Here is a 144,179-nt window from a genome sequence, read left to right on the forward strand (position 1 = left end):
ATTATTGAAAGAGTTATATAGAAGAGTCACTACATGAGATAGGTGGTTATATAAATGTGATAAATAAATATCATCAATCAATCAATCTGTGAAACATTTTATACCAATTCCCCTTAAATTATAACTTGCAATAATTTTATTTTATTCCCTAGCTCTTCCCATTGTTATACTGTGATTATTTATTTGAAATTTTGTGTCTACTTTATCATATTTTATTTGTTCCATCTGCACGTCATATTTCTACACACACACACACACATTAGTAAGTAATCTTGGTTTTATATAAGAGTTTTGAATTTGCCATCATTCTCAAAGTCCCTTCTTTCTTGAGATCATTTTTTATTCTTCTAGCAATTTATAAATACAACAGCCATGGTAAATTCCTACCTATTGTTTGTAATAACAACATGCAACTAAAGTTAAGACAAAAGATAAAATGAAAATGATAACAATTAAAATCCTGTTCAAAAACGTGTTTTTAAGATATTTTAAAATGACACCAGATTCAACAGGGGGGATCAGTTCAGGTTCCAAAGACCTTCAGACTAAACAGATGGTTTGACCCTGAGTTACTACAAGATAGACTTCTGACTAATGTAGGTAGATCTCTTTAAGTGGCCACAATGAGCTGAAGTGGGGAGGGGGAGATCACATAGAAAATGGTGTTTTTTTCAAGGTTTACATATTTTTCCATTCTACGTTATGGGAATCTTAGTTCTGATCTGAGACCATCCCTGAACAGATTACATCTGAGTAGTTTGGAGAAGACTGGTCATTTCTGAAGCAATAAAGCCAGCCCTCAAAATAGATTGGGAAGTTTCAATACATTGCTAGTGTTTATTAAGTGCTCTTCCTCTATAAGAATTCAAGAATTCAAAACATATCCCATGATTTAGCTGAGGTTCCAAGAGTCTTGTAAAACAAGAGCCTTACCTTATACTGCGTCTAGAATGCAGTTGGCCAAAACAGACTATGAAATCTGAGCTTTCTAGTTGATAAGTCATTCTCTTAATCCAGAGAATGGGAATATTTTTGGAAGTGAAGGGTTGAGAGTAGCATACTTACAAATATACAGTATACACACCCTTGTTGGGGAAATCGGGCTTGAGTACAGGCAAGTTCTTCTCTGCAGCACTGAGAAGTGGGGTGGAGTGAGGTTTGAAAAACTGGCCATTCAGGGTACTGCCAGGTTGCTCACTACTATCCCCAAGGAATAGCTGGAATCCTCCCTCCTCACAACTCAATATACAACAGTTTTGATTGCCCCACTGAAGATGGAGTTGAGAAGTTGATGCTTTCTCCTGATAAGTAAGTCAGAATCCCAAAGAGAAAACTGGAATCCTTCCTCCTTCATGTCCGAGCCCAAAATACCTACACAAAATCCAGACATTATAGAATTCTGGGAATTGCAGTCCCAATGCATCTAAAAAGCACCAATTGGGGCAGGTTACTATGGAATCATAGCCTTTTATATTTAAAAATACTTTTCTGAGAAACATTTGATGAGGTTACATGCCGCACACAATTTCTGTTCGGCCAAATATCTGTATTACATGCATTTTTATGACAACCTAGTTTTTTTTCACTGGAATGTCTAAAGCAGCCCTAAGACTCTTAACTGTGCCAGAAGGTTTTGCTTTGCTTACTCTAACATGCTGTTCCTTGTTTTCCATGCACAGCATGCTCTGCAAATTTTAAGTATGTAGCTTTGCTTACAGTATATATAACCTCACTTCTGTCTTGATTACTAGGTCATTCTTTTAGAATGGAACTGGGTTTATCCATCTCCAAAATAAAAGTTGTAGCAATTCTGTTGTTCTAGGGGAAAATAAGCTGTGCTACAAAAACAATTATATCTGAGTAGGCTTTGAAGTTAAGAAGATACTGAAGAAATGGGCCGGGTTAAAACAATGGTACAATGGGCAATATAAAACTCTAAATTTTTGCCCTCTTCTGGTTTGCTTGGTGACATTTTCTACTAAACAAAAATGCAGCTCTGTCTATGTCTTTAATTTAAATCTTACGTTAAGGTGTTCATTACCTGTGTAGCTAAAAGCTGGCAAGTGTCTGCAGGCTTATCATTGCATTTGTTAAAACTAAAACTACGTTATAAAAGTTGGAATAGGACCTAGAAATAATATTCTAGATTTTTCATTCTATAGCTTCTTGAATCAGCTATAGAAATAAGTGGCTGGAAATCCTATCAGGAATAGCAAGGAATCACATAGAAGAGGAGAGATTATAGTTAGATAAATTAAAATTTGTTTCAAACAAGTCCTATATATTTTTGTGTTCTAAACAATGTGTTGTCATGTGACATATTAAGCCATAATGTGGTTTATTTGGTTTTGTGTCAATGTGAATAAGTCACTGTGAATAGTCACTGTGATTTATAAACTGTGGTTTATGACTAAAGAGTTTATGTAAATCCACTCAGTTGTGGGTTATTCTATAAACCATGGCTTACCGCAGTGTGCAAATCCAGTTCAGGATATTATAACCAAATAGGAGGGTTGGGCTGGGGGGCTGGTGCTTTCAAGTCAGTTTTTGACTCCTGGCGACTGCTTGGACAAGTCCCTGCCGTTTTCCTGGCAAGATTTTCAGAAGTGGTTTGCCACTGCCTCTTTCCTAGATAGGCACAAACCAGCTAGGTGACCCCTGGGCCAAAGGTGGGACTAGAACTCATGGTCTCCTGGTTTCTAGCCCAGTGCCTTAACCACTACACCAAACTGGCTCTATAGGGATATAGATTTATAAAAGCACTGTGCTGCTTTCACCCTAATAGAACTCTCAAGGAGGTTTATTTATCACAATAAAAAAAGCTTAAATAACACCCCTCCAAAAAAAACCCCTAATCCTCAAAATTAAGGTAAATATATTAAACACCATTTAAGGCTGGATGGAAATGTTTTTGCTGCTTGCCTGCTAGACATCAGAGAGGGATTTAATCCAACTTCCCTTATGAGGGATTTTCATAACAAGATTACTGGTACAAAAAAGTTCCTGTCTTGTGTTCTCACCAAGTTAATATATTTTGTTAGTGGGCATTCAAATATTACCTCAATCAGGAGGCAGCTATCTTTCAGATAAACAGATCTGACATGAATTTAACAAGAACATCATTTTCTTCCTTCCTAAAGACAGCTAGCCCATTTAACTTCTTCAATGCTAGGTTTCATAGAAACATAGAATCATAGGGTTCTTGGAGGTCTTCAAGTCCAACCCTCTGCCCAAGGCAGGAGTCCTCATACCATCTCAGACAAATGGTTGTCCAATCTTTTCTTGAAAACCTCCAGTGATGGAGCACCCACAACTCCAGGAGGCAAACTGTTCCACTGCTTACTAGTTCTCACTGTCAGGAAATTCCTTCTTATTTCCAGGTTGGGCTTCCACCATAATTTCCACTATAGTGGTCTGGGCTTCAGTGTGCTTCAGAATGTGGCTCCACCAAACTCCACAACACATGTATTTTACGTCTTTTCAATTACTGTAAATAAATAAATGGGAAGCTAAGTTCCTATGAAGCAAAGCCATAGCTTTAAGCATAATCTGTATTTTGAAGAATGCCTCTTGATCATTCTTTGAACATAAAATGGTGGGTGACTGCAGCTCAGAAAAAATTAATGCAAAACAGAGAAGTGGGGAGCAAATGTACCATTTTGCCTTCTGGTAAGATGAGCGTTTTCTGACTGGTCATGCCCACTGAGGTAGCCATTTTCTGGAAGTTATACAAAAGCCTATACTGTGGAGTCCTCGTGAAGCCCAGACCACTATAGTGGAAATTATGGTGGAAGCCCAACCTGGAAATAAGGAGGAATTTCCTGACAGTGAGAACTAGTAAGCAGTGGAACAGTTTGCCTCCTGGAGTTGTGGGTGTTCCATCACTGGAGGTTTTCAAGAAAAGATTGCAAGTGCGCGGATTATGCAAGCAAACAGCCAAGCTCAGAGAGCACCAAGGACTCCACAGTTCAACCCCGAGCTACAGACATTATCTTCTACTGAAAACCTATAATATGATCTCAAAATTCCAGATGCACCCACTGGTCTCCAAAGGTTGGAGACTTTTGTCTTAAATTTATTGTTAGTCCTTAAATGCTTTGGAATGTGATTTGTGTTTGAAAGAACTTAGACACATATGCCTTTCCAGTACAAACCTATTTCTGATATTTATTATGTACTGACTGCATATTGCTTGTTATACTTGGAGCCCACTGCAGCTGCAGTATCAAAGAAGGGATAAAATGCAGATGGAGCAAGTTTGGCTGTCAGAAAAGTCAAGAAAAGACAAAACTGAAAACCAGATAGCTTTATTCCTCCAAGATATCTGGCTAATGTCCATGAGCTAAAATAAGATATTTGTTTATTCATTTATATGGTTGATTATTGACTATTAAAAGCAGCAATGATGGTAGGGGTTCTAATCATATGTGGCACTCAATGGTTTTCTACCATGCTACCTCCATACTTCTTCACTTTAGGACTTTTCCTCGTAACATGGCTCAGCTCCAAAAACTAGCCGGCCTACAAAAAGACATATTCAGACCGCAAGGTTGTTTATGACAACCCCTTGTTATTTATTTCAACTCCATGCACTGGTAATGCATGATCTGGAATAACTCAGAAAATCATCCAGTAGCTGTGTTAACAGTTTTTACAGCCTCTGTAAAAGGAAGTGAAGAATCTAGTCTTTTCCTTCTCATTGACCATTGTTCTTTTTCACTGGAGCAAAAAACCAAAAACCTGTGATGGCACAATTGAGATCCTTTTTGCCTCCCCATCTGACTATGAAGGGATGAAACATAGAGAGCCACTGAATGCCTAGAGAGAGTCTATTTTTGCTGGTCCCCTCTAGGATGTTGTTCCTGCTAACCAAGATGGTGACATTAATTGCAAACACACCTAGGGCTATTTAAGTTAAATCTAGCTCCTTTAAGGTTGATTGGCTGGGTCCATTGACCTACTTTTCATGTTCACGAAATACTACCCCTTCCCCATTATCCAGTTTGTGTGTCATGCAGAAAGGGCTAAAGGATACAAAAAGTGCCAGATCTACAAAAACAGAGCAAAAGTATCTTATTTATCATTAAAACAAGGTACACAGTGGAGGAGGGAAAAAAAGGAAATAAACAACTCTTTTTCTTGTGTACATTTATTTCAATATTAAAATTAGGCTTTATCACATTCTTCTTTGTTTTACAGGGTAAACACTATGTGAGCAACAAATCAGATTACACATACACAGTGACCATGTTGGATATAGATTATAGGACAAGGCAAGAAGACTCTGATTAAGTTCCCATCTTGTGCTAAATTTTGATGGGGTTTGATTGACAAATTTGTTATGTGAATTCAGCCAACTATGGCTTATTCAACCAACTATGTTTAAAACAATTTATGGTTTAGCACAAGCTATAGGATTAAATAGGTCTTTGACTACCACCATCTCTACCCCAAAATGTTACCATCTCTTGATTCTTCCAGGAAAGACTATCTGTTCAGTTGCTGCCTGAGTGAATTATGGCCCACACAAAGATGCTGAAGCTGAATCCAATCCTATCACCAGAACTTTCAAATACTTCTGAGGAAGGTACTCTGATGTAGAATATTTTATGTTGCAATTAAGGCCAAACGTTTAGACCAGTTGGAACAGAAAAGGCCTGTACTTGTTTCTTTTTCTGCACAAGCATTGTTAACATGTTTCTGGTGTGCCTCCTGGTTCAACTGGCTAAGTGGACTGTGGGGGCCCACAAGCTTCTGCTCTGGGTTCCCCTTATGCTGGGTTCCCTTGCACTTAAAATCCTATTTTAAACAGGATTTATTTTCCTTTTGCATTTTTGCTCCTAGATATCATTGCCTCAGAGGTTCTTCTCAGACCCATTTATCATTTTCCATTACCCTGTTGCAGCAATCTATAAACTGTCTTGGTGTCGATTCACACTGAGAGCTTGACTATCCTACAAATTGTCCAGGGCTCAAAGGCCACTGTAGTTTTTCTGGTTGCTAGCATCACAATGAATGGGGGAGGAGTCAGGGCTCTTTGTTGTTTCTATGGGTTATAATCAATAAGGCCCATTAGTGAGACAACTACATACATCACTAAACTTTGACCTATGCTCCCCAGAGCAGTCTCAAGGTGCTCATTCAAACACTGGCGACATCCAGGCTGCAATATTGCAAACTCAATAGGAAAGAGATCACAGATTTGCATTAGAGTGCCTTTACCATCTGCACACTCATTCAATCTAAATAGTGGACCTAGCTCTGGCTTGTATGTTCCATAATTTAATGCTACGGAGCCATACCATGGGAATACTGGTTAGGCCACATCTAATTATTATCTAATTATTTATGGTATTGAAAAACAGGAATTAGCTTCCTGATTAGACCAACACCCATCTAGTCCCATAATCTGTATTGAACAATGGATAGCCTCTGTGCATGCAAAAGCTGATTTGGCAGGATAGTTTCACCTTGTCTTAAGGCCACAAGTTCTAGGCTGCAAAAATCAGGATAGCTGTAGACAGAAGCAAAAAAATATAGAATAACCCTTGCTGCTATCTAGTAGTTGTACAGAGTTTGGCAGCCCGGATAGCCCTGTTGTCCTCCATGCTTGGCAATGAGGCATCCTACGTCTGGACATAGAGTTCTGCTGGCTAATAACCCCTGAAAGATCTGTTCTCCATGAGCTTGTAATATAAACTTACCTTCTATGTAGAGGCAGGTTATTGTTCCCATGGTATTTAGCAGCTGCATAAAACTGCTAAGAGAAATCAGCTGGATATTTGGGCTGGATCAATGTGTTGAACTAGTTTAACAGTGGGGAAGATACTTAGGTGAGCTTCCCCCGACCTGGTGCTCTCTCAGAAGCCACAATCAGCATGTTGCCTGGGATGCTGACAGCTGTAATACTAATACATCTGGCTGGGGAAGTCTGACAAATATTAATATTATCACACACTTTTAGTAGCAACATTTCATTTCACTTAAATATAGACTATAATTTGTATCCATAATTGTTTTCTGGTTAAATACTACTGTAAATTACTTCGGTGAAGCATTGGTAATATTTTGTATTTTAAATATATAATCTTACTTTGTTGGCAAACTAGATTAATGAATATGGATGAATATACATACACACAAACACACTTCTAATGATTTAGATCTGCCAAACAAGAGCAATAGCACATTAAAAAGACAATATAGTTTATGGAAACACTGATTTAAAGTTATGTTAAAAATTTATATGAGCTTCATATAAATACCGAGATATTGACATGTTTTAAAATCTTTCATAACTCAACTGTTATTATTTGTAGTAGTTTCCATTTTTGAAGATAGGAACAAAGCCCGGGATTAGAAATAAGACCACCAGGCAAAAATTTATGCGAGGCAGTTAGAAAATGTTTTACATTCAATAAAAAGGCCCCCTAAATAGAGAGCTGAGTGATATGTAAATAGATGTCTGGGTACACAGTACTGGGATACCAGACTGTATAAAAGACTGTATTACACAAGCAATAAGGAAGTCATGGACTGTTCTGCAATTCCATAAATAATATCCCAGGTTATATTTCTTACTATTCCTGCAATAAGGGTTGGTCAATTTTTCATTATGAAACCTTACACATTTTCTAAAACTGTCTTCTTGGCAGTTTCATATGCACGTTTACATAAAAGTGGTTGAGAAGATGGTAGCAAATCAGTTACAGAGGATCATAGATAAAACAGTTATCTGGATCTTTCCACTCAGGATTCAGGGCTGATTAGGTCATCCAGGTCAATGACCTCCGTCAGGGATGGGGGGAGCCTCTTACTATGGCCAAAAGACTGATATTGCAGCATTGGAAAGATAAATGTATGGCCCCATTCACTCAATGGATTGAAGACCTGATTGCACTTGCCACTTAAAAGCGGATTGCCTATAGATGTAGACTTTGTATGGACAAGTATAATGAAATATGGGACTCATTTATACAAAATACAGTAGGTTAAAAAAAAATGATAGTCACATAAAGTATTGGAAATATATATGCATCTGAATAATATTTGCATTAGATAAATATAACAGGGGACGCGGTGGCACAGCGGCTTAATGACGCTGAACGTTGCTGGCCAGAAATGGTCGACACTTCAGCGGTTTGAGCCCGGCTCTGCGCAGCAGAACGAGCTCCTGCTTCCTCCCAGCTCCTGCCAACCCAGCAGCTTGAAAACTTACGTGAGTAGAGAAATGGGTACTTCCACCCCGGTGGGAGGAAAAATGCTGGCGGCGCTTGCATGGGAGACAGGATCAAGTTGCTGGCAACACGGAAGCTGCACACACCCGAAAAAGGCACGAAGTAACGGAAACCCCGCCTCCTGAGCTCACCAGCTAGGCTCTCCTCTAGGAAGGAGGCAATGGCAAGCCACTTCCAAAACACCTTGCCTTGAAAACTGCAGGGACTCGTCCAGGCAGTCACCGCAGAATCAGTAACGATTGAGTGCGAATAAAAAAAAAAAGATAAATATATGTAGATTTGTAACTATTTACTGTTATAATGGTATATTATGCTGTTTTTATTTCTTTTGTTGTATTTTTCTCCCTTTTTTAATAGCACTTTTTAATGTTTTTTCTTCTTCTTGATGGTGTATTATTATTTTTGTGTTTTGTTTTTCTTTTTTCTTATTAATTAAAAAGCAATAAAAATTATTTTAAAAAAGGGATGGGGGAGTATATCCTTCCTGGTCCTATTAAATCTCTCAGCAGTGTTCAGTACCATCAGACATGGTATTCTTCTTGAATGCCTGCAGTTGGGGGCATCAGTTTATGGTGGTTCTGCTCCTGCGTCTACGAGCACTTCTAGTCAGTGGTCATGATGAACAGTGTTCAAACCCTTCAGAACTCACTCCAGTGTGGTTCCTCAGGGTTTGGTGCTTTCCCCTTTATTATTTAACATCTGCATAAAACTGTTGAGGAAGATCATTTGTTGGTTCAGGGTGAGATTCATCAATGTATTGATGACATCTAATTATACCTTGCCACCCCAGGATGAACCACTGATGCCATTAAAGTCTGAACTGGTATTTGGAGACTATAAGGATCTGGATGAGGCAAAACAAACTCAGACTAAATCCTGCTGAGACAGAATTGCTTGTTGTCAATTGACATCATGGCAATCTTGTAACATCTGCTCTGGTAGTTATTCGGGATGGGTGCACAGTCCCTCTTAAGAAGTTCACTTGTAATTTGGGGGTTGTCCTGGATTGGTAGCTCCTGCTTAAATGGCAGATAGAAGTGTGGCAAGGGGAGCCTTCACCCAGGTTAAGCTAGTGAACCACTCATGATTCTACCTGGACCAAGAGGCCCTGGCAAAAGTAACTCAGACCATGATCATCACCCTAATGAAATACAGCAATGTGCTGTAAGAGGGGCTTCATCCAGAGAAAACTCAGAAGCTACAGTTGGTACAAAACGTGGCAGCTTGTGGAAGAGCAAGATAACCTTGATGAAGGTTATGAACAACAAAAACTGTTAAGAGAAAGTAAAGGAAAACTCAGCCCTGGGAAAGAGGAAGATGTGAGAAATAAGCTCAAAATAATTCTGCCTTGATTCCATTTAGCATAAGAGGCGGCAGAGGAATCCTTTGGCAGGCTTTCAGGATTCTGTTATTATACCCTAGATCAGTAAAGTAACATTCCTGAAATCTTTGCTCTGTCAGTTTTCTCTCCTGGCCTAACTCTCAGGGCTGACATTGACTCTTGATGGGTCAACCCTGTCTGGAGAGAATAAGTTACTGTATTTGTTGCCAATAGGCTTATGGACACAATTCAACACTTAGCTGATTATCACTTTTAAAGCCCTTTATGGTGCAGCACCAGGCTATATCAGGCAATGTCTTGCCAAACTCAGATCTGCCCATCCAGTCTAGTCATTTAGAGAGGGCCTGTTGTGGGTTCCCCTCTTCTCGTGATGTTCTTGGATTGTGGGCTAAGCAACAGGCCTCCACAGTGCTAGCCCTGTTTAATGGAACACTCTCCTCCCAGAGAAAAAGATGGCCTCAACTTTACAACTATTTGACAATAGGCCAAAATGTACTTTTGGCCCTTAGGTTAAGTGTACAGTGCCTTCAATATATCAAATTTTTAAATATTTGATTACTATTATTTGTATCAGTTTTTAGTGCATGAGGCAAGGGATTTTGCTATACTCAGCCCAGAATCCATTAGGATTGGGATGGGCTATAAACATTGAATGAATGAATGAATGAATGAATGAATGAATGAATGAATGAATGAATGTTCTTTTCTTTAGAAAAGTTTAGTTTAATTTCTGAAAAACTCTCTTCTTCCAGCCTGAAGAGCCATAGAATTCATAGATATCTCTGAATATAAGAGATATCACCAAGACACGGTGTTTTCACGACATGCTTACTCATAATTTATTGAATTATGCAAGTTTGCAAACATACTGAACAGTACAGTAATCACACTATCTGTCCTAGATCTGAGAGAGGTCACTTTGATTCATCTTGATGAAATGCTTTGCCTCTTCCAGCTGTTTGAAGTGCCAGAGGATGTTACAGAAGAGGCTGCAGAGAAGATCAAAGCAGGACAAAGCAAAGCAACATAGGAGCTTTATTTTATTCTTGGGAGAAAGGGGGCCACATCACTTCATAAAGTGGTGTATAATATGTAGTACAACAGGTGATACTTACACAAAGGTAAACCATACTGTATTCAATGGCATTTATTCTCAGATAATTATGCATAGGATTCAACCTTAAATTCCATTTCTATTAATAATGTGATCTTAATGTTTTCTCATGGAATGCATTGATAAACATCCATGGGCTTGTAGATTTCATTATTAATTTCAATGAATTTCTGTTGGGTGGGCCAACAATATCATACTTAGCCATGCTTTGTTTTAACCATGATTGTTAAACAATCCATCAGGTCTTAACCATCATATACAAACCAGTAGCTACATTCACAAATAATTTTAAGTCAATACCAAACAGACCACAGTGATTAGCATTTAATTAATCAGATTTGTATCCTTTTCTATTCAGTCAAGGCATCAAGGCAGTCCACAACAAAACAATAACGTCTGGATGAAGTGGTGCATTTTGGTTAGGGTTAGAGAGGTGTAAAGGTAAAGATGCTCTTGATTCTTAGGGACTACATGGACAAAGCCATGCCGTTTTCTTGGCAACAGAACTGATGAGGTTGCCACTGCCTTCTTTCAGGATGTTTCTCCACTTTTCCCAATCTAGCCTATGGGGGGCTACCACATTTAGCCTGCACTAATCCAGGTGGTCACTAGATGGCAGCAAGAAGATTCAGGAACTCACTATTTACTGCCCTCTAGTGGCTGCCTGGATTTTGCAGCCCAGATATGGTAGCCATAGCCTAAAGGTGTGAGCTTTCCTGATTGAGTGCAATTCAAGTACTAGCCAGTCCATAGTTAGACCCTGCTTAGCTGCTGAGCCCAGAGAAGCTCAGCTAGATGCTACCCACCATAAATTAAAGAAAAGGGGAGGGAGGTTAATCCTATTCCAAAAGTAATGTATTGCGTAGCCTGAAAGCTGTATAGTCCTCCCTCATTTCAGATAAAGAAGTATCTGACCCTAGAGGCATCTTCAGAATGTTTTCTGTGGTAGTTTTTAAAAGCTAGTCAGGTTCATTACCTTTCCTGCACGGAACTCAGGTTAACACAAAAGGTTCTATCCCTCACGTTATCCTTACAAAAGCTGTATATGATAGGCAACATTGAGAGACAAGTGTGTTACCACATATCTTTGGTTAACAATCATGGTTTGCTCAGTACAATTTTCTGCATTTGAGCAACACACTGAACCATAAGCTAATCATTTCAGACAATGATTGATTGATTATGTGCCATCAATTTGGTACTGACTTGTAGTAACCATATAGATTTTTTTCCATGACAATCTATCCTTAATCTGGCCTTTCAAGTCTTCCAATAGTGCATTCACTGTAACTGCTTGTTCATGGTCATCTTATTCTCCTCTTTCCTTCCATCTTTTCCAGCATTAGAACCTTCTCCAGAGAGCTACTGTAGGACTTTGCATAATGTGTCCAAAGTAGGATAATTTCAACCTGGTCATTCATGCCACGGGTGAGAACTCTGGATTGATTTGTTTGATGATCCATTTGTTTTCTTGGCTGTCCTTGGTATTCTCAGGAGTCTTCTTCAACACCAAAAGTGTCAATACTCTTACTATTCTGCTTCTTTCCAACTTTCGCTTCCATAGAGTATCACAGGGAATATCATTGCTTGTATAATTCTGATCTTTATAAATACATTTAGGATCGGTTTGCAGAATACACTAGGCTGAAATTTGGTTAGCTAGTTTATGGTGCAGTGTCCTTCTCAGTGACCAGTCCATGTCACCAAGAGTTCCATAGTTTGTGTGTGGATCTGAACTCAGGTCTCCTTGAATCATGTCCCCTGTGCTGACCATTGGACTATGATGGCTCTTCAGTAATAATGAAAAGTTAGTTCCTTGTTATGTCCTCAAATTTCATTTAAACAAATATTTATTGAAAATATTCACCCACCAACTCCCTCATCAACAATTAGATAGACAGTATTTCTAAGAACATAAACCAGTTAAAGACAAACTTTGAGGCTGGACTAAGTACATTAAATACTTTGGTTAGTAAAGTAAAGAAGCTCACATTAACATTTACAGTTGGCATTAATTTTATGTACAAATACTGGCATTGATTCATAACATTTCATAGCAGTTTAAAATACTCTGTGCTGACAGTCCAGGTGCTGGTAAATAAACCTGGGATCTGTGCTGGTGAGAATCCAGACACAACAGAAGCGATTAGTTTAGTGCTTGCTTTAAGGGAGGCATACTTCGTAGGCAAGGAAAAGTCCTCTGCCAGCTGAATTTTCCAAGCTGCAGACATGACATATCTACTAAGTAGAAGCAAAAGAAAATACAACAATTACACCTGTTAGATGGGGGAACATGAAGCCCACGTCCATTCAGAGTTCGAAATTTACAAGTGTGGGGAGACATTCTTACCAATTCCTGTTCCCTTTGTCATCAAAAGATTTGGAGGATCATCTTGTAAATCAGGGACTGGTAATGTATGCCCATGGACCCTGTTTCATATGTGACCAGGGCATTAGATTTTTATATACATACATACATACATACATACATACATACATACATACATACATAAAAACTTGTGAGATCACCAGTTATTATGAATACACATTTACACATACCTTATTTTCAACCGTTCTCCTTGAGTTTGTTTGCTTGTTTGTTTATCAAATTTATATAGCTGCCCAATTCATGAATCTGACTCTGGATGGCATACAATAAAACGAACAATTAAAACAGTCTTAAAGTTCCCAGGGTCTGGGTGTAGCTGCTCTCTGGAGGTGAAATTTCCCCTTCCAGGCTGATAGTTAAGCTGCCACCATCTCTTCTTCAATACAGAGGTGCCCTTCGCATGGAATCTGGATAAGGCAGAATGGGAAATCCCCAGGACTAAGTGTAATAATTACTTTTTAATCAGGGCTACCAGGCCCAAGCAGGGACTGCTAATACAAACCCAATGCTTTATTTTTAATAAAGGCAACAAATAAGGACTTGAAAAATAGATTATCATCCACTAGGCTTAGATCTGCATACCAAAGTAAGCAATCATTAACTGACAATCCAGGAAGCAAAACAAAGAGGAAGAAGGATAGAGAAGGAAAAGAAAAATCTGCTTCTAAAGTCCTTTCCTGCTTTAAGAATCTTCAGTCAATGACTGACTGAAGACAATGAAATAGCCCGTCTCCCACTGGAAGAGGACAATGGCTTTACAGGTATAGAATACTTACAGTCACTAGCTAGTGCATAGACCCTTCATTCAGGGCTCCCATAGATGGGTTGCAAACATCCAGACAACCACTAGATGGCAGCAAAGAAAAACAGAAAACTCTAATGGACATCTGGACTTTTGCAGTTCAGATATGATAGCCCCACTATCACTCCACTATAGTGCTTTGTGAAAAGTGAGCTACTATAGCCTGGTTCACACATTACTTTAGCCCACATAATGTACTGTATAAAACATTGTTTATTGAATAAAACATAATGGGTGGATATACAGATGCACTAAATGAAAACCAAACAAACCATGGTGAGCCTAGCCATCTTTCTCTCCTTTTGCAGACAAGAAGATTACCCCTCAGCAGGTAAGGAAAAGCACTTGCATGAACTTTGGTAAAATTGAGAGATGGATTTAAAATGTCAGCATAAATCAACAGGAATGGCAGCACTTTATACTATCCTGTGAAAGTCATTGATGCAGAAGTGTGACCTTTGATAATAGCCACATGAGATCCCACAGCCATTCCCACTTTATACTAATCTAAGAATTGTTCTCTGATCTCTGGAATCAAAGCCGAAATCTCTTGATGGACTTAAAGTTGCACAATCAAGTTCTTAGATAAAAACAAAACACCCAAAACTGAGTCTAAAAATTATGTATTAAGAGTGTATTTCATAAACAGAATAATTACCTTGTGTCACATATGTTACAAATCACGTGAAATTACACTCTGGTGAGATGGGTTGGCAGGCTTTCAGTGCCTGATATTATAATATTTGCTAAGAAACAAAGAAGACTAAGGAACTACATAATTAATCTTTCGCTAAGGAAGCTCAATGTTGTAATGAAAACAACACAACTTTTTGAGGCGATAAATTATTGTTCTTGTAGTCTGCCCAGGCATCCTAGTGTATCTCAGAGTTAGGTTGCACTTGTATGGGAAGTAGTTTAATATAAAGGAGAGTATGAATTGGCATTTTTATTGTTTGAATGATTCTGTCCAAATCTATTCTTGGATGCAATTTCTTACTATTGTAGTATTTCTTCCACAGAGGGTTTGTATCATGGGGAAAACAGATTACCTTATCAGGATCAGTATTATCCAGAGTTCTAGCACCTTTGTGAAATCTTTTTTATTTATAGCTTTACCAGATACCATCTGCAAAGAAGATCAATATATGCTCTCAGTTTAAGGTCCAAGGTCTGTTTGACCACCCAAACGCCTCTGAAAGACTCACTAGCTAGAAGACTGGGGAACCCTTGTCTTGCCGTTTAACAAAAGCACATGGTAGTGAAAGCATTCCTCTTCTGAATGTGGATTGATTCATTCATACACCTCTGGTATGCTTGAATTTACCTGATTTTAGAACATGTAGATCTCCACTTGTTATTTCCTGCAGTTGTCAAAATTGTCCCTCATTCTCTCTTCCTGTTAACTAGTTACTGATTCTTATACATCCTTCCATTTTATCCTTCATGGGAGATACAAGTTTGATATCTTTATCAAAGTTCAACTTGTCTATCCTACTTCTCCTATTCTTTTTCTCTGTTTCCTTTTTTTGAAAAGTTTTAGTTTTTCTGCTCTTGTATTCCATTCACCTGCCCCTCAATCTCTTCTTCTCCTTTTCAAAATACCTTTCTCTGTTATATTCAATATGGTTTATATATATGGAGTCTAGCAGGTTATGCAGCTTGCAAGACTTTTATCTGCCTACACATCTCTGCCATACATAGTAAGTAACTAGGCCCAATATGATTGTAGAGCTTTCTTTTTTCCTTTGGACAGGTGCTTCTGTAAATAAGGAAGCAGGTACTGGTGCTCTTTATTTTCACTTTTTGGCTATCCATCTGCCTCTTCTTTGCTACCTATCTGCCTACAGGTAGCCCCCAGTTTAAGAATGCCTGTTTTAAGGACGACACATAGTTGAGAACAGAGCCCATTGTAGCAAAATTTGAGTTAAATACACAATGATTCGAGTTAAATACACAATGGTTTGAGTTCATTACACAAAACTATGCATACAGTAGTATTCAGTAGTAATACAGTATAACAGACCTTGGGAACAGAACTCATTCTTAAACTGGGGTCTACCTGTATTAAGGAGAAGATAATATCATACAACAACTGTATCAGGACAAGCAGCATCCAGAACTTTGTTAGAAACCACAGAACATTTTCCTGTTCTTAAGGTCTGATGCTCTTATACAGTAAAGTATAATTTCTCATACATCAGATTTGTTAATGCCTGGTTTGGCTCATTTATTCAAGTTATTTCGACCACAGCATTATTCAATTTGAATCAAGAAAGTACTTCTAATAAAGGTTATAACTGTTTACTTTGTTTTTCTTTATTCTAGGAAACTGCATACTTTTTGAGAACTTAATGGCCCAAATTGAGCTGTTTCAGATCCAGAAACTTGCTCTCAAAATAAAATTAGAACTTTTTTGTCAGCTATTGTCCATATTTATTTAATAAATGCCTGAGTCACATTTTCACAGAAACCAACAGGTAACAGCAGCTTTGGTTATCATAGTCTGGAAAGGCGGGATATAAATAAACACAATGAAGCCAGCTATTATTTTTCCTTTGTGTATTCCTCGTAATAATTAGCATTATAAAACCTGGCTGTTAGGCTACCTCTTCTTTTTGATTGATTGTATTAATTATTGCAAGAAATTCTGGTGGGAGAGGAAAAGATTCCTTTTTAAAAAAATTCTTGAGACATCACTTCATGTTAATTAAGAGTCTTCACAAAATCCTTAGGTTCCAAACCTATGCACACCTATTTGAGATTAAGCCCTATTTTAGTTATTATGTATAGAACTGAGATACATGTAGGTCTTTGTGTGTGTATGGCTCCATTCCATTTTGGCTTTTATTTTGCTTTGCATACTTCATTAGGGGCATAGGTTTATAATAATAATGAAATATTGTTTCTTCCTTGATCAGTCAAGTAGCACATTTTCTTTTGTTTCCACAAACATGTGATGAAGGAGGGAGACATATCAGTTGCACATGTCTGCAACTAAATTCCACTTCGACTATGTAGCTGTGCTCTTAACCATAGAAAAAGCAGACTGAAGCCTGGGTTAAACACTCAAATTAAAAGGCTCTTCTGCATGTCTAGTTTTTATAATATAGACCACAAGCAGATGCATAGAAGCCACCTCTATTGGCACCATCAGCTAGCATAATTACATTATACTGGCACAGGAGTGTTTAGCAGTGGTTACGGTATTGGCAAATCTCCTAAACCTCTGAAACACACTAGAATCTGTCAATTTTTGGTCAGCTTGCTAGTGTAACTAGATTTTGTGGATGTCCACTTGGCAAGTTTTAATTAATTTTTTCCTTCTCCCCTTATTTTTTGGAAAGAATCATGGATTTTGTGTCATGGTTGAACTTTGGGTTTGTGACAGTAAGTATTATTCAAAGAGAATATAGTATTACGTATTTTATGTCCAGAATACTTTCCTTCTTCTAGAGAGGATTAGTAAACCCCATCTTAATAGTGGGGAAAGAAAACATTCCATAGACACCATTGAACTCAGAGAACCATCACATGTTACATGCTTGTGGAGACTACTTTTTCCCTCTGCTTGTAATGATGCTATGTTTTTTTGAAGAGGGAAATCTAGGGTAAACAATGACATACATGACTGTGGCTTCTGCTTCTGAAATCAGAATCGTGCCACACATAAAGAAACCTCTACTAGCAAAATAATACTGCCTTACATCCCTCTTTTTATTTCATAAAGGAAAAGCAAGAATAAAGAGAAATAAATTTAAATTAAATTAGCACAGAATTATGCATTTTAAGATGACAAAACAAGAAAAGTATTACATATAAATGGAACAAGCATATTAACTTTAATAATTTTCCTGTTATGTAATATTTAAATCTTTAATTCTGAGGAAAATTTTAGGGATTTTCTGAAGGCCACATTTCAAAGTTTGGATTAGTTATAAAACCTTACATTGAGAGGACAAAATGCTTGCTGATGAACCTCCCTTCCTTTGGATATCAGATTGATATGGAATATATAGGCAGTCAATAAATTAATGTATGAATGGCTCAGTCAGCAATAAAAAAAGAAATGTATGCAAGCGATTCGATTTCTGAGGGAAACTGAGAAGAAGCAAGCTCTTTTTCTGAGATGCTAATTTGATGGCATATTCTTTCCTCTCTGTGATTTGTGGATTCAAAGTGTCTTCCTGATCTTGATGACAAGGTTTTCTGACTTAATGTCTCTAGAAGCATTTCTAATTTTGAACTGCAGTTTCTGCAACAGATGAAGATATTCACAAGTAAGCATGTATTGCAGTAGATGGGACAAATGTAACTGCCATAAATCAGAAGGGGGCTGATTATGCATTTTAATAAAACATGTTAGTTGGAAAAGGAGCTACCAGGTTCCTTCTGATTTTTTGCCACCATAGGCTGACATGGCTTTCCTCTTACAATCTCATAAGAGATCACTGATAATGAAATCTTGAGATGGTAGAAATCTAAAAATTTGCTGCTCATTAACCACCTGAATTCTTTAAAAGCATTACAAGATTGCTAATTTGAAATTAGTCTACATCCATGATGCAATTCTGTGATGGTGATGGGGCGTACACCCAGTGTATCTAGCACTGCTTCCAGAGTAACCTTGAATAATGCAGCTTCGTAGGTGGTGACACAGGAAGAGCAAATGTTGACACATTTCTCAACTAACAGAAAACCTGATTGAAAAGAGTACTCTAGAGGCTGTGGTGGCTAATGGAGTATATATGTGAGTGTTGGCACGCACCCACCCCTACTTTTTTGTAGGTAGTTTCCAGAGGGGCAAGGCAGAGTAATCACATAGTCCCGAGATCAAGGCGTGGGCACGTCTTCTCTCCATTAATGCTCCAGCGGGGCTGAAGAGGAGGTGGGAAAGGTGGGCTCGTTCCTCCTTCGGTAACGCTGACGTTACCCATCGGCCGGGCCCCCTCTCTTGCTTGGTACACGTGGGCGACTGAGGGGGCACTAGGCAAGACGCGAGCCAGGTGACACGCTCTTCGGGATAAATCCGGCGCAGGCGTGACAGGCGGGCGACAGTTTGAGGCACCTTCGCGCGAGGGGGTGAGCAACTTCAGAGACACGGCAGGCTCCCCCGCGCCCTCTTCCGAGTGACTCCCACACTTCTTCCCCTTTTGGGGCGCAGACACACGAACACAGCCGGCGCGGGGGAGGGCGAAGCGCGTGCCCCCGCTGCCCCCCACTTTCGCCGGGGGAGGGACCCGACCCGCGCCGGCCACCCGCTCGACTCGCAGCGGCAGGCGGCTGAACTGAGGCGGGGTCACATGCTGGCCTTGTGGGTGGCCAGGCGCCGCCCAAACGACGACGACGACGACGACACGCTCCTCTCGGTTCTTCCACGGAATCGGGGCGACCTACGCGCTTCGCCGAGGGAGCCATTCCCCGCCGCCGCCGCGACTGACGGGCTTGAGGGGGTGCGCGTGGGGGGTGCACGTTCCCCTTCCCTCGCGCCAGCGGAGCCCAAGGCCGAGCTGCCCGGATTGGCCGGGGAGGGCCGCGAGCTCCGCCCGCTGTAGCCGTGCTTGCTTGGCTTGGAGGGAGGGGAGAAGAGCGGGGCTGCGCTCCCTGCGCTGCCTAGTCTGGAGCGGGAGCCTGGCAGCGGCAGGAGCGGCGGCGGCGGCGGCTGCTGAGGAGCAGCCGGAGCCTGCTGGTCTGAGGAGTCAGCCCCGTTGCCTTCCGCTCCGGGTGCGCGAGGCGAGGAAGGGGCCCGTCTCCACCGATCCATGACCATGGGCGACAAGAAGAGCCCGACCAGGTGAGGAGGGAAAGGAAGTAGGGGCGCTTCGCGGAGCGGGCTAGAAAGAGAGGGCTTCTCCTAAGATGGAGGGAGTGTGGAAAGGGAATAGAAAGGAGTATGCGCGGGTGCCAGCTAGAGCACCCACCTCCGCCTTATGCTCTGGGGAGGCGCTGTGTGTGGGGACTAGGCCACAGAGTGGTAGTAGTGGTGGTGGTAGAGGAGGGGGCTTTTAAGATGGAGGAAGTGGGTAAGGAGGAGAGCTTATTTGTTTGCCTGCCTGCCTCCCTCCCAGCCAGGTACAGAAAACTCCTTTTTCAATGGTGTTGGGTGGAGAGGAGGAAAAGCTGGGGCTCCTTGTGTGGTAAGATGTAGGGGGGGAGGCTGCATTCTGTGCCCAGGGTTGCTCTTAAGATGGAGGGAGTGTGTAAAAGCAAAGCGGAGAGCAAATGTTTGTGTTCCTCTCTGTGTATGTATGTGTGTCGGTGCCAGGGCTAATCTGGTGTTAGAGCAGCTATGGCGGCTCCTCACTCTCTTTCACACACATACATCTCCTCACACTGACTTCTTCCAGACAAAGGGAGATTTAACAAGGTAAAAGAGACAGACAGACAGACAGACAGACAGAGGGGGCGCATGGAGGGACACGCCTACAATCCTTTAAAGTACAATTAAGCTCCCCCTCCCCATAAAAAAGAGGGAGGGTTTCAAGCCCTCTCAGATGCCTTCCACCATCCTTCTTTTCCCTTCCCTTCCAGATTCAGTGGTACTCCGTGTTGAGTGAAAATCGATTGTCTTGGAATTGAAGATTGAGAGGAAATGTTATCCTTTCCTCTCTCACTCAGGGATATAGTAATGGGGGAAGGCAGAATATGTATCTAGTGAGAGTAAAGCACAGTGTGGTTTCAGGTTTATAGATGTTTTGCACCTCTTTCTGCTTCCCCTCCCTTTTACCTCTTTCCAAAAATGTGATTACTTTTTTGGCCAGAGAAAAGAAAAAGCAGCAGGCAAGCAGAATGTAACGTGAAATAGCCTTGTTTTATTATCTTGTTTCTAACATGTTTTATTTCTTCTCTTCTTTTTTACCCTTCTTCAAATATGCACTTCTCAAGACCCAAAAGACAAGCTAAACCTGCAGCTGATGAAGGTTTTTGGGATTGTAGTGTCTGCACCTTTAGGAACAGTGCTGAAGCCTTTAAATGCAGCATATGTGATGTCAGGAAAGGCACCTCTACAAGGTACATGGCCATGTTGAAATATGAATATTTATCTCCATTCTTAATTGTAACAAAGTTGACTTGTTGATTTACCGTAGTGAAATAACTTGGGGGGGGGGTTAAACTTGGTATTTTGTGTTGTGACCTTTCAATAAAATTGAATATTTTGTAAGGGTATAATAAATATTTGATATTGTTTGTAACATGGCATGTTTATAAGTAAAAAGTTGCTGGGCATTTCTTGGGTCATTCAGATGTGATTGGAAGCTTGTGTTTTTCTGTGCCATTTTGGTTTCAAGAATGCTGCTGAATAGAATAAGCTGTGGTAAGAGAAAGGGGTATTAGCATCTTCTGTGAATGTATTCAATTTTCAGTATATTTGGGTGTGGATTTGTATGGCATAGTAAGAAAAGAGCATAAACATTCAGGTTTGTGTGTTGAGTTCTTTTTTTTTTTTTTAAAGTATAGTGGCTGTTCTATGTAAAATGCCAGAGCTTAGTAGAAAGCCAATGTCTTCCAAAATAACATAAAGTATAAACATTAGATACAAAAGTATATGACATTTGCAGAAGTGCTGTAGAAATAACATAGATTTATGAGAACTGGGGTGTCCTCTCTTTTCTGATTAAGTTATCCAGATTGTTGGAAATTATTTCAAAGGACTGAAACTGTTGTTGGTATTTCTTTCAGGTAGTTAAGTTGAGAAGTTAGCTATCCTGTATCCTCACCGTATTTTTTTTTTTTTATGTTGCAAGTATTGTCATATGTCGTTGCAGGCTTTTTATGTTAATTTCTGTAGGAATAACTACTTATATGAGTTTAAAAATGGTAGACAGCAGGTTATTTTGGGAGTTAAGTGTCTTTGAACAGTTGTATTCACAATATTTGGACATTTACTTTAATCCAAGAAAATCCTTCTACATGAGTGATACTTTCTGTGACATGAGGGCATTTCTTTGGTGTCATCTGAATTCATTCCTGTACATAGTACCTTTATCTTTGCAAGTCCTACATTGTTCTAAACAGTACTGATTTTACCTTGTGAGAGTTAATAAATATTGTAGGGAGGCTTTAGTATTGTCATTGAATCCACCTGTGGCTCTTGCTTTCAAACCTGTTGATATTCATTTGCTCCTTTATGAAAAACATTTGTAAGACTAGCATTTTTTAGACTGTATTTAACAGGGATAGACAACCAGCAGCTTTTAGGATGGATACATTCTATGTTTGTGTTCACACTGCATGATTGAGACATCTCTTCCTCCAATCAAGAAAATCACCTTTGTATGCTGATACCATATGTCACAGGTTGTCTGGATCTATCATGCGGTTTTTCTTTTAGCTTTAACTGCTACAAAGGAGGCTGGGAGGCTATCACTTCCAACTACACTTTCTTTTTTATTCCCCACACCCACCCTGCTTTGGTGTTTTGTTTCAATTACAGTATGACTTGGTTCCACCATGATAGATTCTGGAGAAGTGCTTATCCACCCTCACCTCTTTCTGCCTCTTTCACACATTCCTTGCATGGCTGTGGAGGAGCCTACTGAGGAGGTGGACAAGAGTTTTCACAGGGTCTCTCTGACTGGCTTTGCCTCAGGAATGAGAAAAGTCAACTAATTCCCCAGTAAGTAGGGGGGTTTTGACACACACAGAACAGTTGACTAGGGAATGAATATGGTCCTTACAAGTTTGTGTCTGTTAGGGGCAATATCTAACCCCCTTTGGGATAGTCCAATGAGTCATTTGTACAGGGTAGAGAATTCACGTGAAATACTTACCCCTTCATCCCATGATGCATTTCAATGTACTGCATGTACAGGACTGCTGTGTCAACTTTCTCCATAGTACTTTTTAGAGTGTTATAAGCATTGTCTTGTGTGTTTAATTTGTTTTAAGTTGTGATTTCTCTGTGCATTAGATATACTTGCAGTGTTTGAGATCGATAACTGTAAGCCTTTACTATAAGGCTGGACAAACTTTATTATGGGGATTTCATTCTCATGAGCAATTGCATTTATGAAGTAAAACAAACTTCAAGCCCTCCCATATTACAGCTGATGAAATGTTTCCTTGGGAGATGTAGAAGTTGAGTACCTCATCTGTATAAATAACTTAAGATATTTACTAGTTAAGTATCAACTTTTTCCTCAGTAGAAAACAGTCTAACCAATAACATAGTGGAGGATGATTTTAAATTACATAATTCCATCTATTTAACTCTGTCATAAATTATACATAAATAATTGAAGACTTTCAACAAAAGCATAGTTGCAATTTTTACAACTGATTTTAAAGCTAGAAGACTGTTTATTTACTTTTGTAAATGTCCTACAAAAAGACTTAATGTGAACCTACCATGACGGGTTCCAAGTCCTCTGTGTCTTTATTAGTATAATGCATTCAGTATATTTTTTTGATATAAAACAAGTTAAAGTAACATAATTATTTACAGTGGTATCCATGATATTTCATATACTTTTAACTATCATAGAGTGAAACTGAATATTGCAAACAGTTTAAATAACAGTATCTACATGAACTTTAGATTGAATTCTTGGTTGTGTCTTGGAATTATGAGTTACTGTATATGACGTACGTTGGTGTCTAGGGGAATTTTTAATTTTTTTTAATAGACACTTGAAGTACAAAAATGCCACACTGGTTGACTATTACTCAGAATATTTACATCTAATGCAACAGTTGGTTTATGTGCTTTCATATAGAAAATGTGCCTGCTAGGATAATTTAAGACCTCATTCAGCCCCTCAATAATAATAGCAATCTTTAACAAATTAAGTGATATTAATGAGTTAGAGACAGAAAATTTAGGATTGTGAAATTGAATTGGTAGAAACACTTTTTTACCCCTTTCCTCCAAAATTGTACAGAGAAGTTAATGTGCCTTTACGTATTTGATTTGTGACCCACCTTTCTTACAGGACTCCCAGGTGGTATGCATAGAATTCCCTTCTTGCACCTGTGCCTCCCCCGCCCCGCTGGTTGATTATGCTGGAATTTTAGAAATCCCTGAAGATTGGGTAGTGATATTGTCCATAAATTGAGCATTGTATAATTCCTGTGTAGCATTTGGAGGAAGAGGGGTAGAGGGATATGTTGTGAATGAAGGATGGACAAATGGCTTGTACCTAAATCTGAATTGAAGTTCGAGTTGCTATTTATGTCAGGTAGTAGTGCTAGGCTATATGAATTAGAGCAGTCAGCTGTACTAAGGAGTGCATGAAAATACTTCTTATCCCTTGTAATATTTTGTTGTGCTTTTCATATTCCTGTATCAATAATGAGGGATTGATGCAGGACACACATTGTGGACCTGATCACTTCTGTATTGGTTTGCTATAGTTTTATATAGTTTTCTATGATTGCTTATAGATTTTGAATGGAGTTATGAGAGTTGTTCTGTATTGATAATCTAACTTCAGCAATATCTAATACATCTTTGATATGTTGGTGTGTTGGTGTTCATGACTAAAAGTGAAAACCTCACTTGGTTTTTTTACTCAAATTCTGCAGTATTCTAATAAGTCTAAGATAAAATAATGATTAAAATAATGTTTTGTTATATCAATATGGCAAAGGAATATTATTTATGAAGTTACATCCCTTTACAAGTTTCTGATTATCTGATGCATTTTAAATACCAGAAACATATTTAAATACTTCCATTCAGACATGTAAGTATGTTATTAATCTAAAATCAAAGATAATTTTTGCATTTTCATTGTATTTTTAAAATATACAGTACAACAGCAGTGATATGCTAAAATGATAAACACCAAAAAAAAAAATAGAAAAAGGAAAGCACCCTTATTCCCTATCTATTTTAGATAAGACTGCAGTAGTAAGTTACTCCATTACACTGCAGAATATTAGGCTTCACAATCAAGAATATGAAGAGAACAAGAATAAGTCAGAACTTTAAGGAGGTAATAGAAGGACAGAGAGTTGAAAAGCTTTGGAGACACTGGTGCTTATCACTCTAGACTTTCACCTTGTTTTCTGGAGCTTGAAAATACAGTATTGTAAAAATATTTGAAATTTCTGAAAGCTGCATAAATATTTCAGGAGTTAGCCATGTATATGAGCTAGAAATTACTTTGGATCTTAAAATTTCCAACAATTTTTAAGGCTCTTTGTATTTTTAAAAATTACTATTTAATACTCAGTGGTCCAGGGTTCATATGTTTGAATATGATAGGAGCAAAGAATGTGGTATGTGCAAAGAACAGCTTTTAGTTTCAACTTTATTTTGGATATACTTCTATTGTTAATATTGTTTGGCAGGTGAATGGATAATAGTAAAAATTTTAATCACAAAAACATGTCTCTTATTTATCTTTCCAGAGTTTGTATCTTTCAGTGTTCTTAACTAATATCAAGTATGTCTAAAGAGATAAGAGTGCTTGGGGATTGGGAGAAGTGGCTAAAGATAAGTTACCAGTGAGCATAGGAAAAATATGAAAACCTAGGGGGGAAAAAAGAAACTTTTTCTACATTTCCTCTATGACTTCATATCTGTAGTTCTTGTTTGTTCTAAAATTTGGATTCCCCTTCCACTTGGTGAACCATATTGTACTGCTAGACATTTCTTCCTGCAAATTAACATTGAATTAATGCTTATATTTATGTTGGCTGGATTTGGTTATTGTTAGTAAATAATATTTTACTATCACGGTGGTATAACTAGTGAGAAGATTTTTTCTTTGCATGTTGATATATATTAATAGCAGTTTCTTTTGTTTTGAATACATTGATTTAATGCAGTATTTTTATGCTTGTATCGTATTATGCTTTGAATATGGTAGCTTTAAGCATATGCAATATATAGTGCAGTATTTCTCAACCTTGGCAACTTTAAGCTGTGTGGACTTCAGCATCCAACTGGGAGTTGAAGTCCTCACAGCTTAAAGTTGCTAACATTGAGAAACAGATATAGTGAGTGAATTAAGACCATTATTAGGACTGATTATAGTACACCTAGAGATACATGTGTAAACATATATTTTTAATTGACTGTAGCCTAGTACTTTGGTAAGTCCCATATGCTGGTTCCAAAGTACAAGATAAAATCAATAATTCTGTTCATTTAGATAGTTCCATCATTATATAATGTAAGAAAAAATGAGGGCACTTCCCCAGAACCTTAGAGGACAAATTCAGTAATTGAGATCAGGCTGGAAACAAAGGGAAACACTGAATGGCTGTTTCTTAGTCACATACCCTCCTTCCTGTTCTCTGAATCTTGAAGGCAGAGTGCTTCCCAACAGATGCTTTAGCTTCAGGAGTTAAGAAACTATCCACATGAAGCCATTCAGCTAATCTCCACTGATAAAGTGGAGAAAGCAGCAGCTGATGGCATTGTTCAAAATTGAAACATCAACCCAGTATGTGTCATAGAATTGCTGTATAATTATCTAAAATTTATTATGGGGGAGAACAATTCTTTTTAAGGAATGTTTATTTTATAGGTGGAGATAAATTAAGTAGAGTTGTTTATAGGTAAGAAATAAAACTTTGGGAAAGGTGGAAGAAATAATTTAATAGTATATACATGGTATTTTTTTCATATTGGCACCATTCATTTTTTGGATTGGGGCCCTCAATACATCACTCAAAGACCAATATGTCTTTGATCCCAAACAAACTTACACACCCTTTCTTTATGTAGAATTAGCACTTTTGGATTTAGTTATAGATAGATATATAGCAATCATGAGAACAAAAGTTCAGTGGAGTAAAGATTAGTATAATGGAGAAGCATGTGAATTAAAATATAAAGTCCATGTGCATTTTTTAAAAAGTGAACTTTAACCAAGAATTAAATCTTCCATTTTGTTCCTTGCAGATTTAATTTTTGTTTTTTAAAAAATCAAGCTAAAGTTTAAACATATTTTCTTCTTCATGTTTCTTTCACATGACAACTTGTTCCATAACCTAAGGGGAAAAAAATCTCCCCTCTCCTGGATGCTACCTCCATCTCTTAATCCTAAAGTGCTCCTTTATATAAGAAAGATTTTTTTCCAACTATTTTCTTCATTGAAGTTTGTTACGGGAAAATTTTTGTAGAGGCAGGAAAAATACCTTTTTCGCAGATTTTTATAACAACAAAAGTAACTGCACTACTGTGCCCTGAAGGTTGATAGGCTATATATATTAAAACCTACACAACCCTCTTAGTAGTATAAAGTGTTGCTTTGAAAATGCTCCCTTCAGATAACATTAGAAGCATCCCAACACGTTCCTAGGAGGTTGTTCTCTTCTATACCTATACCTAGTCTGGATATATGCATAGGTACATATCTATGGTGCCATTCCTTTTTGGGATAAGCAGTATTATACAAAGTGCAGGAAAAAAAGTGAGAGGTAATGGGAAAAAGGAAATTAAAGGCAGGAAATAACAGAAAAGGAAATATAGCTAAATCTAGTTTATACCTCTCCATGCCTTTTCATCCCTGCTTCCACCATATCTGCTTATACCCATTCAGTCAATGCTTTTTGTTCTTTAGACTTCTCATTTTTTTCTTTTTCAGTCTTCCCTTTTTTCTCAACCCACTCACTTTTTTCACGTATTCAAGATTCATTCATTCTATCTGACTCCCCTCACTGTACTACTTTTGCACTGATCATTCAATTTTCTATTCAATTTCTCTTCATTCATTCATCCATTCTTGACTCTTATTTGCTCCTGTTTTACCAGGCACACTTCTTAAGTAACTCATTTCCATTGCAATTTACTTTTGTTTTTCCTGACATACCCAGTCTCACCTCCATGAAGTAAAATGGGCAGAAGCACACACTCATATATGGCCATTTTAATTTCTTTAGAATATTCCTTCTTTCCAACACATACAGCCCTGTACCATTCTACCGCCATTTGTGCATCTTACAATTTCTCCATCCATTTCCCCATCTTTAGTAAACATTGTGCTAAGGCTCACAAATGTATCTATTTGCTATATAATTTATCGCCATTTATGTGTAACTTGCAACCATTCACTTCAGTTTCCTTGTTGGTCGCAGCTATCTTGGCCTTTGATTCTTTAATTTTCAGATCTGTACTTCTCATTGTGTCATGCCGTTTATTTAACATTTGCTGTAAATCTTTTGGGTTCTTAGACACTAATGCAGCATAACCTCATACAAAAGTACACATATGTTATTGTCTTTGACCAGCACATCTCTGATGTCACCATAAGCATTCTTTAATCTACAAATACATTAAACAGCCAAAGGGACATCACATATCCTATTCTTGCTCCCTTGTTAGTGTTGCAACGTTTGCTAAACATTCTAGTTATTGTCATGCATGTTTTACTTATGCTACTCTTATCACATTCAATAGACAACCTTCAGTTCTATGTTTATCTAAAATGTTCCATAATTCAAGTATGTTCATTTTGTCATACACTTTCTCTAAATCAGTAAATGTATAATAAACTTTCTTACATTCATATATTTCTTAATAACTTGCTAAATAGCAAAATCTGGTGTTTCCTTTCCATCTAAATTCTGCTAAGCACTTTCCCACATATACTTAAAAAGCTAATCCCCCAGTAGTTTTTGTACTCAGTCTTTCTACCTTTCCCTTTGGAAGAATGCCATTATTATTGCCTTACATCAGGCATGTATGCAATCTTCACACATGTTAAATAAATCACCTGTTTGCTGCAATAATTTAACAGTTCGCCAACCAACAGTTCATCAGTATCTGCAGCAATATCATTTTCCAGCATTCTCACAGCTTTTATTACTTATTTTTCATCAGTCTTTTCTTGGACACATATAGCAATCTGTTCTTCATAATATTATCATTCCCATACATATGTCTAAAATGCTCCTTCTAGCACTTAATCATTTTTATTTTCAATTACATTCACTCTGCTGGAGGTTCCTTGTTTAGCCCCTTTCTCTCATTTCCTAAACATACTGCATTTTGTTGGCCACTTTTAATTATAACCATTCCTTGCTCTCTGACTACACTTTTGTAACTATTTTTCTCTATATTCAATAACTTTCATCAATTTTGCAGAAATCATATTCTTATATATTAACTGTTTTCTCATCCACAACCTCTTTCACTTCATCATTCTCCCAAGTATCCTTTATTTTCCTTCCCATTAGCACAACTCTGGCATAATTCATTTCACTTTCCATTCTTATTTTTGGGAGATTAGTCAGTCTTCTAATACTTTTTCATACAGGGGTCATACTTTATCTTTAGTTGTTCTACTTTCACTCTAGTTTCTTTCACTTCTTTCTTGTTCTTCTATGTCCATTTTTTCCAGAGATCCACTTACGATATACCAAATAATAGTACATGCCATATTCAAAACTTAACATTTTTATCATTCGCTATTTTTATAGTCTTTTCACAATAAGGTCTGAAATCAGTGAGGCTTTTCAGTTGATTCATGTTCAATGTCCATGCAAGTAAAGACATACTTAAAGTATATTTGAAAGAAGTGGACCTTTTTCTAAATGATACACACAAATCATCATTCTAATCTCTTCTAGGATCTCTGAATAGCCATGTGCTTTTTGTGTGTTTCCACCCATTCATGCCATATATGAGAATAATTCTCCCCATCCCCCCACCAAGTACATCATCATGGCTGTGGCCCATTGAGACTTTCACATAATGCTTTTAGTAAAGGAAGAAAATAGTCCAGATTACTACTGTACCATATGCAGCATTCCTTGATAAAGTAAGAACAATACAGATCAGTTATGGCACATTTTGGCCATTATGCCACAAGGGTAAAAAAAAGCCCAGTTTGACTCCAAACATTCTCTTGCTGTTCTATACAAGTTTATATTTCTAATCTAGAAACTACCTTGCAATCCAATGTACTGTTTCTGGTGTCTCATTTAACTAAGAGGTATATGCAGTGTCTTCAGTGGCATAGGAGTACTACTTCAAAATGCAGATAGTTCATCCTACTCTAAGAAGTTGGCCCCTAAATCAAAAACACATTATTTTCCTTTAAGACCTTGTTGCTTCAACAGGTTGTTTGTTGACTCTGTTACCTTGTGGTAAAGCAATAAATAGACAGGAAGTCATTTTTTAAAAATGCCTTTCTTTCACTTATATGAACATTTCATGGTTCTGTGAGACTAATCAGAAAAGTATAGAATATGTCTTCTGGGAATCTAAATAGAATTTCATGTGATTCCTTTATAGGAAGAAGAAACCAGCCAAGTGACCTGAAAGCAGTAGTCTTATGCTGGGTCATTTGATTGGAAAACTATGTGTCAAGTATTTTTATTTAGACTTAGTCATTGTATGTCTCTTTTTTCAGAGTATAATGCTTACAAATGATGAAACTCAGAAATCTACTTCATGAGCTTATAAGTGGTTCTATATGTCATTGGGTCTCTTGAAAAATGTAGGTCATTTGGAAAAGTGTATGTTTCTTTTATAACAAGTAGATTTGACCTATGGTAGAATATCACAGGTTAGGTATGCAAGTTCCATTCACCTATACTAGATACAGTTTTGCAATTTACAACAAACATAATCCATTTCATTTTAAAAAGAAGGCATATTTTAGAAAACAAATGGACTGTATTTTGCTAAATAGTAAACAGAAACATCAATCTAGCTTTTACCAAAATAGCTAAGAAAAAAAATCTGATGTGGCTATGAGGTTGTAATATAAAGCTTAATTCTATGATTGTGTGTTTGCTACATTATCTCAAACTTGTTTAGCAAATGAATTTATATATAAAGTGTGATATTTTCAAAGCAGGTTTCTGAGAGAATATAAAATAACACAACTAAAACAGAATCAAAATAACAGAAAAAAGTTCTGATGAGTCAGCACAGTCACAAAGTCTCCCTCCTAGAAAGTTGTTCTTTTGAGTGTTACAAAACAGATCATTTTTGCAAACATTTTTATTACGTAAAGCACCCAGAGTTGTCTGGATTTGAGCTTTCTTTAAGTCTATGTAAATAAATCAATCAATAAAGATGGAGTGGGCAAAGGCTCTCCTGGCCATGGCCCTCACCTGCCTATCCAGCAATAGCCATGAATCCAGGAGGACCTCTGCTCTCCCAGGAAAAATGCCACCCCTTCAGAGATAACAACAGAGCTGACAAGACCTCAGTGTACAAATAGCAACTTGGTCTTGCTTGGGTTTAGTTTCAGACTGTTACTTCCCAACCAGACCCTAAAAGTCCCCAGATCTTGGGACAATGTTTTGACTATTAATGCTGCACCCTGAACTGACAGATGGCCTCTCCCAGAGGCTTAATGGAGATGTTGTAAAGTAGAGGAGAGAGGATTGAACTCTGGAGCATTCCACATATTAGAGGCCATTGAACTACCTTTTCTGCCCTGTAAACATTGACTGGAACCACCCACTGAGGAAGGAGTGGAACCACAGTGCCCCAATCCACAACCTCTGCAAGTGGCCTAGAAGGATACCATGGTTGATATCCAAAGGCCACCAAGAAGTCTAATAGGACCAGAAGGGGCATATTTCTCCCATCTAGGTCCTGACAAAGGTCATCTACTATTATGATGCTGCATCTGTTTCATGCACAGATCTAAACCCTGACTAAAAAGGATCCAGATAATCAGTTTTCTCTAGGGTACTTTGTAGTTGTCTTCCATCATCAATATTCCCTAAAAAGAGAAGGTTGTTGACAGGGCAAGATTTGTCTAACACAGCAGGATCCAGGAATGTCCTCTTAAAGAGCAGGCACAATACAGCCTCTTTCAGGGCAGTACCCCCTCCCACAATAAGACATTGATTACTTCCTCAGTCCAGCTGACTACACCACACTCAGTTTTCCACAAGTGAGAAGGGCATAGATCCTGTTCACAAAAACATTTTTGGGTGTAGATGTTAATTGTGTTCTGAGGCTATCATGCTTTATGATTTTATTAGAAGAACCTGTTGCTTATTTTGAAGGGCATATATATGATATATCACAGTGCTTAATTTAACATGTAGCATTATATAAACTTATTAATGTCTCTTGAAGTTTGTATAAATAAGGAACCCAACACTAACTTCAGCATTCTCCTCAGGCTTTATTTAGAAATATGCTTGGATGTAGTGAGATTTCAGTTTTCATGGCTGTGTCTCCAGAACAGGGATTTGACTCTTGTTGGATAGAAATGTCCAGAGTAGCTTGCATTCTGTTATATGAATAATAAAGATCTAGATTGCTGCTTCAGCATTACCAACATCATGTTTCAATCATTTATTTTGTGATTTCTTACTATTGTTGCGGCTCCTTGTATGACTACACCCAATTCAAATCTATCTTTTGGTTGCCCCCTTTCTGAGCTATGCTTTTTCCTTGCTTGATTTCATTCCAATATCTGGAATGAGCATCTGGATTGATACTTTGACAATGGACATCTCATACTTTTCCAGGTTTAATTTGACACGAGGACAAATATTGTATAATTACAGTGGACTTGTCTTTTAAAAAAGAAGAAAAATACTACCCCCCCTCCTTGAATTCATTAGGTTATAACTGAAGTAAGTATACATAGGATTTGCAGATTAATTAGCAATTGGAACATGTACAAAAGTGTTGCTTTTTAGAAATGCCAAGAGAGCAACTACCTTTCTTTCAATTATTCCCAAACTGGCACTGACTAATTATATAAGCTTTACTGTTAAACATATTGCTGTATAAATTAAGTTCTGTTGTTGCATTTCTAAAAAATGTAACTGCCCAAGGGGAAAGACCTTGTTCTTAACTGAATGGGTGTGACTTCTGCACATAGCTACAAAAGGCGCATGTTCTCTCTGTGATTATTTTGGTTGCTTATATTACTTGAGTAAACTGTAATGTAGCACTCTTACTTCAGAAACTGATTGCCATGTGAGTACTTTCTCTCCCAGAGGTTTCAGTAGAATAGGCAATACTTTGGCAGACAGTAACCCTGTGTTAGGAGTCAGTTAACACATTCATTTGTCTTGATGGGATACTCAGAGTACATCACTAGCAGAAAACGGAAAAGCTTTCCTCTGAAATGCTAATCCTGTATATTAGCTGTCTTGCTCCTGTGTTATTACTGAGCCATTTTAAGTCCCATTGGGAGCAGCAAAGAAAAATAAGTAAATAACTTTGAAGTGTATATTATTTTGATGATACTATTTTGTTGCATATTAAAAACCCTTAAATAAATTGATACTTCATCCTTGTAAGCAGAATGAAATGAAAAAGACTTAATTCTAATAAGCCATACTGAACCACCAGATCCACAATTCTCAATCAGATGCCAATGAGACATGATTGTATTAACATTTTCCCACAAACTAATATAAAAAGATTACCACCACAGTTATTGGAGGTAATATATAACCATTGTGATTACAGTAGTAGGCATTACTAGTCTTATCTTTAATAAATTTATCTCACTCTTTTTTAAAGGTGCCCATGTGGTAACCTTCACTGCATCTTATGAACATCACTGCATCTTGTGAAAGTTAATTCCACAGTTCAGATTTGTGTGATACAAAGAATTGCTTCCTTTTATCTCTCTTGAATGTTCTACCATTTAGTTTCATTGGATAACTGGGATCTAGTATTATGAAACATAAAGAAAAACTAACAACATTTTCACCCCATTCTTATGCTTCTGTAATCACCTTTTCCGCTTTAGGAGTCCTAAACATAATTTTCCTCATAGGAGAGTGTTCTAGTTCTCTTACATTGTTTTGAATGCTCTTCTCCCAGGACTACAGTATGATGGTGTTTTTCATTTTTATTTATTCCTATTGATCAACAACATATAATTTTCCTTTTCAAAATAACAGCACACAGAGTCAGTGTTTTCATGGACATATCTGCTACTCAGTCAAGGTTCTGTTTCTAGTTAATCACTGGTACTTCAGACTACAACAGAGAATATGTATAGGTCATTTTTAATCTGAAAACATTTCACTATATGTTTCCAACATTTGAAGCTGTTAATTATCCCTTATTTATAAAATATGTACCCTAATTTTTTTTATTAAAAATGGTGCTAAAGCAAATTGTTTAGCCACCCAAAATAATTAAGAAACATTGACCTCTTCACTGTTCATCACTAGTTTTAGTTAATTTATTAACAAATTAAAAAGCATCAATACCAATAATACCAATACCCTGGGTATTCTATAGTTTTATCTGTCTGTCTGTATGTATGTCTCCTTTGCAGTAATTTTGAATAAAATATCATTATGCTAAGATGGCTTTGGTAGATATAATCCCTTGGTTTATGCACTGATATTCTAGACAAAATATTTATGATTTACAGGTTAACAAAATAAACAAAATCATAAAAATCAAAGTTGGCATGCCTTTGACAGTTATTTTTGAAATATCAGACTGGTAAACTGTCTATAAATTCTTTTAATGCATTCATATTGTTGCTGCATATTCAAAATGTTGCTGCAGAAAATAGTTTTATCTGTAATTTAAGTAGTTGCCATCTTTGAATATTTGATCCTTGAACTGTGTGTTGAGGTACTGACATTTATTTAAATTATGAATAGCATAGTAGATATCCTGATTTCCTTAAAATATATTTTCAGCCCTAAAAGTAAATCGGAATCAAGATTATATAGTCTTTTAGTACATAAAATATAACACTTGTTTCCCTTACTAATTTATGTATTGATTATTCAAATTTATATTCTATTTGAGTTGGGTTAACAAAGTAGGAAAGTTGCTTTGTATTTAATGAATTTCTTAGAGAAAATGAACTATAAAGTATAATTACACATATATATCATTTTTATCCTATTCTTTAATTTAAAAGCCTCCAGAGCAACTTAAGAGATAATTAAGCAGTCAGGGCAGCCCCTTTTCTCAGGTTTGCATGAAACAATTCTTAAAGCAGCCTTCCCAAACTTGTCCTTCAGATGTGATACATGAATAAAGCTATTGAAATTGGTTGGGCAAGTTTGGAGCAACAGCACAGCCCATATAAATGACACTGTCTTGAAAAAGGCTATATTAATGTTACTGTTAATATAGCAATCAGCTGGAGTGAGAACAGTACAGGTAGCCTGATAGAATGGCTACCACTAGTTGACATTTGAGGGAAAGCACTCTCAGCAGAGCCAATGAAGTAGCTCTCTTTGGATGAGACTAATTTCTATCTGTGAAAAATAAAAATACATTTCTCTTGAAAATTGATAGATTATGTGCCATCAAGTCGTTTTTGACTCCTAGCGACCACATAGATAGATTTTCTCCATGATGATCTATTCCTAACCTGTTCATTCAAGTCTCCCAATAGTGCACTCATTGCTACTATAACTGAGCCCATCCACCTTGCTGCTAGTCGTCATCTTCTTCCCTTCCACTTTTTCCAGCATTAGAGCTTTTTCCAGAGAGCTGGGTCTTCGCATAATGTGTTCAAAGTAGGATAATTTCAGCCTGGTCATTTGTGCCTTGAGTGAGAACTCTGGGTTGATTTGTTCAATGATCCATCAGTTTGTTTCCTTGGCTGTCCATGGTATTTCTCAGGAGTCTTCTCCAACAGCAAAGTTCAAAGACGTCAATACTCTTCCTATCATGCTTCTTTAAAGTCGTACTTTCACTCTAGTGTGTCACCAGGAACACCATGGCTTGCACAATTAGAGATAGATACATCACAGCATTGTAAACTAAAGTTCATTATCAGTAACTACATTGTAATGCCATAATATATCCACTTTATCATAAATATCCATGTATTCATTTTACAATAAATTTACAAAAAAGTACAAGAATGATAAAACTCCAGAAGCCATTTTTCCATGAAGTTGTATTATGTCACTAAGGAACATTTTGCTGTTGTGCTACAATCAGTAATTAATTATTGGATCAAACTCTAACAAAACACAGTTGAAAAGCAGATGTAATTGTTAAACAGTGTGACACTCTGAAACGTTGCATGCTAACTATCTTTTTGAATATACTATAGTTTAAATGTAAATACTGCTATTGTGGTCACCATAAATTGAAATGTTTATAGTTTTTTTCTCATAAATAAGAACTATTTTCTTGCACTGTGGCTAAGACAAAAAGAACATAAAACTGTACTAAAGAGGCATAAAAGCAAATGCTTGAAGTTTTATTAGTCTGGGCCAGGTAAAAGATTTTGATTATCTTACTGCATATTACCATGTAGCTTATATGTGTATATATCCATAGATGGGGGAAATCATGCAGAGTTCTCAAAAGTACTCCGTCTACTTTTCATTTTTGGTTTGAGAGATATTTCTGATAATTGTAGCTCAGCTTGTTTGTGTGTGTGTTGTAATTATGATACATTTTGTAGCCATCTTGTGCTGAGGTTAGAATAGTTGTAGCCATTGCCATTTATTTTAAGAGGTCCATGGCATTATGGTATGAAGAAGCCTACAGCTGTGTTAGGATGAAAAGTCATAGCAAATGTTCTTGACATTGCATACCCCACAGCAGTTCTGTTCTTATAGTATAGTGTAGGGGTTGACAGTCTTCTTCTACAGAGGGACCAGAAGCCATGTCTGTGAGTAAATCGCAGGCCACATTCATCTCTACAGCAAATAATAAATGAAGGGAATTATAATAATACATAATAAACTATGAATAATGTTTGGGGTTTTTTTTAAGTTATATTATGTCTTTAATATGTTTTTAACACAATTAGTGTGATACTTGATGCTGCTTGTTGCTCAAAAGCAGGGTGGGCATAAGCCAGGTAGAGCTCTTAGATGCTATTCCTTCTTCCATTCCCCTCTCTGCTTCCTTACAGCTGCACCCCTTTTGCTGCCTCCTCCTCCATTTTCCAAACAGGCCCAACGCCCTAAGCTCACCTGGGTACCTCACTCACAGGAGAGAAGGGAAATGGGGCACGCAGAGACTGTGAGGGGGGATACCAGGGGGGTGTCACTGCTTGTTGCTTGGTCTAGCCACCTCAGCTGAGACTCATGCTGAGCGTGGCCACCGCCACCATTTCCTCTTACTTTTCTGCCTCATGGCTCATTCTTGCTATCCACATTAATGAATATAATTGGAAAGTATTTTGCACAATTGGATCAGTTTTTACTAGGTTGCAGTATCTTTAAAACTGAAATAGTATATATGACTAACATTAAGTTACATTAATAGAAATGTAATTCATATAATATGTAACTTCAGAATTTCTGTAGGAATCTAACCTAAACTTTGTTTAATTTGCCAAGCTTTACAATACAATCTTTTACAATCTTCTACTCAGCATTGGGGCCAATTGATTTGAGTGGGGCATAACTCTATAGGGTTGCAGCCTTGGTTATGTAAAAACCAAAACCATTTATCTAAAAACATGTAAAGCATAAACGAACAATTTTTAGATCTAAGTGAAATATTTGGAATTTCAGATTTCCAGTTATTTCATTATCACTTCAGTTCTAGAGATAAGGTTCCTATGTTTAGCCTGTTTAATTCTGTAGAGCAAAAGTCTGCAAACTTTCTTTCTGAGCTTCCAGTTACATTGAACACAAGGTAATGTAACCTTTATAGGATTTTTTTAGCAACAATGTTCTGAAATAAAATTTAAAATGCCTACTATCCTTCCACGTTTTGTTTAGCTGAACTTAATTAAATTGGGTTAATTTTTTTCTTGTGAAGAGTTGTATAAGGAATAATACATTAAATGTAATTTTTATATCTTTATTTAATATATATAGATCTGTATCTAGAGTTAATCCAAAGTGGGAATGGCAATTAAAATACAATACTTTTCTTAAAAACCTCAGTGGGGAATATATGCATATTTCAGCAGAGCATATAGGTAAAGTAGAAGTTTAAAGAAGATAAAACATTCACATTTGCCTTTTATATATACAGTGGAACTTCGGGTTACGAACTTAATTCGTTCCGTGACTCTGGTCGCACCCCGAATTGGTCGCACCCCGAAGCAAATTTCCCCATAAGGTTCAATGTAATTACCGTTAATCCGTTCTGGCATGGAAGACAGGGAGGCGGCTATTGCTTGGAGGGAGAGTCCCCCTCCCTACGACCACTTTTCAGGGGTGGAAAATGGCCGTGGACCACGTGCCAGGGGCGGAAAATGGCCACGGACCATGTGTCAGGGGCGGGAAAATGGCCACGGAGCACGTGTCAGGGGCGGAAAATGGCCGCGGACCATGTGTCGGGGCGGAAAAATGGCCGCGGACCGTGTCACGGGAGGGAAAATGGCCGCGTATCCTGTTCGTACCCCGAGGCGGAGTTCGCAAACCGAAGCAAAATTTTGCAGCCAGAGCTGGTCGTAACCCGAAAAGTTCGTTAACAGAAGCGTTTGTAACCGAGGTTCCACTGTAGTTATCTTTTGAAAATTATCTGCCACGCAACATTCAGGCTGAATTCTTATTTGTATAGGTTTAGTTGTTTTCCTAATCTAAGAATGTCATTTGACATGTAGAAATCACCTGTGTAATAAGGTCCAAAATCTCCTTCAAGTTGTCTCTAACATTGATTGGAAATAGGACCAAATCATTTGTCTTCTGAACCACAAATAGTCAAAGTAGTATAAGGGCTATAGGTCAGTGGTAGAGTGTATGTTTTGTATACACAAGACTTCAGGTTCACTCCAAATAAAAGGATCTCTGGAGAGTTCTCCGGTGTTTACATTGTGCATTATTTCTGCAATTGTGGACCACTAAGTAAATATTCAGAAAATACAGAAACTACTGAATTGAACAAACATTGCCTTCCTATGATTTCTCTTTTCACCAAATAAGATAAAAAACATAGGTGCATTTGTTTATCCCTTTCCATTCCCACCATTTTTAAAGCTATCTCTTGAATTTCTGTACTCCATACCATTGTGACTTTAGTATAAACTTACTGGTAAAGAATATTGTTCAGTAGAAATCTTTGAATACAAAGGAGCTAGAGTGAGTGGAACTACAGCCCAAGGAAATCCCATTTTTATTTATTCATCATTGTATTTCCTATTTGCACTTTGAGTTTTGGGTTGCTTGGCTGAGATCACAATTCACCAATTTTCATAGCCCATGTAGTCTAACAGTTGGTGCCTGCACTTGAGACCCAGTTTATTATTGTACTTTTTTTTGGTTTTTAGTTTGTTATACTTGTATTATCACTTGTATATATCAGTGAAATAGTTTAGCTACCAATTTATTATTGTAAATCAAATGTCTGTGCCTCTAGCATTAAATGACTAATTAAATGAAGCAGCGCTTCCTACTGGTAAATGAGATTTGGGACAAAGCAGATAACAATATCATATCCAGTCATAAGATTGAAGTTTTTAGTAGGACTAATGTGACTTAAAGACATAGCATGAGACAATCAAGATAGGGTTGTACAGAAGTTGTTCCCATATTGGGTTGTATTTGGATGTGTCCTTAAATGCAAGAAACTTCCAACCTCCAACCAGGAAACTCAATATGCATGCTTCTACTGAAATACTTGACACTTCTATAGGTCAGAAGCAAATTTTGTTCTCACTTCATCATTTCCCCAAGCATCTTTTTCACTTTTTTTATTCTGTTCCAAACATCTTCTACATCATCTTTCCTTATGTCCGCTCTCTGTTCATTCAGCTTATAGATTGATATAACTTCTAATACTTTTTCCTATAAAGGGGTTGTACTTTTTCTTCCTGCAGTCATTGTACTTCATTTTTTTCACTTCTTTCCTTTTCTACCACATTTATTTCCCCCAAAATCTACTCTTGATATTGTCAAAAAATGGTCTGATCCATTCTTAGAACATTTCATCACTCAATAATTAATTATAAACAATCAAATCAATCATGCTTTTCCATTCATTTTCCATTTGTATGCAAAAATAGACTTATGCTTAAACCAACTATAACACTGGAGCCAATCCTGGGTTTGAGAGCTGAATCACCCTGAGATACACCAAGCAGAATCTCTTCCAATTCCTGTAGAATCATCAAGCCTGCTGTTAACCTTTTAGCCAAAAGACTTCCCTCTTTGGTGACTTCTTTCATTCCTGGGCCATCTAGTAAGGAAAAAAAAGAATATCCCATCTCTAGTTGTGAACTTTTTCAACTTATATCATTAGGAAACAGCATGTAGAAACTTGAACAGTATATCTACTTGTACAATAGGAACTTTATGTTAAGTTTTTAAATGAACAGTCCAGTAACCACACAACCTTCCCCCTTCTAAACCGTTCTCAATCTAATTGTCTGTACCAAAATCTCCTGTAGCTACTTGTTTGCTGCAGATCTTCAATCCTGCTTTCTCCCTTCCTTCTCATCCTAGCATCTGTCTCTTCTTGAGTCAGTTCCAAACTGCTTCTCAGCTTCTCCTCACAGATGAACTTCCATGTCACATTAATCCAGCTATTCGTCTGATATTCCTAGCAAAAGCCTGATGCCTTCTCTCTACCTCTTGCAGATGAATAGTTGGGGAGGGGTCTCTGCTTATTCCAAATGTTGTTCCTTTTCTCTCATCTCCCCTCTTTCTATTTTTCTCTTACCATACCCAAAATTGGGTTCTTATACAGTTTCTGAGCTAGCTCTGTCTTTGCTCCCTTCCTGTTGCTTCCTTTACTTAGTTCTACACTCTCTTCTATTGCCTTACCTTTAGGGTTGGGACTACAGGTAGTTCTCACTTAACAACTAACCTGTTTAGCGACTCTTCAAAGTCACGACAGTGCTAAAAAAATAACTTTGTGACTGGACCTCGCACTTACGGCCATCACAGTGTCCCCGTGTTTATGTGATTTGAGATTCAGGCGCTTCACAACCAGAGGGTGTTTACGATCATTGCAACATCCCACAGTCACATGGTTATCCTTTGTGCACTTCACAGCCAGCTTCCAACAAGCAGAGGCAATGGAGAAGCCAGCAGTAAAATCGCAAGTCGCAGTCACATGATGTCTCGCTTAATGACTGCAGATGATTAGCTTAAGGACCGTGGCAGAAGTAAGGTCGTAAGTTCATCGTGGTCATGTTATATCTTGCTTAACAACCATGTTGCTTAGCAGTGGAGTTGCTGGTCCCAGTTGTGGTTGTTAAATGAGTACCTGTCATTAAACTACAGGCAGTGCCCAGGTTATGAACGAGATCCATTCCTAAGTCTGTCTTTTAAGTTGAATTTGTAGGTAAGTCAGAACATGTATTTAGTGTCAGTTAAACGGCCACATGATCCAACTTAAAATGGTGGACGGCATTCTCCTTCCTCAAGCCAACAAACTGCTGAAGCTATGCAATGTTTTCAAAGGAGTGTGTGCATATTTATATTTATATTTTTAATATAATAGGCTTTATGGCAGTCCATTCATAAGTACAAGTTGTAAGTCAGCCGTTCTTAACCTGGGGACTGCCTATATAATCTTAGGAAATATTTCTTAGAAACCTGAGATAACTATACTGCTGTTTACCTACCTACCCATCTTAGGAGGTCCTGTTTGCAATCTAGATGTTTAACTTACAACTTTAAGCTTTCTCAACTTTTTTGTAAAACACTAGGTTACAGATGTATTTGAAACATACCTTTTTCCAGATACTTACCAAGCAATCATCATTTTCATGCACTCTTGAATCTCCAAATGACACAATCATTTTTTCTATTATCTCTTATCTTATTTCCACCCATAAATTTATATTATCTAGTAAAATAACTTATTTCTCCATATCTCATACATTTTTAATTTCCCCCCAACTCATCCCTGGTTCTTCCATTATCATAGTTCATGAAGGTGTAGTGATCATGAGCCTGCAAATTTCTCTTTTCCTATGTACCCACAACAGCCTAGACAACACAAATGCCTACTTCCTGACATATATTTTAGCTTTTTCATTCATAATTAAATCACGATCTTAACTTCCATGCATGTATTCATCAATTTCATAAGATCAGACTGCCTTCAGTCAAATCTATTACACCCTTCCCATTTGTGTTAATTTGATAGACATACAACAGATACTATATATTCTTTCCTTTCTTTCCTTTGTTATTTCATGCTCTTTACCATTTATTCTTCTTGCATTCCAAGTTACGGTCTGCCATACACTATGGTCATAAATAGATGGGCCTATGAATATTGATCTATAACAACTCTCATAGATTTGGTTAACCAAGGCTTCCACATAATTTTAGTAAGAGAAGGAAAGAGTTGAATGTGTTACCATCCTTGGTCACAGTAGTAGCAAATCTGCATTCCCTGCTAACAGTCAGTACATAGTTGCCCAGCATGACACAAGGGCAGCTGAAGTCCAACTTTGGTCTAAGATCCTGTGCGAGGATTTCTGCCATACTCTTTCTTACATCTCATTAACTAGGATGTACATGTAGTGTACTGACATACTCAGGATATGTTTATAAACATGCTGAATCCTTTAAAGCAGGTGTTGTTTAAATTTGTAAAAGCTTTAGTGTGCTGGGTATACAATAAAGCTTTTATAATCATTAAGTGGACGAAAAATATATCTCGACATATTTGTAACAAGGCAGGTCCAACAAGGGAGAGACTTTATGTGCTTTGAAAATCTGTTATTTATCTTTATATTCTTAGACCCCTTTGCTATGTGTGCTACTTTCAAATTGCAAAGATGCTTCCTGTTGCAAGAAAAAATCCATATGAATTGCACACTTACCTTGAATGCAAGCCTTTTTGTATTTTGTGCTGAATAAGTAAGTCAAGGATCTGCAAGGTTCTTGCTATCCTAAATGTGAGGACACTTTCAAAATAATGTTAAAAAGAGAGACGAAATCTACAGATATTAGAGATGCATTCCTACCCAGGTCCTCTTTAAAAGTGATTTCACCAGCTAGTCCACCCATGATGCTCTTGCATAAAATTCTCTTTAGTTACAGGAAAGCTTTCTTCTATAGAAATTCTTCTTTCAGCCATATACAACAAAGCCATCTGCCACCAGCAGTCATTCTCCCACAACCTTGAAACAGGCTATTGTTTGTTACTATAAACTAAAATCAATGGGATTGATTTGTATGTAAGCGTGACTTACTTCCATGGAAACATGTTGCTATACTTGAAGTGAAATATCCTGATGTAACTGTTCGAACTGCAGTCCTATATGCAAACTTATTTATGAATATGTTCTATTCAGTTAAGTTGGTCTTACCTCTGGCCAAACTAAACCAGGTTTTGATAGGACTTCATGCATGAATATTCATGCTTACTCCTTTGTATGTTTGTCAGTTCCACAGAATTCTGTAGGATTTGTTCCCAGGTAAAATTGGTGTCAGCTTGAAGTGCAGTATGGTAGAGAATCTAAGAAATTCAGTGTTTATTTACTATTGATTATATCCTTAAAAAAAAAAAAAACAGGTGGAACCTATAGCTATAATTCAGTTGGAGTTCAACAGATTTAAGTCCCACTAGAGTTGTAAGTATAGGCTACAGTGTAATATTTGTATAGTTTTCATGTTTTATGTAATTTTGGATATATTTATTGTTTTAACGGATTTTGTGAGCTGCCCAGAGTCCCCCATTAGGGGGAGATGAGCAGAGATAAATCTAATAAATAAATAAGCCAGCCAGCCAGCCAGCCAGCCAATGGATATGCTTGTTAGAAATTAGCAGACCAGGGTAAGTTTGGTCCATTAAATCAAATCTTTCCAGACTAATTTTATTTTAGTTTTTGATAAACTATCCTCAGTAAATTGTGGGAATGCTGTAGACATAATATATCTTGACCTCAGTAAAGCATTTGCCAGTGTACTTTATGACATCTTTACTAGTAAGCTAGTTAAATATTAGATGGCATGATATTCAGGTAGATACTGTAGAAGGCCATGGGAATGGCCTTGAGAGAAATATTCAGAAGCCATTACAAAAACAAAAAGGGCAGAAGTATTCCTTGAGCCCTGGGAAAGGAGGTAATATTATGAAAGGACTTAGGCTGGGTCCTCCCTGACTCACAGTGGTGTGTAAGAGGAAAAGGTGGCAAAACACAGATTTGCAAGATTATGTTGATATAGTCTATCTCAATAAAACTTAGTTCTGGTCTTCTTGTGAAGTCTGTTTCCTGATCTGGACAATCTCAAAGGGCTGACAGGTACCTAGCTAATTTGAAAATTGTACCCAAAAAGCGCTAATCAGTGGTTCCTCATAAGATTGAGGAGTGATATAAAGAGGGGTGCCAAAATGATTGGTATTGGATCAATAACTCTTCAGTGTTTTCATTAATAATTTGGATGATGAGGTGGAGGGAATATTTAGCAAATACAGTCAAATCCCTAATATTTATTTTATTTATCCTAAAAGACAGAAATAAAAGTTATATTCGTAAGTGGGAGAAATGAGTTAATACTACTGATAAGAAATTTAACAGAGACAAGAACAGAATTCTTCACTTAAGAAACAAAAATCAAATGCACAGATAAAAGATAAGGCCATGGTATTACAGTCTTGAAATAGTGATTGATTAAACATTGAATACAGGTGTGACAATGCTGAACAAGTACTTAGGACTGGTCCTGGAAGTTCCGGACATCGCAGTACCCCCGTGATCACGTGATTGCAACCCGGTTGCTTGGCAACCACCTCAGATTTCCGACCGTCAGTGTCACATGATCACAATGTGCAACCTTCCCTGCCAGTTTCCCACAAGCAAAGTCACTGGGGAAGCTGGAAAAAAGTTGTGGTCACATGAGGCCCTTGATTAATGATCCACTTAAAGAAATATTAAGAGAAGAGGTTCATAGAATTGTGCTAGAAACTAAGCCCTGTGAAAAAAGATTAAAGGAGCTAGGTGTGCTTTACCTAGAGAAAAGACTCCTCAATACTAGATATGATAGCACTCTTCAGATATATGAAAAAAATACCACATAGCAAGTTATACCTGTTCTTTCTTGTAGCAAAGTACAGGACACAAAATAATAGACCAGGAGGAAAGGGTTAGTTTCACATCAGGGGGCATACTATTCCAGAGAAGCTGTGTGGCAACTGAAAAAGCATTACTATGTGGCTTCTAAAGGTAAAAATATATTATCTAGGGACATAGTGAGCCCACCCTATTAGATCTTACCAGGTTAGCAGATATTAATGGGAGAAGCAACCCTGTAGTCCCCAGATCCTGAACCATTAAGGGCTTTAAAGGTGACAACCAGCTCCTTGATTTGCATCTAAAAGCCCCCAGGAGCCAGTGCAGCTCCCAAAGCAGTGGTATGTGGATGCTTCAAGGTGCACCCAGAACTACTTAAGTTGCTGCATTCTGAACCATTTGTAGTTTTTGAATGCTCTTCAAGGGTAGCCCCATGAAGAGCATCTTCCTGTAGCCCAGTCCAAAGGTGAACAAGATGTCAGTGACAGTAATACCCCTGTTCTAGGAAACCTCACAATTGGCATAGAAGGTAAAACTGTGCAAAGGCCCTCTTGGCTACATCTGTTCACAGGAGCTGTGGGTCCAAGAGAACTCCCAAATTGCAAATCAACTCTCTCCTGGAAAGTGCCACTCCAATTCACAGTTAATGATGGAATCTCACTGGAATCAGTAGGCCTTCAAACCCCAATCCAAATCTATTCCATCTTGCTCAGACTGAGTCTCAACCTGTTCCTCCCCTTCCAGACCTGGACACCTTCAGGAATTTTTCTAACAGAGCAATTTGGCAATGGAACAAATTACCCTGAGAGATAGTGGGTTTCCATTCATTGGATGTGTTCCAGAGTAAACTAGGCAGTTACCTTTTTTTTTTTTTTTAATTTGGATTCCAGGGCTGAGTAGAGGGCTGGAATCAGTGGCCTAAATGGCTTTTCTAACACCATGTTTCCAGCCATCTGTTTTTGGGAACAGATTTCTAATAAGGCAAATTAAAAATGTATTGAAAAAGATGCAGATCAGCCCCTTTCTAAAATGTATGATGTGGGTGAGAAGCCCCTTAAATTTTTCTTAGATTTTAAAAGCCTAGGTACGAGGGGGGACCCAAAAAAACCAGAGTTATCTTCTGAAGGGCGGCCCCCTTGTAATACAGGCTTCCCGTGCTAGGTGAGTGTTCTAGGAACTCATCTGCATCAGTGTACCAGCTGGGTTGTTGTGAGAGGCTGCATTCAGTGAGGTTTTTTTAGAGACTCTTTCAACGTGTTTGCCTATTTCGTGATGGGTGATTTGTGCCTAGCTTGCTCACGCCTGAACAAAGAGACAATCGCTTGACTGCGTGCCGTGCTTTGAAGGAGTAGTTGAAGGCTGACCCTGATTTTTTTTCGAAAGTCATAACCGGAGATGAATCTTGGTGCTACGCCTACAACCTCGAAATGAAACAGCAATCCAGCCAATGGAAAACTGCCACATCCCCATGACCCAAAAAAGCACAAGTGAAGTCGAATGTGAAAACAAGGATCATCTGTTTCTTTGATGTGAGAGGGATTGTGCACTTGGAATTTGTTCCTCCGGGTGAAACGGTCAACCAAAGTTTTTACCTGGAAGTTTTGAGAAGGTTGCGTTACGATTTGCGGAAGAAACGTTCCGAGTTGTGGCAAACAGGTGACTGGTTCTTCCATCATGACAACACACCTGCACACACCGCAAGTACTGTGAAGGTGACTGAAGTTTGAACATGTAAAAATAAATACACGATTTTTTATAAATAAATTCCAGGTTTTTTTGGGTCCCCTCTCATATTTATAGTGTGATCAATTGATCATTCCAGGGCATACTGGGAAAGAAGCTTCTGTTTAAAGAAACTGGCACCTCTGTAAGTCTCAAGCTTTTAAAAAGATCAAAAATTAGGGTATTTGTGGAGCCCCTGGTGGTCTTTCATTTATTTTTTCTGTGGTTTTGTCTGGGTGTTTGTGGGCCACCTTGTAGCTTTAGAAAAATCATGCAGCTCCATCTGGCTTTGTCACAGACTTTTCCAGAGGTGACCGAATATTAGCTGAACTAAGTCCTGGCTTGTATTTCTCCTATCATGGATTTTAATGGAGTAAAAATGTTTTCTCAGTTCTTCTCTCAGTCACCTCAGTAGCCAAATTCTTTTAATCCCTATTTCTCAGTGCTCTTCCTTTTTTGCTCTTGTGGAGTATCTTTAGCAGGAAATAAAAGAACCGATGAGAAAGAATAGAAAAAAAAATAAAAAAGGAATAATTTAGTGAGAGTATGAATGTAGGAGAGACAAAATTAAGGATTTTCTAAAGTGTAATTCTAATCATATGTATTAGTATCTGAAAATGTTTGTAGCTCTGCTCCTTTCTTAAATATTCCAGTATATTAAGATACAGTAATCAGCCTGTGTAAACACTTATTCAAACTAGGGATGTAAAGAATATTCCATTTGAGAGAGAAAATTTTATGGGGAACTGTGAAATGTTTCATTCTTCCTCTGGAATATACTGATGGCTGTTCCAGATGTGGTCCAGTGCTTGTCTGGAAATAGATCTTCAGGAACTAGTAGGGATTTGTGGTGTTCTAGATGGCCTATACTAGAAGAGTTCTTCAAAATGTGAATTTCTCATAGCAATTAATTATGAGAGAGGAATTTCTCCTGGTTCCATTAACAGAATTGCCCTGGAATCTATACTGATTAATACCAGTTAAAGGAGGATGTGCTATTAATATGTGCCCTGACCCTGCTGGCCTTTTGCAAGGCATTAAAAAAAGTAATCTATCCTGGGGCCCTGTCAGTATGAGTGAGTGAGCCCGTTTCATGGTTGATTTGTATGTGAGATGTTGTGAATGTTCTTGGCAGCTATTCTCTGTTATTGATGTTTTTTTTTCCTTAAATTTTGCTTGTTTTATCCTGTTTTTGTTTTGTTTTTTTAATTGTTAGCCACCCAGAGTCATGTAACCAGCCATGTAAATTTACTAAATAAATAAATAAATAAATGCTCTGCTCTGTTGAACATAAGATGTGGTTTGGTAAGCTGTTACTGTTTTATGAGGAAATATGATGCTGTTGCACAGGAGAAGAAAAAATCATTGCCTTCTACCTTCCACTACAGTAGCTTTTCCTTCCATAAGCTCCTGATCTCATATTTTCTTCTCATTGGTAGGAGGTATATGTTAATTGTTATTAAGGTACAAGTTCCTGATTGAATCTTTACTGACACGACATAGTATTTAAATGGCAGGAGTTCATTAGTTGTTACATTCAGGCTGGTGATTATCAATATACCTAAGTCACCTTTGAGTTTGCCTCTACCTTCCCCAACTACAGCATTTAGGGAGTAAGCTGTATATCTGTATAGTGCTAAATCAGTTTGAAGCCAGGCTTCTTGCAGCAAGATGACATCAAACATAGTTATGAAACATATGAAGTTATCATTTCTACATTTTGACAACCAACCAGCCACATTACAACTAACTAGGGTAACTTTGTTCTGGTGGACCTCATGTCAGTCCTCTGTAGGGTTGCATGTTGTATGGCTCTGAGAGTATATAGGAGATGCAAGAGGAGGATTCCGGCTCTTTTAAGGACTCTCTGACATAGTGTACTTTGTTTAGCGTATACTACACTGCTTCCATCTTTGTAATGCAGCTCTTAAGGTTGAAGGTTTCCTCTCTTCTGGATCATATGGTTCTGTGCTTGAAGACCCTTCCTTATGATTTCAGCAGCTTCAGCCAATTCTGTGGGTGTAGTAGTAGATTGGTAGGAAGGTTAGATTGTTGTCAGCCTCTTTTTTGATCAAAAAATCTGCGGTAGTCTGTGGAGTGAGTTAGCAGCTTCCTTCTAAATACTATAGGTGAGATGATACTTCATTGTTATCTACCAAGTTAATTTCTATATCAGAGACTGTTAGAGGTGAGAGAAATCTTGCCTTTGAGGGATATACCACTTTAATTCTTGGGCCCTATTGTACATCTCAGCCTACAGAGATAATTTCCTCCTCTTGGAACTGTATTGAACAGCTAAGTTACACTCTTCTCTAAGTCACTGTCAGTTAGGTTTGACTGAGGGATAAGAGATGTAAATGGCAAAGCTTGTTGTTTTAAAATCTGGAGTCTGTTCTAAAGATCTGTTAACTAAGCATAACATGAGTTATTGGGGGAGAGAGAAGGAGGGTTGCATTCTCTCTGTTTTGGAGCACTGGTTTCTCTAGTGATTATCCTCCGTTATTGGCAGAAGGCTATAGCCTTGAGCAAATGAAGAGAGTGAGATTGAATCAGAGGCTGGATTGGGGTGTCTTTAAAAATTCTAGAATGGAAACCCCTATATTTTTGTCAAAGAGTTTCTGCCATCCTAAAAACTTTCTGTACATTATGTGGCTTATGGGGAAAAAAAGAGATTCTTTTAAACCCTAGATAACTAGGCAAAAGGTGATATGTATCCAAATCTATGTGTTTAGGATGACAGTTTAGGACAGATTTATTGCAGCTTTCTGATGTGTAAGATTCCTAGCACACAGCCTATTTAAAGGGATAGACAGCATAGTTCTTTTGAAGCACTCATTGATTTTTAGTGGAAGACCTTGCATTGTTAGATATTGTGGAATGGCAACTACCAGCACCAGGAGTTGTTAGAGCTTGAATGAGCTTATCAAGTTTAGACTGGATGTCGTTTAGGGAAACACAGATGGCCACACTGTGGAACCTGTAAGTAGATAATTCTAGAGTTTTTGGAAAGGTTTCAGAGTGATTTTTCTGTGGCCTTTCTATTCCCTTCATTATTTCATGGCTGATGGAAACTAGGACTACAACAAATGTTGTTGGATAATGTGGAGGTGGTTAAGTGTTGTTTTTCCTCAACTTCCTTGGGAGAAGGAATAGAGTCTTCCTTTCCCAAGGTAGCAGGCTTGTTCTTAAATAAAGGAATTCCCTGAGAATCATGGTATGATAGGAAGGAAACAAATTTTTGTTGTTTCCCCACCTTGTTTTGTTGTTTCCCCACCTTTTTTCTGCACTGTTGAATACTGTTTGGGCTATTTCTCCATCATTTCTTTCCTTTGGTAGTCATTTCCAAAGTAATCTATCTGCCTCCTTGGCTTGGCTTAGCTTTTTCTTCCCTCGTAGTAATATCATTACCACCAGTAAGCTAAACAAGTTCCACCATATGGTAAGTTACACATGAAAATTGACAGAAAGCTGCATTTTTTAAGCTTTTGATGAAAATATCGTATTCTGTGAACACTCCTCACCTTTCAGATGTGATGGGACTTCAACCTTTAGATCACTCAGCCTGCATGATTTTGGGAATTTCCTCAGTGTATTGAAGAGCTCCAGTAGCTTTTCCCAATTTTAGTGCTTTCCAAGCAAACCATAGTTCCCACTGTTCCTAGTTATGAGCCTGTGTAGAATATTTGAGTTATATATACCTTATATGTCAGGGGATAGCAGGATAAGGAGGAATACCTTTATAGGTAATGAAAGCACGATGATGACTTTGGGATTATTGCAGCCTTGCCAATAAGTCCAGAAAGTCTGTGGTGCTCTACACACTTACTTCAGTGCAACTCTTGTTGAACTTGATGGAACTTTTGAATAAACCTGAAAAAAATCGTTAGTACATATTTAGTATCTCCCCTCCCCACAAAAAAAGCTTTCCTAGCTAATCACATGTTGCCTGTCATGTGAGATTCTTATGTAGAAGTTCCTTGCTAGCAAGCAGTCTGAGCAGATGTCTTTTAGTTACTTTAATCATTTTTAAAGTGATATAAGAAACCTGTTCTTTTATCTGTGTGAGATGGATGGGCATAGAGTTGTTGAGGTTGAATATTGAAGTGTGTTTTAGATGAAGTTTGACACTTTTAACAAAAAGAAGTACTAGTTTGACTTATGTCCAAGGAAAAGGAAAAACATAGAGGTCATAAGGCATAAAGAGGGCAAAACAATTATTTTATGGTTGCACATGTATGTGCTTTGAACCATCCAATTCCAGGATGACTCAGGGTGGATTCCCAGTTAAAAACAGGTAGAAAATAATAGAAACAGATAGACAAAAACAGCAGTCTTCCAGAGGAAGCAAATCAAAAAGAATACTCACCCCACCCCCAACTTAAAAAGGCTTCAGCACAGAATAACCAAAGGCCTGGGGGGAAAACAAAGTTTTTAAAGGTGAATAGGGTAGGGGCTGTGCAAATATTGGGGGGTGGTCTGTGCAGCAACAGAGAAGACTCCCTTTCTGGATCCTGTTAGATGACATTGCTTATGGGATTTGAAGCAAGCCAACTCTGTTGGATTTATGGGAAACAGATGATTCTTCAGATAAGTTACATTTGGTTTTATAGTTGAGTGTATTGTTTCTCTGATTAGCTATTATTTCTTTTTTCAATGATTTTTTTTAATATGTATTGTTTCTATGTTTATCTTTAAACTTCCCAGAGTCATTAAGGAGTTTGGCAGTCTTGAAACTAGATAAATAATAAATTAAATAAACTAGGCCTTATGTCATGTAGGGCTTTAAAGGTAATAATAGCACTTTGAATTGCATCCAGAATCTTGCAGGTAACCAGTGCAGCTCATTGATCAGAGGTGTTACATGGGTATAGTAAGGCTTGCCCACTGTTGCTAGTGCCCCTGCATTCTGGAAAAGCTGCAAATTCTGAGGGAAATTCAACAGCAGCCCCATATAGAGTGCATTGCAAATGTCCACCCTCAAGATGACTGAGACATGAGTGACTTTCCAGTCCAGGAATGGGTGCAAGTGGTACACAAGTTGAACTTGCACAAAAGCCTTCCTAGCCCAGGTTCTACCTGTTCCTTGGGCAGAAACTGAAAATCCAGCAGGACTCCCAGATTGTGCACCAGTCCCAAGTGGGGCAATGCAACCACAGTCGGGGATAGAGTTAGAAGATCCCCAGTCTAGGTGGCCTAAGAGTCCACAGCCAATCCATTCTATAAGGGTTGAGCTTGAGCCTTTTCCTCCCTATCCAGACCCTTATAACCTCTAGGAACTGGGATAAGACCTTAGCAGTATTGTTTAGTTGGTCATGGGTCAAAATGCACAACTGTAGAACCTCAAAAATATGGGGATTTGGACTCAACCTCCCACTCCCATGGACACTGAGTTGAACCAGCTGCAGAAAAAGGAGAACCACCATAATACATGCCTCCCACCCCTATTCCCCATAGCTGCTCTAGAAGGATCACATGATTGAATCAAAAGCTGCTGAGAGATCAAGGAAAGCCAAGAAAATTGCATCACCCATCCCAGTTCCACCATAGATCATCAGCAAGCACAATCAATGCAGCCTTAGTACTATGTTCTGCGCTTGCCTTCTGTTGAACACAAATATTACATTTTGTTATTAACTTATTAGTAAATATTACAGATATGTTCTGTTGAACATATATATTACAGTAATATTAAATATTACTGTAACACGTTGTACATGGGACTGCCCTTGAACAGCATTTGGAAGCTTCAGCTGGTAGAGAGTGCGGCTGCACAGGTAGTAAATGGTTGAATATTCGACATGTGTAACACCACTACTGTGGGAGCTGCGTTGGTTGCCGGTATATTTCTGGGTGCAGAGTCACCTGGTTAGATGGGTGGCTTTAGAAATTAAAATCAATCAGTCAATATTACAAGCCATCAGGTATTTTCTAAAAATATTGTTCATGTAAATATGGTTAGAGTGGCTACAAATTACCTTAGGAGTTGTGGGCTTTCTGCCTCTTGTTTAGCAGTACCTGGTCAACAAGTTAAGAAAATAGTTGCACAAAGAATCCTTGATATAGAAGCTCAAAAAGATATAGCTACTCTCAGCAGGGCTGGTACACTGAAATGGATGAGTTACTATAAATGTAATTTTCAAATTGAAAAATATTTCATTACTAAAATGCCCAAGTATTTTAGGAGGGTGTTTACCCATGTGACATTTGAGCAACTAGACAGTGTTAAAAAATGGAATGTTTAATAGAGTCTCTTATGAACAGACATGTATCTGTGGTGAACCAGAGATTGAGGATATAGCAAATATATCATTTTAGTACCAGCGATAGAGCACAGAAAGAAATCATTATCTTGAACCATATATAAGATGAATGGCTCACTGGGACCCACATCTCAGAACAACACATTTTATGTGTGGTCAAAACTCAAGCATCACATATAAAACGGCATCCTTTTTGAATAAAACATTGCAGTTGAGAGCCACATATGTAGCTCTAATTAGGGTAAACTGTAAGGCTGATAAGGATATACTGTGTGAGCTGAGTTTTTGTTTTCAGTTATTCTGTTATGGATGGTTTTGTTTAGTCTTTTGTATTAAGTATGGCCTTATGACTAATCAACAAAACACTATTTCTATTGGTTAGGGTGGATTATAGTGCGTAATGCTCAAGCCAGTTAAAGTCTGATGCACTACGTATGTGTATACCTAAATTTGTATACTGCCCAGAGTCGTCGTCGTTGTTGTTGTTGTTATTGAATGGTTTCAAACAATAATGTTGTTTGAATAATTTTATTGTTATAATATAATTTTATCATTATAAATCTAGCAACAGTTAATGAGTAGAATTTGGAGGGACTTTCAAGATTTTGTTTAATCCAGTATGTTTTGAATCTAAAGCTGAAGGGAGAGGATTATTGTATATCACTGTATTCATTTTTGAATAATAATTAACCACAGTAATGGTTACTGTACCATTGTACAGTACAGTACAGTAAATTTACTCCATTGATATGCTGCATCATTTAACTTAGCTCTTAGAAATAATATACAACTAGTTTTAGTTCCCAACTTTTGAGCAGCTTTAAAGAGTTACAAAATTAAAAGGGTTCCAACCCGTCTCCTTACTCTTGGTGAACATCTGTGGAACCCCTTGTAACTTTTCTTTCTCCTGTTTTTCTTCTCCTTTTCCTCTTTCCTGCTTGCTTACTTGAAAAGCTCCAGAGCAGCACCCAACACTATTCTTACAACTTTCAAGGACTCTACTCACATTTATTCTCTTTTCCCATCTGTTATATGCACGTGATTACAAGTTACACAAATCACATTTTTAGAATGTATGTATTCTGTCACATCTTTAGGCTGTCCTGACATGCACAAATTTTCCCCTTCTTTCCCAGTGGCTTAGTTTTGACTTCATTCCTATCAGCAGGAAGAGCTTCACTTGAAGTTATAGGACAGAAGTTTCATTCTGAAAGGCCAATAACATTTAAATGCATTCAGCATTGTTCCTTAAATGTTCATTCTTAACTCCAAAAATTACCTCAGGTGCTTAAGTTGCACAGTTCTAAATATGTTTACAGACTTGTTTCTGTAGGAAGGCCATATTTTTTCTTTCCAAAAACGACTCATCTGACCAAATTACCAGTTTATTAAATACATTTTACTGAAAAAAATATAACTACATGAAAATTTAATGTTTAATTATTAAATCCCTTTTTAAGGTATTTAATAATTACCTTAAAAAGTGAAAAGTGAAAAAGGTGCAGCTTCAGTCTCCTTTACTTTACTTTGGCTTTTAGAAGATGAGGAAAGAAAACATGGCTGTTAAAATTTGAAAGCAGACCAAGAAATGGAGGGTGGAGGGAAGAGGGGAATATCAATAGCTTCTCCTCCTATTTTGTATCATCAAATATAGCAACATGCAGGTGAAAGGATGGATATTCATGCCAACAAAACTAAGTACATTCTACAGAGTTTCTGGGAAAATAATACTAAAAACAAGAATGAATATAGGAGAGTGAAGATGTTTCAGAACATTTATAAATATTGGTAGCACAACTGAATAGTTGATTGGTCCTGAAAAGTTAAGTTTCCAGGTGGACCCAGGAGCAACGGCATCTTACAGTTTCAACATTCTCTTTGATAAGATAGTACAATAAGCCTTTTTTTTTAAAGAAATGTTTAATATACAGAGCTTAGGAGGTCCCGTGTTTTCTGAATAGGAGGTGCAAGCATTTACTCATATACATTAATAGAGGATTTTCACTAGAAATCATCCAACATGATAGTCTCCTGGCTCATCTTCCTAAGGAAGAAAAGTGGACTTTTTGAGTAAGGCACTTATGAAGAGATGCACAAAGTGTTAGCAGAACTTCACTAAATCACAACAATTGTGTCAATTTGATACTTTGAACATTTTTATTGTTTCATTTTACTGTCTGCATAATAAGGTAATTAAAAATATAAAATGGGAATGGAACTATAGTCTTTTGATTGATTGATTGATTGATTGATTGATTGATTGATTGATTATGTGCCATCAAATCATTTTCAACTCCTGGTGACCACATAGATAGATTCTCTCCATGATGATCTATCCCTAACCTGATCTTTCAGTGAGACTTTCAGCCTTGTTCATCCACCTTGGTGCTGGTCATCCTCTTCTTCCCTTTCCTTCCACTTTTCCCAGCATTAGACCTTTATCAGAGAGCTAGGTCTTCACATAATGTCCCCTAAGTAGGATAATTGGAACCTGGTCATGAGTGCCTTGAGTGAGAACTCTGGATTGATTTGTTTGATGATCCATGTGTTTGTTTTCTTGGCTGTCCACGGTTTTCTCAGGAGTCTTCTCCAACGCCAAAGTTAAAAAGCATCAGTACTCTTCCTATCCTGCTTCTTCAAAGTCCAACTTTTGCTTCTTGCTGCTCTGAATATTTTGGAAAAAGGTAAAATATAAAAAATAAAATGTTATGAAGATGAAAGCTATAATAGACGACTTTAAAACAGATGCTCAAATGCTCAGATGATTAAAACAATTACACAATTTAAAAAATAGTTATAAAGAAAGAGAAGATTATAAGGAATATTTCTGAGGCCACTGCCATAGAAAATAAAGCTATGCTAAATGGATGTTTTTATTTTAATGTGAAATTTATGCCCCATCTTTCTAATACATGTATGGCTTGACTTTGTTAGTTCCTGGTTGAATGATGAGCTATCTTTTTGAGATTGCAAGAACTCCTGTTTTAAGCCCATGTAAAGAAGACCCTTACAATCAATAAGAGGATAGTTTAATAGAATAATTTTTAGCTTTATTCAAAAACAATACCTTTGTTTTCATAACTGAAGTAATATGACCTAACAAAACAAAGTTATATGTGACTTTGTTCCGTTACAGTATTAAGTCACTCTTTATATTGACTTATTCATCTATCTTATTTCATATTTTTTAAAAATCTACAGTCACTTTTAAAAAAAAAATAACGTTAATAAAACCTTTACAACTAGAAGTATTGTAAGCTGGAAGTTGTTATGAAGAAGTCTGTGTTTAGTTATCCTTAATTTTAAGGCTCTCTAAATGACATATTGTATTAAACTGATAATTCTACACACTGAGGATTAGGCAAGCATACTGTCTATTTCTTAGCATTTTGCCAACCAGGGGACAAAACAATTAGAAATCTCAGTAACGTCCACAACAGCATCGGTTATATTCCTTAGTAAATGACATGAGGAGCGAACATTAATTAAGATAGATAGTCAAAAGCTATATTTGATATAAGATTCTTTAAATGGAAAACAACTATAATTTGTAGGATAATTAACAAGATTTACAGTTGTTGCAGCATTGCAGAACTGTATAAGTGTATAAGAACACTTATACAGTGTTTGGTTTGGTTATACAGTCAGCTTGGTTTCTTACCCCCAGATTGCTGTTAAAACAATTTGCTTGACTTTGGAGTATACATATATTTTGATGATGAAGATCAACCTATGTTGCAGGAACTGCAATATAGTGTTAGCAAATAAATACTTGTAAGCAAGTAAATATGTGTCAGGCCCAGCCCAAGAACAGCAAAGAGATAGTCCAGTCCAGTATAGCTTCTTTATTAGCTTGCACCTAATAGACAAAATCTCACCAGACTAAACCTATGCTAAAGCAATTAGTGGATATACCCCGTGAGACTCTAGGGAGAGGCTAGCCTCATCCTCTTTGTTTTCCCACACTCTTGTTGCGGGCTGAGGAGGCGCTTGCTCTGGAATGTCCCCCTCCCTCCTGGCAACCTTGAACCTCCATTCCAGTATCTTCCCCGCTCATGCTATCCATTACATCATGTTAAGTTCTGCTGCAGCTTTGTAATTAGAAGATGGACAGGAACAGAGAATAGCATTGTGCTACTTGTTATAATGAAATGAAGTGCTGTAGCTTTTATTTAGATCAAATCAATCTTATGGTTATAGACCATGATAAAAAAACTAAAACCATATGTAATATAACAGAAAAAAGTAAAATAACAGAGATAACTCTATGCCTGTGAAGCACAAGCTTTACTTGGATGTTAATTTGTCAGGCCTTGCCATAATTTGCAAATAGTAGAACAAAACTTTGCCACATTTAGGGAGATAGATGGGCTCTTAGCAGAGAGTAGATGTTTTAAGAAAAATAACTTTGAGCACTCAGGATATGTTGTTAATAACAGGGATATGAGGCAGAGACAAGTGTCTGTATAGAGTTGACCATAAGGAAAAACGTGCTGTTCTAACACCACATGGGCACAAACTGTCCACACGCAGAATTTTTTTGGATTTCCTCTCCATGACTGATGTTGGAAGGGCATTTAAACAGGCTACGTTTAATAACCTTCTGAATTTTGATATTAGAATATGATTTAGGTATTGAGCTGGTTTTAATTTTACAAAAAGACTTTGCAAATATGTCTCTACAAGAGGTGGGGTCTGTTTGCTTTAGCTTTCTGTGTCCAGTACTTATCGTCTAAGCACAAGTTTGGCATTCTTATATCCCAAAATCAGTATCATCTCATTGGAGGACCTGTAATAAGATAAACCTCATTTAGCGACTGCTTGTATAGCAACTGTTGGCAGTTACAACAGTGATGAAAAAGTAGCTTTGCAACCAATCCTCGCATTTATGATTTTCACAGGTCAGTAAAGCAAAGGAAACCTGAAGTAAGATCTAAGCCCAGTCAAGGTTTCACTTAGCGACCATTTCCCCTAATGACTGAGTTGCCAGTCTCAATTGTGGCTGCTAAATGAGGATTACCCGTAGTTCAATTTCTTGGCAAGTGATTTTTTTTCCAGCTGGAGTTAGAAGTATCAGCTTGTTATTTGACAACTTGACAAAAGGAAATCCTTAGTCAATATGCAAAGATGTTTAGCCACAGACCAGTCTCAACTTTGGTGATGCCTGCCTCCAGTTGCAGTGGCACATTTGAAACAAAGCAAGCAACATGAAATATTTTTTGTAAGAATTTAGACTGTAGACTCACCAATGTAGCCAGATAATAGCTGAGCAAATAGGTTTGGCTGCAAATAGTTTTTAACGTAGTGGGTGTTAATTGTGCAGTTTTGTCAAAGGCTTGAGTATCATTGATGCCATTTTCATGGCTCACATGCTCACGGAGAAGCATAGAGAAGAGTCATTACACCTGGCTTTCCTTGATCTAGAAAAAACTTTTGACTGCGTTCTGCATCATCTGATACAGTATGTGCTGCGTGTCCATGGTGTGCCCAAACTACTCGTAAAATGGGTCCAGATGCTGTACGTCAATAACAGCCAAATGAGATGTGATACTGGCCTTTCCGACACTTCCTGTGAAAGTTGGCATGCACCAAGGTTCAGCATTATTGCCGTTGCTGTTCATTCTCATTATGGATATCATCATGCGTGATCTGCATCACAGTGTCCCCTGGACCTTGCTGTATGCCAATGATGCCCTCTTCACAGCTACCACCAGGGAAGAACTCCAGCAAGAAGACTGAGCATCTAGAGACCAGCCTGAGCACCTCCACCATCCAGGTCAGCGGCGAAGATCTAGTGAAGACAAACTCTTTCTGTTACTTAGGATCCCATCTGCAAAGTGCGGCAGCATTAATGGGGAAGTGGACGCAAGGGTGAATGCAACATGGCTGCGGTGGAAGATTAGTGGAGTGCTCTGTGATAGGCACGTGCCAGTTCACTTAAAATCAGAAGTGTATAGAATGATGGTTCACCCAGTAGCACTGTATGGCACTGAGTGCTGGCCAACCACCCAAAGTGCTGAACACCTTCTACGTGCCATGGAGATGTGTATGCTCCACTGGTCATTAGTAATCTCCCTTCTCGACCACGTCAGCAACGATACAGTCCGGCAGCAGATGGGCATTGCACCAATAATGTGTCTTTGGGGTCTTAGACACACAGTATTTAGATTATATTCTCAGGCAAAGTATATCTGTCTCTTTATATTGAAATAAAGCATAGGCTAAAATAACATCAAATATTACAAATGTAGATTAGTATAGCATAGAATAGCACTTACATAATCAAATCAATGAAATATTTGTACATAATAGTTAACACTTTTATAAAACACTTTTATAAAAGTAAGTGTTTACCAGGTCTGTCTGAGACTTGAAACAAGAGGGAATTAACTGTCCTTTTCAAATAGTTGAAATAACTTCTACATAATTCTCTTCTGTTGTTTTCTCCTCTATTTATTCTTGGTGTATTTGATAGTTTATCTCATCTGTCTATGACAACTTCATCCTTTCCAAATTGGAAAATAGACTTGTGTCAAACATTTGTTATCAGTACATATATTCTTAAGATAGGGTGTAAGTGAAATCAGACTCCCAGATTTTCAAATCTTGTTTCTGTTATTCTTTTTTACAAGTTTCTATTACTTTCTAGAGGTCTGTCTAAGAAAACATATAGAGAATTGATGTCTTTGGATTATATTTTATGGTTCTTCCTTTCTTGGTTCACTGATTGTGATACCACCAGATGCCAGGTAAAGGGGTGTAGGATGTTTTCTATAAAGCTTCATGTCACACTCTCTGGCCAGGAGCCTTTTTGGCTTTTCATTCAGCTTATATGATTGGATGCTTTTTTGGGGGGGGGGGGATATTATAGGTATTTGATTGACCAGTATTGTTTTCCAAGTCACATGTTCAACATAATGATTTGTGACTTCATGGCTTTTTAATAATTAGTTCTTCTACCCATCATCACTCTAGAACAATGGTTTTCAACCTTTTTCATCTCATGGCACACTGACAAGTTGCTAAAATTGTCAAGGCACACCATCAGTTTTTTAAGGATGAATTGTTTTGAAAATTTAGTATTAAGGTTGTGCTTAACATTCAGTAACTAAAATTTTAATCATTGTGTTATTTTTTAAAAAAAATCAGTGGGAAATCTGTGCTTGGTGATGTTCCACGATGTCTCTCATCTGAGGGCAGATGGTTAACATGCATACCCTCAAGTTCTTTCCAGTGTTTGAAGATGCAACTTTTTCTTTCTCTTCATTGTGTTCATAGCAGAGAAACCAGCCTCAAGTAGATTAAGATGTTGAGAAAGGAGGAAGTCCTTTAATTTCCACCTTTGTGATAATGGAGCACTCCTCTTGGAGAGCAACCAGAATGAGACCATATCTGTTGATGAGTGTTTCAGTTCCAGTCCTCTGTCATTTCAGATTTCTATCAGCTCATCTTCTTCTGCAACACTTAACTCTCACACACTTATCACAAACAGATCTCTCATCCAGTTTGTGATAAGTGTGTGAAGGAATCACACATCACAATCAAGGAATCACAATCAAGGAAGATACATTAAGTGATGGGAAATACTTTTCAATGTTCTCACTCAGCAGTGAGAAATTTGTAGAATTAAATCAACACAACTTTTACAACTTTTTGTCAGTTCAAACATTTCAACTTTGTTCTCATTTTTAATTCTGGCTCCCCACAATGTTAGTTTTTCTTTAAAGGAGATATCTTTGTCAATACAACAAATAATATTTTTATTATTTCCCTGCATACTCACGTTAAGAGTGTTCAAGGCTTGGAAAATGTCAACTAGGAATGCAATTTCATTACACCAGGTCTCTAAGCAAGTCAGCCATCTCAGACTCTTCTGACTTAAAAAAAAATAAAAGCTCTTAGTTCATACAACCTTGACAGCACCTGCCCTTAAGATAGCCATCTCACTTCCATATGCAGTAGAAGTTGTATGTGAGCAGCTTCCATGGCAGAACATAGTGCTGAAAACAACCTAAATTTTAATGGCCTACTCTTGATGTGGTTAACCATTTTGATCGCCTCAGTCATTTTTAAAGTTCAGGTACTACTGATTTTGGAAAGAGGGCCTCTCTGTGCAAGAAGCAGTATGTAAAAACCACATCAAGGTTTTTTTCTTTGGCCAGGGAGATGAATCCTCTCAGGCTTCCCAACATGTCCATGCTGATTTCCATGACAAATCATGAGAGCTGAAATAGCTATTGACAGTATCAAAAATATCTTGGCCTCTTCTTGTTTCTGGAAATGATTTGCAAAATAACAATTGTTCGGTGAAGTCTCCATTGCAAACAAACCTGCTGAATATTAGAAGTTGAGGTTTTTTAGAGATGTCAGTTGACTCATCCAACTGAGTGTTAAAGAAATTGGCTTCTTTAATTTTAGTTATCACTTGTGACTCAATGTCTTGAGACATGGCATATACACACTGACAAATAGTGTTTTCTGACATAGGGATTTTCAAGATACCTTTTTCATATACAGTGGGGCAAAAAAGTATTTAGTCAGCCACCAATTGTGCAAATTCTCCCACTTAAAAAGATGAGAGAGGCCTGTAATTTTCATCATAGGTATACCTCAACTATGAGAGACAAAATGACAAAAAAAATCCAGAAAATCACATTGTCTGATTTTTAAAGAATTTATTTGCAAATCATGGTGGAAAATAAGTATTTGGTCAATATCAAAAGTTCATCTCAATACTTTGTTATATATCCTTTGTTGGCAATGACAGAGGTCAAACGTTTTCTGTAAGTCTTCACAAGGTTTTCACACACTGTTGCTGGTATTTTGGCCCATTCCTCCATGCAGATCTCCTCTAGAGCAGTGATGTTTTGGGGCTGTCGCTGGGCAACACGGACTTTCAACTCCCTCCAAAGGTTTTCCATGGGGTTGAGATCTGGAGACTGGCTAGGCCACTCCAGGACCTTGAAATGCTTCTTACGAAGCCACTCCTTCGTTGCCTGGTGTGTTTGGGATCATTGTCATGCTGAAAGACCCAGCCACGTTTCATCTTCAATGCCCTTGCTGATGGAAGGAGGTGTTCACTCAAAATCTCACGATACATGGCCCCATTCATTCTTTCCTTTACACGGATCAGTCGTCCTGGTCCCTTTGCAGAAAAACAGCCCCAAAGCATGATGTTTCCACCCCCATGCTTCACAGTAGGTATGGTGTTCTTTGGATGCAACTCAGCATTCTCTCTCCTCCAAACACGACAAGTTGAGTTTAGACCAAAATGTTCTACTTTGGTTTCATCTGACCATATGACATTCTCCCAATTCTCTTCTGGATCATCCAAATGCTCTCTAGCAAACTTCAGACAGGCCCAGACATGTACTGGCTTAAGCAGGGGGACACATCTGGCACTGCAGGATTTGAGTCCCTGGCGGCATAGTGTGTTACTGATGGTAGGCTTTGTTACTTTGGTCCCAGCTCTCTGCAGGTCATTCACTAGGTCCCCCCGTGTGGTTCTGGGATTTTTGCTCACCATTCTTGTGATCATTTTGACCCCACGGGGTGAGATCTTGCGTAGAGCCCCAGATTGAGGGAGATTATCAGTGGTCTTGTATGTCTTCCATTTTCTAATTATTGCTTTCACAGTTGATTTCTTCACACCAAGCTGCTTGCCTATTGCAGATTCAGTCTTCCCAGCCTGGTGCAGGTCTACAATTTTGTTTCTGGTGTCCTTCGACAGCTCTTTGGTCTTGGCCATAGTGGAGTTTGGAGTGTGACTGTTTGAGGTTGTGGACAGGTGTCTTTTATACTGATAACAAGGTCAAACAGGTGCCATTACTACAGGTAATGAGTGGAGGACAGAGGAGCCTCTTAAAGAAGTAGTTACACATCTGTGAGAGCCAGACATCTTGCTTGTTTGTAGGTGACCAAATACTTATTTTCCACCATGATTTGCAAATAAATTCTTTAAAAATCAGACAATGTGATTTTCTGGATTTTTTTTCTCATTTTGTCTCTCATAGTTGAGGTATACCTATGATGAAAATTACAGGCCTCTCTCATCTTTTTAAGTGGGAGAACTTGCACAATTGGTGGCTGACTAAATACTTTTTTGCCCCACTGTATTTCACCAAACATAATATTTACAATTTTACAGTATACTGGTAAAATTATTGACTCAGCAATTGCATGTGATTTCTTTCTTTTTTTTTTTGCCATAATTTCAGCAATGGCATAGCTTGCTTCTTGAGCTTTGTCAGAAATAGTTTTGATTTTGTAAATTGTTTAGCCTAACATGTTTGATAAGCTATAACCCTTTTAAAATAATCACTTGTTTCTTGAATAAATGTGAGTGCTTTGTGTGAAGGTATCTTTTCAGCTTCCTTGGAACCTAACTTGGTTTGCCAATTTCTCACTTGCATCTTCAGAGTGCAGGAGCACAGACAGGAGCAGTTCTCTCTGTGCCCAGAGTGATGTGACCCTTTTTGTGGATGTGACCCTTTTTGTGGGTACTTCTCCACAGACAGGAGAACTGCTCCTGTCTGTGCTCCTGCACTCTGAAGATGCCGGTCACAGGTGCTGGCGAAACGTTAGGAAACAAAATTTCAAGAACACGGCCACACAGCCCGGAAGACCCACACCAGCCATCATATGCTGGCCGTGAAAGCCTTCGACAATACAGTCTTCATTATACTGGCACAATGGTTTTAGAACTAACACTGATGGTACTATATCCATTATTACCTGAACTAGTGCCAGCCACACCTGATTCATTGTCATTACCCAACATAAGTTGTTTAATCAAAAATCTATCTGTTTAATAAGCCCTGAAAAAAAACCCATAATTAGGAACTAAATTCAGAAATAACAAAATAACTTGATTAAACCAAATTAATTCAAGTTCAACACTGACTTACCAAAAGGCAGCAGAGCCAGGTTCACTCATTTAGCAAGGCAAGCAATCATTCGGCTATATCACTATATATGAACACTGTGTCAAATCTTATGACTGAATACTCTCCATGTTCACTAGCCAGAACAAGCTGCACAGCACAGGGAGGATGCCACCACACCACCAAACCCACCTCCAAGCTAACTTGCTTGGTTGCACATCTCATAGGTAGGACTTCTGGGTCATGAAACTGGAAATCCCATGTCACAGGTTGCTGGGACTTGGGAGGAGAAATGGAGGCAGTCCACCCCGGTGATGTCATGGGAACAGGGTTCTGGCTATGCAGCACTTCCCATCATTTACTTGTGCCTCACTGATGTGGCATATCTGTGGACCTTTCGCAGCACACAAATGTGCTGCGGCACACAAATGTGCCACACACAGCGGTTGAAAGACATGGTTCTAGAAGGTTTTTTTCTCCCCAGATGGAGTGGCTTATACTGTTCATACTGCTCCCTTTTCCTCACCCCCTACATGAAATTTAAATGAGGAAAAATCATGATTCTCTGGCTTGCTTTTAAATTTTTTCAAGAGAAAATCCACATGTAGGTGGAAGAATTAAAAAAAACTTGAGAGGTCTTATTATCGAAGACTGACTAAATTAATTTCTGAATTTCATTTAGCTGCTACTAATTAAAATTTGACATTTAAAAAGTTATTTGACAATGTGCATGTGTATGTGTCTCAAGCCTGAATTTATACATTTTTACTTTAGCAGATGAAGCTTTGTTCTGTTTTTAAGATTGATTGTCCTGATTATAATTCTCATGAAATGTGCTGTAGTGCCATAGTTGGTAACAAAGAAGTTTGTTCTTGACAAAACTTCAAAGTGAACTTCCAAGACATTAAGACATTGTAGCAAAGAAAGTGTGTTTGCTTTGTATTTTTTAAAATCAGTACATTCCTGTTTTCCTTACTAGTAATGAATTTAGCAGCAAAGAATGTATTTCTGTATCAGCATTGTCTCCTTTCTGTTCACAGTAAAACACTAGAGTGACATTTAATACTGTTTTACTTTCAAAGTATATTACATTATGAATCAATTAGTAAAGAAGGTTTTCTCAGGGACAGGAAACATGATGATAAGGTGACCCTTCCAGGATGCTGTACTCCTGGCCCAACCAGAGGTTATCACTCCCACCTGGCACAGTAATACATAGGTGGGAGCATAAGAGGAGGGGTGAAGCTCAGAGTATTGCACAGTTGGGACAAGGGCAGGTGGAGCTTTGTAGGTGTGAGGGAAGACAACTTATCCAAGACAAGAAACTCCAAAATCAAACCAGGAAGAGTGTAATAGGAAACTAGTTCTGCCAAGGAAATGGTATAGAGATAGCTGAAATGTTTTTAAAAATCTGGGCTCAAAGTGATGAGGCCACCCGAGGTACTCCTGCAGTTACTAGAGAAGGATGTCAAATATTCATGAATAGATCTGAAAGTAATGATAAGTTAAAACAAATGTTGCAAGTCTAGTCATTGATAATGCCAGTATAGAAAGAGTTCCTCACTTTGGAAGGATATGAACATGGAAAATTAGAACCATAAACCATCATTTCATGACAAGGCATGAGTCCATATGAAGAAATAGAGGGAAAATTATAGTCAAAAATTACATAACTAAGTATGTGTTTGACTCTACCCCAAAAAATACTTTATATATTATAGTTATTAGATATCCAGTAAACATCTGTTCTGCAAGCATGAGCACCAACTACAGACACAATGGCAATTCTGTGGCAAATTCTGTGCAACGTGTACTAAATGTGGCATCTGGAAAGAGTGCATGACTGGGATGCAAACATTTGAGAAATGGAGGAACCTGGAATTGCAGAAATATTTGGATTGGGTGAATGCATTAATGCAGGGTATAAGTTTATAGAGAAGTGTTTGTTGCCAAAGCAATATAAATTTGAAATACCTCTTCTGCAATTTTAAATAGTTCATTGAGTACAGATTCTAAACATGGACATCTAACTGGACTCTATTTCCCTGTAGGTTCATATAATTGATTCTGGTTCTGGCTCAATGTAAGTTTTGTATGTTCTACTGCTAAGCTATGCCTCCCTCATCCTATAGTTATGCCTTTCCTTTTCCTTCCCAGGTTCAGGACTCTACATTTTTCTCTGTTAAATTTTATCTTGTTCATTTTAGCCTGTTCAAGTTTGTCTAGATATTTTTGAATTTTTTCTTTTACCTCTGAAGTGTTAGCCACCCATCCTCTTCCTCTCAAATCTTCACCCCAGTCACTAATAAAAATGTTGAGGCCCAGGATAGAGCCTTAAGGAATTCCACATGTTGCTACTCTCCAAGCTGATAGGGAACTATTTATTATACTCTTTGGGTATAGTTATTCAGCCAATTATGATTCCATATAACAGTTGTATCTAGTCCATATTTTACTAATTTATTTATTTATTTGTTCAATTTGAATAGCCACCTATCCCACATATGTGACTCTGGGTAGCTCACACAGTTAAAGCACAAAAAACAATACGAAACAATAACCAAAACAATTAAAGCACATTAAAACAATTAAAAACACAAAAATATAATCTGCAGGAGAATGCAATCCATTTTACAAACAATGTAACCACTTTGCAGGCACCAGATCCCCAGACACAATGGCAAAGCCATGTGTTTGGGCCCTTCCGGAAGGCCAAAAAGGTCAGGGACAATCTGACCTCAAGGGGGATAATGTTCCAAAAGGCAGGGGCCATGGCAGAAAAGGCTGTCCTCCTGGGTCCTGTCTGATGACATTCCTTAACATGCTCCTTCTGCCAGACCTGATGGGATGGGTAGATGTAACAGGAGAGACACAGTCCCTCAAATAACCTGTCCCCATGCTGTGTATGGCTTTATAGGTTATTATCGGCACCTTGAATTGAACCTGGAAGCAAACTGGCAACCAGTGCCAGCAAAGATGTGATGAGCACTGATGTAGGTGTGTGCATAACTGCCCTATGCTGCTGCATTTTGCACCAGTTGAAGCATCTGGGTGCTCTTCAGGGGCAGCCCTATGTACAGCACATTACAGTAATCCATATGAGAGGTGACGAGGGCATGAATGACTGAGAGTAGCACCTCATAAAGAGAGGTCAAAGTATAAAATATAAGGTCAAAATACACTATGCCATAGCATCCCCCAAATCTGTTAAACTACTGTACAGAGTCAGGAACACGGCCTTGAGGGAAACAAGCAAGAACAGTTACATAAGTAAAGTCTGAAACATTCCTTAAATCCTGGGAAACAAGATAGTATTCAGAAGAGATTCAGGCAGACTCCTCCCAGATTCATTGGGTATAGGAGGGGACGTAAAGCACAATCAGATTTGCAAGATTCTGTTATAATAGCCTATCTCAGTAAAGTATAGCTTTAATCTTCCTGTGGAGTCAGTTTCCTGATCTGGTCTACTTGGTATGACTGACAGCTATTAAGTCTGTTAAAAGAAGAAGATATAATTACAGCGGTACCTCAGGTCACGAACTTAATTCGTTCCGCGACTCTGGTCACGTCCCGAATCAAATTTTCCCATAAGGTTCAATGTAAATACGGTTAATCTGTTCTGAACCATATGTATTTTTTTTTTTAAACCACAAAAATATGAAACAAAGTACAGTACAGTACAGTACAGTATGAAGAGAGAGAACGCTAACCTTGCTTGAGGCGACTTCTGGTGTGGAGGACAGGAAGGTGGGTGGGGAGGCAGTTATTGTTTGGAGGGAGAGTCCCCCTCCCTACAGGAAGCCACGACCACGTGTCACAGCAGGGAAAATGGCCACGGATCCTGTTCGTCACCCGATGTGGAGTTCGCGAACGAAAGCAAAATTTTGTGAACGGTGCTGTTCGTGACCCAAATTATTCGTGAACAGAAGCGTTCATGACCCGAGGTACCACTGTAGTCTGGTACGACTTATTTTTGTCAGACCCATGTTGGTTCTTGTTAATTGTTGCATTCCTATCCAAATGGTCACAAACATACTATTTAAAAAGTTAGGTCAAGGACATTGCCCAATTTAGATGTTAGGCTGAGAGGTCTGTAACTTTCCCAGGTTGTCTTCCTTCCCTTTTTTGAAGATAGGAACTACATTTGCTCTTCTCTTGTCTTCTTGGGCCTTGCCAGTTCTCCAGGAATTCTTAAAATTTACAGTTAGTACTTCTGTGATCACCTCCTGTAGTTCCTTCAGTACCCTGGGATGTAATCTGGTCTTGAAGATTTGAATTCATTACAATTAGCTAAGTTTTCTTTTACCTTCTCCTTGTCTATCCTGATCTGCAGTTCTCTCCTTCCACTAGTGACACAATGATGGCCACCCAGGATTTCATTTCCTTTCTGAGAGTTGACAGATGTAACTTAGGAATTAAGATGAATCTTTCCACCATTATCAGTTTGCTTATTTCTCCTTCAGCCTCTTTGCCTTTCTTTTTGTTACTGACATAACCCCAAAAGCTTTTTTTCTTCTTGTTTTAGGTATTTCTTTTAAGCCTCAGTTCATTTTGCACTTTAGCTGTCTGGCACACTTCTTACAGTTTCTAGCAACTGCCTTGTATCCTTCATTGGTTCTACAACCATGCTTCTGTTTCCTAATCATGTCCCATTTTCTTTTCAACATTTTAGAAAGCTCTTTGTCTCTCCTTCCTGATTTCTTTAGATGTCTTCCATTTTTTTTCTAGTAGGAATTATTTGGGGTTACATAATTCCTCACGCAAGCAAATCTTTGCTTAACTCATTTCACAGGGTTTCCTATCCTTCCTGGACACTTTTCTTCTTTAGGTCATTGGATAGTCCTTGATTTCTTTTTCCCACTTTGACAAAGTTGTTACATGAGAGGACAGGAATCTGCTGTACCTCTGACTTGGCAGAGTTAAATTTCCAGCAGATGTCAGGAAAGTTGAACCCTCCTATTATAACTGTCACTTGCCTCATTGAAACTTTGACCATCTGACTCTTGTTCATATCTTCTATCTTTCCAGGTATTCTGTAATAAACTATAATGATACCACTTCTGCTTCTCTCTGTGTATCATCCAAACACTGTCATCAGGATTACCATGTTCTAATTCATGAATTTGTGCAGGTACATGCTTTGTTTATGTACAGTAAAATACTCCCCCTCACCCCCTTCTCTTGAGACTGTTTCTTTGGAATAAGTTGTAGCCTTCCAGTGCTATGTGTAAACCATGACTGTTACCTCATCAAATTTTATGAATGCCCATGACAGGAAATTCTGTGCTAGGATTTCAAGTTCCATGTTTGTTTCTCATACTCTGTGTAATAGTATTAATTGTTTTAGTTTTCTCTCTAGTCAGTTTCTCACTTTCCCTCTGCCTTTGTGCTTCTCCCTTAGCTTCCTATATACAGTTGGTTCTGGACTTTTTCTACCCTCCCTCTTCTGCTCTAGTTTAACATCCTCCTGATGAGCATAAGCAAGGAAGAGATCTAATTGTGGCAAACTATGTTAAAGGAAGATGAAAAGACTACTGAAATCCTTTACAGACATAATTATAATTACATAAGCATTTTCAGAAAAATAATGTATTCAGGAACTGACTCTATTATCAAGTAAGGTACAACAGGCAATAACAATAGCTGTTGAATAGGAAAACACTAGGTACATATGAAATATTCAATGAATGTTTAAAACTCCAAGGGAAGAGGCAGTTTAACTGCCTCTTCTCCTGGAGCTTTAACCTCCTCTTCTCCTGGAGCTTTAAATGCTAATAGTCCTGTGTCAAGAAATATGGAACAGGACTTTGGGACCTAGAAAGTGCAAAAGATGATGTGTATGTTAATAGTGAATAGGGATGCAAGAAAATACACGACTTGCTGAACCATTGCACTAATTCCTCATGCAAGCAAAGTTACCAAAAATAATAGAGACACGCATATAAAGTTACAAAGAATAATAGAGAAGTGTCAAATGAAGAGGTGTTTCAGAAATAATGGAGAGGCATGAGATCAGATATTGTTTAGTTATCAATGAAGTATTTTTCCTTCATTAAAAACTGCAGGACATATATGGAACATCTTGGGAAGGAGACTCAAATTAATCTAATTCTTATAAGAATTTGACAGTATGGGACAATCCAACCCTGAAGATCACTAGTAAATCCTTTTTTCTGTAGTTTATGGGGAAAACGGTTTTATTTAGCTGTTTGTTTGTCCATTAATTCAGTGTAGAGGCCACCCTGGGTAGCTTATGGCATTGAAAGCAAGAAAACAATGGGAACAAAGGTCATGGTCATATGGAAGAAAGGACTCTAAGGCCTGGGGGAAATAGCCAGGTTTTCAACACCTTTTGGAATATCATCGGGGTAGAAGCCATATGGATTTCTGGAGGGAAACTTAGTGGGCAGTGAAGAATTGAGGGTGATAGAAAATCTCCACTCTGTGCAATAATTTAAGGGGAAATTATTATAAAATGATGTATAGATGGCATGTGACACCTGTGAAACTATAAAAATGTATACGGATGTTTCAGATAAATGTTGGAAATGTGGAAAAAAAGATGGAACCTATTATCATATGTGGTGGACTTGTGAAGTGGCCAAAAAAATTTGGTCGGTGATCCACAGGACATTGGTGAAAATAATAGGAATCCCTTTTCAGATGAAACCAGAACTGTACTTATTAGGGTTTTTGGAAGAAGAACTGAGTAAAAAGCATGGTGTCTTATTGTTGTACAGTATATGATCACTATGGCAAGATTATTATATGTGCAAAAATTGAAGAATAAAGAAGCTCCAAATATTGAAGATTGGATATTTAAACTTATGGACTTGGCAGAGATGGCAAAACTCACATGTCTAATGAGAGCGAAATCTACAGAGGCTTTTATTAAAGATTGGAATTGGTTTATGGATTATATTACAAAAGTAGAGCAAAATAGCTTGATGATAAAGGGTTTTATAGATTAAATAAGGGGAGATAACAGAAAATTTAAATAGTGACACAATGATATAAAAGAATAAGAAATGGTTAATGGATCCATGAGGAATGTGAAGGGCAGAACTGGAATGATGTCTACCATCACAGTAGCAGACATCCAACAGCGGGTCAAGAACATGAAGAGCTAGACAGCATCAGGCCCAGACCTGATTCACATCTACCAGCTAAAGAAGCTAACAGCAGTGCATGAATGCCTAGCAGCACGGATGAACCAGCTGCTAGCAGCAGACTCCCACCCAGACTGGCTAACATAAGGAAGGACAGTGCTGATCATGAAAGACCTCCACAAGGGAACAGCACCATCCAACTAGTGGCCAATAACCTGCTCCCACAACATGGAAAGTCCTATCAGACATCATAGCTGCCAAGCTACAGGACCATATGAGCCATTACATGAGCACAGCTTAAAAGGGCATTGGGTACAACACCAGAGGCTCAAAACACCAGTTGCTCATAGATAGAGCAGTCGCCAAGACTCAAGGTCTAGACAGACGATTGTGAGCATAGCCTGGATTGTCTACAGGAAAGCCTACGACTCAATGCCACACACATGAATCTGTGAATGCCTGGTGCTATATAAATTCAACAGGACCCTAAGGACCTTTCTCAAGAACTCAGTGGGACTGTGGAAGACAACTTAAGACACCTCACACAAGTGGCCATCAAGTGTGGCATATACCAAGGTGATACCCTGTCCCTGTTGCTGTTCTGCATAGACTTGAACCCCCTCAGCCAGACAATCATAAGAACTGGATATGGATACAAGTTCAATACCATCAGCCACCTCCTCTACATGGATGACATCAACCTTTATGCTAAGAGGGAACGAGACATCAACTTGCTGATCCACCTGACACGGGTCTACAGTGAGGATATTGGGATGTCATTTAGACTGGAGAAATGTGGCCAGATGATAGTAAAGAGAGGGAAGGTAGTTAAGACTGTTGGGGTGGAACTGCCAGCGGGCCACACAGCAGACATACAGACCACCTACAAGTACCTTGGGATCCCACAGACACATGGGAACCACAATGAGGAGGCAAGGAAGACAGCAACATCCAAGTACCACCAAAGGGTAAGACAGGTCTTGAAGAGCCAGCTCAATGGGAAGAACAAAATCAATGCCATCAACGCATACGCCCTGCCAGTCATCAGATACCCTGCCGGTATAGTGAGCTGGCCAAAGGAGGACATGGAAGCTGCTGATGTGAAGACCCAGAAGCTCCTCACAACGTACAGAAGAAATCCAACATCCAGAGACTATACACCAGTCAGAAAGAGAGCAAGCAGCGTCTGGTGAGTGTCAAAGCCTCTATCCTGGATGAAACCCAGAGCATCCCAGAGTACATCAATAAGATGGCACCCAAAGATAAGATGCTGAGAGAATGCCTGAGGCAGCAGCAGACATGGGAGGAAGTTCAATCAGAGGAAGTGGCATGGCAAAGACAAGTCCCTGCATGGAATGTACCATCAACAGCTGGGGTGGCTGATATTGGGAAATCCTACCAGTGGCTGGAAAAGGCAGCACTGAGGCACTGATCATAGCAGCACAAGAACAGGCACTACACGAGATCCATAGTAGCAGGGGTCTACCACTCTAGACAGGTCCAAAGGTGTAGGCTATGCAGAAAGGCCTCAGAGACAGTCCAACATATAGTGTAAGATGCAAGCAGGAACAACATACACTGAATGGCACAACCAAGTAGGTGGCATTGTGTACAGGAACATCTGTGCAGTGTATGGGCTAGACCCTCCCAAGACCAGATGGGAGATTCCACAGAAGGTTGTGGAGAATAACAGAGCTAAGATCTTGTGGGACTTCCAGATCCAGATGGACAGGCAGGTACTGGCCAATCAACCAGACATTGTGGTAGTAGGCAAGGACCAGTAGATAGCAGTGGCGATGGATGTAGCAGTGCCAAGTGACAGCAACATCAGGAAGAAGGAGTATGAGAAGATGGAGTACCAGGGCCTGAAGGAGGAACTATAAAGGATGTGGAAAATAAAGGTCAAAGTGGTCCCAATGGTGGTAGGAGCACTTGGGGACTCCTAAGCTGGGAGAGTGGCTCCAACAGATCCCAGGAACAACATCAAAGCTTTCTGTCCAAAAGAATGCAGTGTTAGGAACAGCTAAGATACCATACAGAACCCTCAAACTCCCAGTCCTCTGGTAGAGGACCCGAGATTAAGGAAGACACATACCACCCATAGGAGTGAGAGGTTTCTTTTTTTTTAAGTTAAACATTTAGTTTTGTATTTGCAAGGTTATGTTTCTGTATATGTTTCTGTATTATGTTTTTTATGTTGTTTTATGTCTAGAATTTTAATAAAGTTATATATATATATAGTTTTCTTGAAGTCAGGAGGAACAGTGGGCTAGAAAAGTAGAGTAGAGTTTAATTCTAGAAAGACAATGACAAAAGGATAAGAATATGTTTGTGACTACAAAGATCAGAAGAGTGAAAACAATGTTCTCTCCAGTAGTAATGTAAAGCTTGGAAGTTAAGGCATTCAGAAATGGCAAGACAAAGTAGATAGGTGCATTTGAATTATGAATCTGGAATTAATTACTAAGAGTACCATGGGCTGCAAGAGGAATCAGTCACCCCAACCTGGACCAAATAAATACTGTTTCCTTGAGTGATTTATCAGCAAGTAAGTGGGCATATCCTGTGAGCAGATGCAGACTAGAGAAGTAATAATAAACTTGGCAAACTTAAGGGAAGTAGAAGGGGAAAATAAGGTAGCTAGATGGGATTAAATAGATGAGATTGGACTGGCTATGAATTTTTGCTTAAGAGAAGTTGAAATGGCATGCATTTGTCCATACAGTTATTAGGAGTTGAATCTGACTTGATGACATCTAACTAACTAAGTGGATGAAGGCTTAACATTTATTTTTCTCTCCATCCCTACTGGAGCAGAAGCAGGATTCTGAAAGGAAACTATTGAGTTGGTTATAGTTGATGAAGGAAAGAGAAGAGAAGGAGTTCTAGTTTCAAAGAGTTTTTAACAATTTGCAGTGTGGACAAGAATGGAAAAGAAAACCAGAATGTATCTATGTTCAGAAAGAAGCTTTTAGGTTTTTGTTCTATGTTATTTGTTCTTTGAGCTTTGTGTTTGTTGTGAGCTTTAACTAATTTTTCTTGTATTCCTTCTTATTTATGGTTAATCCTGGACATCACTTAATGCAAGGTCCAACATTCATTTAAATTACAAACTGATAAGAAGTACAGGTAGTCCTCACTGAACAAATTGTACTTATACCTGGTCCTTGAAGGTATACCTTATACCTTATAAGGTATAAGGTATACCTTATACCTTGTACTTATACCTGGTCCCATTTCAGTGCCCTCGCCCTCATGTGGTCAAAATTTGGGTGCCTGGCAGCCCATCACATTTACAACTTCAGGGTGTGCTTCACCTCCCCCCACCCACCTATCTCCACTCCATCTCTGCTCTTTTAGCTGCACAGCAGTCCACCACCCTGTGCTCCACAGCCCTGCACTCCACCCCCTGCCACTTTGCACTTCACCCCGCACCCCTGGTGCCCTGCCATCCTGCACTCCACCTGCCCCTGCCGCCCCCAGCTGACCTTTACCATCTTATTCCTTTCTCTGCCGACAAGGTGTGCCTGGCCTGTCCCATATGTGGCAGCTGCTGGTCACACATGGCCTTCCTGAAGCCCTGTGCGTAGCCAGCAGCTGCCTCACAAGGGCCAGGCCAAGCATGCCCTGTCAGCAGTGGGAGGAAGATGGCAAAGGTCAGCTGGAGGCGGCAGGGATGGGCAGAGTGAAGAGCAGCCCAAAGGACAGATGAGGGGGTAGAGATAGGTGGGTGGGGGGAGCTGAAGCAGATGCAAGTGCAGCAGGGCGGGAGAAGTGTGAGGTCCTCGCTTAACGATGGCACAGTCCTGGCCTGACAACCACAACCAGACTACCAAAACTGCCCTAAATGATACAGTCACATGTTTCACCTAATGACCATGTCGCTTAGCAATGGAAATTCCAATGCCAATTAGGGTCATTAAGCAAAGACTACCTGTTTTAAAAGTAAAAGGGGATTTCATATTTTGGCCTGTGTGGGGAAACCTCCTATCTAAAATAAGAAATACTCTTGGCCCAGGAAAAAAACATTTCCTGGACACTTTTAGTTAGCACTTGGGCAAGAAAAGGGGTAGGAGTATCAGGTATGCAAGAAAAGAAATGGCAGTGTGAGCCAGATGGAAAAAGCTTGCATGTATATCTTGAAATGTTGGGGGAAGGGGGCAGCAATACACTCTCAAAGTATATGTGACAAGATTGGCTTTGAGCATAAAGCAGCTATTTTGAACCTTAAACCTTTCCCTCAAAAGTGAAAAATCAAGCTGACTAGTCAGTTCTTTAGATTACAGTGGAACCTCGAGTTACGAATTTAATCCATTCCGTGACTCTGGTTGCAACTCGAATTGGTTGCAACACGAGGCAAATTTTCCCATAAGGTTCGATGTAATTACCATTAATCCGTTCCGGTGTCTGCAGACCACGCGTCAGGGGCGGAAAAACTGCCGCGGACCACACGTCAGGGTGGAGAAATGGCCGCGGACCACGTGTCGGGCGGAAAAATGGCCATGGACCACATGTCAGGGGTGGAAAAATGGCAGCGGACCACGTGTCAGGGGCCGAAAATGGCCGCGGACCACGTGTCAGGGGCCGAAAATGGCCGCAGATCCAGTTCGCGAGTTTGCAAGTTGAGGTAAATTTTTGGGGCTGGAGCTGGTCATATCTTGAAAAATTCGTAAGGAGGGGCATTTGTAACTAGAGGTATCACTGTATTTTGATCAGATGTATTTCAGATACATGTTTTAAAAAGGGCTGAGTCATAGGGGAAGGCAATTTAGGATATGGATTCATGTGGATTTTGTTCTGGGTATGCTTTTTGCTTAAAGAGATGATCTAGCAAGATGGAAAAAGGCTAGGTCTGTTACATAGAGGTACTGCATACTCTCCCCCACTCACCTGACCTTGGGCAGCTGTGAGATGAAACAGATGGCAATTCAATTTAAGAGGATGTAGCATCAACCCATAATTTCTTGTTCCCTTCTTAATATGGATCTTCAAAAGTTACTTGCTGTGCAGAGTTGTGATGTTATATGTGTAGTATTTCATTAAGCAACAGCCAATTTGGTGTAGTGGTTTAAGGCACCAGGCTAAAAGGTGGGAAACTCGTGAGTTCTAGCCCTGCCTTATGTACGAATCCAACTGGATGACTTTGAGCCAGTCACTCTAGGAAGAAGGCAGCAGCAAACCACTTCTGAAAATCTTGCCAAGAAAACTGCATGGACTAGTCTAGGCAGTTGCCAGGAGTCAAGACTAACTTGAAGGCACCTCCCCCTCCCCCAGATCATTAACCACTTCTATCAGAAAGGCATCTGAAGTACTGTTCCTCAGAATAATGAATTTGAAGAACAAAAGGGCAAGGAGTAAGATAAGTATCTTTTTTAAAAAATATCATCTTGTATGTCCTGTTCTAGATAGCATTATTCTGCTTCTTTTTTTTTTTTTTTTTTCCTTTCCTGTTCCTCATGCTTGAGCTGCCACTAGATATTAAACAGCCACTTACTGTGCTGTTGTGGAGAACTGGCAGTGTGTGTTGGTGATAGTTTGGGCAGGGTTGTATGTGTTGTGATGACTGTGATGAATGCCGAGGGAGCAGAGGGAAGAAGCTTGGCAGGCTGCTGTCAGAGCCTGCGGTGCACATGCAAGATCGCCTGCACTGAAGCAGCTGTGAATTCATGGAGAGAAGCCAGACAGCTTGGAAACAGCTATTCACCACTTAACCCGTAGCCATGGGAGTTCATTTACAGAAATGATAAATAAGACAAGATGCTACTATCCCTGAACCCACCCCCACCTTCCTGCTTTAAACTTCTTTCCTGGCCACTCTTGGTCCTTCAAAGTCTCCTAGAATACATGATCACACTGTTGAAGAAGCTTTAGGCAAAGTATTCTAATTTGTAAATGGGAGTTCTTTGGCATGAATGACTAAAGTTTTTTTGGACAAAGCTCCAGAGCTTGTAAGATATACATGATATCATAAATACACAATACTGTAGCTCTGATAACTGCTCTCTTTTAACTTGAATTTTCAAAGCTTGAAATAGAGCAGTCATAGAAAATATTCTAACATCAGTTATAGAAATAATTATTTCAAAAAAATTTTTTTAATAATTTGGGGACAAAAAAGTTAAGAAACCTTTAAGCACACATATAAGATGACCTACACCAGAATTATATAAAACTTGTAGAAGTGCTAAACAGAATCTTAATTCTTTTTATGGACTTGAAACAGAATATTTATTGAATTATATAAAGCCAAAATATTTGGAAAGACCTGGTAGATTACTAGCCTCTCAGTTGAAAAGGTTGCAACAATGTAATATTATCTCTACTGTTAAGAATGTCCAGTAGAAAATGTGATGATTGTAACTCAATAAATCAATATAATACTGAATTATCTTTAACTGACAAATTAATCAGTTTTTATATAATGTAATTCTAAGGTTACACATTATCAAGCTGCCTTTTTAACTTGATAATGCACCTTTATCTCTCCCCAAAATTACAGATACCAATAACACTATGAATTTAGAAAAAGTTCCTGAACAAATGATTACCCTATTGAGTGGTCTAAGTCATATTGACTTCTTTGTTAATATGGTATTATTGGAGACATATAATGATGTCTCTTAAATAGTTTTCCCAACCACCTTCAGTTAGAATTATGTTTATGTAAATTTGTAGACTGCTGATTGTGGTAGCTATCATTTGATTTTCTTCTTAAATGTTGATGCAGAGATATTAACAACCCTGGTATGTAGATAACGAGAGGATATTACTTTTGATTATTCATCCTGCACAATATAGTTTTATAAAGGGTTGCCAGGTATCTGATAGTAGCTTACCAATTGACATTTTGGATGTACATTCAGAAAAATTAAAATCTGCATTAGTGATCTCAGACATGAAAAAGGCCTTTGATATGGTACAGTGGTCATTTTTGAAACAGGTTTTGTCTACATATGGACAATTATCAAGACTTACTGATAATTATATTTTATACATAAATTAATGATATTTTGCAATGATTTGTTAATTTATAATGTTATTCAATTAATTAGAGTAAGCATCATATGCTACCTATAGGCTGTAATGTTTCTGTTGCAATCCATATAAATGGGATTTTATGTGTTGCTTTAAATACTTTAAATAACTTGGAATAATGATGCCAAGGAAACATCTTCAGAAACATTTAGAAGATTTTGAAGAAATAACAGATTTGAAAATAAATTGGAACAAGTCTGAGATTATGTTAATTAATTATAGTAGAGAGAAAATAGAAGAAATTAAAAAGAAATATAAGATTAAAGTTACAGAGAGTTTTAAATATTTGGGAATAAATATAGCTAAAAATCTACAGGAATTAAAAACATTAAATTTTGATCAGTTGAAAAAAGAAATAAAAGAAGAAATACTTGGATATAAAAAAATGAAACTATCATGGTTTGGGAGAGTAGCATTATGTAAAATGAAGATTTTACCTAAAATTATTTTTTTATTTTGGATGCTACCAATAAAATTAACAGAAGAGGAGTTAAGACAATGGCAAAATATCATAAATAATTTTTGCAATGGAGATAAAAAATCAAGAATAAAAACTTATGGTATGTACCCCAGAAAGAAGGTTAGGTATCCCAAATATTATTAAATATTATATAGCTAATCAAATGAGATATGTCCCTAATATGATATATGGATTAGAAAAATTGATTTGGGGAGAAATGGAGTTAGGGGAGATAACGGATAAAGACTTTTTTTTTTTTTTACACAGAATAAAAAATGTTTTATAGAAATAAAAAAACTGAGTAAGTAATGTTATCTTACAAACTTGGCATAAAAATAAAAAAATATTTAGTCCAGGAATATTACCACTGACCTAAATTGTAGACTTAGAAAAATTTCCAGAGAATCTTGAAGCAGGATTAATAAAAGAGATGGAGCGAGATGGAGTATTAAGATTGAAAGATTGGTTAAGTAAAATTTCTTGTAGAGGTAATATAAAGGAAATATTTGAACAAAGTAAAATATATTGGTATAATGTATTGCAATTGGAGGCATGGACTACGAACTGGGTAAAACAATATGGCAAATGCAGACAATTAACAAAATTTGAGGAATTAATAATACAAATGAAACAGAATGATACAGACAAAGTAACAAATGGGATAGAAGGTAAAATATATGAAATATTGTTAGAGGGTAATCAAGCACAACAAGGAATGAAATTTCATTGGGAGAGTGACTTAGGAATTAATATTACAGAAGAGGAATGGTCAAAGATTTGGATGCAGAGAATTATGAAAAATATGTCTGTTAGAATTAAAGAGAATTGTTATAAGACAGTTTGGAAATGGTACATGACCCCAGTAACTTTAAGCTATTATAACAGAAGTAATTTAAAAAATTGTTGGAGGTGTAAAAAAGAAATTGGGACTTATTTGCATTTATGGTGGGAATGTGGAAAGGTAAAAAAAAAAATGCGAAAAGGTTTGTTGAGATTAATGAAATATCTATTAATTTGCAGATAAGTCCAAAAATTGAATTACTGTTAAATTTTGGAAACATGAAATTAGAATGGCAAAAGAAAGAGATGATAATTTTTGTTACTGCCTTAAGATTAATAATAGTTAAAAAATGGAAAGTGGATTTTGAGTACAAGCTTGAAGATTGGTTTAAAGAAATATGGAATATTGCTATTAATGATAAATTGACATGTGAACTAAAATATAAAAAGGGTCTGGCAAAAAGGAATGATTTTGATGTTATATGGGGTGAATTTCTGGAATATGTTTTTGTTAAAGGGAAGGGAGTAAAACCAGATCAATATATATATCCTCTTCGAGAGGAGGGCTTATTAAAAATTATTAATAATAAAAATTCATGATAACAAAAAGTAAAGAGATAAGGAGAATTATAAGTCCCACGGGTAATGGGTGCATGTAGAGATTAAGTTGTATGTGTTTTATTTTGGTTGGTTGATTGAATTATTTTGTTTTTGTTATTACTGTTTTTGTGTTTTGCAGTTTGTATTTTAAATTAAAAATAAACATTAATAAAAAAGAAAAGAAACGTCTTCATTTTGGGGTGTAAATATATCAACTTTTTTATCTCAGATAAAAATTAACATAAACCAATGGTTAAAAAGTAAATGTAAAAATGAATATCACTTCCAGATTGATATATTGACTTAAAGAATTCATATGCTAAATCCACTAAGTAATTTTTAGCAAATTGCTATTTAAAAAAAAAAAAAAACTGTGAAAGACAACCTCTAGGTTTCCTTCATCTGAATTATGGTTAGTATATGATGTGGGGGATAACTTTCCTGACTTTCATTTTCATCACTAACATATATTTTGATTTCATTTTCTCTGTGGAATTTAAGAGACCAAGTCATAAATCACTGTGAGCAGAATAGAAAGTTACTACATGACCGTTTAGACATAATGGCAGGGGCTCAGTTTCATTTTTAGTAGTAGCTCTCTTGTATTTACTTGATTAAAGGCTACAGAGCACATTTGCAACTATTGCGATAGAAGTATAATTTCAATCCTTATTCATATGACAAACTTACACATTGAGATAATTCCTATTTGAAAATTGCAGGTAATTCTTTCTGATCGATTGTAGTCAAAGGCAGATTAGCATATTAAAATATTAGTTCAGTCTAATTGCCAAGCATTTAGTTATTACAAGAGGAATTTGGACTGCCTAAAATTGCAACATGGCAGTATATTCAGTTAAAATGTCTCTTGGTTTTACAGTTGGCTCAGGTGCCAAACTCCTAAATTAGTGTCCGTTTTAAAATGGGATTTGGATTATTCTAACCTGTAGTGTATTTTTAATAAACCAAAGAATATTTGTTAAGATGGATATTAGTTATTTGCAAAAACTCTGAATTAAAAAGTTACACTATTCCACATTAATAAATCAACAGCAGCAGCATGATACAAGAAGCCCCATCCCTTTTATGTATGCATTATGACATGCATGCACATCCAAGAGGGGTATAACCTGTGGTGCAAGACTATTAGTGTCATTTTGACGAAAGCAACAAGATTCTGTAGAAGCCTATTTTGTATGATTTTTATGACCTTAAGATGAAACTTACTCAACTGAAGGGGTTTTTTTTTTTTCACATTTATTGGACAGCCTAGAGAATATTTTAGAAGAGTGGTAGTCAGCTTCACTTTGTTGGAAATTTAAAACGGGTGAGATACAGGCTTTTGAAGACCATCTCTCACACTTGTCACTATATCAGGGCACCCGTAGTGAAGGTCACTGGCTTTATAATAACATGCATGACCAGGCAATCAAAGCCCCGCCCATTTTATATGTGTGCAATGCATGTGATGTGTTAAAAAGGGATGGGGCTTTGATTGCCCAATTGCACCAGCCATTTTGAAGCCAGTGACTATCACTATGAATGCACCTGCACTGTATCAAGAATTATGAATTTATGAAGTATGAGCAGAGTTACTCTTCAGTGTTGGAAAGACAATGTGGCCCCAGATTTACAATCATGGATTGTCAAAATGTATTTGCTTTCTGTTTAACAACTCTCTATCAAATTATTTAGAATCGTCCTAATAGTTGGTTTTAACTTTGAACACCACCCAGAGTCTCTGTTGTGAAATTCACAGCCATATATATTATATTAATTAATGGGACACTGATCAATATTAAACCTGTGAAGGTTTAATGATATATTTAAAAACTGGACTCTATTTAAAAATATAGAAATATAAAGAAGTTTCCTTTTTGTGTTTCAAAGTTTCTGTTCCTTTTTCTTTTGTATATTAAAGCAATAAAAGTTTTAAAAATCTTGCACTGTCATGTTTATGTTACTTATGGCATGTACATTGCACAAATTGTGAAGTTCTATTGAAGACATCTGTATTTTATTTGCTTGAAGTATGAAGTCTCTGACTATGATTGGTGACTAGTATAAAAGCACAAAATGTTTATTTGCTCAGTAAATAAAACAGTTTGCAGTTCAGCTTTTGTGAAGGAAAACAAAGTTGTTAGTTTATCCTGCCCATGTGTTTAAATTCAAGACAAAGATCCTGATTGTTCTAAAGTAATGGGACAGAGAAACCATTTAACTGAAGGAAGTTAAATGGAGAATGTGAAATAGGCAGCACATTGAAGAAGGTATCTGGAGAATGGAGCAAGAAGAGAAGAGAACAAATGTGGACCAGGTGTATACTCAACAGTATCCTTATCAGTCTAGGGCAAAATAAGAATTTTAAAAAGCAGGAGTCTTAAAAATTGGAAAATGCCATTTCACTCATCCTGCCTAGTTAGGAAACCAATTTAAGGTAACACCTATACTTACTTAAATTCATGTTTAGTCTGCTTTCCATTAACATAATATAAAAGTGGAATGGGCAAGACTTGGACTGTAGGGTATCCCATAGTGGGAAGTTAATACATAACACATGGGTTAATCCTGAATTTTTGGGTTACTACCCTCAAATACACAGTTCTTTGTTGGTAATTAATCCTTCTAAGTAATGGGGTTGCTGTGGACACTGCTACCGATATGAAGTAATTTGAAAGTAAAGCCAAACATTATACTGCAGTGGTTTATATCAGGCCCCTGAAGTAGATTGTATCTGTTCCCCACATTGGCTTCGATTCCTGAGGAGCAGTACTTTTACTTGAAAGAGATCTCCTCCATTTAACTTATTTTTGTTTCAAAACAGGCATCAGTTCTGCTGTTTTTAGCTTTTTAATCCTAAGATTTTTTTTTAACTTAAAGGACTGTTGACTGTACACTTTGTATGATAGGTAAAAAGCAAGGAGGCATAACTTCACCTACCCTGTGAAGAAAACAAATCTCTTTAGATATTTAATTTTTATCCCCCAATTAATGAGAAATTGCAAATATCTCAGTTGCTCATCTCTGTCAGTACAATTAGTTGGATAACAAATCTTTGCTCCACTTTACAGGAAACTGTCTACTTAAAGAATTATTTGGAATATGAATTAAGATTTCTGTTAGCACTGAACTCTTCAACCAGATGTATTCTGATTTGGCAGTAAATGTGAAAAGGATATGGGTGTCCTTGTAGACCACAAGTTAAACATGAGTCAGTAGTCTGATGCGGTTGCTAAAAGGCAAATGTTATCTTGGAGTGCAATAACAGGAGCATAGAGTCCAGATCACAGGAAGTATTTGATCCATTCTGCTCTGCCCTGGTCAGACTCTATTTGGAGTACTATGTCCAGTTGTGGTCACCACCATTCAAAAAGGACAATAACAAATTGGAGTAAATTCAAAGGAGCACTAATGTAGAGACTAAAGAGGATGACCTTACAGAGATAAGCAGACTCTGTTGCTAAGGCCGTGGGGCTAAAACTTTTTTTTTTTAGACCAGAATGTCCAGATAATGTTCAGAAGTGGCTCAGACAGTTCTCTAATTCACTGAACTATAAAAAGGAGGAGGTACAGCAAAATTAAACTTACAAAATTCTATTAGTAAAGCCAATCTCAGTAAAAATTTGTTGCGGGCATCCTGTGGAGTTGATTGCATGGTCTGGTCTACCTAGTGGAGCTGAAAACTAGTAAGATAGTGAAAGGTTTGAAAACCTATCCCTGTGAGGAATGATTAAAAGTTCTGGGTATTTCTGGCCTACAGAAAAGACAGCTGATATGATAGCAATCTTAAAATATCCGAAGGGCTGTCACACAGGAGAGGAAATTGACTTATCCCCTATTGCTCCAGAGAGCAATAGATTGGGTTAAAACTAAAGGAAGGAGGTTTTGAGTAGACATCAGGAGGAACAGCATGTCTGTACAAACAGTCAGTTGAACAAGTTGTTACATGAAGTTACATGTAGTGAGTTCTCCCTCACTACATGTCTTTTTAAAAAATAATATTAGTGTTTTACATAGTTAAAAGCTAATACCAAATTAGAAAAAACAAAAAGTCCTAGAACTTTTCACTGGCTCCTCTTAACCGCCACGGTAATTGGCTCCGAGAAGACGGAGCCATCTTCAATCCGATATTACTCCCCTGGAAGTCCTTCACTACAAGTAGAGGCCATGTGTGATTATGTATACCTCAGTAATATTCCCTGTCAAATCTTTTTCCAAACTAAAGAGTCCCAAACAGTATTTTCTTAAAAGGAAGATCTTTGAGCCTTCAGTCATTTTAGTAGAACACTTTTGCACTTTTCTGTTATATCCTTAAATATCTGGTAACCAGAATTGCCAAGAAAGAAACCATGTCCTGAATCAAAGACTTTATGTACCTGTATTTCCTACTCTTGGATTATAGGTTGCTAGCTGTCACACAGCAGTTATTTCTTAGTGAAGGTGACTGGCCACTGTTATGTCTTTTGTTTGCAGAAATTCTAAAAATGTCTTTCAAAATGGTAGTTTCCTAGTTGCCCTCAGCTTTAAGTGTCAGTTTGTTGTAACAGTTATGGAAGATTACAGAGAGTACTGTTCAGAATCAGTACCAGTTGGAGGCTGGTAGAGACACAACTGCTAATTATGACACTCTGAATGTATTGTTTGTTTTTAACTTTGCTGTAATTGATAGACTCTCAGCTGTGATTGCCAGGCTTTTAAATTTAGGGAAGAAGGATTTATTCTGATTAATTATAGTTGAATGAGACATTACTAACTCTGTTCTTAGTTATTCAACAAAATACCAATGTCCAGGTAATGAAATAATGCAATCAGTTTGAAAACTTCTTAGTGTAGATTGAGAAGATATGGTTTCTTGGCTTTCAGTGGCCCACAGAGTACATCTTCATATCCACACTTTTTAAATGACACTATTTCAGTAATTGTATTGACTAGCAATGTAAATTGTTTTTGGAAAATATGAATATTAATTTTCTCAGGACGTAATGCTACATGGCAGATTCATATTTTAATTTTAGTTTTGCTTGAGCACATAGTGGCAATGTTTTTGTTCATTACATTCATATATTTTTGTAAAATGTATGAGTGTTCTTCAAAATAAGTGTGGACTAAAATCTTTTAATATAAGGGATATTCAATATTTGGGTCAGTGTACTATTTTAAAATTTTATATGTCACACTTTTGCTACTTAAGATTAAGCATTGCTTGCTTTGATAAAATGCTTCTTTTATTGATATTTTGGCACCAGTCACCCATTTGTTTTAATAAAGTCACTGACAATGAGTATTCCTTTTCTATTTCCTCTCATCTTATAGGAAACCTAGGATAAATTCTCAGCTTGTAGCACAACAAGTTGCTCAGCAATATGCTACCCCACCACCTCCTAAAAAGGAGAAGAAAGAAAAGGTGGAAAAGCAGGAAGAGAAAAAAACAGACAAAGAAAAAGAAGTTAGTCAAAGTGTTATAAAGAAGAATACCAACAAGAAGACTAAGTATGTTTCTGGATCACCCATTAAAAGTTATGCAGACAAACTAATGTGTATCCATAACTCTTGAACACGTGCATACTTTTCTCCCAGCCTTGAAATTCCAGCCAGTCCAATATTTTCTAAGAATTCTTAATCCTAATTTGCAGTGGTTCCTAAATTGTCTGTGATTTCACAGTAATTCTCTCCTTCTCCATGCCATCTCTATCACTTAATGGAAGTTACATGGCTTTTTCTTAGGTGCTGCCCCAGTTTTATAGTTTTATGCCATTTTAACTTTTCCCACAGTGGGAATAAATATATGTATTCCTGCTGTAACCATTAACATGAGTTTATTTTCTTTTCTCTGTATGGGTTTATTGAGCTACTTTCATTGATTTCATTGATGAATAATGCATAAAAGCTGCACTCATTACATGACGGTATGTCTGTGTATATATTTGTATAAGATTTACCTCTAGGTCACTAGTTATCCCAGTTCCAGGAATGAATCCCAGACTACCAGTATCTTTACTGTAGTGTTAACTTTTCTTCTGGCCATTCTTTCTTTCAGGCCAAAGTCAGATATTGTGAAAGATCCTCCTAGTGAAGCAAACAGTATACAGTCTGGAAATACAACAAAGACCAGTGACTCAAATCACACCTCAAGGTAACTTTTTAAGCTAAAGAATTGCCTGATTACAAAGTTATGGAAGTAAAGGAATTTTTGTCTAGGTTTTTTTTTTCTTCCCTGCAGCCCATCCTTTAACTTACCACTTTGAGGATTGTGATATTTGTGATATGATAAATTAAAATGTGAGACATTATCTTGTGCTAAATCGTAAGTGGGCATTTTGTAACTAATGCATAATCATCAAGGATGACCTAAATTCCCAATTCCAATATGTTAGATTACCTTTTAGAGCAGCTATTGGATAACCAGTCCAGGTCTATATTATTGGTGCATACCAAGGTTTAGGCTAATACCTAATTTGTATTTACTGGGATTTAGAGATTGTTAGCCAGATTAAAACTTGCTTGCTGATGACTATGCCATTACAAGATCAGCCACACTAGATGTTGATGTGTCCTTTAATACATCTCCTACTGGGTATTACAAGCTTCTTGGCACAATGAAGAAAGGTAGTTGCCATATTTTGTACCTGCGTTGAATGCCTTTATATAGACAGGGTATGCAAATAAGTTCATTTATGAGTTTAGTTCTATTCCTTCTTTAGTAACTTAGAGTAGGAGCTTACTCCACTATAGGCAACGGCGGCTAAAGATTCTTATTCTAGTCCTTCCTTTGCATTACATCTTTGACAAGGAAACAAAATCCATTATTCACTGTAATACATAACATTACTTTTATTTTCTACAAAAAGGAAGAACATTGCAATAATTTTCTTACTTGCTCTTGTATGGAATATAGAGAAAATAAAGAGAATTTAATTTGGAAGAGAAGTTGTAACTATTTGTTAAAAAGATAGTGTATGAAATAGCTATTAATATCATTTAAATGCTATCTAAATTCATTATAAAACAAGTAGATAGTATGCCCACCAAAAATTGTAACATGTTAGCCAATTTAAAGGCTCCTTTCAGTTGATAAACTAAATTTTCCAATACCTGATTTCTTCTGGAGGACCTGCTATTCCAGTTTGCCTTTGTGCTGGCATTTGTACAGTAACAGGATGAAAATATTTTAGCATTATGCAGCACTGGATGTTCCTTTTGTTTATAAACTTTTAATACAGTACTGTGTAACTCATCAAGTAATACAAAGCTTTATTCAACTTAAAGAGGACTAGTATTTGCATTCTTTCTCTGTCATTTTTCTGTCTTTATGACATAATGTTAGATACTCTATCTGCTTAAGTTATAACAAGCCTGCAGTAAATGTGTCCCTCTTCTGGGTCTTCCTGTTGGCTAAGGCCTGCTGCTAAACTACCTAAGCAGCTTAGAGGTTGATGCTGAGCTATTCAAGCCCTGGCTTGAAATTCTATCTTACCTATAAAGTGAAAACAGATTTTCTTCAGCCTACATTTCCATCAGGTCTAAATTTCTCAAAATCAGAACAGATAAGATACAGCTATTTGGCTTTTCTGAAGCATCACAACTAGATTGAAACTGTCTGTTGTAATGACTCTGAAAACAAAGATGGATGATAGGAGATTTGGGAACACAAAATCCATAGATGTTTTGGCAAGAGATCCTAGATGAAATAAGAGAAATAGATCTAGGGGAAGCAAGGTTCAGAGCAATAAAAGCAGAACTGTTGCCTTTGCTGCCATTTTATTACCTTTAGAAAGTTATAGGCTTGGGTTAGTTTTAGATTGCCCTGCCATCTTGCAGTGTGTTCTAGTGATACTGCCAGAAAGATTAAAAATAAAGCATTGATCATCCACAGTTTATATATGGAAGAAGAGGTTGACCTGAAATGTTCTGAATAATTTGGGAAGAAGTGTCTCATAATACTCACTTAGGTACTATTGTTCAGTAGGGCTGGGTAGGATTTGACTGAAATACAATTCAGACTATCCATTTGAATCAGATAATCAGTTGCCTCCAGATTAATCCAGTGATTCTGTGGCTTTTTGACATACTTCTATTTTAATAATAATTTATTAAATTTATATACTGCCCAACTATTAGCAACTTTGGGGGGTATAGAACTCATGCATAGAAATAATTTCTATTACGATGATTTTCTGATCCAAATGTTAACAGATCATTTTTCTTGAACAAATTAGAGTTTTGTTGTATCTCTACAATGATACGATAAATGGCTTATGGAGCTAAATCTTGGCTCTGGCTTTGGTGTCTCAAGAATGGCTGATAAACTTCCAGTGTTTATTTGGCTCCTGCAAAGCTTGTATACCTCATGCCATATACATTCTCCAGGGCACATTCTGGACCTGGAATTCTGAACTGTTTAATGGCAGATTGCTGGAATGGGACAAGGAATTTCTTATCCCATTATAGTGCTTGGACCTTGTCCTGGTGACATTTAGATTGGCAGCTGTCAACCGATTTTGTAGAAATGGTAGAAACATTAATCTGGTCAATCCCCTTCACAGAATATGAAGGATCTTCAGTGCTCTTGGAAAAGCTAACATACCTGGCCTTCCTGTTGAAATCCTGATTTTAGATTAATCATATGGTAAGACTGGTCATCATTATTATACTCATGCATTCTTCTCCTGAGTGCAACTGGTGCACCAAAATAGATTGGCAACTATTAGATTGGCAATAACAGTATAAATCTTGTACTGCATGTTACTGAGCACAACTGAAATTGCATAGAATTACAGAATGTAAGGGTTGGAAAGGATCTTGGATCCAGTCCAACCCTACACACAGTGCAGAATTCGACTTCTACAGCATCCCTGACAAATGGCCATCTTGTCTCTGTTTAAATGCCTCCAGCTAAGAAGAAACTACCTCCAGAGGCAGCTGTTCTGTTGCTGGACAGATCTTAACTTCAGGAAGTTTTTCCTGATGTCCAACGAAAATCATCTTTCTTGTAACTTTAAACCCTTTGTTTCTTGTCCTGTCTTCTGGAAGAACTGTGGACTATTCTATCCTGTCTTCTACAAGACAGCCATTTAGGTGTTTAAAGACAGCTATCATATCTCCATGTAGTCGTCTTTTCTCCAAGCTAAACATATCCAGTGCCTCCAACCATTCTTTGTAATTTTTTCCTTTCAGGCCACTTACCTTGAGTGCTTTTCTCTGGATATGTCCTAGTTTATCAATGATCTTCCTAAAATACAGTGCCTAGAACTGGGCATAATATTCTGGAAGTAGTCTGACCAACTCAGTACAGAGAGGAATAATGACTTCTCTTGAGTTTGACACTATATTTCTGTTGATGCACCATAGGACTGCCTTTACCTTTTGCAGCTGTAACACATTGTTGGCTCATATTCAGTTTCTGATCCATCAGGACACCCAAGATATATTGAACAGCAGAGAGCTTAAAACCTGCAGTAAGCTACTCAACACTTCCAGCTTGATGAGTTATTGACATAATCTCACTGGATGCTGCTGTTTAACCAGCTCTTTATCCATCTAATGGTAGCACATTTTTATTTTTATTTATGCATTTGTCAAATTTATATGGCCGCCCATCTCACAGACAAGTGACTCTGGGCGGTATGCTAAAAACAATTAATATATAAAAACAATTACTGTTATTAAAAACTTAAAAACTTTAGGCTAAGAGCAGATGTTAATAATAATGGAGCCACCTCAGTATCTCACTGGTCCCCTGGGCCCCAGGCCTGATGGCACAACCAGGTTTTGAGGGACTTCCGGAAAAAAAAATCATCATCTAATCTCTACTAGAATTTCAAAGGAGACTTTGTTGAAGGTTTTGCTAAAATCTAGGTATAGTATGTTTACCACATTTCAGTGGTCAACTAAACTAGCTGCTATCGAAGAAAGAGATCAAGTTGATTTGGCATGATTTATTCTTGAAAAACCCATGCTGCCAAGTAATGCATTGTTAGGTGAGCATAAAATGACTTTAATACTGTAATCTGTTATAGAATACTGCCCAATATCAGTGTCATTGACTAATCTATAGTTTCCTGATTCTTCCCCCTTTTTTTTGAAGATAGGAACAATGTTTGCTCTTCTTCAGTTCTGTGGCACTTTGCCTGATCTCCATGATTTTTCAAAAATCACAAAAAGGGGTTCTGAGATGATTCTCAGATGTAATTAGTCTTGTCTAGAAATTTAATCTCCTTCACAGTGGCCAGGTATTCCCTAACCATTCTTTTGCTTTGCATGGGTTACCACTCCTTTCTTTTGTCAATTATTCTACTTAGGAAAAATTAAACACAGTTCCCCTTTGGGGAGAATACTGAAGCAAAGTAGGAGTTAGCTTTGCCCTCTTCCCATCAATTGTTAGAATCCTACAATCTTCTTCCTTTATTACTGACATAATCCCCAAGCTATTTTGGTTACTTTTAACATTTGTCCCTTTTAACCATTAACCTTGTCAAAAGCTCCCTGTGCATCCACAACAGTTTCCTAAACTGTCCAGATTTTTTTTCTCATTGCAGTGGTGCAATAAGGTTTCAGTAACTTATTTTTTAGAAGTTTCCAACCTTCCTGTGTTCTCTTTGACCTGAGGATTTCTACCCATGGGATCTTGTCTCATATTTCTCTAGCTTGTTGAAATTAGCTGTCTGAAATCTACTGTGCACAAACATCTGTCTTCCATTTTCTCTTTCTGTAATATCTTGAACCTTAAGATGTTGTAGTGACTTCTTCTCAAAGTGCCCACTGCTTTTATCTCTTCAACCAGTTCTTCCCTATTAATTAGGATCAAGAGTAGGAAAATCTTGTCTCTTTTTTAGCTTTCTGGAACATGAAACAGTCAGCAAGATACAGAGTAATTTGAAGACCTTCCTCCTTTTCTTGGCAGAATTGGTTTTCTAACAGATGATTGGGTAGTTGAAGTTTCCCATTATTACTGTGTTTCTCCTTTTGAGACTCTGTAACCTGCCCCAGGTTTGTATAATCCATATCTTCCTTCTTGATAGCCTAAAGCACACCCTCACAATAATACTTTTTGTTTTCCCTTCCTTCTGTTCTTACCCAAATGCTCTTCACTGGATCCTCATGCTCCAATTCCTGGCTCTCAGTACACGTGTGTACTTGTTTCACATGTAATGTCACTCCTACACCCCTTTTGTTTGGCCCTTACTTTTGAGTAAGTTTTATTTTCACTTATGAGTAACATCCCACTTCCAATATTCTCTCTCTTCCTGAGCCATGTTACTAGTGCTCCCCTGTTTCTTCATCTTCATGTCCAGTTTGTCATAATGCCTTGGAGGTGCTCTTGATCCTTGCAGATAATTTGGAATAAGTGCTTAACTAGAGGGGATTTTTTCAGTGGGTCCAGAAAGTCATAGAATCATTAAACCCAACATCATGTTAACAAGCCTCTGCTTAAGTGATGAATACCTCCCTTACAAGGAGCCCTTTCTATGCCTTCTATACTTTATATAGAAGTATTTCTAAATTATAATGTGGCCTTGTGCATTATTATTGTAATTGAGCATATTATGAATTTGTGTTTGGGCCTGTGCTTTGGCTATAAGAATGGCAACTGCATTTGTTCAAGGTGGCCCCTGGATCCCACTTTGTTTTCAAGCTTCTTTGTTTCTGGTGGAATCCAGATTTTGTGATAGAATGTTTGGTGGGATAGAAATCTCTTTCAGTCCAGATTGAAGGCTGATTTTAACAATGAAACAACCTTGTATGGTTTACTTCAGTCAGGAAAGACACTGTAGGAGTTTGATTCATTTGATTATCTTTGCTCTCTCAGCAGCATAGAGAATTCTCAGGTTTCCTTAAATAACTGGTGGGTGCTCTGCCTTGGGTTGGGTTGAGCTTTCCCTGAAAAAATTGCCTTACAGTTCTGGTATACTCCTAGATTCAGCTTTGCTTGGCTCATCAATTTGGGGTATACTCAACTAATAGTCCATAGACTTGCACAAAGTGTTTTGAATCACACTAGAGTGTGGAATGCTATCTTGCACATTTGGGAATGTTTCTAGCTTCATCCATTTGATGAAAGTGGCATATACAGGGTGTATCAAAAATCAGGCCCCATAAACAATTTATTATATAAATTAAATATTCAAATTGGTTTCCAGTTTCTTCTAAACACTTCTTTACTTGTTTGACTCATGACCTTTGAACATTCCCAAGTACAATAACATTTTCTCTTAAAAAAAAAAAAACATATTGTGATTGGCCTATGGGGCTGAGTTTTGGTACACTCTGTATAAAACAAATATTGCTTCTAAGTTCCCCATTCATTCCATTTATTATACTGTAAAGTAGCAGTAAGCAGTGAAAGAAGCTGAAAAGTCAAAATTCATCTGATGGTTGACAGAGCTAGTTTTCACCTCTAACTTCAACACCTACCAAATTATTTCAAGTATCACTTCATTAAGGTGGGTAATGAGGACTGATGTCCACATTCCTTGCTTCCTGGACAAAGAATATTGGCAGACCTTCATTAAATATATAAAGATGGTGTCAGAGCTACAGAATGACCAAAGTGGGTCATAAGTTTGTATCTGACTTTGGCAATTCTGTAAAAATACTTTTGCTAGTGCCTGAATGAATAATAATTACTTTGAGCATTTTAATTTTTAAAGCTTTGTTTCTGAAATAAACTTTTATTGTCTCTTAATGTACCTGCTAAAAGAAATTCATGTTTCCTCAAAGCCTTCCTTGTTTTCTTCCTTTCTGACATGATAATGGGGATCTTGTTTGGTTTCCCAAATAATGAACAAATAAAATATCACTTGCACCCCAAACTAGAATATCCTCAGTAGGTTGGCCTGGCAATAAATCCACTTTGCATTTCTATGCACATTTTGCCATATGTGAATGTAAGCCAGTGCTTTATTAATCGGTTTGATTGCTTAAGATTATGGCACGAATCACCAAAGAAGGTCTTAGAATATTTTTTTTTTTTTTTAGTTGTGCAGTTATGTTGGGTAGTATACATATTCCATAGCTTGTGTTCAGCAACGCATTCAGAAAAGACTTTGTAAGCCATTTTTATAAGTGTATGTGGGGGTTTTTCCCCCTATATATCTTCCAGCTTTTGGGAAAGGTGCCAGATTTTATTGGTATTCATAGGTTTGCAACAGTTGAGATCCCTTTTCCAAATTACATTGTCACATGCAAATGCTTTTTGTCCCTCAAAGTTGCAGCTTTAAGGAACTTAAGAGGTGGAAGAATTCCAAGCACAGAATTTTTGTATTCCAAAAGGGACTCAAAAGCTTTCTTGATACCTTTGTATTTCCAGCATATTACTATGCTTTTTGGCTGAGTGCAATAGAGAATAATTTCCTACCACTCCAGAGCTCAAAAATTGATTCCCAAGCTACATTTACCCACTGGGAATTGAAAATGCTGCTAATACAGCCTTTTTAGACTAAACATTTAAAGAGAGCAAATGATCAGATGCTGCAGGGGCTGGGAGGGGAAAAGTGTTTCTTTCTTTTCTTTTTTTTTAATATAGAACATCTGCAGTTTTTAGGATTCTTCTGTATAAGCTGAATAAAGTGGCTTAGCAGAAGGCTCATCTATTATTTATAATCTGTGTTGTTGCTGTTGTCATCATTGTTGGTACTGCTGCTATTATTACTTTTTACTGTTGTTGTTGTAGGCCCAGACTGAAAAATGTGGACAGAAGTACCGCTCAGCAGCTGGCAGTCACAGTAGGGAATGTCACAGTAATTATCACAGACTTTAAAGAAAAGACTCGCTCTTCCTCCACATCTTCATCCACAGTGACCTCCAGTGCAGGATCTGAACAGCAAAATCAGAGTAGCTCGGGCTCCGAGAGCACAGACAAGGGCTCATCCCGCTCTTCTACGCCAAAGGGCGACATGTCAGCAGTCAATGATGAATCTTTCTGAGAATTGCACATGGAATTGTGGGAAACTTATGAAATCAGGGTATGAAATTCAAATATTCCACCTGTCCACTAGGACAACCTGGGAAAGCTGCCAGTGCCACTTCCTGTTCCTTTTCTCCTTGTGCTTCACCATGCTTTTTGGATATCCTCCCCTTAACTGATGACACCAGGACACTTTGGTCTGACTGTGGGCATCTGGCTACCAAGGAATTTCGCACCCTGAGAATTACTTTTTGATGCTTATGTATTCCATTGTTTTATATGATTTTCCTAACAATCATTTATAATTGGATGTGCTCCTGACTCTACTTTTTTATAAATCTGCTGTGCACAGTTTTTCCATGAATCTTACAACCAATTTTATTTTTGTTTTGGGTGAGGGAATGTGATGTAAGGGGAAGGGAGGGCTTATAGGTGGGTTTTTATTTATTGTATTCACAAACTTCATTCTCTCACTCTTGTTTTTTCAGCATATTTTTTGAGTTCAAATCTCCCTCTTCCAGTTATACTGTGTACTATCAGTTTTGATATAAATTATATATATATAAATATATAAATATATATATATATAAATAAAGTATATATAGGGTTATTTGAAACCAATACATGGAAACGCTGGTGCTTGAAACACTGTGAAGCTAAGCAATTTAAGATCTGGGACAGTGAGTGCCGTTTGGAGAATGCTGAAACCGAACCGGAACCGGTCTTAGAGGAACAGAGTGTTCCTGGAGGTTCTAATGGAAACAGGACCTGATTTTTCTCTTGTGCTTTGGCTGAAGAGTACTGGACAAAAATAGATATCTATTTTCTTATTTTCTGTTCTTTTTGAAATCCAAAAGGTGCTCCAAGTCATTGCATTTCCAGTTAGAATATCGGAAAACAATAAATTTCTAGCCCGTTCCTACCACAGTGTACAAATTTTAAAAACAATGATCTACACTGATTTCAAAATGCCTAGTATTAATGTACTTGATGGCTGCACATTAACACTGCCTATTTTGAATAACAAATCTCATTCTCTCTTATTGTCCAGATCTATATTGGTTATGGGGAAGATTTTGAATATCAGTGGGGGAATGTCAGACAGCTTTTATAATACAAGGCAGTCCAAAGCCTTAATAGTAAGTGCTCCCCTGTCAATAAACAAATAACTACATGAACCAAGGTCTATTGTCACATGACTTGTTTTCACTGCAAATCTATATCTGACTCTGCTATTTTGTTTGTAATTTAATTCATTACATTTCCTTGGAATTATCGGTGCTTAGACATATCTCTATAACATGACTTGGTATGACAGCAAAAGTTGTGAAGAAGTTTTACACTAATAAGGGAGCACCAGAATGGCAAGTAACTTCAATTCTTGCTAGAAAGCTATTCTGACAATGTTCACTTACAGATCCAAATTCTGTTGCAGTTTTATCTAGCTGGTATGTTTTTCTGCTTAAAACACTAGAATGAAGATGGAACACTTAAAAAAAAACCTTCAAGCTCTTACTGTGTGCTTTTTAGGCGACCCAGAGTGCTTTGCTATAATTTCAGTAACCAATTTTTGTTTTATCAAAATGAGTACCATGTAGGTGTTCTCAAAGGGCCACTTGGCAGAACTTGGTGCTAGACAATTACTGTACTAATTTCTTGCTTGAATAATATAAATTATTTCTGTTGTATGGAGGCAATGAAATTGTTGCGTTTTACCAGTTTAAAGCCGCAAACACAAACTTCTTTTATATCAGTTTTAAATTTTAACCTGTGCTTAAACTGAATAAAGCAATTCTGCTCAAAGAGGTAGAGTAGCAGAGCAGTGCCTTTGCAGCTGCGTCCATTCTGAACATGATGGGTTTGTCATTCAATTGTTCTTATATCTAAATATTCTTTTTTTGAAAACTTATTCTTAAAATATTTATTGAAAAATAAAAAAGAACCAAAGGAAAACCAGATGATTCTCAAGCTCTGATAATACAATATTATAGTAGTTTTTAATAGTCCACATCAATCCACATTTTAACATTGGTAAACATTCGTTTTACAAGTTTTACTATTCCTTTAAAGGATCTCAGGGAGGGTAAATTGGTCAGCCATAATTTATTTTTGGAAAAAAAAAATAATTTTTAGAGATGTTTTGAACTTAGTCCCAGATGTGTGTAATTTGCACAGATTTTTTAAAAACTTAAATCTGAATGAATTAGGCCTGTGTGCATTTAGCTCCTTCCCAGCAAAGACCCAGTCTCTGGGCATGTCTGCCGGAAGTGCACCTGTGTATACAAACAGTGTGTTTCCTTCTGTGGCTTGCTAGAATAAGGGCTTGGTGGGGGAAAAAGCAGTGTGCGTGTTCAGAAAACCAGTTACAGTGAATACCACCCTCCAATCATTGCTGCTCCATTCATTTGTAAGGTGGCTTTTTGTGGGCTGTCCTTCCAGTGGTATAAGCAGCAGAGGTTGATGGGCTCTTCCTCAAGAAACATGCCCCTTAAGTTAGGGAATAAAAGCTTTAACAGTAATGAGCTGCTCATTGGCTTACCGATTCAGTGAAATCCTCTTTGGGTTTTCTTTTTCCTTTTTTTCTTATGTGTGCCTCTGTGCTATACTAGCTTGTTAGAATAAAGTATGCAAATCTATCTTTGGCACAAGTGGAGTGACTGAAACTGCATTTGGCTGAAATTGTCAGCTAAGCATTCAAACTTTCTTGGGCCGCACTTTTAACTGTTGGGTTGTAACCAGGCAAACACCCTTTTTTAAAGAAAAGCATGATGTTTAAAAATTGGATTTTCTTAATTTCCTGCATTTCATTTAACTATTCAGTAGTTGGAGAGCATGCTTTAAAATATTAGTGTGGAGGAAGGGCCAGAAATGCTTCGTAGCCAGTGGCACAGAAAGCAGGTAAGGAAAAAGCACAGTGTTACATTTTCAAATTTAAATTTTTACACTTTACTTATACACACACATGCACACCCATATACACAACAGCTTGCTTGACTTCCTCTGTTTGAATATGTCATGCAAAGAGAATAATGAAAAGCAAAAATGTTTAAGATGGGCAGTTTTAATTGAAAGCATTTTGCTTATTCAAAATCAGTTTATATTTTAAAATTGGGCAGTAACTATATTCATAGAAATACATCTGCCTTACCAGTACCATTTCCAGTCTACTTTTTTAAAACTGTTACCATAAATTATTGAAGTTATTACTTGCTGACTATATAACCTTTGCTTGTATGTAACTGAAAAAAATGGTTTGAGAGCCAACATTTACAATATGACAATGGAGCTGAACAGTTTTTAATGCGCAAGCAGTTCTGTTCTTGTGTATGACTTGTAACCTTAATTTACTGTGTAAAGATGGTTACATTATTTCTTTAGCTTTGTTTGTTTGGAGACAAATAGAGAATGCTTGTTTAAGTATGTCAAAACATAATTTTATCTTGTGAATTTTTATGTTAATGTATTATACGAGCTATATTTTTCATTTGCCCAGAAAGACAGCTTGTATAACGCTTTGGAAGTTTTCTGCTCTGTAAAGTCTTTAGAGCTGACAGTCCTGTTAGGTTTGTTTTTAATCTTCATGCTAAAAGTGTCAATGGTGATTTTGTGAACTGGTCAGAAAAATTCACAGGTCTTAAATGTTTTCGGGAAATTTATATTGGACACTGCTCTTTGTCTAGCAAATAAAAGATGTTAATATATTCCTGTTACCGGCATGTGCACGACTGTTATTAGAAGCCACTTTATCATTTTCTTGCTTTAAATAGAAATGTCTATTTATGAATTCTGCTTGTAGTTTTTTCACAAATAAAATAGTAACATTTAATTAAATCTGATTTTCTATTCTTTGGTGTTGAGGAAAGGACTAAGTCAGTTTGCTGTGCTAGTATCTTTCTAGGTAAACTTCTGATTTTATGCTACATGCTTAACATTACATTTATGCATGAAAAGTGTTTGTTTTTATGTGATGGTATTCCAGAAAAGCCATTTGTATTAACACTTTTGCTTCTTACACTTAATCATATCCATGATGTGCCAAGCTTGGAAATGTGTGCCTTTTCCTTCTTTCCAGCAAAAGAATGTCCATCACTAACACTAATGTTTCAGGCCATGTATTAACAGAAGCAAATTTGTTAACAAATTTGCAGAATTTTCTTCCATAGGCTCCTTGTTGGATCTAATGTTCTATCAGAATTATATTAATGTAGGCATAAGTTTCTGTTGAAGTGGATACTCTTCCCCAGTTGTACAGAAAAAAATCATTAAAGGATTTGTGAAACACTGTCCCTAGAATGAAAATGTCATGAGGCAGTTACATGTGCAAAATTTTAAATATGCTTAAGGTACAATGTGATAAATTTAAATTTTTGCTCTCTGAAACACTCTTTTTTGGCCATGTTATATCTAGTAGTGTTACCAGTTAGTTCAAACAGTAGAAACTGTAAGAGCAAAGCTGCAGATGGTCTAGATTGATTTGGCCATTGCTTGTATATCCTATCTGTCAAAGCTGCCAACTCAGCCTTTCAACTGAGAGGGAATTACTCTTTTTCCAGGGGCAGAATTGTAGTCGGTTTATAAAGTATAAATCATTAAACACAATGAGTATGTCATGTAGAAGCTATCATTGGGGATCTGAAGTTTGTTTCTGTGGAGCGGTTCCAATGTGCATGACTGTTTTCAGCTATTCAAGTAGCAAGTGGAAATTTGTGAAAATCTATGTAACACAATATTTTCCAAGTTAATATTTTTATACCATGCAATTCTTGTCTGCTCTCACAATCCATAGTTGACATTACTATCAATGTCAACTATATTTACAAATATTATTTTATGGGTACAGTGTGAGCTGAAGCAAAATCCACCAGGTTTTCAATGCTCACATCAAGCAGAGTTGTCTAAATAATTATTGGGGTGCTTACAGTTCAATGTTTTCAAATTTGATGAGAATTTTTTAATGCATAGAAACTTGGTGTAGCAATGGGGGACTGCTTTAGCCTTGTTACTAGATTTTTCACATATAAATTTTACAGAGAAAGTATCCTTGCAAGTGATATGGCCTTATTTAAAAAGTACGTAAATGATGTCTGGCAGGTGAAATATAAAATATGAATAAAACAGAGAAAGTGAGTTTGTCTAGAAAGCTACATTTTTAGATAAATTAGTGAATAAAAGGCAAGCTGAAATTAAATAGGAAAAATGATGAAGGAGGACTTGACTCTGAAGTGTAAATCAGTACATTTGGAAAGAATAAAAAAGCAAGAATGTAAACATATTTAAAAATTATTAAAAGTATCCACTATCCACTGAGGACAGCATGCAAAAGTATGAGTGAAAAAAAAAAAGACACATAAGCATGAGTATAACTAAGCATTGGGGAGGAAAAAATATAAGTTACCTACTTATATTTAAAGTGCCTTTTAATAACAAGATTTTAAAAGGGATACAGAATATATTTTATCAGAGAACAGTGAATATAAATTTTCTGCTATAGCCATATCCCTTAAACAACCACTAGTAAAAAGAAGATGGTAAAATAATGAATGAGGCTCATAGGAGTACTGTGAGGCAATTTTTAACATTAAATGTATAGCATGTGGTGGTTCCGTATGGGGGAACAAGGAAATCCTTGGTTAAAAAGAGCAAACTCATAATGCTGACCATACAAAATTATGGGAACAAGATTGTGGCAAATAAAGAACATGAGGAAAAATGATAGCAACAAAAATACAGGATGGAAAAGACTACACAAAGATGGGAAATGAAGTATGCTAACTAATAAGACCTAACAGTATCATTAAAGAGGTAATTAATTTAACTTTGAAAAGTGTAAGTTGGACAATACAGCTTTAAAGCAGGATGTTATTTCTGTGTTAAGTATAAAATGTGCTTATATATCACAAGGATGGTATACACTAACATTCTTTTATGAAGTTAATATTTTATTTGTTGCTAATAACTTTGATATTCAGTTTTACTTTGAACAGAGTTGATTCTGCTTAATGATACTTATACAAAGAGAATTACACTGTTTAGAGCATTCTTCACCAATTTGGGATCCTCTAGATGTGTTGGAACTGCAACTCCCAGCATTCCTAGCCACCAAGACCATCAGCAGTTGTTGGATGGGAATTCTGGGAGTTGAAACCCAACAATAAAAACTTTACTTCTCCCTCTCCTTCCCAGCTTCTTTGTGGAAATTCAAGATACAATGCATTCAAATCACCCCCTTATAAGGTGATTTTATATATATATTTTAAAGGAATGCTTTCCTGAAAAGCCCCTTATGAGTTCTATTTTTTGTAAATATGTGAGTACCAGGATTGATCAGAGAGGGAAGTATGTGTATTGCTAGCTGATTGTGGCCTGGCATTAAAAGATGTTTCAGGAAAACAGCCTTAGCAGAGTATATTGAAGAAGTAATTGGCAGGGGAAATATGGTGGGAGAGTGAAGCCTGGCTGTTACAGGGAAAGGAGGATAGACCAATAACTGTCAGGTTGCATCTAAGTAAGGAGGCCAAGGAGACTATTAGCCTTGATGGCAGTGGGACTACCCCTAAAGGCCATCTGCTGGGAGACTAGTGGGCTTCCTTGTGCAGTTGGATAGCCACTGTGAGAGCAGACTGCTGGACTAGCTGGGTCAGGGCTCTGATCCAGCAGGGTACTGCTTATGTTCGTACCAGACGATGGTGACTCTAATCCTAACCTTAAAGTCCTGCTTTTCGCTGTCAGGCCACTTGCTGACAAAACATCTATTATCTAGGATTTAATCCTGGATGAAAATGCTGACCTGACAAGAACAAAAGAAATTGATCCCCCACCACCATACTTTACCAGGCTCCTTCATGCCACAGCAGTCTAGGATTGGAGATCAGAAGGTAGAGTAGATTGTTGGCTGTAGGAATTCTATTTTACTTACCATTCGGAAGTCTGCCAATTTTAAATACATGCTGTATCTGGAAGTCAGGACAGTATGTGGGTACTGAAAATATACTATCTACCCTTCTACCTAACCAGCCTGCTTCTTGAGCAAGCCAGGTAATCTCAGGCTTGATGCTGGATTATCTTGGGCTCCTTGTCTTGGAGGATTTCATGTCCACAGTGAAGTTGCTCACTCAGGAGTTGCTCAGGATTTTATATTCTTGTGATGTCTATGGAGGAATGGTCCATGCCTGTCCCAGCTAGAATTCTTCAGACATGCAGCAGAGCACATGCTGAATTTGGTTTTTTATATGGGTAGTGGTGAGTTGAACATGGAGTTGGTGATTTGAAGAGTTGGTGCTTTGAAGATGGACTCCTGTGTGGCTCTGTTGATATGGACAGATCATTCCTTAGCCACTTTTAAAGTGATAAGAGATTGAAATCTCTGTAGAGGTGAAGGACCATTAAAATAGTCCACATCAAGTACTGATAGATTCAAATGTTTTCCTGAACGTTCTTGGGGAATTACTCCAATATTTGTCAGTAGTTCTGTCAATGTCCTAGTGCACTATTGACTACAAAGTCACAAGGTTGACATTATCTCTCCAAGGCCCCTCTTGCCTCTCATGGGATCATAGCAGCCCCTTAATTTACTAGGACATTGAGAAATGCTGGGATGTTTTCTATAGTACAAGTAAAGGAACTCTCAACACAGATCAGATCCAAGATGAAGTGAGAACCATCTGAAGACCATTTGAACTTCTACTATGCTACACTGGAGACAGCACAGAGTGCTTTCTTCCCCGCCTCAACTGCCTCTGCACAAATTAGTAAGAGCTAGTGTAGTCCAGAGGTTAAGGTGTTGGATTAGCATCAGGGAGACCAGGTTCTAGTCCACATTCAGTCACAGAAACTCACTGGGTAACTTGAAGCCAATAAAGATCCCTTGGCCCAACCAACCTCATAAGATTGTTCTTCAAAAATAGAAGTTGTACTGTACTTACCTATAAGCAGATACCAAAGAAAAATATGAAAAAATACAGGCTGGTGTTGTTTTCCATATTGTGAGGCATGTTTACCAAGATGTTAAAGAAAGGGACCCTGAACATTTCATCACCTAAAAACACATCAAACTGAAGAGCAGGAAAGGACAATCTTAACCTTCTTACCATTAGGTGAATTGAAAAGTAATACTGTATAAATATGAAATTTTGTAGAACATTCAAACACTGGTTTTAGAAATATGATCAAATATAAAGGAAATACTGCAGATTCAATTGAAGGTTACTATTGTTACATCCCCATTTCTAATAGCACCTAGAGCTTGGTATTGGGTCTGAAAGTGAATTAAAATTAAATATTTTTGGTCAGAAATAAAATTGAATATGTTTGATTTTATATCCTAAAAGCATCCCAAGTCTTTTGGGCCATCTTTTCATTTAAAGGATTGCAAGTGTTGCTGCATCCTGTTTGGATTTTAAGGCCATTCCTTTCCTGCCTGTTTGAAATGAAGCTCTCCTGAGATTTAATAAAACCGTCTGCTCAACATCGCTCTTTAGAACAGAAAATTCTCATCATTCTGCTGCCCCTTGCTTCTTGGCCTTCTAGTAAGCTGGTGACTTGGAAGTATCTGAAGCATGTAATGCTGACAGATTTCACTTAAGTACTGTGAAATTCCCTGCATAATACACATTTGTGTGCTGCAGAGCCAGTAGCTTTAAGAAAGTATTAAGTGGCCACAATGAGTCAGATTGGCTGAATTTTAGAAACAGGGAAGGTGCAAACTTGTGGGATTAAAATCTATATTGAGGGAGGAGAGAGGGGAAGAAATGTTTCAGTCAGATGTGTGAAGAAATAATACAACATAATAATTCAGAGAAACCCACATAGCAGAACTGTAACAAGCTATATCCAATGAAAAGGGTAATCATTCAAAATAGTTGAATAATTCTTCAGGTTTGTATTGTTCATTGTATTCATTCAGTTCTTCATTCCTTCCCGTGGATGTCCCAGAGTTTCTCTGAATATGGCTAGTAGGGAAATGCATGCTTAAAAATGCTTTGGAATTTCTGACAGCACCTCACTATCCCTTATTAAAGTCACCAGCCCTTCTTTCTTCACTTGAGTCTAAATAAAGATGCCACGGCTTTAGGGAGTCACTTAGTAAAATTGGTGCAACTCTTCAAGCAACTGCGCTTTTTTTCCCCAGCTTCATAAGAAGCAGCTCCTTTAACAAAGAGCCAAGAAATATGGCGCTTCTGTTTTTTAAGAGGACTGAAGCTTTTCTTCTGAATTATTTTCAAAGGCTGCCAGCCACAGAAGTCCAAACGTGACTTCTTGTTAATAAACAAATTCATTACATTTTTGTCTGATTGTAAAACTCCAGGGCAAAGAAGAAGAATGTAGCAGTCGTGTAACTTAGATGTTACCTGCATAGCTCCTATAAGTCATGTAATTTTTCAACTACTATGAACAGGAAAATGCACAGTTGTTCTGTAGCGGGAAGTTTTGTCCCTGGGGGTGGACCACAGCTCAAAATTTGTCAGCCAGCACAGCCAACAGCCAGCTGCCCCTTCCAAACTTTTCAACAGAGCAACTGATTTTGATCGTAATTTTTCATCTCCTTGCTTGGGAATAAGGCCTGCTGAACTCAAGGGCATTTATTTCTCTGAGTTGGTACATGCAGGATTGTACTATTCCAGTGTTTCTCAACCTTGGCAACTTTAAGGTATGTAGACTTCAATTCCCAGAATTCCCCAACCAGCATGGCTGGCTGGGGAATTCTGGGCATTGAAGTCCACATACCTTAAAGTTGCCAAGGTTGAGAAACACTATACTACTCAGTATGATTACTTTTTATCCACAACCATCACCATCCTTTTTTTTTTTTAACCTGTCTGTGAATGATTCTGAACTTTCTGGGATTCAGGATAACCGTGGAACAGCCTCCTCTAATCAACTCTCCTAGCAAAGTATGTGGGTGATGCTTAATAAACAAAGGATTTTTCAAGAACTACTAAGATGAAAAAGAAAGAAGCATGTCAGGTGAATTAAGAAGGTAGTTTGCCTCCTTTAAAAGGTGATTCTGAAAACAATCAGCAAATTAGTGAGTTACAAAATATGCTGATGAGGGAAGTAGCCACATGAGTGGTTCCACCTGTATGGCAGTCTTCCCTCCAGATGTGTTGGACTACAACTTCCAGAGGTCCCAGCTAATATGACTGATGACTATTAGTCAAGCCAAGAGTACTTATATAAGCTTGCAAGTTTATATGTATGGGCAGGAGAATCTAATGCAGATTATGGCTTCTTGGAACAGCCTGGAGCTGTACCTGTACCTACTCCTTGTTGCAATATTTTTTCATCAACCCACTTCCCTCAGGTAGCTGGTTATGTTCTTTCACTGGGTGGATCTACTCTGAAACTCAGCAGCAGCAGCAACAACAGCAGCACGTTTTGGAAGTTCCTTGATAGTTCATTTTGTTCTTCAGGTTCAGACCTTCCAATTTTAAGAGACAACATTTTCAGTTACTACTTCCTTTGTTATATAGCCTGACTTAGTCCACTGATTTTGATTCCATGCACTCATATAACTGCACTTCATCTCCAAGTGGATTGTGGCTTTTCAATTTATGACAAAAATGTGAATTGCCCCTCTCTTTTAAAAAGCAGAGCATAGTTGAATAGTATTGCCTCACATTGCTCTTTTTAACTCTAGCTAGTAGGTATAAGTGAAAGATATGGAATTGTCCAAGGTTGCATATCAAGCTAGAATGTACAAAGCATTCCAAAATTGAAATATTTCAAATTCGCAACATCCAGTTGGATGTTTTGAGGTCAACATATCCCATATTTCTAAGTTTTCTTCAGCTCCAGACAAAATGCAGCCTTGCATCCCATTTTGTTTGAAACTCTAATCATATTGCAGATTGGCAGTAGGTGAGGGGAGACTGGGATGGGAGTGAAGATAAGTCAGTTAAGGACATGTTCACTGAGAACCATTTTGGACATAAAAATATTGCCACCTGTCTAATAAAGTTTACTGCTATTTTTAAAGCTTTTCTATATGAAAGTTAGTGTTGTATAATGTTGTAGTTCTTGTTTCTTTGGTGTATGTTGTACTTTATTTTTCAGGCTCTTTGTCAGAAACAAAAGTTTGCACTGTGCATGTATTATAAGAAGAATCATTAATCCGAGAATCAGAGTAATATATTTGTTATTATTTTGTTCATATTTTGTTCATTATTTTGTGTTGAAGTGAATCCATCCATCCAGTGGAATCCATTGAATCCAGCTGTTATTGCTTGTGGGAGTTCCATTCTGTAGCTATTTATGTAGGCAGACTAGGCTGTATAAGGCATTTTTCACTGTTGTTTTTGTTCTTGCTATGGGATTTTTAAAAAATAAACTTAAAAAAAATCCTGTTAGCCAAGTTTTCTGCAGGCTGACTAGTGGGTAGTAGGCTCCCTTATTTTATGACTCAGACAAAAAAATCAGAAGGGGTTTCATTCAAATTTCTATGGTTCCCTTGAGCCGAACACTCAAATTGTTTTTAGTTTTGTTCCATCAGAATACAACCAGTTCAAAACATTATGACGGAACATTTTAAGTGAAGCTGTTTCATTCTGAGCTCAGAATAAAATGTTTTTGTTTTATGCATGACCCAAAATAGATATAAACCCATTCTCCACCTCTTGATCTCTTGGAATATGCTTGTTTGGCTGTTATCTTGATTACTGTCTTTAATCTTATGATTTTATATATTAACTTAGTGATGTAGCATTTGTGATTATCTGCCATTACTTCATTCAGACATGTGGAAAAACCTGTCATTTTTATTTTGTCTACAGATGTAGAATTCTAAGTAGTATCTGGAACCCACCCAGAGATAAAATTTGTTACTTCTTTATTTTGAAAAAATACCATTCATACTTTGAACTTCAGAATATCTTCAAAAACAGAGCTATTTATTTGGAATATAGAATTCAAGTTTTCTTATTGTATAGTGATTTAAGTACCATCAAGTCAGGCCTGCTGTTGTTGACTATATGGACAAATGCTCTCCATATCTTGATCTGTCTGCAGTGACAATCTGCAGTTCTTACAGGGACATTCCAGTAACATCTCTGATCCTGTCCATCTGTGTTATCCATTGTCTTCTTGGTGCATAGTTCAGATTTATGTGTTCTATTTTGCACATAGTATGAGGCTGCTGTTGCATTATTCTTTTGCTAAACTGTTTCATGGCTATTAGTCCACAGTTCTTGACTGATGTTTCACCTGTGGGAGCTAATTAAATGGAAATGAGAATATTTCTTACATGTTTGGAATGAATGACCCATCAGAGTTTTCTGAGGGCAGTTCTTTTTTAGTCCAAAGAGGAGAACCAACTGATTCAAAAAGCAGCTGATTGACAAGAAAGAGAGTAAGAGCTTAATTTTTATGATAGGAGTGATTAGAAACAGAGATGGGATTGAGGGGAAGCATAGTTATTTATTTCTCTATGCTCTGCTTATGCATAAAGCAACATAAGTCCCTGTGCACTGTCATCGGAAGCAAATGAAACCTAGTCCTGTTGCCCATGGAATTTCTCATTGCTTGGAAATTGTGTGTGGATGTAACAAAATGAACAAAACCAATTATATAATGTGAGCCAATCAGGCAACAGCGAGAGTCAAGGAGAGTTCTGCCAGAAAATATGATGAATAACTTAATAAGAATAAACTAGATTACTAGAATACATGATTGAGAAATCAAATCATCTGGATGTTTTTCAGACAAAGGCAAGTCTATGAGACCCAAGGCAATTGGCTTTTATCATAATATGAGGGCACCTGTACACATTCAAAATAACAACATCATAAAGCTTCTAAGGACTATATTGATTCAGCCTATGGATATGGGACTATGTACTCTATTGGATTAAAACATTGCTTACCTTCAGAAAACTAAAAACTCCATTAGAAGAAGGTAAAGCTAGAGCTATTCTTGAGATATATTACTTTTTTACATGCAGGATTGTCCTCTTTTAATGTGGGGAAACTATTTAACTATGTGATTATGGTGAAAGGCTGCAGTACTCCCAAATATATTCTTTAGACTTACAGATCATATTAAACAATAAAGTAGTTTGTTTCATGTTGGCTTGTGCAATACGTCAAGTTATTCACTAAGGTCTATAAACCATGATTTATGGCCTAGTGAAAAAATGGGCAAAGAGCAGTCCATCAACCTCTTTCTGACTCCCTAGAGCTCCTACAGCTGTCAAAAAATGAAGCGTATGCTCTAAAGTAGGTTTGTTATATTATATAAAACCAAAGAAAACCCCAAAATTTCTTCCCCACAAAAAAGAAAATGAAAATCTGTCTAAAGAAGAAACATTGTCCTGTCTACTTTCTTTGCTTTACTCAGTTATGGCCCTTGTCTTCTACCAGAGTTAAATGTGGTCCTCAAGTAAGATGCTCATTACTATACAGTGCCATGTACACCCACTCATAGTCTCCAGAGGGGTTAGGAATCCAACATTATGACCAGTGAAACAAAATACAGTTTTCTTCAACAGGTTGTACTAACTTGGTCTTTCACATCTTCAGTCCTGAGCATTTGGAGACCCATTTCTTAATTTTAATTATATATTTGTATGAAGTAATATTGCTAATGTAAGTCATATTTAGATACACTATGAGCCAGAACTGGGTCCTTAACAGCTTTTTTGAATAGGGATGGTGAACAAAAGGCCAGGTGAGTGTTTTCAATCACATCTCCCAATACAATTGGCTAGGAATAGTGACTGAACAATATCGGAAGGGTCACAGATTCCTCCCATCTGGCCACCCTCCAGATGCATGGACTTCAACTCTCAGAATTTTCAACAATGGTCACACTGGCTGGGGAATTCTGGGAATTGTAGTCCACTTATCTGGAGGGTGCCGTTATCCCTTCTTCTTTTCTCTCAACTTAATCTCTCGCCTTTCCTTTCTATTTTGACATTGGTTTTTCATTAGTTTTCAGTAATAAAATACTGAAGCTGTTTCAGTTCCATTTATTTTTTTACTTCTCCTAACTTTGCTATTAGTTCCTATACATAGCATCCATATTTTAAATGAACTTTATAAATACATGTTTGCATCCTCATAATGGGGGGGGGGTGTTTCTTATCTCGCCAATGCTTTTGAACTAACTAAAGGCAAGTAAGATGACTATATGTACTCATTAAAATTGTCATGGGGTCAGTTTACAACAAGTACAGGCAATCTGGAACCTTCTAGCAGTTTTTAGACTACAGCTTCAATTTCCCATGTTAGCTGTGCTGGCTGAGGCTGGTAGGACTTGTAGCTAAAAACAACTGGAGATATCAGGTTGCCAAACCCTATGTTCCCTACAGTATATAACTTCAAAAATATTGGAAATTAATGCAGCTTCCTGGGAAAAGTCAGGTTACATAGCAGTAGCAGTTATAGCACCATTTGCTGCTGTTTTCCATTCATCCCATTGAAATGTCACTTATTAATATGGGATTTGCTGGCAGGAATCATGACTGGATTTAAGATGCCCTCTCTATGCAACGAGGATGGGATTTAAAAATAACCACTGAGCTGCACTTATCAATCCAATGGGGAGTTTCTAAGTAACAGTAACATTCTAAGAGATGTCAGGTGTGATGGGTGCCTGACATGGATGTTGTGACAATAACGCAATTTGCAGGCATTAGAGTACAAAAATAAAGGAGGGTGGGATTACTGATTACTGATGTGAAACATTCTTGATAGCAAATGATCTGAAATGTTTGAAACATTACAACTTTGGGGGAAAGGTAGACTGGTGACATGACTATACAGAAAGTTACAAGACACCTCACGTTGTGAATGTTTTAATTTGACTAAACACAGAGTGCTGGTGTACGTTTTATTATCATGTTTTACAGTGACAACTTGACTGCCACTTTGAGAAGCTCACAAAAAGAAATCCATGCATAAACCTCTACCAATTGTTCCTACCTAGAACAAATATATTCTATTTAGTTGCAGACTGATCCTGCAAGTCTTTAGAAATAATAACAAACTCAAAAACCTACCAACACAGGTTTCTTTCTTTGTTCTTAAACTGCAGATTTGCCTCATACACCACAATGTTCTCTCAAAAGATCCAAAAGTGCAGAGTTGACACCTGTTAAATCAATTAATTAAAAAGAGTAATCAAAGGCCTTTTAAAAAACTATCACATCTCCTACCTCTGCAAATGAGATGAATATGCTTCAAGTACTAAAAAGTATATTCAGTTAAAAATGGTTTCTTTTTCTATGATGCCCTATTGCAACTAAGAGGGCAGAGGGCTAATTCAACCTTACCAGGGCTCAACAGCAGACCATCTCCTTTAGGGGTCATTACTAAAGGTGAGTTATTGTATGTGCTCTGTAATGTGCTATAGTTCTTATAAGTTACTACAGTGGAACCTCAACTTACGAATTTAATCCATTCCGTGACTCTGGTTGCAACTCAAATTGGTCGCAACACGAGGCAAATTTTCCCATAAGGTTCAATGTAATTACCGTTAATCCGTTCCACAGACCACGCATTGGGGCGGAAAAACGGCTGCGGACCACGCGGCAGGGCGGAAAAACGGCCGTGGACCACGCGGCAGGGCAGAAAAACGGCCGTGGACCACGTGGAACGGGCAGGAAAATGGCCGCGGACCACGTGTCACAGGAGGGAAAATGGCCGTGGATCCGGTTCATAACTCGAGGTGGTTCGCAACACGAGGTAAATTTTTGGGGCCGGAGCTGGTCGTATCTCGAAAAATTCGTAAGGAGGGGTGTTCGTAACTAGAGGTATCACTGTAGGCTCTTTGATAATATATTGTTTTATTATCCCCTGAGACAGAGGAAGAGACAAAAACTCAAGTGAACCCCCTTCCCTGTTGTTCGGGCTATAAAAGAAAACAAGAACTCAACCAACAAAAACAAGTTTCTGGAGGGCTGGGGAAAGTTTGTCAACAGGGTGTGAGACTCTTTTCAGCACTATAAATAGGAATAATCTTAATTGCAGTTATGTGATAGAGGTTTCATACCTCACTTTGACTGAAATGTCATGTTCTTACATGAAAAATTATTGCTTTTATGAACCTTCATAGTTATCTTTCTCCAGTTCTGCCATGTCCTCCAGGTAGGAAGAACAGAAAGGATAAGGAAACTTGGAGCACACCATTGCATTTTCTCCCTCATTCAGTTTCCAATCCGCATTGCTCCTTGAAAGCATCCAGCCTAGCATCAGCCAATAATATGACATTAAAAAGACAATATGACCTGAAAAAGCATGGAAATCTGCCTTATAGCTCCCCCAATCCAAACTTTAGGGCATAGATAAGATCCTGTGGCCCTCTAAAAATTGCTGAGCTACAGCACTCAGCATTCTCGTTGCTGGATAGACTGGCTGGAGTTACACAGGTTCAGGGTATCTGCCTTAAGCACTCTCTGACTGACTGAGGTGTGGAAAAGAAGGGGATGAGACAAGAGAAGATGTTTAAACAAGTGAGATAAGCAAGATAGAGCCAGGCAAATGGAAAGAAACAATTTTCTACACCCTCTAACAAACTGATTTTTTTTTTTTATTAACAACATGCCAGACAATCATAGGAATATTGCTGGATCACACTACAAATCCATTTGGTTTAACCTCCTCTTCCTTACAATGAACCACTAGATGCATAACATAACATGAACATAAGCAATATTCCTCTCTTGCTAATACTGGCCAGCAATTGGTATTGAGAGACAGCCAAAGCCACATCTGGAAGCCCAGAGATTGGCAAATTTCAGACTTGCAAAATCTACTTTGTTTTTGTTTGTTTTTTTACTAGAATCAAGTGAGTCAAGGGGAGAAATGTGTGAAATAGTGGCCATTCAGCAGGACAAAGGCCAACTTTTTTTAATGCAAGAAAACACTTCTACAGCACAGACAATTTTCCTCCAAACCAGTGTTATACTTGTGGCAGACGCTATAACCCCGTTAATTATCCTGTCATCTGCTGGGAAACTAACTTTTCCAAATGTGGTTTTTCCAGGAAATTCCTGCCCTGTCTTGTTAACCACTTTCCCCTTCAGAGGGTGGAGGAAGGCACAATGGATCTTTGACTTGATCAGATACTGAAGAATTAGTTGACCCAGAGAAGTAGTGGGAACTGTAGGTGAAAATAACAATGTAAAATTGGAAAATCTGACATTAAGAGTGCAATTAAGGACACCTTGGATTTCAATTACACCAATTTTAATAAATTCAGAACAAAGCTAAAAGTAGGGTGCCAAACCATAGATGGCTTTATAGATCAAAACCAGCACCTTAATTTGTACCTGGAAACTAATGGACAGGGGCAGGGCCCACAGAATTGATGCTATGTGCCCCCAATGGCAAGACACAATAGCCAAATGGGTTGCTGCATTCTGGATCAGTTGCAGTTTCTGAGTAGACTTTAAGAGGGGCCCCATGTAAAGTTCATTAGTCCAGCCTGGTGGCAATGCAACTGGTGTACTAGATGAAGAAGGCTCTGGCTACGGCTTCTACCTGCTATTCAAGCAGGAGTCATGAGTCCAAAGGACCCCCAAATTACAGACCTGCTCCTTCATAGCAGGTGCCTACCTGTCCAGAAACAACCCTGGTGGCAACAGAGAACCCTAATGTAAAAGCAGCAACTCCAACTTCAGCCTGTTCTCTCCATCCAGACCTTTACCAGGAAAGGACATTAACAACATTTCCCTTAAGCCTGGGGTAGTGATGTACAATTAGTTATCCTCAACATACTGGCAATACCATATCCCAAACTGTTGAATGGCATATTAGGCTACATAAAGAGAACTACCGTTTTTAAATCCCAGAATGTTACATTCCTATGAATATTCTGTACTGGTCAGATCTCATTTCAAGTACTGTGTCTAGTTCGGGGCATTGCCCTTTAGGAAAGATTCAAAGACAAGCAGCAAGGTTGATGAGGGGATTGGAAACTAAGTCTTATAAAGAAAGATAAGGGAAATTGGGGGTGCTCAGCTTTGAGAAAAAAGCAAGTGAACAACAAAAAGATAGCCCTTTCCAAATACCCAACCTATTCTGTCTTTCAGAGTGCAGAATATAGAATAATGAACTTACAGGGAAACAGATTCCAGGTGAATGTTAGAAAAAGCTTTCTAATGGTAGGAATTGTTAGGGGAACCAATTACCAAGGGAAACATCAAGCCACTGTCAGTGATGCTTTAATTTAAATTCCTACACTGGGCAGAAAGTTAAGCTTGATGGCCTCAGTGGTTCTTCCAAATCTATTACTTGGAAAACATTAAGCTTTTGGACAGTGTCCTAATACTCAATAAGCATTCAGGTTGTGAAAAGCATCAGAGCAAGGTGATTTGCAAAGCACGCTATTTTGAGGGAACCACTGCTTCTTGAAGAGGTAAAGTGGCATCCTTCGGTATCCATGTTGAAGGCTGCTCCATGTGTGTGCATAGTTTGCCTTACACACAGTCCCTGTTGTCTATGCATGAGACACCAGGGACAGCCTACAGAGCAGCTGCATGAGCTCCCCAACTCTTTCCCATCTAGCATTCTTTAAGTGTCTTGGACATTCACTTCCATTGTCCCTGGTCAGCACAATCACATAGGTGATGGTACTCCAAACTATCTGAAGGGCATTGACGAAACCTGCTTTATTTATTGCATCGATATGCCAGATAGATGTCTCAAAAACTATTCTTTCTACAGCGCATACAATTTAAAAAAGACTTTCAACCATTTAAAAGCATGGATCCCATTGGAAAACTATCACGACCAAATAGAAACAATAGAATAATGGCTAAATAAGAGAATTGTACAAGTAGCCAGAACAATGCTGTAAAGTTAAAGTGTATCCCAGGTTCCATAAAAAGCAGGGTGATAATATTGAGCTACATGTTACAAGGTTGCTTGTTAAAAATACATGCATTTTATGTGCTTTGAACTACTTGGGTATGAATTACCTAAAATTACGCCCAAGTCCATTTGAAAGCGAGAAAGCTATTAAGCTGACCCTACTACTATGCGGAATGCTATAGTACTACTACTGTTATGCAGAATGAGACAGAGATCTGAGGCACTGGGTTAGTTATTTTTATCACTAGATATGATAAAAGACACTTGTGGGACTTTCTGCCTCAGGTCCCCAAATACAACCAGCAAAGGATTTTTTTTAGAGCTGGTTTAGCACTGAATGCACTCCAATTTAAAGGTAGCTCTTTGGCAGCTAACTCTGTGGGATGTCTACTCAGGGTCAAAGGCATACTTAGCAATAACTCCCTAGTGGGACAAGACTCTTTGGGGATACCTCAATGCAGTCTTGGCTAAGAGGAAAATAAAACTCCTAAAGAATCTCAGGGAAGTTTCAGCTTTGGCAAGAACAAAGACTTCAAGAGCACAATCTTCAACCCCTTCATTTTTTCCAAAATTCAACAAGTGGCAAAAGAAAACTATTTTAAAAGAAATCATGGGATGGATCTTCATGGTTTTGCCTATGTTTGGTCTTAAACCACCATAGATAAGTAGGTAAGAGATACTGTATCTTGAGGCTATGCCCTGAGATTTGCTTGGACTACAGGGTAAGTTTTTGCGATCTTCGCCTTCAAGTTAGTTATTAAATACAAGAATTTCCAGGAGGAAACATCATCTCAAGAGGGAATGTACCCTCTGAGAGACTCAGAAAACAAAAACTCATTTTCTGTTTCTGCACAATCTCAGTATGAATGGAAATGTTTGAAGACCAAAAGTAACTGTTGGTCCCCGTTGTGGTAGTAATGAAAGTTCTCTTGAATTTTCTCTTCTGTGGGACTTGGGCAGCTTAGATAACCATTACAGTAAAAGCTGAGAAAAGTGGCAGGCATCTGATTTGAATTATAGAAGTTGATAGCAATCAGGCAAAAGCTCCAGCTGGAGTGCTGAGCATCATTCATCCACTTTTTTATTTATTTAGATTGGCTTGATTTATGGCACTTCAATTGCCTAGGTGGGGGCTAGTGCAATCACTCACTTCTCCTTTCTGATTTACATCTTGCATTAGAAGAAAGACAGGGAGGACTGGAGCTAAAAGGAGACAATCGGAAAATTGCTGGGGAGGAAGAACTTAGATGTGCTTCTCATCTAAGATGTTCTGATCCTGCAATCAGGCCAGACTCTGCAAAACAAGGGTCAAAACTACAGGGATCTGCCCTAATACCACTTTGATGGCTTGTTTATAAAATTCCTGTGAGATCCCTTATGTCTGTCCATATGAAGCAGAGTCATTTACAGCCATCTCTCCTCCCTCTCAACACACACATTTCTTATACAGTATTTAAGCAGGGCTGTACAACAGTTTTGAGGTGCATTGGAATTCACCATTTTGAACATAGCTCCTGTCCGCAACCGTGCCTTTTCCTGGGCTGTCCTCTGCAGTACTCTGCAATCCTGGGAAAAGACATGTTTGGTTTAAGGAGTTGCTGACAGATGCTACATTCACACCCCAGTGTGCTCTAAGTACCTTTTTGCCTTTGAATGCAAAGGGCTGCACAGTTCTACATTTTAGCAGTGTTTCTGGATTCTCAACAGAGCACTTGAAGGCATCAATGTGTTTGGTGACTGCCCCCTGTCTCAGTTGAATTTCATGAAGATTATTTTAATTTATAAAAATGAACAACTGAGAAACTGACATAGTACAAAACAAAGCATCAGCTTTTGGCATAATCTGCCTTCCCAACAATACAAGGGCACCACATAGACCTTAGAGCAGTGTTTCTCAACCTTGGGAACTTGAAGTTGTGTGGACTTCAACTCCCAGAATTCCCCAGCCAGACTTGCTGGCTGGGGAATTCTGGGAGTTGAAGTCCACACATCTTCAAGTTCCTAAGGTTGAGAAACACTGACTTAGAGGCTTTCTTAGGTACTAAAATGATAGGTTTGTAAATGTACCTATCTGCCCACCCTTAAGGGAAATGTCAGCTGAGAGTATTCTTGTAAGGTAGAGGGGTTGGAATTGATATCCATCACCTTTTGGAAATGGGTGTTTTGTGATTGGCTAGGGCCACCATGCCAGTCAGTTTGTGAGAATCATCATAACATGTCCTCAAAAATTCCAGATGTGCCTGCAAGTCCCAAAAGGTCAGAATCCACATCTGAAGAGTATATTCATTCCACAGCTTGGGGTATCATTTTACACTTTTTAGGAACAGGTGCAATGTAGTCCATGGCAAAGTTTTTGGGACAATCCAGTGGCATAAGAAGCACCTTAGATTTGCCTTTGGGACTGTCATGAAGTTGCTGGGGTTGCATACTTCTCTGTCAAGCCTTCTCTTGAGGCTCTATGGGAGAGTTGGGATGAAAGGGGGAAGAACTAGTAATGCTCCTTCATCTTTACTTCTTAAATAAGAACTGGGTCATATTTCAATTATCTTTTCCTCCCTTGTCTACCCTTATACTGTTTTTGAAAAGTATATACAGTATTTTGCAGTCTTGAATTCATGTTGTTTTCATCAAACCACCTAGCATTAAGAATATGCTTAAGGGAGGAAAGTGGTTGAATAGCCAAAGCAGAAAACAATTATAAAATAAAAAGTCATCTTGGTTCGATTATAAATCCTGCCAGCTGGCACCTCAGTCTTCTTTCAGAGTATGTTTAATCATCACAATCATTCTTTAAAGTTGGTTCTTTCCCAAAGTACTTGGGTTAAATTGGCAGCATGGGGGTTGTAGTTCAAGCTTATATTCAGTCTTCCATTCAGGTTTCTGATTTTCTTTGCAGACAAGCCAAATCTACTCTCATGCCAAATCCAACCCCCTGAACTTCGAAGGAAAAAAAAAATACTCAGAATATAAAACAACATGGAAAACAGCTGCCTCAATAAGAAGTCAAGTTCTTCTTCCAGCTCCTTGTGCTTACATTGGGGGGTGGGGGGAGCAAAATAGATATAATGCTGCAGGTCTGGGATGATTTTGATTAGAGCTGCAGGACTAGGGAAAAGTCTTTCTGTATGGCCCTAACAGTTGATGATGAGTTCATTTAAGCCCCTCTCTTTTCTTCTCCTGGCATCCTTTCTTAGTGTAAAGTTCCCCCCTCCTCTTTTTTTTGTCCACTGAAGATTGTAGCCCAGTAAATGGGAATGCGAGGGGAAATTCAAACTCATTCTCACAATTCTATTTCAGTGGTTTAGTTTTGCTACTTTAAATTTAAGGTATCAATCCAGCTGACCCTTTGAGATTCATATGTTGGAGGAGTCCTCCTTCCATGAGTTCGCCAAGGCAATTGGCACCTTCAAGGGACTCTAAAATCAGTGGTAATAGCATCTTTAGGGAAATAATGAGTTTAGGGAGGATCTGAAAGATTGCTGGGCTGACCTATGTCTTTTGATTTCCTAAAAGATTCTTCCCCTTGAAAAAGACTTTTTTATATTCTCATGATATTTCTTCCCATTTTCTTTTGGTGGTATTTTACGTTTCTTATTGAAGGTGGCAAAGTGCCCTTGCTGCTGCTGGTGTTTTCTGATGCACATCCACCCCATAATTCTGAAGTTTCTTTTATTCTCCAGGTAAAACAGGACAACAGGAGGAATTTTCTCAAGGTCTCTTTCCTTGGGATTTCATTGAAGTGTCAGAAGCCTGGGAGGCTGTAGCCCCCTGAGAGATGATTGTGCAGTGGAAATCAGGGCAGTAGCTACTCAGGACAAGTTCGCCTTTCTCCCTCCATAAGAACTGCACAAATTCTTGTCTTTAAACATTGAAAGCAAAATTTCTTTAATTGGTTTGAGTTCTGTGCAGTGTAAATCTACTTGGTGCTTGGTACCTTTTGATCAAGAATAGTCTTCTCCATGGTTCAGCCTCTCAGACACTGATACTCTTTTGATGAGGTCCTCTTTTCCAGAACTGCCGTAACTTCTAGTTTCTGTTTGATGACAATGCAGAGGTAGAGATTCTTTGCAAGGTCATCTGCCCTATGGAATGACTGCCTCTGAAATATCAGGCAGAAAGACTACTTTAAATTCTTTTAGATTTTTTAAAATTAACTTTTTACATTGGCTTTTTCCAGCTGTTAATTATCCTGAATATGTGTCTTTTTTATGGATTGTCTTTACTGTTTTAATCAATGTTCTTCCTGTTTTGATTTTATGTTTCATAAGTGTTTGGAAAGCTAAAATAAGAAATTATATATAAATACATACATAAAATAAGAAACAAAGCATACTTTTCACAAATAATTTGAATGAATGACCCAGTCCCCAGCAAAACAAATGCTGTTCTTTACAAATGGATCTAAAGAGCCACACAAAGACTAATTAATTCAACCTTGGTTTATCTCAACCATCCCCAGTATGAAGATAGAGTTCAGTAACAGTTACTGAGAATTTGCATTGAACTTAAAGGATGCAAAAAGAGTTAGAAACTGACTATTTAGGGAGTGTAGTAGGTTAGTTTGTGCACCTTTTCTTAACCCTAATTATTTCTGCAATTTTCTTCCAAAGAAACTCAGCTAAGCCTCAGGTGCTGAGTAACATAGAAGGTTATTGTCATTATTTCAGTATCTAGCAGCCCCGTAACTCATTCTTTTTCTGCTGCTGTGAGTATGCCACAATTAACCTGGGTGTTTTTGCAGTGTAGCTGATACGGTGTGGAAATGTCATCTCATTAACAGCTGGCTTGGAGACTGGAATCTTTTCTCCTTTTCTACATAAGATGAGAGGATACTGCAACAGGGCACAGCCGTCATCCTACCCATAATTAGAGAATCCCCCGCTGTTTGCTGTGATGCTTATTGGTTTAAGGCAGACTATTAATGTTCCTTAATCATGGCATTATTTTTAGTAGCTTTTAAACCAAGAGTAATGTAAAACAGGTCCAATGATTAGGATGAACTATTCAGTAATGAATGAAAGAGAACAGATGGCATGAAAATGTGTAGAGGAAGAACCCTTTGTATTTACGGGTGTTTTTCTGCTTTTGCTGATTTAGTGACAATTAAAATGGGTGGATCCAAACTTCAGGTAGTTTCTGAAGCCATTATTCACATTTATTTATCCATCCATCCTAGGTGGTATGAAAATAAAAGCAGTAGAGCAAGCCTTCATCCCCAACCCAAGAGAAGCAACCACAATAGATCCTGAAGGGAGTTATTTGCTCCTTGGGAAAGCAAAGTATAGTATTGCTTCCAACAGAAATGATAGAATAGCATCAGTGGTTGATCCTAAGGTTTTTTCCCCCCAGGGGAGAGAAATGAATTTTTTTTTCTTGTTTTGAAGGTATCCAGCATTAGAAATAATAAAAAAGAAAGGACCTATACTTCTATTTTCTTCAACTCCAGGTGAGACAGAGTTTTACCAAACAGTGTGATGTATTTGTATAAAAATGTTGTTTTAAATGGGAATTTTAGGGAACAACTCCAGAAAAAAAAAACATTTAAAACAAGGTAACCTAGCTGTTTATGTATGTAAATAAGTTTACATGTGAGGAAAGATGGTAAGCCAAAGACACCAAATTATATGCAGGCTTTCAGATAAAATCAGTGATGTTAATATGATTTAGCTAACTTCATTTTATCTGATTGGTCTTGACTTTCAGATCTAGAAAAGGTTGTCCCTTGAAAATTATTATTGATCATCTGATCCACTAGGTTCCAATGAAACCAAAGTTTTTCCAGGATTATCCCCGGAGACAAGTAAAAGCTGGCTTCCCATCATAGACGTATTATGATGCAATAGCAAAAACCCTACACTTCAGATGTAAATCACATGGGCAATCATTCAAGTATTTATTAGGTTTTTACTTTCTGAATAATTCCAAATATATGTTATGAAACAGGTAACTGGTTCAAACTAGTTCAGCTTTTTAAAAGAAAGAGTTAAATGGGAAAGGGGATAGAAGATCAAATGCAGATTATTTGTCTCTTTGGGGATATCCAGTTTCCCAGATGCTGTAGATGGCACTATTAGCCTAAATACAGTATCTTTTTTCCACCCCTAACCATTGCTGAACCCCCTGATTCCATACAGAAAATAATCTTTCCCACATTAAATGAATTGTAAACATTAAAACAAGACAGAAATTGCAATCATGCTTACTTAAAAGTAACAACATCAACAGGACTTTCTTTAGAGAAGGTATGTTTTGCATCTTGGCCAATGTTTTCTTCATGGGCCCATATGGTGGTCTCTCATGTAAAGGCTACAGTAGGGACCAGTTGTCTGTGCAAGAGCTGAAGAGGGGTCTTCTCACTTTAAGAGTGATCCAAGCAGATTGCCCCATTGCCTTTCCCTTCCTGGACAGCCTTGGTCAAATTATTTAAAAATTTGTAACATGTAGTTGTAGAGTATATGTAGAACATGTTATTTCACTCAGCAGCCTGGAGAAAACATATTTTAAGATAACTGGATCTTTTTGTTCTCCCTATAAAATGAAAAAAAAAGATTTATTACATGCCAGCAAGTCAGGGTTGACTGTTACCAACCACATAGTTCTTTCCCAAGATGATCTGTCCCCAAGCTCGCTGTTCACTGACATATTTCGGTCCATCCACCTTGCTGCTGCTCCTGCTGCTGCTGCTGCTGGTGGTAGTCCTCTAATCCTCTTTCTTTTTACCTTTCCCAGCATTAGAGACTTCTCAAAAGAGCTAAGTCTTTGCATAATATGTCCAAAATATGTTTACTTGAGTCTGGTTATTTGTACCTTTAGTGAGAACTCTGTGCTGCGATCCTCTTGTTTCCTTAGCTATCCATGGCATTCCCAGGAATCTTCTCCAACACAAAGTTCAAAAGCATCAATACTCTTTCTATCCTATTTCTTCTTCAAAATCTACTCTGACTGGTAGAAAATGCTGGATTATGAAGGTGGTATGATATTGTAGATTCAAAAATGGCTTTAAAAATGCCAAAGGATAGGAGTGATATGAAAAAGGATGCCAGAATAGATTTACAAATGAAATCAACTGATGTCACCATGATCAAAGAGGACATACAAATAATGGAAAAGAAGAGTGGTTTGGAAAGACTTTTTATCTTGGATTTGCAGAAGGAATGTGTTGAATCAATGAGGCTGTTCCTGGGAAGAGACAAAGAGAAATTACCGGGGCTTTTCTGGGAAAAGACAAGGAGAGAACAATGGGGAATCAACTTGTGGGATACTATTTGAAAGGATTAAAGATTAAGCTCTTTAAAAGTAAACAGAAGGTTTACAAAGTGAACTTATTTGGTTATGGTTAATATATATGTTGAGGTTTTTGGTAGTTGTTAACGGGATCTTTTTCTGACCAGGATTGAATGATGAGGTTTTAAGGATTTGTGTATAAAGGGGGAGTGATTTCATTGCTTTTTTTTTTTTTTTTTAGAGAAAATGATAAATTGGATTATGAAATGGATTTATTTTTGAATAAGGTTAAAATATATTACTAAATTTATGGAATTTTTGTTTTTACGTATGATAACTGCAGTTTTTATATGTACAAAGGTGGAAGGATATGACATTACCTGCAATGGAAGAATGGATGGTGAGGCTAGTGGAGTTGGCTGAGATGGTGAAATTGATGGCTTTGATTTGAGAAAAGATATTGTGTAGTTTTAATGTTAATTGGAAACTTTTTTTGGACTTTCTGTGGGAAACAGGAAAAAATGAAATTATGTTGTATGGATTTTATTATAAATAATATGGGTTTATAATAATAATGAAAGTTATGTTGTAAACTTAGAGCAAGAGATTGATGTATACTGTTACTTATATCTGTTGTGAGGTGGGTTGGAGGTTAATTCTTTTTCTTTCTTTTATCTTTCTTTTTCTTTGTTTTTTTCACACTTTTGACCTTTTCTTTTTTCTAATTTTCATTCTTTTTTCTAATTTTCCTTTCTTTTTCTTATTTTCTTCCTTTAATATTAGTTTTTGTTAGTTTTTACTGTTTCTATTTTAAAATTTAATAAAGTTTAAAAAAAAAGAGAGAGATAGTCTTGGTGTCTTTACAGCCCCATCATGTAGGCTTTATAGATCAATTGTGTTGCTATTGTTTATTGTTATTGTTGATTTTAATCCTATGTTCTTTTGTTATAGGACGGTAGTAGTTTGCATCTGTGAACTGTTGCATTTTACACCAATTGTAGTTTTTGGATTGTATTAGAAGGCAACCCTATGTTAAATAACCACCTATTTATTTATTAGTTTATTTAGAAGTATATTTCTCAATTCAAATACAATATCAGGACAGATTCTGGTAAAATATTTAAATCATGTCGGAATACTGATGTCAATAACACTGAGATTAATGGTAGACCATAGACTTAGTACTGAATTGTAGCAAAGCTATCATGATGAAAGGGAGGAAGGACTATTGTCAATTTGCTAATGGATATTTTGTGATGATGTTCAAAATCAATCTGGAGATTGTAGTAGGAACTGATGGCTTTCTCTTCTCTCCTGATTATTTCCTCCTTGAACAATATGAAATCCTGCACTGTTTGGACAATATTTCATCAATCCAGTAAATTAAGGATGTTTACACTGTACTATCTTGCTGCAGTTGATTATATTGCTCTAAATGTGTCAACAAGAGCCAAGAAATCTCATACTACAGCTCCATCATCAGCTCCATCACTCCCCTTAGTATCAAAAAAAGGGAGATGTCCCAACCAACTTATCAAAACAGATTCTTTGCCAATTAAAGATTTTGAAGCAAATCCAAGAGTCTCTCTTTTCTTCAAACAGTAATTATAGAGACTAATAACACTCTTAAACAGATCCAAGAGAAAATCTCTAATCTAGAGGATCAGATGAAAGCCCAGAAGATGATGATGCAGGCTAGTCATTGCATTTTCAATAATCGCGTTAGTCTCCTGGAGTCTCAGCTAGGTAGAAAAAACCTGGGTGTGATTGGCATTGAGATCAAACTTGCTTGACAGAATTTATGGAGAATTTTTTTACAGATTTTTCTCTGCCTGCTGATTTCTTAATTGAAACTGAGCATATGAACAAAATCCCCATTATACAAAGATCAGGGGCTGGGACCAGCTCAAACAGTGTTCAGTTTCTGCGTGCTAGTACAAGAGATGTGTTTTTGCATAAATCTAGTTATTAAATCTAGACAAGAATTAGTGAAATTTCAGTTGGAGAGGGATCCTAAGAAGAAGAAAATATCCTTCTACCAGATTTTATTAAGGAAATTGCAGGCAAGAGAAGTAACTTTCCCAATGCACAATATCTTGCTAAATCTTAATTCTTCTTAGTGTTTCATATAACACTGATTGTCAGCAATAGGACAAAGGACCCTATGCCATAAATGGTCTAGATCAGGGCTGGTCAACTCTTTTCAGTCATGAAAGTATATTTTCTTGATTTATTTTTGCTCTTCAGGGGTGGTGATGGGTTTCCTCCATGTAGCTGCAATGTCATCGGGGCGAACAAAACAGTTCTGCTCCACACACACACACACACCCCGGAGTCTACAAGTATAAATGCAACATAGCCTATTAAGCTTCATGGAGGCTTCTTGCACTTTTGGGGGTGAGAAAAGGCAGAAAATCATATAATCAGAAATCAGTGAATTGTGCAATATTATCTGGAGTTGCTTTGGTGGCCCCAGAATGGAGGTTTGGAAGACCATGCAGCTGATGGGACACATGTTTCCCACTCCTAATTTAGGAAGAGCTTTAAAATATTTTTCTTCATGGTGTCTTCAGTTCCCAAATTGATTATTTTGAAAAATGAATGACATGGCAAAATCTGAAAATATAATTGCTCAGAAATATTTTAGAACCAAGCAGGCAAAGAAACAGCCTTTTTCTTATTCCTTCATTTTGCTTATCATATGTCATTCAGAACCTGCTGGAAACATTTTCCAATATTGTCTAGGTTGGCCTTACAAATCATTTTATCTATGCTATAGTTTCGTCTACCTCAGTTCTACTGATCCACTTTTCTTTTCAAAGACTTGAGAATTTTTTTTTAATTTCCTTTGCATCTCAGCTTCCGAAAGGTGGTACAAACCCAAATGCTCTCTCCCTCAAGTGCTATGAACCTGCTGTCCCCGTAAAAGCAATCCTGTTGGCTCCATTGTATTCTTGTAAACATCGGGAACTAAAACAGTTCATTTTTCTTTGTAACCAAGGTTTATGCTCCCTATGGATATTTCAGGAATGTTTGGGAGAACAATGAGCAATTTTTAGAACATTCAGTATTATTACTACTACGGTATTTCCAAGGAAACAAGGACTGAGATGCTGTACCTTTTAGTGTGTTTAGTCATGTCGGGAGGATTGTCACATGATTCTTTTTGCCTATTTTTAGTTTCTTAAACCTACCCACAGAGTTGAGGCGTTAAAAGAAAAGGGTGGGCTAACAAAATAGGTGCATTTTTGTTACCATTCCAGATTAAGCTTGCATTGATAAAAGCTGCTTGAAATTAAGCAGCTGAGGCCTCAGCAATCTCTTAGGAATAATGTGTAAACCAATGGCATGAAGCAAAGTCTACATTTTGTTGGTTTACATTTTCTTGGCATGTCATAAAACACAAAACGCTGTGCTAAGAATGTTTTTATTCTGCAAGTCAATCCATCTATCACTCATTTGTAGCCCTGGTGTTAGTGCTATCTATATGTAATAGCAATCTTGTGGAGAAGGATTTCCACCCCAAATCTGCCCCCCTCTATACACCATATTGTAGATCACTAAAACACATACCTGGCAGACAGACAATGGAGTGGTGTGCTGTGGTGTGCTGACTGGGTGGAATGGCCTTCATTTTTCAGAGTTGGGGGGGAAAGTAGTTAGCTGGACACTAAAACTCACTGTGATTCAAAACTTGGAACCTGAGAAAAGTGTTGAAATGGCTCCATGTAGCAGCTCAATTTCTCACTGTGATGTTTGTAGCACTGGATTTGTGCGTGCATTTGTATGTGCCCCTCTGTCTGTCTGTCTGTCTTTTATCTTAAAGTGGACAGCCCTTAAATTTGGGTGACCTGCTGGGAAGCTACAGTGCCATAATGCACATCCACTGAATGTTTGGAGATGTTCTCTATATGTTTACTGTGACAGACAGAAGAGATAAATAGCATGGTAATGTCCTCTCAACTGCTGGGGGAAAATATATTAGCTCTAGGTTGATGGCTGTGAGCAAACTGATCTCTTTCAACCTCAGGTTCCTAGGAAGAGGCAAGATGGAAATATTGTATACATGGTCAGAAAGAAACATTTAGAGTGAGAGAAAGAGAGGAAAATACAACATTAAAAAGTCTTCATAGATGCTGTTTCCATTAAATTCAACACCACTATCAAGTTATGGGTGTTCAGGGTTGATACCAGTCGTCCAGTCCTGGGAGAATCAATCCAGCAATGCTGTTGTCCATGGGCACTCCAGCTTTTACCTGCAGATAATGGCTGAACAGGCTAGTAAAGGAGTGAATTTCAACTTGGTTAACAAAGCAAAGGAAAGTAGCCTATTGAGCAGAGGCATCTGCAGGGGGAGGGACTCAAAAAAGTCAAGATGGCAGCTGCAACAGAGCACACAAAGCCCTGTCCCTTGCAGTGCCCATTGAAAGTGGTGGGACTTCGGTTGCACTGTTCTGGCTGCCATGTTGACTTTTTAACACACACACCCTCGGATGCCTATTGTTCCTTTTGTAAGCGTGTTAGCAATGCAGAAAAGGAGAAGGCAATTCATTTGGATGCTTCCACATGTAAAAAAATCAAAATACTGTAAGTGCAGCTGCATGTTATGTTATGTGACTACATGTCTGATTTTTCTTTTGTTTCTTAAAAGTACCAATCATACAGTTTGCATCAGATTCCAGTTCAAAAATATATATTTTTAAAAAAACTTGATTTATTTTGGAATAATTTTGAGGCTGCATGATTTGATGCCAGCAACAATTGGAAATTCAGAATTTCATCCCTCTCCTAATAATTCCCTACAAATGGTTATAATTCATGCAAATTATAAACTGTGTACGATTCTGTTATACAGTAACAAACAGATAGTGCTTGACAAATATCACCCTAAAAAAATGGAATTTGCCCTAAGCTCTTTTAAGTTTTATTTAAGAAAAAGAGAGAGAGAGAGAGAGAATAGCATCTAGTAGTGTTTTTTGGTGTGTGTGTTTTTTTTGGCAAATGTTTGGAACTTGTGAGTATGGAGTTTAAGGATACGTTTGGGCAAAATTCAGATACAAAGGGATTCTCTGAAAGGGGAGTCCTTATAGTTTTGGACTGAATTAAAAAAAAAAAAAGAACAAGCAACAGGAAAAAATAATGCAATTTACTTTTCTAGACAAAGAATATAGAAGTGCTGTAATTAAATTGCTGAAATGCACAAGGAAAGAAAAGGACAATGGCTGAGTTTACATAGTACACTAAGCAAAAATAAACGAAAGTGACTAGCTTCACACAAAACAGTAAGCCAAAATCAATCAACTTTTATCAGGGTTTAGGGTGATGTGTGATTGCAGCTATGGAATAGCCTATGAACTTCCTCCGCCAAAATAAATAAATAAATCCTGTGGTCAAGCTATTTTTTGAGAGTTTTTAACTGATACCATAAAGTATAGCCTGCAGTTCTCTGTGGGAACTATAGCATGGACAATTGCACATTCCCAGTTCCTAAAATTCTCACATGTCCTCTCTGTGAGTTTGGTGGTGGCAGGACTGGCTTCAGAGATTTCAGCAGGATGCTGTCCTGGATCTCTTCCTATCTAAGCTTCTTGATGGGTGTTTCCTTCTTTGTGTCCCTGGATTACAATGTTTCTGGTGTTCCAGCACACTGTTGGTAATCAAGGAGGGAGGGAGAGACAGAGAGAGAGAAAACACACTATCAGCTACCATACAACTGTAACAGCTAATCTGTTTTTTTCTTAATCAACACCCTGGAAATCCACTGTTTGATCATTATAGTGCATGGTGGTACCAGTAGGCCCAGCATATCTGGGGTGCAAAACTTCAGAGAACCACTCAATATCAGCAAGGAGACAGAGACAATCTAATTCTTTGTTGCCAGATTTGGGGACATCCAGAATTGGATACAATCTCCCACATCTTCTCCAAATCTCAAGGAGACCAGATATGGTAGTCCTAAACTTATTGTTGGCACTGTGAGTTTCTTGATGGGAACCAGAAAGATGAATAGTAGATATCGAATCAGTACTGGTCTCCTAGCAATGGTCTCTTCTTCAAATACAATTAACAAGAAAGAAAAATAGTTTCTTATGGAGACTTCAGAAAACTGTTGACATAATCAGGTTCAGAGCAAGCCTCAATATCCTCTCTTGACTTTATTAGTATCATTTGAATAATCCTGATTGGGCAGGTGCAAAAGCAAGATTGTTGTTGTTTAGTCGTTAAGTCGTGTCCGACTCTTCGTGACCCCATGAACCATATTGCGCCAGGCCTTCCTGTCCTTGACTGCCTCCCTGAGTTTGCTCAGTTTCATGCTCATTGCTTCAGTGATGCTATCTAACCATCTCATCCTCTGCCGTCCTCTTCTCCTTTTGCCTTCAATCTTTCCCAGCATCAGGGTCTTCTCCAAAGAGATCTCTCTTCGCATTAGGTAGCCAAAATATCTGAGCTTGAGCTTCATTATCGATCCTTCCAATGAGCAATCAGGGTTGATTTCCTTTAAGATTGACTGGTTTGACCTCCTAGCAGTCCAGGGAACTCTTAAGAGTCTTCTCCAGCACCACAGTTCAAAGGCATCAATTCTTCGGCGCTCGGCCTTTTTATGATCCAGCTCTCACAGCCATACATTACTACTGGAAAAACCATAGCTTTGACTATGCGGATCTTTGTTGGCAAGGTGACGTCTCTGCTTTTTAATATGCTATCTAGGCTTGCCATAGCTTTCCTCCCAAGGAGCAAGCGTCTTTTAATTTCATGGCTGCAGTCTCCGTCTGCGGTGATCTTGGAGCCCAAATAAATGAAGTCTGTTACTGCTTCCATTTCTACCCCTTCTATTTGCCAGGAATTGATGGGTCCAGATGCCATGATCTTAGTTTTTTTAATGTTGAGTTTCAAGCCAGCTTTTGCACTCTCCTCTTTCACCCTCATCAAGAGGCTCTTTAGTTCTTCTTCACTTTCTGCCATTAGGGTGGTATCGTCCGCATATCTGAGGTTGTTGATGATTCTCCCTGCAATCTTAATTCCGGCTTGTGATTCTTCCAGCCTGGCATTTCTCATGATGTACTCTGCATATAGGTTAAATAAGCAGGGTGACAGTATACAGCCTTGTCGTACACCTTTCCCTATTTTGAACCAATCGGTTGTTCTGTGACCGGTTCTAACTGTTGCTTCTTGGCCCGCATACAGATTTCTCAGGAGACAGGTAAGGTGGTCTGGTATTCCCATCTCTTTAAGAATTTGCCACAGTTTGTTGTGATCCACACAATCAAAGGCTTTTGCATAGTCAATGAAGCAGAAGTAGATATTTTTCTGGAACTCTCGTGCTTTCTCCATGATCCAGCGAATGTTGGCGATTTGATCTCTAGTTCCTCTGCCTCTTCGAAACCCAGCTTGTACATCCGGTAGTTCTCGGTTCATATATTGCTGAAGCCTAGCTTGTAGGATTTTGAGCATAACCTTGCTAGCATGTGAAATGAGTGCAATTGTGCGATAGTTTGAGCATTCTTTGGCGTTGCCCTTCTTTGGAATTGGAACGTAAACTGACCTTTTCCAATCCCGTGGCCACTGTTGCGTTTTCCAAACTTGCTGGCATATTGAGTGCAGCACTTTAACACCATCATCTTTTAGTATTTTAAATAACTCAGCTGGAATCCTGTCATCTCCACTAGCTTTGTTGTTAGCAATGCTTCCTAAGGCCCACTTGACTTCACTCTCTAGGATGTCTGGCTCAAGGTCAGTGATCACACCAGCGTGGACATCAGGGACATTAAGATCTTTCTTGTATAGTTCTTCTGTGTATTCTTGCCACCTCTTCTTAATCTCTTCTGCTTCTGTTAGGTCCCTGCCTTTTTTGTCCTTTATCATGCCCATCTTTGCACTAAACGTTCCTTTCATATCTCCAATTTTCTTGAAGAGATCTCTAGTCTTCCCCATTCTATTGTTTTCCTCAATTTCTTTGCATTGTTCATTTAAGAAGGCCTTCTTATCTCTCCTGGCTATTCTCTGGAAATCTGCATTCAGCTGCTTATATCTTTCCCTTTCACCCTTGCTTTTCGCATTCCTTCTTTCCACAGCTATTTGTAAAGCCTCATCAGACAGCCATTTTGCTTTCTTGCATTTCTTTTTCTTTGGGATGGTTTTAGTTGCTGCCTCCTGTACAATGTTACGGACCTCCGTCCATAGTTCTTCAGGCACTCTGTCTACCAAATCTAATCCTCTAAATCTATTCATCACCTTCACTGTGTACTCACAAGGAATATGATCTAAGTCATACCTGAGTGGTCTAGTGGTTTTCCCTACATTCTTCAATTTAAGCCTAAATTTTGCAGTAAGAAGCTCATGATCTGAGCCACAGTCAGCTCCTGGTCTTGTTTCTGCTGTCTGTATAGAGCTTCTCCATCTTTGGCTGCAAAGTATATAATCAATCTGGTTTCGGTATTGACCATCTGGTGATGTCCATGTGTAGAGTCGTCTCTTGTGTTGTTGGAAAAGAGTGTTTGTTATGACTAGCTTGTTCTCTTGACAGAACTCTATTAGCCTTTGCCCTGCTTCATTTTGTACTCCAAGGCCAAATTTGCCTGTTATTCCGATTACTCCTTGACTTCCTACTTTAGCATTCCAATCCCCTATGATGAAAAGGACATCTTTTTGGTGCTAGTTCTAGAAGGTGTTGTAGGTCTTCATAGAAGCGGTCAACTTCAGCTTCTTCAGCATCAGTGGTTGGGGCATAGACTTGGATGACTGTGATATTGAATGGTTTGCCTTGGATACGCACTGAGATCATTCTGTCGTTTTTGAGGTTGTACCCCATTACTGCCTTTCCCACTCTCTTATTCACTATGAGTGCAACTCCATTTCTTCTAAGGGTTTCTTGGCCACAGTAGTAGATATAATGGTCACCCGAATTAAATTCACCCATTCCCGTCCATTTCAGTTCGCTGATTCCCAAGATGTCGACGTTCAATCTTGTCATCTCATGTTTGACCACATCCAGCTTGCCTTGGTTCATAGATCTTACATTCCAGGTACCTATACAATATTGTTCTTTACAGCATCGGACCTTCTTTTCGCTTCCAGATACATCCACAGCTGAACGTCCTTTCGGCTTTGGCCCAGCCGCTTCACTCTTTCTGGAGCTACTTGGAATTGCCCTCCGCTCTTCCCCAGTAGCATATTGGACACCTTCCGACCTGAGGGGCTCATCTTCCGGCGTCATATCTTTTAGCCTTTTAACATTGTCCATGGGGTTTTCTTGGCAAGGATACTGGAGTGGGTTGCCATTTCCTTCTCCAGTGGACCACATTTTGTCAGAACTCTCTGTCATGACCTGTCCGTCTTGGGTGGCCCTGCACGGTATAGCTCATGGCTTCACTGAGTTACGCAAGCCCCTTCGCCACGACAAGGCAGTGATCCATGAAGGGGAAAAGCAAGATACCAACTCAAAATACAGGATGAGGATGCCCAATTTGTAATAAAAAGGCATATTTACCAGGGGTGAAACATTAAATTGCCCAGATCTATTATTTGTGGATATTTAGCATCACAAAGCATAACAGTAGTAGCATACATCTATATTCAGACCCTCAATTAGGCGATAAGCTCTGACTTTACTGAATACTGCCTATTTGGTTAGTAGCCTTTCTCCAAAGACTCAGGAGCAAGTCTTTCCTAATTCAGTGTCTCAGAAGCAAATGCCTTGGGGCCTGATTAATAAAAGCCATGCACAATGTAAATGTTATTGATTGTTGACAGTATTTTTACTGGCCCTACATCAGTTTTTTTTTCAAACTTGGCAACTTTAAGATGTGTGGACTTCAACTCCCAGAATTCCCCAGCCAGCATGAGTTGAAGTCCACACATTTTAAAGTTGCCAAGTTTGAAAAACACTGCCCTAAATCTTTCGTGTTTACAATGGGATAGGTTGATTAAACAGGGTTTTTTCCTTCTAAGGAGGTTTCCAGGCACCTTCCCTTTCCGCTGCTGCCATGGGTTTCATTTTGTTTCTTTAATGGCTGTTTAGAAATAAGGCAAAATAAAATTAACATCTGATAACCATTCGTAACATTGGCACTAGTGTTGTCTCTGGCTCACCAAAAGTGGGAGGGGTCTTCTGAAGGTCTCCACAATTTCCTAACGTGGTGTAGGAGTGCCATAAACAAAAGGCCCTTTAAGAAATGTGGCTGCATTACACGACTATCCTGGTATTTGGGGCTTCAGCATATTCAGCTCAAGATGTTCCTTCTCTGTGGTTTTTGTTGTATATCATCCTCTTGTATGACACTAGCTCTCTGAAAATATTATCCAACATAAAAAAAAAAAGTTATGCATGGTGGAGCTTACTTTTAGAGAATTGTACTATAAATACGTAATAATCCTCAGCTCAGATTGCCAAAGCCCAAGATGCGTATGCCAATAATCTATTTTTAGAGCCCACAATGCCACATTAATAGAGGTAACTGTGGCTTCTCCCAACCGTTTCCTTTTCAGGGTTCTCAATTCCTTTTCCCACTTGCCCTGACAGGAAGGACTTTGATGAGCCATGGGCAGGGGGAGTAGGGAGTTTCTCCACTCTGGTTAGAGTAGGAGGCTTAACGCAGTCTCCTCCAAGTGGTGCCCTCCTGGATGTACTGGAACTGCAGCACTTGGACTCTGCTGCTTGGAGGACCTTGGGCTAGGCATTCAGGGGTCGCCCGTCCCAACGAACATGATCAGCCCCAGGTTGGGATGCACTGTCTCTTTTTCCTGCTAATCTTTGATAAGTGAGTAAACTAAGTGTTTGTGGACACTTTTTCTGCTAACCACAATGCAGAGATGCAGCAAAGGAAAGAAAAGGAGGACACCAATGTAGATGAAGGAGCACATCATCATCATCATCATCATCATGATGTATGGTGGCCATGTACTCAAGTTTAAATCACCTACATGCCATTGTGCATTTGTATACTAAGTTCAGACTTATCTTAAACAATTGCCCCTCTTTAAAGTGGCACAACCTGTTTCAGGGAAAGGCACCATCTGCTGCTGCCAACACTTATTTGCTGATGTTTTCATTAAGCTGCAAATCAGCGGCTGGTTAAACAGCATCAGTTTGTCATTGACCTCTGCTAAATGCATAATTAGAACAAGTCTCAGGGAACTAACCAGACAATTGCTTTAGTTGCCCCACGGCCTTACAGGTATCCAGGGGGACTCTTCTGCCTTCTCCCTTTGAAACTGTAGACGCGTAGCATGAAGCTGGTTCCACACTCTTCCAGATCTTTTGTTTTATAACTGCAATCTGTTAGTACTGGAAATTCCCTTATTTGCTAATGGAGAGGTAGGAAGAAGGAAAAGGGTGACTTTCATTGGAACTATATGTAATAAGAATGGTCCCAAGCCTGCCACCAATTTCTATTTAACAACAGATAGAGATAGGCAAATCTCTAGAAAGAGTGAATTTCACATTCTTGTGCAGCTAGCTCCTGAGTAACAGCTTTGCACTACTGCCAAATCTAAATATTGGACTTAGTGTTTGCATTACTGCCTCCTGAGCTGGGTAGTCTGTAGGGAAATATTAACCCACTAGCATTATATCTTGATGAACAGCCTGGATTCATAGATACCTGTTATCTCAATCCTTCTGTGATATTTTCTTCATTGAAAAGGAAAAGGTAAGGAAGTAAGTTGTGAGGCATTAAGCAAGATAAGTAATTTGTTGACCACTTACTTGAATAGAAAGGAATTTCAAGAGGCAGATAAGAGAGTTTGTGGGCCATATTTCTTCGTTTAGCAATTTCTGTTGAGTTAATTCTCCCACCCCACAAATAAACGTCTTAGTTCTGATTTTTAAAACAGAGGATCCCTCATAATTATTCCATCAGAAGAAGTCCATCAGAAGTCACTGTTGATGTAGAACTATATTTTCAGGCATCATTTGGCTGTAAATTCTTCCATATCCTGTCACATTCGTTTGCTAACACTTTCAGCGTAACAATGAAACAAACAAAGCATTGTGCTATTCCCAGCCAGACGTTCAGCTCTTCTTGGCTGTATCTCAACAAGCCTTGTCAACACTCTATAGAAGCCGTCTAAAGCTTATTTCTGGCAGCTGGAATGGATGGATATTAACACAGAAAAGAACTTCTACAACTAATTCCGAAAAGAGGAAAGGTGGAGTGTCCCCATTTATTTTTGTTTGTGTAATAGCCCCTCTCCTCCAGCAAAACCTCTCTCTTAATTATTCCTATATAATTGCTTTAGGAGACAATCCTATCCTGAAAGTGTACAATTATAATTAGTTACATGCCCCCCCTCCAAAAGCCTCCAGAGCTTTCTAAAAGTTGTTACCATATAGTAACTTTTACTGTGATGGTGATTTTTTAAATATATGACTGTAGAATGATCTTACTAAGTATATTTAATTTACATTAAATATAAATTAATTTACATTGTGTGTGGGTATTATACACACACACACATACACATAAACACACTCATATACATACACTAGTGTCTATGTATATATGTACACACTGTTACATTCAAAGGCCAAGTACATTCCCCAACCTGAAAAAAGTTGTGCCCTCCAATGCTGTTGTGTTTTATCTTGGATGTAAATGACAGAGAATTCAATGGGACTAATTCTTTAGTAAGGATGGGCCTTATCTCAATTCCTGGTGATTGCATCCATTTTTTATTTTTTTTATTTTTTTTTGCAATGGTATAGAAGTGGTTTTCCATTCCCTTCTTCTGGCATCCTGTTTCAACTTCCCAGTCTAGCCAGCAGCCCTGGACTTCCCTGGGGGTCCCCCACCCAAGGACTAACCAAGGTTTCTGAAATTAGCCAAGATTGACTAGAAGTTGATGTCTGCTGGAGCATTTAATTTCTGAGTTCTGTGCTCCCCAGAGAAATAAATCAGAAAGAGGTGGCAGATAATCTGATTCAGTGGTCAAGTCATGTCAAGAAAGATGAGCTAGAATTTCTTTTAAGCTGGACAATGACCACCGACAACTAGGGCCATGCAACTACTTCAAAAGAGGTGTGTGGAAGCACAGGGCAAGCATGAAGCAGTTCTTGTTAAGCAGTGAGTACAGTTGTGCTACACTTCTGTACCTAACTCAAAACCCAAGTGGGTGGGAAGATTTTCCCATCATATGGGAAGATAATACTGGTTACTTAGCTAATCAAACTGATATTAGGAAGCTTAGTTTATGCCCTTTCTTGAAAAAGAAAAGGTTGAGTGTAACTGTATTGGTTCATGCCCTTGTTCTCTCAACCCAGAAAAACTAGGCGTTCCTGTACAAGTGAGTCCAGAGGACTCCAATAATTATCAGTTTAAAAATATTTAAATGTTGACAATTTTAAAAAGCTTGTACTTCTTTTTTATCTGCTTTCTATTATATATATTATATATATTTACCTTAAGTAAATCAATTTCAAACTTCTTTATTTACTTTACACTGTAACTTACATTTTCTCTAAAAATACAACAAAGTCTCTTCTTCCCATATTTTATCTTATATCTATAAACAAACCTTTAAAGCCTTATCAGTCAAACTTAATCAAGAAAATCCCATTAAGAGCTACCAGAAACAACAACATATTGAAAATCTTAATCATTAATCCTTTCAAATAGTATCCCACAAATTCATTTCTTATCATTTTCTCTTCATCTTTTCTCAGAAATTCCTTTGCAAGTTTAACACTTTCCTTCAATTTTAACACCATACTCCATCATTTTCTCTAAACATACAACAAAAAATCTCTTCTTCCCATGTCTTATCTATAAACAAATCTTTAAAGCCTCGTCATTCAGTCCTGGTCAAGAAAAACTCATTAAAAGCTACTAGAAGAAAAAACATCATACATATTTTAAACTTGCTCAAACAAACCAACTTTATAATCCTTCTTTTTGGTTGTAAAAACATTACTGTTTATTCCTCTTAAATAGTGTCCCCAAAGCTGATTTCTTTTCATTATCTTTTCTCAGGAACTCCTTGGTAAGTATAACACATCTCTTTTGTAAGTCCAAGATGAGAAATTTGTCCAAGTCACTCTTCTGAATTGAAATCCACACATCCAAGTCACTCTTCTGATTTATTATTTGTGTGCCTCTTTTAGCTATTAAAACATCAGCCAGTTTCATAACTATTCTTTTGTAAGACCTGTGTAGCATCTTTGTCAATATCATTCTTATATCCTGTAATTTTTAAATCTATATCCAAAACAGCCTGATTTTCAGTTGCATCCTCTGCTATCTCCTCTTTAAAACCTATTTATCAGTCAATCTTAAGAGAAAGTTCTGAGTACATTGTTGCCAAATATGCTTGAATTCTTCCAGAGTTAAAATACTTTTTTCTATTCTGTATTAGTGGGTCTTCTTTAATTACAATCTTTAGTTCTTTCTGGTTGCCTCTAGTAACCTGCCTTCAGGATTTTCTCTTATCACGTTTTTCTCTAATCCACAACATTTTCCCATGGGAAGATTTCTTACACTTAACTTAAAGATCTTCATATATATTTAATAGAACTTTAAACAAACCACAGGAAGGATTCTTATAACTAGTTTCAAAATCGTATTTCTAGTCAATCTAGCCTCTTAGTCCATTTATAACTTTCCAAAATCAACGTTCTAATCACTGTTTTGCTAATTATTTCCAATTTTTTTTCTTTAAGTTGTTAAACTTACATGAAACTTCTTTCATTGAAGATTGAAGGAGAATCACCCAGTGAAATGAAACTTGTCCTTCTGAAGGTTCTTGTTATCCAAAAAAACAATTTACAATGGTTTCCAGAAGTGATTAAGAGAGCAAATGGGCAAACCCAGTGTCCCTTTGAAGGCTCCAAACCACAGCTTGGGCAAAGCTGACTTTCCTGATACCCACAGCTCTACAACCCACTGGAGACCACTGTTTTACAGTTTAATCACAGGGAGCATATGAATGGAGCCCTATGAGTGATCCCAGGTCCTCCCCTTTGTCTGGAAAGGGATCTGCTTCCCAGGGCTCCTCATTTTGCCGTGGTCATCCTATCCAGAGGGCTGCCAGTGAAGTGAAGCTGTCTTTAGTTCACAGTTGCTTCCCCGGAAGTCCATTCTGAAATAATATTTCAACAAATGTTTATGTTTACTATATTTAAATTTTAAATATTTTGCTCTTACACCTGGTATTTTGCTCTTATAGCTTCTGTGGTTAAAACTGACTGGGATATTAAAATTTAGTTATCATAAAAAAAGAACTGAAAATGGTTAACATTAAAATCATGCTTAGGAAGGTCCTTTGGTAGGAAAAGCTTATACTGGAGCCCAAGAATTTAAAAAAGTTTAAAAGTAGACACTTTATAAGGCCCTCTAATTAAAACAGGAATGAGTTTCCTTCTTTTAGTTTCCTTTACCATAAAGTGCCCCAATTAACAATGAATAACATCTGGGTTTAAGAAGGTAGATCAAAATAAAATAAATTAATGTTTGATTATTTCTTTGAACAAGAATTATTTTCAATACCATGGATGTTCTTTCATGGTTGGAAACAGAATAAATTTATTTCATTCCAAAATAATTTTAGAACAACTATAAAAAATACTCAATTAGAATAGAATAAATAAAAACTGGAGATATCATTGTGTCAGAAAGGCAAAAGATCAGAAAGAGCTGAGGCTTGCAAGAAATGCTAAAAACAACAAACATTAGAAACAAGAGCCAAAGAGGCAGTAGGTCTATTGCAAGAAGAATAGGGTGAATTAGTAATATGTAATCACAATAGTAAGTGATAGCAAGAAAACAGAATGCCTTAACTCCTATTTTTTATGTGTTCTCTCTCAGAAATGAAATGAAGCCCCACCTGGCCATTAGGGTAGCACAAGCAGAAGGGAAGAACTCGGGACACCCAAGAAGATGGTAAAAGAACACTTAGCTAATTTAAAAGCCAGATGAATTACAACTAGGGTACTAAGAGAACTATGGAGGTGATGGAAAAGCTAACAGTAATCTTTGAGGATTCCTGGAGAACTGCTGAGGTCCCAGAAGATTGGAAGAGTGTAGGTAATCCTATCTTAAGAAGAGGAAGGAGAAGGTCCTGGAAAATTACAGACCTGTCAGCTTATTTACCAACAAGTTAAAATTTTTCTGCGCTGCATTACATTTAGCAATGCATTCTGTGTATAAATTTATTTTCTTTTTGTTTTCTTGTTCTCCTTCTTATTGCCTCTTTTGCATCCTGTCCTTGTTTTTCCTTGTTCCACTCTAGGGCAGGCTGGCCCTTCCTTTTTCCCCCCACTCTAGGTCCCTTCTCTTTCCACTGCTCACTTTACATGGGCCAAAAAAGAACAGGGATTGCATCTCTTTAGAGAACAAAAAGTAAGCATAAAAAAGGTGATATAATCTTTAAAAAAAATAACACCATCATATCAAGAAGACCGGCATACTTGTTGAAATCTTAATAATTCCTAAACCAAAATTTAAGCAGCAGTCCTTGAGGGAACTTATCAAGAAACATAAGCAGCTTTCATAACAATTGAAAAGGTCCAGAAGTTCATTTCAAATCCAGATGTAAACAGAAGTATACCAGATGGATGCATTAGTTACTGTTCTGAAATTCCACAAGTCATGCTCTGCTTGCTGTCTGAGATCAGAAATGTCTTTCACTTTTATTTTGAAAAGCTAGAATTCAAGGATAGAGCACATGTTTTGAAAATAGAAGTCCCAGGACAGGTTCCCCAGTTAAATAGATCTCAGGAAGAGAAGCAGACAGACTTGAAAGACCAGTAATATGGTTTGGCATAAGCGATTTGCATATGCATCTTTTCCACTGAAAGTATGATCAGTGTGTATAGTGTTTCCAAATTGAATATATTTTAAGATAAATTACTCTCCCTGGTTAGGGAAGTGTGATGCTAAAATAATGTGTAGCTGGAAAGCAAATGCCTTGAATTAGAGATTAGATCTGTCAACCTCTTCTCCTCCCCTATTCAGTTCATAACAGGGTGAATTGAAGGGTGATAAGTTCTTTGGTTTCCATTTCCAGATCTGTACAAAATATAGCCTCAGTACTCAGCAATAAGCAATGTATGAGATTTAAATCAGGGAAGGCAGGGAAAGGAAAATGGAGATGGAAATCTGAAAGCATAGCTACATGTCTTATGGACAGTTCAATTGCCCTAGAATAAGCCACCTCACAAAATGCCATTTTAATATGAGTAGGGAAGTACTAACCTCTCACTGAAAGTAGGTTCATCTGCAGTGCAGATGTGGTCCAAGTTATCCGATTCCAGCCCTGAAAAATGATGGCCGTTTGCTACTAAAAATGAAAAAGACATTTCCTTCAACTTTTAACTGCAAACCTTATCATAGCCTATCACTTACAGGTTTCTAGCTACACATTATTTATGTTACTATGGAAAGGGAATTTTCCAGTGCCATAATTATTAGAATTTAAAATACACAAAGAAATCACTCACTATAGTGATATATAGTGGAAAGGGGTACTCTTCAGAATTACTGGACCCGCCACGAAAAGATATTACAGTATCAATAACATTAATTTATTCCCCTTCATCTGACTGGAAACTCCTGGATTGCTGTGTGTCTTCGTCTGCTGAAGTTCATCACTTTTGCCATATAGCTGTGATTTATCAACCCTCGGGAGGTCTGGGGTGCCATAGGCTCAGTCCCTTTTGCTACTTGTTAAAAAAAAAAAAGCTATGTAGGATCTACAAAACTTGTTCAACAATGCTTCCATTGAGCAGCTTTTCATGCTCCCAGATTTGCCCTAGGCTGCCCACTTACATGTTATGAAAAAAGGGGATATGGGAGAGGACACAGGATTTCTTAATGTATCGGTGCTAATCGTGTATAATTGCAAATTTAGAAATAATCATTATAAATTAAATAGAAGTATAGTACACCTCACTTTGGTGAAAAGGACCGTGACCTGTATGCCTACTCTCCTTTCAACTGGATCTTTCTTTTAAACTGGACTTGAGCAGAATGGCCCTTCAAACAATCTCATTCAACTTAACAGCCTCTTACCAGCCCTTCAGTTAAAGGATGATCCTATACAAAACAGGGTACATGACTACCTTTGTTTGGCACTGTGGTACAGAAATGGAAATATAAGTAAGCGTCTCTGAGTTAAAGCACACTTTCATTTTTTTCTGCCTGTCTGCCTGAAAATCAGAAATCTGCTTTGCAGAATTTCCCACTCAGTCATCTGAAGACTGTTTGGGCTAACGGACTCCGCACATGATGAACATGCATCTCTACCGAGCATAGATTCTAAAAATCATATGCTGTGCTCATTCCCTCCCACTACACTAATACATACCACACAGATGTGCCCTCAGGATTGAACCAAATGTTTCATGAACAACAGGGATGCTAAGCCCTGTGCAAATTTTCCATTCTACTCCACAGAATGTGGTTCTGAATTAAAACAATTATAGATAAGCATATTATGTTACAAGATGTACACATGCCATCCATTTTACTTGCCAGTGAATGTGGATTCTGCATCAGTTACAGCTTTGCCCTCCATCTCTTGTGATAATCTCCTCAGATACTTTCTTAGAAGTTTATTGTCATGATTTGCCTAAATGTGATGGATGTCAAGGAGATGAAGCTTAGAGGTTCTGTTAAATGTCCACCCACAATTCTCTATATACTTAAACTAAAGAAAGAGAAATCCATCACAGGGATTAGCTTAAAGTTGTTTAAAAATGTTAACTGGAATGCCAGTCCCAAGATATGACAGGTTCACCACACTTACTGTTTATCTATCTCCTAAGACAGTACAAAGCATCACTGGAGCGATTTGACTCAATGATAATGCAAATGAATCACTCAACTGAAGCAGATCCCACCACCTTCAAAGCCACACTCCACCACCTTCAAAATCAAAACAAAAACATTGGTTTATTTTATTTGGAAGCTTCCAGCAGTCCCAATAACCAGATTATACTTTTTAAAATATATATATAAATTTATTGAATTTTTTTAACAAAAGCAATATAAATATTAGACAAGAAACAAAGAAAATAAAGAAGAATTGTGAATAAGTAAGAAAGAAAAGAAAAATAGAAAAGAAAAAGAAAAAGATTATTATACAAAGAAGTGACTTCTAATCTTTTTGATAGCAGTTATAAATGCATTTATATTTTATCCTTTCTCTCTAAGGTTACATCATAATTTCCTTTTTCCATAAGCTAACTTTAACAGGGTGAGCTCCTGTTTCCTCCCCAGTTCCTGTCAACCCAACAGTTCAAAAACTCACATGAGTAGATAAATGGGTACTCTCACTCCGGTGGGAGGAAAAATGCTGGCGGCGCCTTGCAAAAGGAGTCAGGAGCAGTTGCCGGTAAGCGCGAAACCGCACTCGCCCGAAAAGGGCGCAAAGCAACGGAAACTCCGCCTCCTGCGCTCGCCAGCTGGGCTCTGCTCTAGGAAGGAGACACTGGCAAACCACTTCCGAAACACCTTGCCTTGAAAACTGCAAGGACTCGTCCAAGCAGTCACTGCAGAGTCGGTAACGACTGAGCGCAGATTTTTTTTTTTAAAAAAAAACTTTTTCTAATTGTCAAATCAATAACCAGACGAGATTTCTGAGCATGGTACTTGACTGGAAGTGCTGAAGGGGCTTCTGCACATGCCCAGAAGCCTGTCTTGGCTACTGGAACTGCTGGTCAAGATCTTGAGAGCATTTGCAATGGCTCCTTGAGGCAAATCACATTGTCCCCATGCCTCACTGAGGCAAACTGTATCACCTCTGCTGGGCATATCGCTTCCCTGAAGCAAATCCAAGTCACTTTGCACAGGTCAACTATCTCCCCTTTTCCCATAGAAAGCTGGTTTTTATAAGGAAGGGTAACTTTTATATTACTGCACATATGAAAATGGGGAACAAAACTCTAGCTTTCTCAGAGTCACGTTATTAGAAGCTGTCTGATACCGAGTCAGCTACCTCGGTATGGCCTTGGCCAGGCTTCTCCAACCAGATACCTACCAGAATTGGAGCTACAGTCCCAACACATTGGAAGGATATCAGCTTATGGGAGGCTGGACTACACTGAGCAGTAGCTGTTGTCACATTTTTTCCCAACTTTACTTGAAGACCCCATGGATGAATCTTGGAACAGGCAAAGCATCTGGTCTTGGACTGTCATTGTTCCTTATATTTTGATGCCCCAGACATTTTCCTATCCTTGGGGAGTGGGTGGGTGGGTGGAAAAACAGCTTTAGATTGTAGAAAGCTGAGAAAATGGAAGGAAGAGGGAGTAGATTCAATTTATTCTTCCTTGAACTTCTTTTTTGTTAAAAAACTGGACGTGGACTTGGAATAGATAAAGAAATAGATCAGGTGTACACACACAACATCTGGGGGCTCATGTTTTCACTTAGGTTTTGAGTGGCATGCCATGGCTTGTGCCCCTAAAAGTTTGCAGGCTTAGAAAAAAGTATGTGGGGACAGGAAAAAAAAACTAGATTTGATAGATTTTTACAAATCTAACTAATATGGTTACTCCCCATTTTCCTTCTGTCTTTCAGAAGGACTCTGAAAGCTGCATCCAAAGTTTGGGAATAATACTCACTGGACAACTATGCTGTAATAAAATGTGGCCTCCCTGATGACATTTAGTTTAGCCCCAAGTCTGGAGTGATAAACAGAGGGAACTCATGGAGAAACAGAGGTTGCACTAATTCAGATGAAATTATAAAATGGTGGGTGGAAACTTTAGCAGAATAGAATCTAGAAGAAAGGAAGAATTAATTCAAAAGGGGCCCCCAAAAGAAAACCTACTTAAGAGAGATGTAAGAGGAAAAGGCTATCAGAGATGAAGCAATTAGTAAGACTATAACTAGAAATAAGATACAACCCTTTTCCAATATTAAACGTTGTATTTAGATGTCATCACCATATATACATTGACAGGTATAAGTATTATTTGGGCAAAAGGAGAGAAAGCAAGAGACAGGAGCATTTAAAGAAATATATACATATATTGATTTATAGCAAAGTTCCTGTATTTCTTCTTTTGAAATTGTACCCTTTTCCCAGATTAATTTACCTGTCCCTATAAATTTACCACTTGACTCCTAGGTTATTCTTTTTTTTTAAATCCTTACATGGGTCAAGCCCCCCTTTCATTACAAATCCCTTTGCATGGTAATTAGGGGACGTTTGTGCTGTCTGAGTTGGTGGCTGAATAGAGAGCTTTTTGTTCCATAGCAGAGAAAGGGTAGATCGGAGGTCCCATTTGGAATACTTTTGACCCCCAAAAGCATTTCATAGAAGCCATCCCAGCATTCTATGTTCTATGCATGTATGTTTCCTATTATTCTTTCCATGCTTTCAATTCCATGGGAGATGTCCAAGAAATCCCATTAATCCTTTTAGAACCAGCTCTTGTAAGTTGCCCTAATTATCAAACAATTTCAATCAGACATAGTTACTGATCCATATAGGTAAAACTGGGCATATTTCTACTTTTGACCCCATGAAAATGACTACTGATGGACGCCAAGCCAGTTGCTGTCAGGAGCACTTGAAGTAAACATGAACAAGGCAAACATAAGAACCCCAAATGAAGGTAAAAAGCACTTGAATTTGAGGAATGGGACTTGGAAACACTAATTTTTCTGATGATTTGCTACTACAGCCAAAGCATGCCTGAGAGAGATGGTTTTTTTACACTGAGATAGATATAGGGAAAATCCAGGACTCAGACCAAATTAAAATAAAACATATATATGTAATAAGTCCAAAGGACAAGTATGATTGCGCCCTAGAATTGTTAAATTACTTTGAACAAGCTACTATCTCTCAGCTTCAGTTCATGACTGTAAAATCGGAACTTTCTTTGCCTGCTTAATAATAGAATTTAATCCATCCAAACAGCTCGTTAAATGTATACCTACATTTAGACTGGATTTACACAACATGCTAAACCTGTATTAACTAAAAACAAGTGCTCTGTTTATGTAATATGCTATGCCCCAGGGAATAAACTGTACTGTGGTTCATCATTATGACTTGGTTCTCACAATATGCTAAAACAATGGATGGATTTCCCACAACATACTGATTTATAAAGTCCCATTCCCATTTTAGTTTAGGCCTTGTATGTTGTACCAGCCCAACTCTATCAATGATAACTTCAAGTGTTTTCCCCACAACATGATCATCTCCCCGGTTTCCGTAGCAATACTGAGACAGCATGAGAAGTGCTTACCCAGCATTGCTTTGGGGGGGGGGGAGAGGGGGGATGGCCAGAATCCCTAAGATCTCCTAGCCAGCATAAACAATCCCAAAGGAATGAGAGGATCATAGTGTAGGGATCTGATCCCCTCCTCTTCCTCTAAGCCATGCTTCTGGCATAATTAAACCTATTCTGCCCCAAAGAGTCAGGGGATAAGCAATCTGGTGCCTTCCAGGTATTTTGATTAACAGCTCCTATAATTCTGGACCATTGACCATATAACCTGGGAGAGTCAAAGCATAAAACATCTGGAGGGCATCAGGTTGTCTACCATGAACATTCTTTGCTACGTGAGAAATCAGTGGGCTACTCCATGACTTTGTGCCTGCAATCTGTATAATGCAAATATGTTCTTATTATTATATTGTTCACTTCCTTGTCCCATCTGTAGTCCGCTCTTCTTCTAAAGGGCTCTGAACAGCATATGTGGTGAACACTTGATGCTGGCAGCCCTCTGGATAGATTGCCTGAGAGATAATCCTGAAATTATGTCTCTGCTCTGGACTGTAGCTGCTCTAAGGAACCAGTAGCTGGAAAAATGTTCTGTAGTGGTAAATGAAAGCAAGAAAACAGCATTTTTGAAACAGGTTTGGTGAATATTTGATTTAAGATGGCATTTACAACTCTTATCAGTGCTGTACATGAGGCATTCCGTTTGTTTTGCAGGACCTTTTTTTCCCAGCATTTTCACATCCTCCCGCCAACGGTAAACATCTGTATTTTGCTCATCTTGAGAGCTATTCATGAACTGTGAAGCTGTCCTGCTTTAGAATCCCTGGGCTGTTGAAGACACAAAGGTTGCTGCATTAAGTGTTTTATTAATCACTAGAGGAAGCTCACACTCTATAAACATTGGCAGGAAGAGGAGTTACAGCTGTCCTGGGACTGCTGTAATTTATGCTTCTTTCATTTAATGTAGAACGTGGCCTTTTCATAAAACCTTGGAGGATTTTGAATCAAAATCCTTTTCCCAAACTTAAAAAGCACATTGTCTAAAGGTTGGGGAGGTCACTTTATATTTTCTCATTTAAAAAGCAAATGAAGGCTATACTTTGTGGAGTTGGTGTGCCTGTGGGCCTGTGAGTACATAGCTATGTGCACTACACAGGCACCTCTAGCCATTACCTGCTTTATGTGTGTTCAGGAGTAACTACAAAAAATTGCCTCTGTGGCATGTACTGCCATAGTGACCTGCTTCTGTGCAGGCAAACACATCCTTTGAAACCCATTGGAAAAGGGATTTGTAGGTTTAAAAAGCAAGAGGTAGAAAATCCCTTAATTTGTTACCATTTGATGTAATATTGCAGAAATCCCTCCTTGTTTCTTTCCAAACAGCGGCCATTGAACCTGATATAATTGGCCATAAGCAAGGCTCCATTACCAGGCCTTCTACTGCTAAGAAGTGAAGAGAGTCTCCAAGGTGACACTAGTTGGAAAATGCCCACTAAGACAAGGACAAACTTTTTACAGACCTGCGATCCCTTCCTTCCTTCCTTCCTTCCTTCCTTCCTTCCTTCCTTCCTTCCTTCCTTCCTTCCTTCCTTCCTTCCTTCCTTCCATCTCTGAAGAGCATGCCCATCACTCAGGGACATCTCCAAAAGGAGTAGGGCTTACTTCTTTGTCCCAGTTTTTAATCTGTGCTTTAAAACAAAAAAGAAAAAGATACACTCAAAATACATATATTAAAACAAAAAAGAAAAAGATACACTCAAAATACATATATTAACCCTTGCTTTAAAAAGGTAGGAAAAAAAGCACACTGCTGAAAATCAATATACCACTGAGTTTTGGCAGTAAATTCCATGGGCTACTCCTTATCATATGTGGCAAAAAGGGTGCAGGTTGCATGCTGTCTAATACTCTATCACCCTATGCAAGCTTGTGCTATCCTAGGAAGCCATTAATCTTCAGTTCGGGGATGGTGCCATCTTAAGGAAAGTTCTCTGCAGAAGTTTTGATGATGCTAGCAATGCTGTGCGGTAAAAAGAGAGACAGGTGGGGGCAGGTAGGGATAGATCTCCATAAACTTTCTTGCATCTTTTCTCCCTGAGAAAAAGTTAACATCCTAATTCTGTCCATGTCCTAAAGCAGACATCTGCTATCTTCCACAAAAGTGGCATATCAGAGAAATGAAGCCAATCTCCTGGGGAAGCGGAATGGTCTTGGGTCATCGTATAAACATCCTTGGCAAGAGGCTAAGAAGGGCAAAAATTTCTGCTACCTCAGAGCTGATCCCATCTTATGGTTGGGTCAGATCTGGGTATGCCAAGCAAAGCTAATGTAACTAGATCTGCGTTCTTAAAAATAAGTTGTGCTTCTAATATGAGTACATATTGTCACCCAGCATGCCACACCACATCTACAATGAGTTGAAAGTTTAGTCTTCATTGTATTTATCAACCATCTGATCTTGCAAAGCAAATGGGGGGGGGGACTTCAAAGAGCAACTCATGTAGAAGGAGACTAGCACTTCAATTTCTGTCTTTTAATTTTTTCAATTGGGAAGTGTTTGATGTATTGCCTTGCA

General features: G+C 37.9%; 1 protein-coding gene across 1 annotated transcript; it reads left to right on the forward strand.

Annotated features, from left to right (window-relative positions):
• The first annotated feature begins 19,551 nt into the window (after positions 1-19,551).
• Positions 19,552-97,242, forward strand: RYBP (RING1 and YY1 binding protein). The gene is made up of 5 exons (XM_007436455.4): positions 19,552-19,675; positions 20,767-20,892; positions 84,808-84,984; positions 85,532-85,627; positions 93,164-97,242. Exons 1-5 carry the CDS (start codon positions 19,644-19,646, stop codon positions 93,414-93,416), a joined length of 684 nt encoding a protein of 227 aa, XP_007436517.1. The 5' UTR covers positions 19,552-19,643; the 3' UTR covers positions 93,417-97,242.
• The last annotated feature ends 46,937 nt before the right edge of the window (positions 97,243-144,179 follow it).

Source organism: Python bivittatus, unplaced genomic scaffold, assembly GCF_059951505.1.
Source record: "Python bivittatus isolate LINGU-HERP-01145 unplaced genomic scaffold, Pbiv_v1 ctg000080_np1212, whole genome shotgun sequence".
Taxonomy (NCBI): domain Eukaryota; kingdom Metazoa; phylum Chordata; class Lepidosauria; order Squamata; family Pythonidae; genus Python; species Python bivittatus.

What these genes read in the sequence shown, in the direction of transcription:
- RYBP (XM_007436455.4), top strand. Translation starts at nt 19,644, where the DNA reads ATGACCATGGGCGACAAGAAGAGCCCGACCAG. An exon ending in AGGAAAGGCACCTCTACAAG is followed by an intron (nt 20,893 to 84,807) that starts GTACATGGCCAT and finishes CTCATCTTATAG; the next exon opens with GAAACCTAGGATAAATTCTC. An exon ending in GACTCAAATCACACCTCAAG is followed by an intron (nt 85,628 to 93,163) that starts GTAACTTTTTAA and finishes TTGTTGTTGTAG; the next exon opens with GCCCAGACTGAAAAATGTGG.